This window comes from Thamnophis sirtalis, unplaced genomic scaffold, assembly GCF_051295495.1.
Source record: "Thamnophis sirtalis isolate CommonGarterSnake01/CBP01778 unplaced genomic scaffold, rThaSir2_p1.2 scaffold_9, whole genome shotgun sequence".
Classification (NCBI taxonomy): Eukaryota; Metazoa; Chordata; class Lepidosauria; order Squamata; family Natricidae; genus Thamnophis; species Thamnophis sirtalis.
In genome coordinates, this window is record NW_028261389.1 from 35,824,625 (window position 1) to 35,968,803 (window position 144,179).

Genomic DNA, 144,179 nt, shown 5'->3' on the forward strand with positions numbered 1-144,179 from the left:
TCTTCTATCCTCAGGTACCCTGGAGAATAGTTTGACTCCCTCTTCTTTGTGGCAACCCCTGAGATATTGGAACACTGCTATCATGTCTGCCCTAGTCCTTCTTTTCCTTAAACTAGACATACCCAGTTCCTGCAACCGTTCTTCATATGTTTTAGTCTCCAGTCCCCTAATCATCTTTGTTGCTCTTCTCTGCACTCTTTCTAGAGTCTCCACATCTTTTCTACATCATGGCGACCAAAAGTGAATGCAGTATTCGAAGCATGGCCTTACCAAGGCATTATAAAGTGGTATTAACATTTCACGTGATCTTGATTCTATCCCTCTGTTTATGCAGCCTAGAATTGTGTTGGCTTTTTTGGCAGCTGCTGCACACTGTTGGCTCATATTTAAATGATTGTCCACTAGGATTCCAAGATCCCTTTCACAGTTACTACTGTTGAGCAAGGTACCACCTATATTGTACCTGTGCATTTCATTTTTGTTGCCTAAATGTAGAACCTTACTCTTTTCAGCATTGAATTTCATTCATTTTATTAGATAGCACCCAATGTTCAAGTTTGTCAAGATCCTTCTGTATCTTTAGCCTATCTTCTGAAGTGTTAGCTATTCCTGCCAGCTTGGTGTCATCTGCAAATTCATTCTCATTTATTCCCTCTTCCAAATCATTGATGAAAATGTTGAAGAGTACTGGGCCCGAAACAGAGCCTTGGGGTACTCCACTGCATATTTCCCTCCATGAAGAAGCAGTTCCATTGACGACTATACATTGAGTGTGATTGGTCAGCCAGTTACGAAACCATCTGGTGGTGATGCTGTCTAACCCACATTCTTCTACTTTATCTTTATTGTCATTGTACTTAAATACAACGAAATTGGTCTGGAACAGATATAAGATTCTAGGTAAAATGTTCATTTTAATTGTAGATATTCTCCCTATCATCAATAATTGTAAATTTTCCCATTTCTTCAGGTCCATCACAATCTGCTGTTTAAGCTTAATTGTTCTCTTTAAGAGCACTACATCTTGCTGTTAAGTATATCCCCAAGTATTTGACCTTATATGTAACTTGCATCTCCAAAGTTCCTGCCAGTTCTTCCTTTTGTCTTGTTGATATATTCTTTGTCAAGATCTTCGTTTTATCTTTAGTTATTTTCAGTCCTACTTTTCCATATTCCTCTATTTTCTCTATCACCTTAGGTGCTGTTTCTAATGGATCTTCTAGGATGAAAACCAAATCATCTGTGAATGCTTATAGCTTATATTCTTCCTTTTTGATTCTCAATATAACACAATACAATAGCAGAGTTGGAAGGGACCTTGGAGATCTTCTAGTCCAACCCCCTGCCTAGGCAGGAAACCCTATACCGTTTCAGACAAATGGCTATCCAACATTTTCTTAAAGACTTCCAGTGTTAGGGCATTCACAACTTCTGGAGGCAAGCTGTTCCACTGATTAATTGTTCTAACTGTCAGGAAACTTCTCCTCAGTTCTAAGTTTCTTCTCTCCTTGATTAGTTTCCACCCATTGCTTCTACACTCAGGTGCCTTGGTGAATAGTTTGACTCCCTCTTCTTTGTGACAACCCCTGAGATATTGGAACACTGCTATCATGTCTTCCCTAGTCCTTCTTTTTCTTAAAGTAGACATACCCAGTTCCTGCAACCGTTCTTCATATGTTTTAGTCTCCAGTCCCCTAATATCTTTGTTGCTCTTCTCTGCACTCTTTCTAGAGTCTCCACATCTTTTCTGCATCGTGGCAACCAAAACTGAATGCAGTATTCCAAGTGTGGCCTTACCAAGGCATTATACAGTGGTATTAACACTTCACATGATCTTGATTCCATCCTTCTGTTTATGTAGCCTAGAACTGTGTTGGCTTTTTTGGCAGCTGCTGCACACTGCTGGCTCATATTTAAAAGGTTGTCCATTAAGACTCCAAGATCCCTCTCACAGTTACTACTGTTGAGGAAGGTACCACCTATACTGTACCTGTGCATTTCGTTTTTCTTGCCTAAGTGTAGAACTTTACTTTTTTTTTTTTTTTTTTACAAATTCAGGCAGTGAATCAGGAGGAAACAATGAAGGAAAATAATAAAAAGAGAACCAAATGGAAGCAAAGCGTTCAAACTAGACATACACTAAATCAACAATGCAGGTGTCAATAAATCCATCAAGCCAAAATGCCATTTTTCAAATGAAAAGACAGAAGGGCCGGGGACAGAAAAAAGATGATCATAGAACACTGATAATTCATCTCCGTCTCTGATCTTTCCAGAGCCACCTATTTCGGAATGATCTGTTCTTAATATACTGAGACCTGAGAAATTGGGCAGGCAGTGTCACTAATAAAGATAAATAAGTGAATAATTGGTGTTGAAATAGTAATTAGTGGAAGAGATTCTTATGAGGAAGATTTGGTTTCAAATTGTTGCCTAGCAATTCAGGTTCCAAACCAGAACTGTTAATTATGATCTTTATTGAAATATTTATTACTATATTTCTGGATGAGACTGTAGGATAATGATCTTAATTGTTACATATCATATTTATTTAAAATCCCACTTAGTGGGAAAAAAAGGCTTAGTGGAGACAAGTTGCTTCATTTCAACAAAATTGTAAGTTTCTGTAATTGCTTTGCATAAAGCTGAGTTTCATCTACATTGATTGGTCTCCTGGTGACTATATGGATACATATATGTTGGCAGGTTTGTTTTGGCAAAAATAAAGAAATAGTTAGCCATTGCCTAATTCACAATGTTTTTTAAACTTTCAACCTATAATTTTAAAATTTGTCCAATCTTCTTAGGTTTGAGGCCAGCCAATATTGGGTAGGCACTGTCATCTGGCATACATGCAACAATTGGCCAGAACTACTTTTATTAAATGTAATATGTATAGTTGTCTATCTACTATATATGGAATATCCGTCTCTTTCTCGATGTATACTTCTTGACCACAATTAAGCAGAACAAGCAAATATGTTTGTGTGTCTGTGTGTCTCTGTGTGAGTTATGCTTAACATTCCTTAACAATAAAGCATCTCTAGATTAATAGAGGCCTTCTGTCTACTGCATATTGTGTTACCATTTAAAACCCTGAATTCCTGTATCACCACTGAAAGTTCTTGAATGTAACCAACAATAAATTCCACCTCCATCTGTGACCAAGACTCTGCATCCCTAAGCCCAGCTTCCTCTATTTAGCCCCAGGATTGTGTGACCTACACATGTGTCTCAGCAGGGAGTTTGAAAGTAGACATAATCAATTAAGTATAAACAGAGGATTTTGCAATATTTTCATGACCTATTCTGTCACAGAAACAGATTGAAGAGGATGGCACAGTACCAGCAGTCTGTTTAATTTGTACAATTTCTCTCATGCAAAAAGAAAACTTAGTGAAGACTTTCACTCACCTAGTATGGCAGTTAGATGGTTATGGTCCAGTGAAATGTGATGATATGGTACTTTCAGTGACACCAATTGGACTGAGGACTTAAAGTCTTTTCACCTATTAGATAGAGGAATACCTAAATGTTAAGTTTTGGAAATCAATAGTAAAAATCTTTGAAAACAGTCTGGTTCAACGTTGGCAAATCAATGGGACTGGAACAGATTATGCTTTGGAAGCTAAATTAGTGGTCCATTTGCTTTATAGGAGTCAAAAGTTGTAGAGGCTACCTTCACAGTTTCCCAATGTATATTGAATGTATTAGAGTTCCAGTCATAAAGATATAGTGATCACTTAGTTAATTTTGATCTAACCTATTTTTTTCCTAAGAATTGTGCTCCTTTAATCTACATTTTTATTTATTCGGGAGATCATTGGCTAAAAATTTCAAGTTTGTGAATTTGTATATTTTAGTATTTGGGGGCTTTGTAGTACTAAGTTGGCTCTTAAACTCTGCATGCAGGATATTCAATTTGAAACAGATTGCTTAATTTTGGGGGTGGAATTTGGATAAATTTCACACCTGTACACTAACTTAAATGATGGACAATGTGAAATGAACAAAATAGAAATGGTGGACATATATTTTAATACCTTTAAAAGGGTCCTGCCCAGTGGTGGGTTTCAATTTTTTTTAGAACCTCTTCTGTACGTGTGGCCTGCTTTGTGGGAGTGGCTTGCCAGCCATGTGACCGGGTGGGAGTGGCTTGCTGGCCATGTGATCAAGTGGGAGTTCTTAACTAATATACACTAGTGCATGGAGAACTATCTGAGTGGATTTGGTAATCAGCAAGAGACAGACAACATTTCCAAGGAAAATAATATCTAGCTGTGTGTGTGTGTGTGTGTGTGTGTGAATATATGTATAAGGTGTGAACAGTCAACATCAGCTCTAATTTTAATATCTTGCTCTGTGTTAAACTTTTAAAAGACAAGGATTCTAAAATTCACATAATCCCCATTGGTGCTAACAGCGCTTTCATAAGAATATTATAGGAGGCAATGTCAAATCTCCAGTCGACAGGAAAAAGCTGAAAGTTTTAAGAGCATCAAGTCATCTTCAATCATCATTTTCATCTTTCTGGAGAAGTAGATTTACCTATTAGGTGCAAGAAAAACCTGTCATTTCACAGGGTTATATGATTGCAGGCAACTTTGCCTTTCAGCCTGGGTTTTTATGAGCTAGCATGAAATACTCTAAATAGCCTTTAAAACTGAAAACGGAAAATGTGAAGCTACAATCCAGCCTTAAATGCTCACTTTAGCAGTGATTGCACCAAAATCCAGGAGAGCTGTATTCCATTTCTGGGGTATTATTGTAGGCTTTAAAAAAAAAGAAGTGTTATATTACAAGTGTGTGGTGTGTGAACTTCTAAAAATTATGTAGCAATTTATCCTTAAACTGCTATACAAGTTATTTGGAGATACCATGATTAACATTCTATTTACCAGTAACAATGTCATTCTGTGACAATTGATCCTAATTTAACCAATCTGACACTATTCATGCCAGAAGAAGAGGTTGAGATTGGAGAAACCTCAAAAATTGCATAAGTGCAATAATATTTTAGAAGAAAAGAAATCCAACTATGTAGGGAATTATGCCTCTCAACACCTAAAGGCCTGAGATAAGCATGGAATATTGATCTACTGGCCAGGAAAGAAAATGGAAGCCAGATTACTGTAGCATTGCAACTAAAGGAAAAAGAAAGTTTAGTTATCTAATTAGCACTCTGTGGACTTGAAAAAGATGCCAAGTGTTTAAGGAATAAAGGTGAGCTTTTAAATTGTGGCATCTTTTTGTCAAGCACATGTGAAAACCAGGAAAAACTCTGCTATAATTAAGAGTTAGCAGTTTTAGTTCAATGGCAAGCAAGCACAGAAGTTAGTGTTTTAGCTACTGTAAGTACTGCAAATATTTTCTTACATGACTGTGAGATTCTTTGTAGAGCATATTCAATACCAATGTTTGAAGTTATTTCTGAGATAAATAATAAAAGCTAAATACTCTGAAAGCCAAACTTCAATCTTCAGTATATATAGCAGGAGAGGCCAATGCTTTTAGGTTTTTCAAAAACACCTGACTAGTCAGCATTGGCAAAAGAATGTTGCGTTAAGTAAACTTTTTCAGATATACTGTAATCAGATTGTTTTGATTTATTGACTGAAAATAAGACATGTAGTAGTGTCATGCTGTAGCTTAAAAGAGAAATACTGTTAGGTCTGGACTTATTCCAAAATTTTCATGAGAAAAATATTGTCTCTAATCAAACCCGCATCATTTATTCAACCTTTTTTGTTGTTTTGTTTGCAGTTTATTTCACCACTTTTATATGTGATATGAATCCTTATGTCAATTTATTTGGTAATACTATACAATGTATAAGTAAACACAACATTGGTCTGACTTTAGAAGTAAACTGTTTTTATAGGTTTCCCTCATCTATGGCCACTGAGATATGTAGGATATGATGCTGAATTTGTAACCTGGAGAGGACCGGATTAAAGAAGCTAATTTTATATTACGTACACTATTAGTTTCAGTGTTTGTTTGTTTGTTTGTTTATTACACTTGTATGCTGCCCTATTCCCGAGGGACTCAGGGCGGCTAACAAACAGATGGGGAGGGGGGGAATACAAAAACAAACAAAACAAAAACAAATACAAAAAACAGCTTAAAAACAACGCAACAGTCACAACAATTCAAGTGGGGCTGGGAACTCATCAGCCCCAGGCCTGCCGGAACAGCCAGGTCTTGATAGCTTTGCGGAAAGCCTGAAGAGTGGTGAAGGTCCGAATCTCCACGGGGAGATCGTTCCAGAGGGCCAGAGCAGCCACAGAGAAGGCCCTCCCCCAAGGGGTCGACAGTTGACATTGGCTAGCGGATGGTATTCGGAGGAGGCCTAATCTGTGGGATCTAATTGGTCGTAGGGAGGTAATTGGCAGGAGGCGGTCTCTCAAGTACCCAGGTCCAATACCATGTAGGGCTTTAAAAGTAACGACTAGCATCTTGAAGCGCGTCCGGAGCCCAACAGGCAGCCAGTGCAGCTCGCGGAGGATAGGTGTAACGTGGGTGTACCAAGGTGCACCCACAATCGCTCGCGCAGCTGCATTCTGGATAAGCTGAAGTCTCCGAATGTTCTTCAAGGGCTGCTGTGTTTTTGTGGGATGTTGAGTAGAAAGTGGGATAAGGCAAATCTCCTTTCTCTTATAGGTTCTGACAGGGCACAGAGCTAACAATTACCACTTGATTTAATATTATGGAAAAGTAACATGAATATTTGGTTAAAAACAGACAAAAAGAATTGCTGCCTGAAGTGGAACAGAGAATATATAACTTCCAGATTTAATCACACTGACATTTCTTTAAAAAAACAACCCTCTATCCAAAGAGGTTTACCATCACCAAATCTGTTTCTGTTGTAGCATAGGCAAATCAAGTCACTTGTTACAATAGGAAAGAACTATGAGGACATAATTAGGGTTTCTTGAAGATTTTTTAAAATAGTAAAATGAAATAATAAGCCCTTTTTGATTATCACAGTGAATAACCCAATTGTCTTCAAGCACTCTGAACAAAGAAATGATGGAAAGCAAGAAATGTGACTGATTTTTGAAGAGCCCAGCGCTGAACAGTAAGATTTCCACTGTCTCCAATGAAAAGTGTCTTTGAGGGTTGTTAAAAAAAATTCAAGTAAAAAAGAAGAAGAAAGATAGCAGGTCACCTTCTCTCCTAGCTGTGCTTAATGCAAAAGCAGAGTCACTTTGTTCTAACAATAATTCCATGACATTTCAATAGGTGGCTTTCAGCTTTTTCATAAAGAACTTTTCTCTAATTAATGGATTGTTAACTTGGCAGCAACGTCTTGCCTTTCTGCAGAACATTTTGTGAAGGGAAAAAAAGTGGAAGAACATTTCTCTGAGCATAAGAACTGCAAATGATATATATAGCACAAATGGTAAAAATCTTACCTTACCAAATAATACCAGAATCTGAAATATACCACATACCCAGTGTGAATTACAGGTTTACCAAAGCACGATAGTCCAAATACAATGAAAATGGAATGGAATTAATTACATGGAGACATTTATACTCACTATGTGGATCTTAATTGGCTTGGGAAGGTTATGTTTAGTTCTTTTAAACATTAGAATATTTTATTATTTTTAAGCACACAAAAATATTAGAAAAAGAATTGACTAAAGCAATAGATGTGAATTATATTAGAAAAATACAATATAGTATTCCATTTTACTTCTGATTAATGGGAGGATTAAATAAAAAAGAAAGTGAGTATATCCCCACACACACACCGCAGGATAAAAAGTAAGAAAAGGAAATAACGCAGTGCATAGATGATAGCTTATTGGACCCTACACATTTCAAATCTCAACCCTTTAGGAACAGTCTACATTTTTGGTGGTTCCTCCTCCTCCTCCTCCTCCTCCTCCTCCTCCTCCTCCGATGTCTAGACCAAACTTTACACTGCCAGAATGAAGACACCTTCTTAACTTTGTCATTAGTCAAAAATAAGTCATTATTGGTACATGTTTCTGGTAGTAGCCAACATACCAGCAGATAGGCTGCTTCTGTGTCTCTACCCATTCAACTACATAATTGTTTTTACAAAAGAGCTGAAAGCTAGTGACTCAAATTGAATAAAAGTTAGTTTACTTTTTCAAAAAAAAACCTATATACATTTAGATATGTTGAAAAGCATATTTTGTGAGCCTTCCTCTTTTCATCATCTTTGTTTGGTATCTACTCATTTTTCCTTTCCTATTTATCAGAACCAAAGTGCTCTTCCTTGATCATGTTTCTGATTGTGTTCTTCTAGATTATTCCTTTCATAGTCTGCCTTGATTAATACAGACTCCTGGATTGGGATCTCATGTCGGAAAAAACGGGATTCTGTACTTGAACTGGAAGAATAAAGAAGTATTCACTTTTTTTACTCAGCAGCTGGTTTTTAAATTATGTTGCTTATTGTTCCTGACAGTTAAGAGCAATGGTGGGATACAACCGGTACTACCTGGTACGAGAGTACCGGTGCCTGCTGGGTACACCAGGTACCGTTCCAATATGGTGCTCCGAAGGGCCTGCCCGCCCGCCCACCTTACCTGTATTTAAGCTAATCGGGGCTTCTGTGCACGCACATGGAGCGTACGGCGCTTGCATGATGCTCTGCCGACCAGCTGGAGCGTCACAGAGTGTTGCAGGTGGTAAGTACGCATGTGCGTGTTGCGCGCAAGCATGTGGTAGACACCTGACCCCATTACACTGTACCAGTTGCAATGGGATCCAAAACCCACCACTGGTTAAGAGCCATCAATATGAGTATTTTTTTAATAAATGCTTGTTGGATATATATTTTTCTTTAAATATGCAATACTATGTCATAATATTATTTCAACCTTACATTAATCTGGCACAATTTTTCCCATTTATTATCAAAATTTATTAAAGCAAATTATGGAAGACAAAATCAAGGGTTATATGAATGGTATATATCATGCATCAACATTATTTGGTATGAATGTTAATTGTACAGAATTGATGTTGTTAGGTTTTTTTAAAGCAGAATGACACTGAAAATGAATTACAAACATTACTAATACTTTGAGGGAATGGATTTATTACTTATTTTCATAATCATCAATAAATATTCCATCAGCAGATTTTTTTAAAAAGGTGTATTTGAGCTTGGAAAACCTTTTGAAGTAAAGGAACACTTTAGAAATTTATGGTAAACAAGATGGCTGGAAGTGGAACCCCTTAGCACCCAGTCTTTAGATCCTGGCCATTGAAAAAAAATAGGACTTCATTAGTCTGAAGAAATTTACACTACAGATATGTTGAATTATAAGTATTGTTTGTTCCAGCCAATGAGGCATTAAAAAAAACCCAAAGTTCATTGATTTGAAACAATCTAGTTTATCTCTTTTGTATTATGCTAAAACATATCCTTATCTGACAAACAATTCTTAATCATTGAGTTTTTAAATTTAAATTATGTAATCCACATTCATATCTCCTGCTAATATGATATTTTAGTTCTCTAAATTATAGCAGTCATGAAATTTATAAATATAATTCCTGAATTATTACAGTTTATTAAGAATCTATATTTCTATACTAAATGAGATACTGCACAGTATCTTTAGGCAACAATTCAATTGCCTTCAAAATTCAATAGATTCACTGCATGCTATAGCCATATAATCGCCTCAAGAGATTTTTCAAAGCACTTCTAATTATGTGTACATTGCAAGGTACTAGAATACAGTAAATTCTACTATCTCTTTTGTTATCTATTGATTAAAAAGTCTAGCTGATCCAATGTTCACTGTGTATATCCATAAATATATACACAATAAATCATTTTCAAAACTGACTTCACATTTGAAAGTGTGAAAAAAATCTGAAAAAAATAATTGCTTTAGTTTTAGCGAAGCCTATGTCTGCTTCATAATAAATAAATAAATAGCCTAAACTTAATTAAATAATAATTCCTTAGCTGCTTTTGATGTCTATCTATATTGAATAATTTGAAAAACCAAAACATCTTTTAAATCTGACATCTATCCTACTAAGGTGTGATTTACATCCAATCTAATTTGTTTTCTAAATTATTACAGATGAACATACAACAATGCTTGCATTCTTATGCCAAGGACTGTTGTCCAGGCCCTTCTATCTGATTCCAACCTCTATTATTAAATTTTAGTCTGTTTTGCTATATCCAATATCTGCCCCATTCACAATATTTTCTTCTTATTTAAAGAATGCATCTCTGTTATTTTTCTTTAAAAACAAGATCTGGTACCATGTGACTTCCAGTTTTCTCCAAAATTAAAGGAACACTTTTGTGGGCATCAGTTTGATTCAGATAAAGAGATGGAAAATATGATCATGCTCTGGTTGAAGAGACAAGGTGTGAAGTTTTTTTGTTGATATATTTAGGAAGCTTGGATATTGTTGGCAAAAGTGTGCAGAGAATAGTGGTAAGTATGCTAAGAAGTAAATACAGGTAACAAAAGAGCTCATTTCAAGAATAATTTTCCATTTCCATTTTCTGAAATATCTCTGTTAAAACTAAAGTTTGGGAGATTGAAATGTCACTGTTCATGCCACTATTTATTCGGCATAAACTAAAGCATCCTGTCTATTGTAAGAGAATATGAATTCATTCAAAACAGTTAATTTTAATGTTATGCTATAGCGAATATCTGTAGCAGTTTCTCCTCTCAATATTTTTAGCTATATCTCAAAATATTTCTCAAGCATTTTCTTATATGAAGATTATAGGCTATCAGTAAAACTTAATTCAGTGAAATGCTCATTTAAAGTAATACATCATCTAGTTTATGACTTGGCAGTGCTTGATTCAAACAACAATGGTTATTAATAATGCAATCATTTTCAGTGTGCTCAGAATACCCAAAAGATTTCAAGCAATTAAAGAATTTTCAGTTTGCATGTAGTGCCTTCTCTAAAATAAGATGATTTACTTAGGGCACCATGACTTCAACTCAGTCATTAAGTGAGTTGACTCTTGCAGAAACAGCAGTTGCTTTAATACGCACTAGGAAGCAAGACCAAACACACTAAATTTGAATACTGAGCAATACATTCTCAAAAGGGCTTGAACATGTCAACATCTCCTAAGATTTATTTTATCTATTCATTTTTACATGTCTATACCTTTTAAATAAACTTATGGATACCTTAAAATATACTTTATATCTACCTGTCATCATTAGAAGGATCCCAAAGCAGAAATATAAAGATAGTCCAATTTAATTCAATATGTGTATCTTCAATAAGGGTTGGAAAAATGGAAGTCCATTCACCAACCTGGGGAAATATCAGTGTTTTTGTTATTTTTCAGCAGAATTGGATGAAATTATTGTTATGAGCGTATGGTGTGATATATAGTTTCTGAACATAATGCAAGAGGGGCTCAATGTTTCCCTTATGACAGAGATGATTATGAGGTCTGAGCAATCAGCTTTGCTTTCCCACAAATAAATCAGTCACTGGGGTTTTTCAGCTACTAAAACAACTCACAAAACATTGCACAATCACTCAGGGTGAAATACTAGCTGGCACTGAGGTAGAGGAAATGGTAAAACTAAGGATGTTTTTCATTCGGAATCTTTCCACTTCTAAGACACAGTGATTGGGATGTTTAATGCTGACCTAATCACAAGAATTACTGTCACTCAACCTACCTCCTGTCCTCACAATGGCAATAAGATAAATGATCCCCCTCCACACCTCAAACCCCTTTCTGGCACAACTGGCATTCTTAGCACAATACAGCTATAGTAAAGCAAATGAAAAATGAAGTTGCATGGAAACTCATGACTGGAATGGAATATGTTCAGACCTAGTAAATGGAAATTATCACCATAATGTTGTCTGAGCTTTGGAGGAAGATATGCATCATTAATTTTAAAAAAATCACACTACAAGTCTTCCTTCATAAGAAGCATTTTAAAGGTATAAATGCACTTCTATTGTTCGAGAAAGAACCAGTTTGGTGGTGTTAAAGGTGGTTAAAAATATCAAGCTAGAATTGTGGGCTCCAGTCTCCTGTCTTAGGGAGAGAGCAAGGCTGAGAGATCTTTCGTATGGTCAAACAGCCTTGAATACTGTTTTTGAAAAATCTATCATATATATGTATGTATGTGGATAAGCCAATACTTTATGTATCAAAATATACTCATGGAACTGGATTCCATTTATCTACATATGAGCTTATGTGCAAGTATATATGGTAACACATTTTTTAAAAAGTACCTCTATGTTAGTATCTCTTATCTGATCTCATACAAGCTCATCAGAATACAGAACAATAAAGTTGAAGGGATCTTGGAGGTCTTCTAGTCTTCTAGCTAAAGCAGGTGACCATATACCATTTTATACACAGTGATTTCTTAAAAGCTTCCAGTGATGGTGTAGCCACAACTTCTGAAGGCAAGCTGTTCCGCTGTTTAATTGTTCTCACTGTTAGGAAATGTCTCCTTAGTTCTAGTTTGCTTCTTTCCTTGATTAGTGTCCATCCATTGTTTCTTGTCTTGCCTTTGATGTGCATGTATGTAGGGAACTTTGTAAAATGGCAAAATTAATCTCTTAGTATGATGTTGCAGAATAGTGGGGAGGGGTTAAAATCTCTGAAGAGATACATGAGTTCTAATTCCAAAATTATCCAAATTGGATTTAAATGGATTGAAAAGCCAATAATGAACAAGGAACATGGATTAAAATCATAATGTTTCAAAAGAAAAGAAATCCATTAAATCAAGAAGAACAAGAGATGAGAAAATAGCCAATAGACTGTATAGCACAGGAACTTAGATCCAAACAGTTGGCTATATAGGTGTTGTATTAAAGTCTCTCTGTCTTAAATAACTTATTTGGAAACTGAGGTGGCCACTAGAGGGAAAAAAGCATCCCAAAATGAATCTCTTAATATGGAAATAATTTTGGCTTCCTTTGCTTTCAGGAAAGTTTATGCAGAAATATTTTCCCCCAATATGGCATCTTCAGATGCCTTGAATTATAGATCATATATATTTATTTAAAAGATTTATATGGTCACCCATATAGCCTGGAAGCAAGATATGATTTGGAGAATGAGGAGATTGCGGTAGTAATTGAAGAGCTGAAGCAGAGGGTTGATGCCATTGCTGAAAAGATTAAACGGTATGAAAATCGAGTAACTCAGTTCAAGGAAAATTCACAGTTCAGAGCAAATCAGCACCGGTTTTATAAGAGCTTAGAAAGTGGAGATGGAGTAACAACAAATGAAAAGCCTGATAAAGAGAAAGCTCTGAAATTCTGGAAGAATTTGTGGGAAAACAACAAAAAACACAACAGAAATGCAAAATGGATCAAGCAGGTTGCGGATTCTATTAAAGTGCTTAAAATGGAAGATGTGAAAATAACAAAAGAAATGGTGCAAAGGCAGTCAAAAAAAGTGAAGAATTGGAGTGTACCTGGATCAGATGAGCTATATGGTCACCCATCTTAAGCAACTCTGGGCAGCTTACAAGAACCATAAAATTAATAAATAAAACAATCATAAAAAACAATAAAATAAAAACCCTGCACTGTAATTATCCCCCTTGGGGTGCCCCACAGCAGGCTCAGCAGCTTGCTCTCAGCCTCTTTCCTGCCTTCCACACATCCAATCCCAGAGCCTCATTAAAAAGCCAGATATTAATGGCTTCTAAAAAAACCTAGAAAGCGAATTGTCCATAGCCATTGACCAGGCTGATTGCCAGTAATGGGAACTGGAGTCCCATACATCTGGAAGGCATCACTTGGAGAGAACTATTTAGTGCTATAAGTAGTATAAGGAATGAAGGTTTGCTCAATCAACTTCTTTTATAGGGCTTTGCCAAATAATTGTCTTAGTACTCACAGTAGCATTCAGTTAGCATGAAATGATGTATCAGATTTTATGGGAACTTCTCTTTTGCCTTGTATCATGTGTCTCTTTTGTGCACTCCAAGGTCTTTTGGCTTGTAATATACTATGATTTGAATTTGGTAATTTATAAGATGCTAATGGATTGATGATTATTTTTATATGCGCTGAAGTCAAATAACGTGACCTACTGTCCTCTCTTGCAGTTCTATTATCCTTTTAATGTCAGTGTTGCTTTGGTCTGAATGAGTTGTATAATGACTGGTGCAGCATTCCCAGTTCTTTGCTTGATCTACATAGTGGTAGCAATTTCTCATTTCCTGAGCAACAAATAGACAACAGAATTTGAGAAAAAATAGCACACTAGAAAGGATTTCAAGGACATAAATGCTTAATTTGAAAGAGAAGACTCTTAAATATAAATAATGTTTGTCGACTTGGCATTTAAATTTCTCTTTGCTGATGCTCTGCTGGAAGGGAAGTATTTCTGTAGAATTAATGACAGGTCATTATTTTTAAAACTTTTAAAACGTCTCTTGAGCGTCTCTAAGTAGCAAGTTAGGCTATACTTTACACAAAGTATCATTACATAGATGATAAATCATTGAGAATTGCTGAATTGTTTTTTACTAAAATTATCTTGGCTTGCCAAATTTGAACTTTGTTCAAAACTGCAAAGAAATGGAAATGGAAATGCTCTTTAAAATAGCCCTTGCTTACACTATTGGACTTACAGCTGTACCTCATATTGAGGCATAAATTTACATTCCTCACTGAAGGTTAATCCTACTATTATGCCTGTGCCTTTGTGTCATAGGGCTTCAGCTGAGATCCAATTACTTTGACTTCATTATTTGTACTGCTCATTCTTTGTATTGTTTCACACTGTGGAAAAAATAATGCAGCTTTAAAGAGATGTTATGCTTCTTCCCCCATGCATTGTGAAGTATCAGTTTGAATTATTTCCAAAGTGCTGCATAACTTTAATACTTATTTGCAATGAGACGCATAAGCATTAATCTCCTTCAATGTTAAAATAACAACCACACCAACAATTTCCAGTATTTTTGGACAGTTCAGAAAAAGTTTAATAATAGTTGGTTACCTTGGTATTAGAAATGACATTCAGGAACATTAACTTACCTGATCCAGACTTGTTTCATAATGTGCTATATTTGGGTCTTAAATCCCCAAGTATGAAAATATGAATATAAATAACACTGCATTTTAAAAATGTTTATATTATTTGATTATGCATATCCCAGCATTTGGCATCAAGAATGGTGAAGTTTACATCTATAGGGTTGACCAAAATAATTATGAGATAGTAAATGATTTGCAGTGATATATTGTTGACTTGTGCCGTTTGTCTTGTCTTTTTATCTTTTCCTTTCCTTTTCCTTTTGATACAGTGACTAGGAAGATAATGTTTTAGCTATTTAACTTCTAACTTTAGAGTTTACATGGAAGAAGCACATGGAATTGATAAAGAGGAAAGCAGAAATGTTTCTGGGCAATTTGGACATATGAGGTAATAAGAAGAAACCAGAGTTATAAATTCTACTGAGTCATCATGCATTGTATTTTTGGGAGTATAAGATGCACTCCCCCCCACAAAAGAGGCTGAAAATTTGGGAGTGTCTTATACTCTGAATTTAGCTTTCTTGAAGCTTTTTTTCAGCCCTAATGAGACACTAATGAGTGAAGCAATCTTCCCTGCTTTGCCTCCTTTTCTCATTGCTGCTCCGTCCAACGATCAGCTGTGCTTTAGAAGCTGTTTTTCAGCCTAATGAGGCACTAGCAAGTGAAGCGACCGGGCTTCCCCTGCTTTTTTCTTTGCTTCTCTCTCCAATGATCAGCTGTGCTTTAGAAGTTGTTTTTTTATCCCCAACCAGAGGATAGAAAGGACACACGCTGAAAACCAGAAAACCTATGTGCTGAAGCTGAGCAGACTAAGGGCACTGGCCAAATGAATACCTGGTAGACAGAATTTTGTAAATTATGGTTTATAGCATGATATATGAATCTAGGCAGAATTAAAGAAAAGCAAGAATGAAAAGAAAAGTTTTCACATTCACACAACTATGTAACTATTCTCCTTTCCATTATTTGAAAATGCCTCTCCACTTGATAAGATCTTGGTGGCCCTAACATTTGCATTTCAGTTTTAAAAATAATCTTAATGTTTGGTGTTTTCTTTGCTCTTGCTACACATGGATGTAGTAAATATATATTGGGAAATTGAACTTTTAGGTTATTCCAAGATCACATTATGTAGGCTAAATTGTTAGATGTAGCTTTGTCTTTATTGACTGTTTTTACCAATCGGAATTCTACAATTATATACAGAGTTTACACTCCAACTGCTTTTCATTACCTGTACATTACATTTCATTCCATGTATTCTAAGATGCATCAGTGTCAAAATGGTGAAAACCAATGACCTCCAAATCCAGCTGGAGCATTCTCCCCTAGGCCATTAAGTTGTCTACATAAATACTAAGCATCAAGTCATTTGCTTTTGCCATTGAAAACAGTGGACCATAGAAAATTGAAGTTAAAGATTGTGATTAGCCTTCCGGATATTATAGGCATACAAATATATCCATTCAAGCATTCATTTGTTTAGAAAATGCCAGCAATCTAGTGTTAAAAACATTTTAGTTAGAAATGTCATATGGTTCAATTCTTCCATCATTATTGAGTGATGTAGATAAAAAAGGTTTGCCTTTCAGATGTAATCTCCTTCATACATTAAATGGTAAATCAAGAAATTGTATTTAAACCACAGTAATTCCTTTATATGTACTGTATATATGTGTTAACATTGTAAATAACTATGTAATAATAATAACAATATTAGCAAGTCAATGGCATTAGCACCTGTCAATGGTAATTGTGATGCATTTCTTAATGTTCAGTTGACTGAATTCCATATTTAATGAAGAGTAAATAATAATAATAATAATAATAATAATAATAATACCAAGTGAACAGCAAAGAATTGAGAAATGTACTAAAAAAGGTCAATGAGGCTGTGCAACCATTCGAACCACTACATTAGCTGAAACAAACCAGCTAATGTATGCAGCAGCCTTCATAATCATCAAAGAATTGGGTTTGAAAATACAAAAGAACCAAAGAGACAAGAAGAGAAAGCCTAAGTGGAAAATTCAGTTGGAATTGAAGATCAAAAAATTTCATGAAGACTTGAGTAACTTGAAGAACCTAAGGCAAGGTCAGCTAAAGCAGTGTTTTTTAACCTTTTTTGTGCAAAGGCACACTTTTTTCATGAAAAAAATCACGAGGCACACCACCATTAGAAAATGTTAAAAAAAATTAACTCTGTGCCTATATTGACTATATATAAAGTAATTTTCCCACGGCACACCTTACACTATGTCACGGCACACTAGTGTGCCGCGGCACAGTGGTTGAAAAACCACAGTGGTTGAAAAACACTGAGCTAAAGAACAAGCAGGTCAAAACCAGCCTGGAAGCAAGATACGATTTGGAAAATGAGGAGATTGCGGTAGTAATTGAAGAGCTGAAGCAGAGGGTTGATGCCATTGCTGAAAAGATTAAACGGTATGAAAATCGAGTAACTCAGTTCAAGGAAAATTCACAGTTCAGAGCAAATCAGCACCGGTTTTATAAGAGCTTAGAAAGTGGAGATGGAGTAACAACAAATGAAAAGCCTGATAAAGAGAAAGCTCTGAAATTCTGGAAGAATTTGTGGGAAAACAACAAAAAACAAAACAGAAATGCAAAATGGATCAAGCAGGCTGCGGATTCTATTAAAGTGCTTAAAATGGAAGATGTGAAAATAACAAAAGAAATGGTGCAAAGGCAGTCAAAAAAAGTGAAGAATTGGAGTGCACCTGGATCAGATGAGCTACATGGCTTCTGGCTAAAGGCACTTACAAGTGTGCATGAAATATTGTCTGCCCAAATGAACCAGATCTTAAAAACACCTGAAAATGATAAATTGATACAACTGGAAGGACATTTTTGATCCAAAAAGATAAAGGAAAAGGAAAGGACCCTGGAAACTATAGGCCAATCACCTGTTTGCCAACAACATACAGACTCCTTACTGGTATCATTGCAAACCAAATTTATGGATACTTAGAAAGAAATGACTTGCTTCTTGTAGAACAGAAAGGATGCTGCAAAAATTCAAGAGGAACGAAGGACCAACTGCTGATTGACAAGCTAATCCTAAAGAATTTTTTAAAAAGACGAACCAACCTGTTCATGGCTTTGATAGACTATAAGAAAGTGTTTGATTCAGTTCACCACAGCTAGATCAAGAAATGCCTGAAAATCTTTGGCATCAGCAGCAACATACAAAAATTCATGGAAACTTCAATGAACCTCTGGAAAATGAAACTTATAGCTAATGAAGAAAAACTGGGTGAAGTTGAAATTAAATGAGGCATTTTCCAAGGCGATTCCCTTTCACCCTTACTTTTTATACTCTCAATGCTACCACTGACAATCATTTTGAAGAAGGTGAACTGTGGATACGAACTTGCAAAGAAAGGACTGAAAATTTCACACTTGGTGTAAATGGATTATTTGAAGCTGTTTGGTAAAACAAAAGCTGAACTGAATTTATTAATTGAAAACACAAAAGAATTTAGCCAAGACATTGGTATGCAGTTTCGAATTGACAAATGTGCAACAATGGCAACCAAAGCAGGCAAGGTCATAAAAGATGAGTACTGAAAAAGAAACAGAAGGCTTTATTTTGGCAGTTCAAGAACAAGCCTTAGCCACAAACTGCATGAAGGCAAAAATTCAACATTTTATCAACAACAGCAAATGTCGCCTCTGTAATGAGAAAGACGAGATGGTCAACTACTTGATCAGTGGGTGCAGCAAAATTTCACAAACTGACTACTTACAATGCCATGACTGCATTGCTAAGATCATTCACTGGAAATTGTGCCAAAAGTTTGTATTTGAGTAGAGCAAAAACCACTGGACCATCAAATTGAGAAGGTTTTAGAGAATGAGAAAGTCAAGATCTTATGGGGCTTCAGAATCCAGACTGACAGGCACTTGGCCTATAACACACCTGACATAACAACAGTTGAAAAGAAAAAAAGTATGGTTCATTGACATTGCAATACCTGGTGATGCATGAATTGAAGATAAAAAAAAGAAAAGGATCTCTATCCATCACTGACTTGAAAAGGTCCTAGGAGAAGAAGAACATTGAAACATTATGCCTTTTACATCTAACCGCCTGGGCCACTCCAAATGAATACCATCATTGGTGATATTGAAAGCTGTTATGAAATTAAGAAAGGCCAGGATACAAACACACACCAATGCTATGTCAACGATGTTTCAGACCTGAAACCTGAAAAGGATCAATATAATCTTTATATTACTAATATAACTTTGTAATTTATAACTAAGTATGTCCAGGTATGCAACAGATCCTCAGATACTTCTCCAAGCACCCTCTGAAACTGAGTATGGTTCATCAGACAAAGGGATGGACTGAGCAAAGAAGTCTTCCCTGAGGGAGAAGCAGGTACAGTACAGAACATTTCAGTGAACTGGCTTTGACAAGGGACAAATAATATACTTCATTCCCATATCATATTGTTTTTTCTCCAAGACAAAGCCCACACCCAACATATGACTCCTATTGTATGAAGTTCTCAATCATCAGGTCCATGTTGCCAAGATAGTAATGAACTTTCAAGCTGCTTCAGACTCTATAACCAAGAAGGCAGATTGAAACCTCCCAGGATCCAGTCTGAAAAGTTTCATTATCAACCCAGCCACAAAGTTAAGCAACTCAACCACTACACAGAAGGAAATAACAGCAATCCCATCTGTTCCATAGAACCCAATTTCACAAACAAGGTCTTTCATCAAGCATCTTTAGAAGCATCAAGAGCTTCCAAGAAAATGACCACTCTCACACACTAGCTCTGGACCCCAACTCACGTGTACTTCAAACCCTAGTGGGGACATTTCTGAGAAAGGACTTTCACCACCTGTCCATGCCCATCTGTGTTTTAATACATTCCAGATTGACTCTGCCATCCATGACAAAATTGTGGATGATGAATGCCCTATTAAAGGCTGTTCTGGTACTAAGCAGCAACAGTCTGAGACCATGATTGTTAAAGATCTGATGACCAGGCATTAGTGTTGAGCCTAATTCTAAGAAGGTGGAATGAAAACAATCCACTTAATAGGCTTTCTTCAAGACCAATACTTGATCTACTTCTGTTAGTCACTTTATGATACTATGGAGTCTTTAATGCCCTTGACATTATTATTTTTTGCTTGCAGACATTTTAATACCCAACTAGGTAACATTATCAGTATTAATGAGTGTGGGATTTTCTCCCTGTTTATATATGATAGTTGCCTTTCCAATCTTGGGAAGATGTGGTTTTCTCCTTCATAGTTCTTATAAAAAATGGTTCATTAAGAGAGAATAAATGATTTATCTAACTTGTAAACACTTGTTCCCATACTTATATCTGAAAGTGGCAAAGCAGGCATCTTATGCTCTACTGTTTACACCACAATATGATAATGGAGGTATAGAATTTGAGATTGCGTCAGAGGTGGGTTTCTACTGGTTCGGCCCAGTTTGCTTGAGTAGGTAGTAACTCAACCTGCTACACCCTCAAACTGGTTCTATAGGCGCCATAGACACCGCTATCTTTATTTTGCTTCTGCGCATGCATTTTTTTTACTACTGCGCCTGCGTGCCTGAAGCACGTTCCTGACCAAACCGGCAGTAGAAGAGGCCGAAATCCATCCCTGGATTGAAGTCCCTGAAAACCTGTATTGCAGTCCTTAGGATCTCTCTAAAAATGCTACTAAATAGCAATTTAAATAGAACAAGAGGAATTGATTAAATATAATCATACAAATTAGGTGCTTCTTAAGGATTCCTTTAATTAATTTCCAAGTTAAAATGAAGTATTATTGCACATTAATAATGTGTGTAAGTTCATGGCTTGACAGCTCCTTGGTACAGGACATTTCTTTAATTAGTTTTCTTATTGTGTGGAAACTCTTGAAGCAAAGCTGGCAGCAATGAGAAACAGTATCTTACAGTAAAAGTAATCTGTCGAAAATCTTGTCGAATTGAATCTTTACCATCTGTTGAACCCCAACCACTTTCTTTCAGTCTTTCAAGTAATCTTTCTAGAATTGCAAAAGAAAACCCCCATAGTGGAGTATTTGTAAAGTTTAAAGAAAACAAAGCTCAAGAGTTCAAATGTACATCCAAGTTACTTCACAAACCAAACTAGTGTGACTGACTGAAAAGACTGTTCCAACTTTCAGTCATATATTTAAAAACAAGTTGAGAGGACGTGTGCAATAGTTATTTCATGCCATTAGCAAATGTCAGATTAAGACATTTTTATCTCTAGAAACGAACTAATCAAACAGTGATAACTCTTCTGGAAATCTTTAATATAATTCCTAAAACTATGTGGAAGTTTTCACAAAAAATTCAAGTGGCTAAGGCGTGCATTAGGCTTACGGTTGGGCAGGAAACCTTGATTTCAAATTCTGCCTTAGCCATGAAAGCCAGTTGTGTGGCTTTGGTCAGTCACTCTCTCTGAAACCAACCTACCTCACGGGGTGGTTGTTGCGGGGAAAATAGGAGGAAGAAGGTGTGTTGGATATTTCGCCATCTTGTTATTTGTAAAATACAAAATGAATGAATGTATAAATATCACCCATTTTTCTCATATTTTTCTTCCTCAATTCTTCCCCCCTACCCCCCTCAGCCCAAACTGGAAGCAATCTCTGACTAGATATTCCACTTTCATTTTAAGCATCACCTATATTACTGGTTTTTGAATAAAGTTCTTCACAGAAGTGACTATACTTGAATGTTTAATAATAGGATTGAAGTGAGAATATAATAGAAGGGAAATGCAGAAGGGAGAAGGGTATAATTGAAGGAACAACTGCTCTACCACCTCTTCCTCTACTGTTGGTCCCAAGTCAGCTTTTACCCTAACTGTCGTCTCTTGCAATGGTTGCTTCAACGGGAAGAACTGACTTTAGTGTCCCTGACACTTCCCTGGCATCACTGCCGTTTGCATTTTTCTTCTCAGTCTCCTATCTCCTGTTTATGAAGGCATGAAAGGAAGGAGGAGAATATATTACATGTGCCTATTGAATATGGAACTTTTTTTATATCTCACAGACATCACATTTCAATAAACGTATTTGAATAGAATATAAAGTAATCCTAGCCCCTTGAATAGGGCAAACTTGTGTAACTTGCAGAAGGACACAATATTAATATTCTATTTATATTAATGTTATATTCATATTAATGACTAGGTAAATCACTTTACACGGGCTCATCTTCTCATGTCTGGAGAAAGTCATAGGAATGGTTTCCAACAGATACCTTTGGTATTGACTACCTCACAAAGTTCTGCTTATATAATTAAGCTTAACAATAATACATTGTATTTAATAGAAAGATTATTTATTGTAATAATACACTGGCTGGATTTCATAAAAATATATTTATTTCAAATTTATAAATTATTACAGAATTAAAGATAATGGGAGAAAATAGTTTACAAGTCAAAAGTCAACAATAGCTGTATTTATTAAATAAATAAGTGAGCAGACAGTATTGTAGAGAAGAGAATTTAGAAAACTGAAAAACAACCTGAGTTTTAAAATGTGGCTCATAAGAGAGGGATCTAGGCAATGAATATTATGCATTTTTCTCATAATAATACCTATAATATCCATTTACAACATCTTATAGTAATTGGGGTAATTTGGGCATTCTTCATAATTTTAACACATTTTTTTTCAAAATATATTATCTCATATAGCTTGGCTGAATTAAAAATCCTTGCATTTCTTGAATATAGGTAGTGTTGATGGCCTTGCATTTGTATTTATTTCTTCAAAAAGAACATTCCTCGCACTCATTCAGTTCTTCAAGGTCATTGAACAGCTAAGTTCCATGGTCATAAATTATTGTAATTCACTATGATATTAAATAACAAGTGAATAGCGCTATAAAACATGGTACCTTGTTACATCTGCTATTCTCAAAAAAAGAGTGTACTGCTGTATTTCACTTACCAGTGTTCCTGGCTTATACTTATGCAGTTTTAACAAACAATCTGTGGGATAAGTTATATTCATGATGCATTGTTGAAATTTAAGTCTGTTCAACTAATTTCCTTTCAAAGGCACACAGGTGAAACTCAAAAAATTAGAATATTGTGCAAAAGTTCATTTATTTCAGTAATGCAACTTAAAAAGTAAAACTAATATATGAGATAGACTCATTACATGCAAAGCAAGATAGTTCAAGCCATGATTTGTCATAATTGTGATGATTATGGCTTACCGGTTATGAAAACCCCAAATCCACAACCTCAGAAAATTAGAATATTACATGCAATCAATAAAACAAGGGTTGTACATAGAACAATATCGGACCTCTGAAAAGTATAAGCATGCATATGTACTCAGTACTTGGTTTGGGCTCCTTTTGCAGCAATTACTGCCTCAATGCGGCGTGGCATGGAAGCTATCAGCCTGTGGCACTGCTGAGGTGTTATGGAAGACCAGGATGCTTCAATAGCTGCTTTCAGCTCTTCTGCATTGTTCGGTCTCATGTCTCTCATCTTTCTCTTGGCAATGCTTCATAGATTCTCTATGGGGTTCAGGTCAGGCGACTTTGCTGGCCAATCAAGCACAGTAATCCCATGGATTAGTGAACCAAGTTTTGGTGCTTTTGGCAGTGTGGACAGGTGCCAAGTCCTGCTGGAAAATGAAGTCAGCATCCCCATAAAGCTCACATGCGGAAGGAAGCATGAAGTGCTCCAAAATCTCCTAGTAGACAGCTACGTTGACCCTGGACTTAATGAAGCACAGTTGACCAATGCTAGCAGATGACATGGCCCCCCCAATCAACATAGACTGTGGAAACTTCACACTAGACTTCAAGCATCTTGCAGTGTGTGCCTCTCCATTCTTCCTCCATACTTTGGGTCCTTGGCTTCCAAATGAGATGCAAAAGTTGCTCTTTGGACCACTGAGCAACAGACCAGGTCTGTTTTTCTTTAGCCCAGGTAAGACGCTTCTGATGTTTGTTGTTCAGGAGCAGATTGACAAAAGGAATACGACATTTGAAGCCCATGTCCAGGATCCGCCTGTGTGTGGTGGCTCTTAATGCACTGATTCCAGCCTCAGTCCACTCCTTGTGAAAGTCCGCAACACTTTTGAATGGCCTTTTCCTGACAATCCTCTCCAGGCTGCGGTCATCCCTGCTGCTTGTGCATCTTTTTCTTCCACACTTTTCCCTTCCACATAACTTTCTATTAATATGCTTTGATACAGCACTTTGGGAACATCCAATTTCTTTTGCAATTACCTTTTGAGACTTTTCCTTCTTATGGAGGATGTCAATGATGATTTTCTGCACAACTATCAGGTCAGCAGTCTTTCCCATGTTTGTGATTCCTACTGAACCACTGAGACTGAGAGACCATTTAAACGCCCAGGAACCCTTTGCAGGTGTTATGGCTTAATTAGCTGATTAGATTGGGACACTTTGAGCCTAGAATATTGCACCTTTTCACAATATTCTAATTTTCTGAGATTGTGGATTTGGGGTTTTCATGGAGCTGTAAGCCATAATCATCACAATTATGACAAATCACGGCTTGAACTATCTTGCTTTGCATGTAATGGGTCTATCTCATATATTAGTTTCACCTTTTAAGTTGCATGACTGAAACAAATGAACTTTTGCACGATATTCTAAGTATCTCCTGATAAAACATCATAGTTGCAGATTCTGTTCTAAAGCACACAAAAGGAATTTTAACTATATGCACAGATGTTATAAGGGAAAGAGAAAAAAAAATCAAAAAATGCAAAATGACTCTTCTTTCAGAAGTCTGTATTAAAATATAATATTAATATACTGTTATTAATATTAATGTACAATAATATATAGTTCTTAGCTGTGGCAGGGTAAGGTCAAACAGACATTTGCCAAGTGTTCAGAACAAGGCACAGTGGAAACTAGTCAAGAGCCAAGGTGGCGCAGTGGTTAAAATACAGCACTGCAGGCTACTGCTAGATCAGCAGGTCAGCGGTTCAAATCTCACCGGCTCAGGGTTGACTCAGCCTTCCATCCTTCCGAGGTGGGTAAAATGAGGACCCAGATTGTTGGGGGCAATATGCTGACTCTCTGTAAACCGCTTAGAGAGGCCTGAAAGGCCTATGAAGCGGTATATAAGTCTACTGCTATTGCTATTGCTATATCTGTGCTGCTTTATACCTGGCTCTCAATGCCTCATTGAGAAGAAGTATTCAGAACAAGGAATTTCAGTCTGGAAAAGGATAAAAGGAATATCACTGCCTAGTTTATCATTCTAGGACAAGACACTGACCTTAGCAGACTGTGTGGGAGGAACCTGTAAGCAAGGAATGGCAGACTGGTACTGGCTGGTAGATAAACAGGTAAACAAATGAGCTTGGTTTTGGAGCCATGGCCTCACCATCACCTGAAATGATCAGATCAACCAGTCTAATGGCAAGGCCCATCCTGGCCCTTCACATCATTCTATGCAACTATAAAAAGTAATAAATTAGCAGATGGCCACAAAATGCCTGTGGTGGTGATTTTCTGTTACACATTCCAGAAATAACTTTCATGGCATATACGTTGCATGGTATCTTTATATTCAGATGAATTAAATAGCTTCAAAGATGAAAGGCAACACTGTGAAGTAAAGACGTGTCCTTGAATTTTGTGCAACATAACTCTTAATACTGACAAAAGTAGACAGTCCATCTGTAATTTGATACCTAGTTCACTTAACTGGAGCAATTCCATCTCAGGTTTGTTGAGAGTCAGTGGATCTAAATTAAAGAGAGAAAAGAGAAAAATAAAAAAGACCTTGAGAATATCCACAAGTAAACTGAGAGGGAGAAGCTTCTATTATTTCTTCATGCAAAAACTTGCATTCCTCTATGCTAAAATCTTCCTATTCCTCTGAATCATACTTTGGCTATCGAAACAGAAAGGATAATGGGTGCTTAATTTCTACTATTGTGTAACTGGAATAGAGACAACTGGTTACAAAGTCACTTTTGCTTCACCACAAGTGACAGCAATAGGGTACTTTAGTCCTAAAAGACTTACAGCCACACTTCTAAACAGTTTTACAATTAGTGTGAATTATGTTCCTTTTCCTTTCTCATATGCACACATGAAAATAGCAGTTTATTGTTCATATGTTCCACTTCAAGGAATTGTTCTAGTTTAATTCAAGTTAAACTGTGCATATTACTGCATTTAAAATATAATGTATTTAATTTGCTTCATTAAATGTATATTCACCTTAGCAAAACTTATTTGAAACTAAATAGGAAATTATTGGGAGATGCACTTAACTGGGCTCTAGTATTCTTTCTTCATAACAAAATAAGCCATTTTCCCAGTGAAAAATATGGTCCTAAAGCTACAGAACATTTATTCAGAAGAGAAATGTTAAGGAATACTCAGAATACTTTCTTTTCTATGAGAACTAGCACCTAGGAGTTGGATTTGCATTAGGAAAAGATTACTATCATCCAATAAAGAAAAATATTTGTAGCTGAGAGTTAAAATGAGGGGTCCTTGGAGCTTTCTGAGTTTGGTTCCTTTCTTGCAGATATTTCATTACCCAAACAAGGTAACCTCATCAGCACATATGTTATTATTAATCTCATTACTATTATCAATATAATCAGTATATAATCCTGATTACTATCATCATCATCAACAACAACAACACACAGACAAACACACACACACACCAAGATCCTGCAATACAGTGGCACATTGGGTCAACTCTATGCTGTTATATATAAAGAATGCAAATGTAAATATATACATATATTCAGACTCCCATTTTGAATGTCCTAACTAAGGAGTAGGTCTCATTGAAATCAAGCTGACATGTATCTCTCAGAAAATATTATGTTAATAATTACAAAATTTGATTCTAAATTGTTTTGTGTTATGCAATACAAAATATATTTCAATTCAAGATATTCAAGTCATCTAAATAATCGACTGTGGAAAGACATGTGGAAATAAATTGGTGAGTTTTTAAATTGTTGGTAGCAATAGGAGTCAGAGATGCTTTTCAAATTCAGTCCTATAGCGTCGGTAGATGTGACAAAAAGTAGATGTAAAAAAGGTGGAGAGATGGATTCTATACTTGTAAAAAGACAGATTACTGTATATAACTGTATCCTAGTCAGTACATAGAAACAGAATCCCATATATCACACATATGAAGATATCGTTTGCACTAAGCATATGATAAAGAACATGTAAGATATCCTCTTTTAATAATCTGTCCAAGCATGATTTCAGCAATGTTGGAGAAATTGTGGAATGGTTATTTCAAATGTCATTCAAATCATGTATTCAAAGAAGTGAATGAAGTAGCTACACTTGACTTCCTATGCAATTGTTCTACTGTTCCCAAACCACTACCTCCCAGAATAAATATAATGTCAGAAAGAGTAGAATATGAATTTGGGGGAAAATCATGTCAATACACCATGCTGGAATTGTTGCTTCACTTCAGGATCATTTCCGGAGTTTGGGAGTAAAGAAACCTGGACCTGATAAATACCATTAATGGCTTATTTGATCAACAGAATACATAATTCAGTGTTTCATGCACAGTGTTCATTTTAATAACCAAAATTAAATATGTATTAAAATATGAAACGTTGATGCTGACTTAAAAATGAATTATTTTATTACAAACTATTTCCCTATCTTTCCAACTCTAGGAATGAAGCAATGGAGAAATAGTGCAAACATAAAAGGCAACAAAACAAATACTCAATTTTCCAATAATTGTTAGCAGTTCTAGTCCTATAATGATTCTATTCTGATGGCTCATCTTAGTTGATGATTTTTCACAATGTATTTCATGGCTTCCATCCCTACATGAGACTTTATTACTATCACATAGGAATAAAAAGCCATAAAACACTAGAGTGAATTTATCTTGATCAGATGCCATACTGATTTTCTTCACATGATTTCACAATCATTTCCAAACTAACTGAGAATTTCATGCTACATTATTCAACATTTGAAAACTATATTGCAGTTGTTTAAAAAGCGCTCTGTCACAAATTAACAGCAATTTAGGCTTCAGAGAGATTGCTAACTGAACAGATAGGGGACAGTCACCACACACAACAACTGAATTCACTGAATAGACAGGACACCACAAAAAATAGCACTAGAACAGACATACAAAAGACAAAACAACTACAAACATATCCTTGGGAACTTGTAAGCATCCTCAACTCTTTCCTGTTTAGTTTCCTTAAATGGACACTGCAAACAACTCAAACATTTGAGTCAGAGGGTGCTACTCAGACAACAGTCCTATAGATACACTAAAGAGGCTTTACTAAATGTGGAGCTCTACAAATGTCTTTTGTCTATGATTTCCAAATTGTCAAGTCAGTATAACCAATGGTCTTGCTGGCTCAAATTTCACACACTTGGAATCAAAAAAGCTAAATTAAAGCACTTCTGATTTACAGAGAGGTGAAAATGCTGAGATGAAAATATATTACTTTCAAACATACCACATGGCACCTTCATCTATATCCAAATCCATGAAAATTCTACCAATTCTACCTACCTATCCTGATGGACAATAAAGAAATAAAGCATTGTTTTCAAAATCAAGCTATGACTTCATAAATTCTGAAATAAAGTACTTCAAAGAATCAATTACTATGTGTTTTTCCTGCTAATAGTCCAATGACATAGGTATGTATGGTCATTGAAAAGGTCTTACATTCAATATCTTTGGAAATAATTTTCCTTCTACCTTTCTATACAGCATGTGCTAAAGAATATCAAAAATGCTTCAAAGAGTCTGTAATACTTTAAGTAAAATAACTGATACTAACCTTAGCAAAGAAATTATCTTGTTACTTGTTGTTAATAATCACAATGGAAAATCTACTCCATTTATTGTTTTCTTACTCTTCTTTGGCTGCCTATCAAAACTATTTCTTGTCTAGCCCAATATGGTTAATACAAGTGAGAACAGGAAATTTACAAATGAAAGGTAGTGCATAAATAAATTAAATTATCATGCATAAAACATGCAAATGATTTAAAGACTGCATATGAAACCTTATTTTGTTTTCATTCAATTGCATTTTGGCAGGACAAATAGTCACTGATTAGGTCCAGATTAATGCACTCCCAAAAATGTTAAATATGTTTTAAAGATGGACAAAGACTTCATCTTTCTGTATATGTTTTAATTTTGTTTGGGATTCTAAACTACACACTTACTGCACAAACTCACTGCACTAACTGCTAGATGCTCTCCAAGGTTCCTGCCATTTTGCTCTCCAAAATCCTACTGTTTTACAATTCTATGATGTTTTAAAAGCAGAAATTCTTTAGCAACTGCTGAATTACTAATTCAGTAGAGCAATGGCATTAGATACAAGGAACTACTGTATAGTTACACAAGGGAAGGTCCATAATTTTTTCATCCTTGTTTTATAGGATAAAGGTTAAAAAAGATAAAGGTTTCGCTTGTCTACTTATGTCTTACTCTAGGAGACAGTGTTCATCTCCGTTTCTTAACTGAGGGAGCCAGTGTTGTCTGAAGATGCTTCTGTGGTCATATGGCCAACATGATTATACCCTAAGGCACATGGAAGGCTGTTACCTTCCCACCAAAATGGTACTTATTCATCTAGTTGCATTTGCATGCTTTCCAAACTGCTAGATGGACAGAAGCTGAATGAGGAACATTTATTCCTGATAAGCCAATTATTTATAATATTGGATTATATTATGGTTGTTCTTGTAATGTTCTAAAATATTGTTTTTATTTCATTTTAGCACTTTATGCAGTTTATGAAAGTTAACCCACTGTTAGATCTATGTTAGTGGTACTATTTTTAAAAATTATCAATCATATTATACAATATAATGTCATAAGATTCATAAAAAATCTCAGGAAGCAAATCTAATTCAAGTATTTCTAAATTCATGAACTTCAATAAAGAGACTTAAGCTCATTTTAAACATTTTCATGGAAATCAGCAGGAAAAGAACTCAGTGTTCTCATTCCAGCTTGGGCTTCCTTCTTCTAAAGATTAATCCTAGGTTGGCATGGTGATATTACATGGCTTAGATAGATTCAAGAAACTTTTTTTTTTAACTTCAGCAAGAGAAGGAAAAGAGGTAACTTTTGTGGGTTTTTGTACTTCAGTTCAGCCAAACAAAATCCGATTCCAAAATTGGATTTTAGCCAATTCAATTGTTTTATTCTTGGGGTCAACTAGAAAAATATAGCCCCTGGGTTAAAGTTTTATTTCAATACTTTTACGTTGCAATATCAGGCTTTTATAAGGGTAGGAAGGAAATTATTTATCTCAACTGCAGCCTGAAATGAAAAGGACACAAAGACTTATAGGACACTAAACATAAAAAGTAGCTTTATTTATTTATTAAGGAGGAATAGGCTGCATATTTTACACACACACAAAAATCTTCCAAATAAGATGTCAAAAAGCTTGCTCTGGTTATCTGGACAAAAATAAATCATCTGTTTGTGTGTTGGGGGGGGGGGGGAGAGAATCAGTGAAATTTTCTGGCTTCACTGAAAACTGATTGCCAGGTATGTCATTTACATGTCCTTACTACACATGTATTAAAGATTACAATTCAATGCTCAACTTTTATGCACTTGTGTATTTCACTTGTTTTAGGGAAACTTGAAACTGGAATATATCTCTAAGCCTCCTTTTGAAAAATGTAGTCTGTAAATGACACAAACATTACCACAAAGAAGCAAAGACATGTACAAAGAGACATACACACATTCACATAGGCACACACATTTATTAAGTCTCTCACTCTTTGAGCCTTCTGAGGGCTACTTGTGCACATTTGCATATATTAAATTAGTTGCCATAAAACAGCATAAGGATGATATCTCCCTGTCAACACAGTGACAAATGTTCTGACAGCCTTTTAGACTAGAAATATGCTGGTGTAAATATGCTTAAATTCTTAGCTCCTAAAAGAGAAAGCTATTGTCAGATTTCAATTCCACAAGTAACCTCTAAGAATATTCACCTTGTGAGACCATTTCTGAAACAGATCTTTGGTACTTTACAGAAGTATCCACAGTATCTATGTGCCTTTTCTCATTTTCTCCTTTGTGAGTAATTCTCTCATCATACAGGAGCCTGGCAATTTCCTTAAAACTTCTTTTTAGGTGTGGCAGAGTCTGGAGTGGATCTTTTGTTTCAGGAAAATATCGCTGAAGCTGTGAGAGAGAGAGAGAAAAAAATCTGTGATAAAGTGAACTTTCTAAGTCTGTATGTAAACATATTTTAGACCGCTATATATTGCTGATGGATGGAAACACTGTTTACCTTGGAAATAATAGTCTTTTCTTCTTCAAATCATCATTCAGACCTGAATGTCATCCAGAAGTGATTTCTGCCTTCTTCAACTTATCCAGCATCTGGGGCCATGAGATAACTTTCATGGCACTGGCTCTTTTACTCACTCCTTCATTATTAGCCTCCTAGTGAGCAAGACAGAATACAATGAATGTAATAACCAATATTTCACACAACAGGCCCTCTCTCGCTTTTAAATTGAAAATCTCCTTATTACAAAACAAGGGGTGTTCTTTTTCTTCTATCTTCAGATAGGTCTGCCACATTCAAAGGATTTTACAAAAACGCAGCTGCTTTTTAAACTAGAGAGAAATTGCATCCACTAGACAGTAATTCTTCTTAGTCTGAATTGTATTGTTTTCTAAGTAGTTGGTCAGGGATTTTCTCTGCTAATGTATGTGTACCGGTGTGTGGGAAAAAACAGAAATATACACATATGCAGCATATCAATGGATTTGGCTATCCTTGTGCTTTACATAGTAAATGGCTGGAAATTGAAACGATATCAGAAACTGCAAATAATTAATAATTCTTCAAAATTTTTGAGGGTTTTAAAAATCTTTCTCTCTCTCTCTCTGTATATTCAGATTATAAACACTACAAGGACACTTCAAATGATGAATGCATTTCTTACCTGGAACATGTATTATTTAATTATCATAATGAATACAAGAACTGGAGCAAAACTAGTCTCCTTACTATAGCAGCAACGTAAAATATTTTATTAACTGAAATTCAGACTATTGTTTGTCTTTATGCTTGTTCTAATGAGAGCAAGCTGTATGTTACAATGGGTTTCTTGCCTGCATGCTTTTCAGTGCATTATTGTAAAGACATACAAAGCAAAAGACAATAAGATGCAATACTGATGTAACTATAGATATTACTTAGAAAAAGCTTGATTTTTTAAAAGAAAATTCTCAGAATATTATTTGTAAACAGTATGCCTCTTTAGGTTCTATGTGCTAATATTAGGTCTCTAATATCCCTTTCTAGCTGAAAGTATGTATTCACTCTAATAACAGTGCTAATAGGATGCTGCAGTAGGATGGTTTATTTTTCTGACTGCAAGATGTTGTAGCGGAGTATATCATAAATACTAATTCCATACGGAGCTTCTTCATAACATCATACTTGGAGGAATGGCAAAATGTTTGACTTTACATATTTGCAAATTGTACATACACAAAACCTTATGCCACTGTCTAAACGAATGACATTGTTTTTTACTGAGGTGGCAAAAAATAGAATTCATTTTTTACAATCCTGGTTTATAAGATTATAATGTGAATCTAGTTAAATGTAGCTTATTTAATAAAGCATGGTTTAAGTTATTTTGTACTGTAGAACAATGGCTCAGAAGTTTAAAACATTAAGCTTATCATCTGGAAAGCTGACAGCTCAGGATTCAAGACTTGAGCCCCAGCTCACCTAGCAGCTTGAAAGCATGCAAATGCGAATAGAAAATAGGTACCATTTTGGTGGGAAGGAAACAGGATTCAATGCACATCGGCATATAGTTATGCTGGCCACATGACCACAGAAGTGTTTTCAGACAATACTGGCTCCCTTGGCTAAGAAATGGAGATAAGCACTGCCCCTTAGAGTCAGACAAGGGAAACCTTTACCTAAGATGTATCACATATTTTATCTCTAAAATCTTTCTTCTTTTTTCGTTAGGGTTGCTGTGGACTGTATAGCACTTTTTAAAAATTTAGTGTAACACTCAAAATGACACCATTGTTATAAATAAACTCTGATAACTTGTACAGATGTCTCTGTAGTCCTGAAATTTTTAAATAGAATTGCAAAATACTGAACCCTGGAATCTGTATGAACTATGTTTTCTACAATTGAACAATAGATGTTCTCCAAATATGATGGTACAAAACTATGATTATCATTCTGATAAAACAGAAATCACTAGGTTTAAGGAAGAAGTTTTTCTCATGCTATTTCTTAAGATATTATTTAACATACGGGAGATGACTGGTTACTTCTGAATGCAAAAATCTGGGTTTGAAGTCCTCAAAAAGAGCCCATGAGTTTCAATGAACCCAGCAGCCCCATCTTGGTTCTCTGTGGGACCCCAAACTGTCTTGCTTTTGTTTTTCAAAAATACTTTTAATTAAAATAAATAGGAAGCTAGAATAATGTAAAGAAAAGTCATATCTCAAGTATAATATTTATTTCCAGGTATGCCCCTGGGCCAAAAATTGTGAATGTTGTAGCCTGGTCTTTCAGCATTAAGTCCATTTTAGTCTAAATGAGTCTATTTTAAGTCTAAATTCCAAGATCTGTACAGACTCCAGGCACTGGGCTACGACTTCAACAGTGTCTGTCACTTGGCAGCCCAAGGTCAAGATGTTTACTGATGATGCCTGACTCCAAATTGAGGAATGATCTCATCCAGAATTTTCATGTAGACGTTAAGAAGGAGAAAGAGTATGGAATCTTGCAGCATCCCACAAGCAAGGAGCCACAGCTGCAATTTCTCCCCACTGTCAACACTATTGAAACTGGCCACAGATTAAGAACACCACCACAAAGTGGGACCTCCTATTTCCAACCTCTGAAACTGGTCTAAAGTTACTGTGGCTGTCAGTATTGAAATCAACTGAAAAAATGAATGCCAGGATGAATGTATCATTACAGTACCATCTAATTCCAGCTTTATTACAGATCATGAACAAGCATGGTCAATGCTGTCTCCATACTAAATCCTGGTCTGAAATCCAGATAAATCTTTTAACTAAGATAATCTGCCTCATAAAGGGATTTTTGGAGCTAAAGCCTGACTATTTTCTTTATAATTCCCTAATAAGGGAAATCTGGAGTTTGGACAATAATTGTTCAGGGCCATTGGGTACATGAATGGTTTCTTGAGGAAAATAAATATCACAGCCTCTCTGAAAACCAAAAGGATCACTTTATCACTTAAGGAAACCAACCCCCACCACACAGACCCAATCATAGGTCATCCCCCAGGTGGCTTTCATCATCCAGGATAAGGCTGATATAACAGGCTCCTGGGCCAACAGGCTGGAGAGGCCTAGCCACTTCCTTAGGAGTCAAAAATTAAAGTTCTCAGATAATCCCCAAAATCTTACTTCAGGTCTCTTATTTAGACTTGAAAAGTCATAATTCAATTGCAGACAAATCTGAGTAACCGTCATCTCACAAATAGTAAGAATATTCCTCACAGAAAATCCTGCTACCTGTCCGTTTCCAACAGAATTTGGGTTACTTTTAATATTGCCAGAATCTGTTGGCAGGTGTAATACAGCCATAACATTAAACAACAGTAACATTGTTACTGTGATGTAATACCTAATATCGGCTCTTATTTGTACTCAGTTGGATTAATTTTTCATCTTTCTTCAACAGTACTCCAGGTGTCTCTTCCTACACCTAAACCTCCCAGAGGTTTCAGAAATTCAAGATGTTTGCTGGGATTGATGGAGAAGGATCAATCTGCATGGGGCAATCCAATTAAAGGTCATCTCTGTCTATTACAGGTTGTATCTAAGGCCTCAGCTGAAATGTCCACTGGACCCTTTGGGATAACTCCATGTTTCTTCTGGAATGCAGGCAGGTTCATCGTTTATCTGGGTTGGCCCAGATAAATGCTAAACAAAAAACAATTGGAAAGCGATATGTCCATAGCAAAGGATTGATACAAATGCTCTCCAAAACCAGATCATTTCGCAATTGTCTTAGAAATAAAACAGGACTAATTTTGAACTTCCCAATATGCATTGGGCCAACAATGACTTGGGACAGGCCCATAATTGCCATGGAGGCCACAAATCATAGTACTTTTATGATACCGATTTGTTATTATCATTTGCAAATTGTCAGATTGGCTTGCTAGAAGGGGGAAGGTAAAAACTTGACAATTCTAAAAAGAAAAAAGTATCACCATGTATTTTATCTATAGATATCTGTATTGTAATTGAATAAAACACTTCCTGTTTATTTTTGAAAACTATTAATATTCAGTAGGAAGTCTTAAAGGTTATTTATACAAGGAAAGTTTGCTTTTTTGCAGGGCAAGAGAATAATAACCTCAATTAAAATGGTGACATTTGCACCCTCAGTACTCAAAATGTGAACAGCATTGCCTATTGGAAAAGTCATGAAAAAATGCTATTATCTTACCTGATACGATCATACTTATCTTATTAATATAACAAACAAAGTTGTACAATGAATTTACACTATGAGCCCATCATTGGGAACATGATGTCTGTCTTTCTGAATTCCTAAATTTGGATCAAGTTTTCTATCAATGCAGTAACTATATGTAAAAACTATACAGCTGAAGGAAGATCCCGTTTGCATTAAACAATGCAAATATGTTGTTATCCCAGCACAAAATCTGCAAGCACACAGACATTATGCTCTGAATATCAACAATCTCACAAGATGCCCTCATCAGCAAGAATTTCAGACCACATGCCTGGGAAGACAACTTCTTTTTCTGAATCCTTTAGCTGGACTAGTTAATATCAAGCTATCTTATCAATAGGTTCACTGGTAACTGCATATGAACATAATAAGTGGCAGAGGTCATGCCAGAACAGAAATGATGGCTTATTATTTTAATAGGCTACAACTGTTGGACAAATCCTGTATCACACTTGCATACAGATTTCAGCAACTAAACAATCTTGGTATTAGTGAGGCTAGACTTATTTTGCGTTTATCTCTGCATAATCTATATATAGCAGAGTTTCAGCCTATCAATAATCCATTTTCCTCCAAAATTACAAATGTCACAAATGCAGTTATACTGATACTGTTTCTTTGTTATGCATTTTTCATGATTTACAGTTTAATGAAACACTGAATGAAATTTACATTTTAAGAGAATCCTGGATTTCTTCATTTCCAATCCTTTGAGAACAGGTGTTATACTGGAAACAGTATATGAAACGATGTCTGGCTTGGGTTATGATTTCATAGCTAGTACTGCAATAGCACAATGAAGTTGGAATTGCAAATGTTATGAATGAAGAGATACACTGAATTCAAATCTTTGAAATGCTTGACAGGATTGTAACCATATTTATGGCCAATATATTATTGGTGCTTCAATTTCAAAGATAAGGATGGAAGAGTTCATTGTTCTGCTTTTGTCTGACTTATTTTGCCAACTACAAAATCCGCCGCATTGTTTCTGCGTCTGTTTGAAATATTCTGCAAGATCACAGAAATATCTACATTTATTTTCTGCACTTTTTCCATAATAAAATGCATTTACCTATATAATGTGCACATTATTATCTGCATTCCGTATAACGTGCATTTTCATGTTTATTATGTTCTGTGTTTAAAAATTCAATAAGTGAATATTTGGCAATGAATTTGTACTTTAGTTTCTCATGCAAAGCCCAAAATAATTCCTTCAAAGCGATTCATATCTTATCCATTCCCAGACAGAATTAAACTGATGTGATTGAAAATAAAACAGTGCTAATGAGAGGTGTCCTATTAACTATGAGAAATAGGTTGAATTCTAGTTTCATAAAATATAAATTAATACAAAACAATTCTAAAGTCGTATGAGTCATTTCATTTATACTGTATGTTTGATACATATTGAAATTGCCTTTAGTTTCCTAGAATGTACCTTTTTCTCATTAAAAAAACAGTGCTTCTGAATGTTTGAGAAATGAAGATTCTGGCATTTCTTTCATATTAGATGAAGCACATATGCAGATACATGATTTCCAAAAATATAAACATGGATTCCAAGAGTCCAGATTAAGTTATAGTTGTGGACAACTGAAAGCCACATATTACATGTACAATAAGTATCAATCTAATTCAGAAGATTCAAGAAAATTTGTGCCAGCCAGCACTGAATTGGATAAGCACCCAAACAGGCATTGGTTATATACATGGATGATAAAGAGTTCTTTTTTTCATTGATCTCTTTTCCTAAACTGAGATTCAAAAATATTTACTATGTAAAATACAAAGAACGGCATTGTCTTTTAAGTCTACGCTGAATTACTGTAGTTCTATTTAGATGAGCCGTCTCCCCATCGTTGGCCCCATAGCAGTTGGTGTAGAAATTATAGGGTTACCCTCCTTGTGCATCAACCGATATCAGGAGCCTGGCATTTCTGTGGGGTCACTATCAGAGGAACAATGCCCATCTGAAATGTATCTTGCCCCCAGGAAAATCCATGTAGACGTAAAATTGACTCGCAGCATGTCTCCCTCTGCTCACAAGATCTTCCAACAGAAAGTCACTTTCTCACTCCCACCTCCACTTGTTTTTAACCGATGGGAGGGGAATCTGACCACTGGAAGCTTCCCAAGGCCATTCCACCCACCCCGACTTCCCGTTTGGCTTTCAAAACAATCCAATATGGGAATTTGTGTTTACTTTTGCAATATCTCTTTGAAGGACCAGACCTCAGGAATAAATTAATGGATCCTAATCAAGAAGTTCCATTACAGCCCCTGACTGGTATGTTCCTAGTATGTTCCTTATAAGTCTGGACTAATGGAAGGAACCTCTGAGCCCATGCCTTCTCCATGAACATCAGTGTATGTGTAGGAGAAAATGGAGGTTTCTTTCTATGTGGGAGAAATGCATATCTATGTTTACCCACCAATTGGACTGGTACATGGACTCTAATACACCTCCTCCCTAAAATGGGCGGTAAGTAGGGAACAGTCCCTCCCTGTACCCCTAATGGGACATGTCCATAAAAGAGTTCTGCTCCTAATTCCACTATTAGCAATCTTGAGAATAGGGACTGCAGTTGGAACGGGTGTAGGTGCAATGACCCACTCCATTACACAGTTCAGGCAGCTGTCGGAAGAATTCCAAGAAAGCCTGAATCAAATTGTTGAACTCTGCGTGCCATACATCTTTTAACTGCTGAAAAAGGTGGGCTATGTGTATTCCTGGGAGAAGATTGCTGTTTCTATATGAATAGATCAGAAGCAGTCCGGGGGGGGGGGGTGTGGTTCAAGAACTATGAGATTGAGCTTCCTCTATTGGTCAAAAAATACAAGGACAGATGTGTGGTTCTCTTGGCTACCGGGAACAGGTTGGATTAAGCAAATGCTATTTCTTTGATTATGTGGAATCGCAAGTTTAGCATTCCTCCCTTGCATAATACCCTTGCTTAAACAGCTTGTTATGAGGTCTGTAAAAGAGATACTGGCTAAAAGGAGTTAATGATAATGGAAAGCCTAATCCCACATACCCTCAAGGAAGATGAAGCTTCAGATACTAGCTCCCATATTCAAATTGCACTCTTAGAAATAGAGAAAGTGATTCTGGAAGATAAGCCCTGAGATGTGTATTGCTGGTATCTGTGCTTTTTTCGCTATTCCGTATTCTGCATGCTTATATATTTAATCTAACAGGCTAGACTCAATTGTGGGTATTAATAGAGTCTAGAAGGGGGGATAAAGTAGGACGTAAAGTGAGATTTGGATATTAAGTGTGAAACCTACTGGGTCAGGTTGGACAGCCTCTCGAGGCCCCTTTACTTCTATATTAAAAAGCCACATAGACAGAGTTACAGCTTGCAAAAGAACAGGAAGCAAGTGCCTAACCACAAGATGTTCTAGCCAACATCCCTAGGTCAAAACCTATGTCAAAAGTCCAAACCATAAAGTTCAATTAAAATTCATTAATGACACGTCATCCATACCTGTAACAAAAGGAGAAGTAAGACCCTTTCTCCTTATAAGGCTTTCTCCTCAAGGTAACCACTAAGAAATGAATTAAGTGTTTCTGTGTTATGCTGCCTTTTAGAATGTATAAGAATGTGTGCTTCGATAATGAAGGTTGTTCAGAACTTGCAATGCTAGCCATGGGCTCGCTTTCTGAACATGGCTGCCAAATAAACTTTTCCTGTATCCTGAGAAGTCTAAAGCCTGTCATTTTCTGCAACAGTATAAAATAAAAGAAAGCAAGTGAAGACATGCAGGCTAGTGAAAGCTGTGATATAAGGTGAAGACGAAATCTAAAAGCATTTAGATTCAACAAACGTCTCTGCACCCCCCCAAACAAAAGCATACCAGCATAATTTTCCATGCTAAAATCACTTTTAGGGGAGTGGAATAAAAAGTGGAAGTTTTGTAATTGCAGCTTTTAGGCCAGCAAAATTTGAAAGGCTTAAAGAAACAAAAACAGAAGACACACACCAAAATTAGATGCATGGATTGCAATATAAAAAAGGCACCAAGGTTATGATAAGGAAAAGAAAAAAAAAGATTTCCAATGAGCTAAAATTGAGGCCTACCAGCAGGAGAAAAAGATTAAACTGTATTACCTCTAGTCACTGAGAAGTTCCCCAGACAGTTTGGATGTAATTTGAAAAGAATGGGGGGGGGGGCTTTTTCTGCATTAAGGCTATATGGTATAAGGGTGTGCATTCTGAGGTGGCAGCTCTAATTACTTTTATTCACTTGCTATTGAAAGATAGAGATGAGACATGGCAGAAAGATAAAATACCTCATGCCATATTTTTTCAGATGTTTCCTAATTTCCTTGAAAATACTGTGAATATTAAACATTGTTTTAAAATACAAATGACATATACCCAATGATATAAGTTTAAGATTAAGATATAAGTAAAATTCACGTGCATAACTGTTTCTCTGTATGAAATTTTAAAATAAATGGGATGGATCTTTGAATTTTAAAAATAAAAACCTGGCATTTTCTGATCCATTTACATACGTCACTATTTTTAACATAGCGACTTTCATTAATATATTCTATGTAATAAATATACTTGACCTTTTTAAAGGAAAAGTATTTTAATTTATACACGATTCTAGTTCAATAAATCTAGTGATATATAATCAATACAGAAGTATTATGTTTACATATAATTTAAATGAAGTAAGATTTAGTACACATAAATTGCATTACCCACATAAGCCTTGATGAAGATTAATTAATATAAGATTTTCTTTCATTAGGAAGACATTTGTCTTGCAACTGTAACACAAAATCAGTATTCACTGTTTAATTGTTCCAAGATATTTTTAAGACTTTATAAAGTGTGGTTCTGATTTCATCTACTGTATTGTTATGAAATGTGACTAAAAGATCAGTAATCATATTTCATCTGAATATGGAAAATATTTCATGTTTTCAGATTTCAGGTCTTAAATTTTAAATAAAACATAACAATAATGAAAAAGAAGAATTAGAGACTTGTTTTCAAAACAATACACTGTACGTATGCATACATGTATTTATATTCATTTTATAATACTGAAAATTTAAACAAGCGTCCCATCCAGCTTGTCCAACAAAATATCACATTATGTATATGTTATATCCATAGTAAATTTTTATGCAGATTTCATCATCCACATTATTGTCTCTAGCTATTGTTTTCAGATAACATACTCAATGAAGTTTATTGGGAATGTGTTTTATAGCATATTATGGATCCATCACATGATTTACCAGGAACCACTGTTTATTTAAAATTTGTTTTGTTGTTGTCAAATCACCTGTCAAGAGCATTAATTTGATGCTGTCCTAGTCTTGAGAGGACATGAGAACCATACAATAAACCTTACCTAAGCCAGTGGTTTCTCTTGGTAAGCTCTACAGAGCTACAGGGAGGAGTAACAACAGGCAAATATGGACATGACTGTTGAGTCATCCTTTAATTTAAAACTCTCCTCACCTTTAATTTGAGTATGCAATGCAGTTTACATAAGGGTGCCCCACAGGGGTGGTATTCACTTACCTTCCCTACTGGTTCGTAAATGTGAGCATTTGTGCGCACCCTCACCTTGCTCCTACGCGCCACCTCCATGCATATGTTCAGCCTTCCGAACATGCTAAAAAAGGTCCTAAAGGGAATGCCATAGATTTCCACTACCAGTTCGGACAAACCGGTCTGAACCGGTAGACTATCACCTTTGGTGTCCCCACTTAATTACCATAACAGCAAATCCTGTGTGGGACAGACTGAGTAGGAAATTGGAATAACCTAGATCAGGGGTGTCAAACTCAAGGCACAGGGGCCGGATCCGGCCCATGGGGTGCTTAGATCTGACCTGCAAGGCCAATCTGGAAACAGCCGATTTTCGCAAATCGAGTTTGACATTCCTGTCCTAGATCATCCAGGAGTTCTGTAGTTCAACATGAATCTACCTCATCAGAATTTAGCACTTTAATTGCTGTGTCCAAATGCTCTAATTGCTTTAATATATTTCTTTACTACTGCAGTCCACATGTCAGGAAAAATAGCAAATCATAATATCTAAATCTTCTAGAACTACCAAGGAATATTATCCTAATTAATGCCTGAATCAATACTTATGTTATACTCCTAACATACTCGCTATTTAAGATCCAGATGATGAATGCCAGATTCTTTTCCTTGTCCCTCCTCCCCTCCCCCAAAAGTAATTTCAATAAAAATGAGATTTTTGGGCTGCAGAATCCTAGGTAGGAAAGCTTCCTGTGACAAGTCAGTGTCAGTCAGCTATTCCTCAAGGCCATTAGCCAAGTTTTAGCATTTCCCAGAGGAAGTGCAGTGGGATAATGCTGAGAAGTATTAAATATGGACAAATGAGAGCTTTAGTATAGGAGAGCTGTTGGTTAGAAAGGGGACTGCTTTTTAATGAGAAGCTTACAGTGAAGTGAAGGAGCAGGAAAGTTGGGAAACGGAAAAGAAGGAAAAGACGAGAGAAATTAGAAATTTAAAGAACAGTCCATTAAGCGCTAGGGTGGTTGCGGAGGAACCAGGACCTGGAAAACAACTGAGTGAAATCAATAAGGGGATGGGATAAGTCTGGCAAAAAGAAAAAAAGTTGCTGCATTCTCCCAGAGGAAAATGTCTCCCAGAGGAGATTGGGAGAAGGAAGAAGGCTGAAACAGCAAAATGGTGTCCTGTCAACAGAAGATGAGGGACTGCTGGGCCTACTGAGACCCACTGACCTCAAGTTCAGACGCTTGTTGAGAAAAGTAAAGCAAGTGGCTTTGGGAAAAGAAATAGGAGAGAGAAGGAGGGGATATAATAAATGTCTTTAGATTGAAGCTATAGGGCAATAAATGAAACAAGAAGGTGTTAACAGACATAAATAATGCAGGAGAGCAACACTAAGCACTACAGCTTAGTGTTCAGGCAGATAACCCTGTATAGTTTGTACATAAATATGTAATAAAGCCCTTCCTGTAATAAAAGTCTGATCTCCCCTGAGTTGCCATTATCCCTTATAAAACAACCTAAGACACTTAACCAAGAGGCTTCTGTTACTCCCTTAATATCTCTCAGGCACCAAGGGAAAGCTTCTTTATTCAGCCAAACATTTTGATATTTCCATGATGCATGTTTGCTATTTTTATTTCTGTTTTATATAGCTGGAAAATTGGAAGTTGCTTTCTACCAAGATGACTCGTACCTTAAATTACAATATCCTAAACTGATAGCTCTCCCTTTTCCCCCCCTCTTCCACTCTTTTGTGAAGTTAGAGGGAGAGAGAATAAAAGTGGGCAAGAAAAAAAGGATAAAATTCACAGAGACAGAGAAACATAGGTCTGGCTATTTTTTCTTTTCTTTTCTCCATTTAAATTATAAGGGGCCTGTTTCCTTCTTTAACAAAAGAAACGAAACAGAGAAGGATAGAAATTGAGATGGTCACTTTGAAAATGAATATGACTGCAAGAATCTGGTTAACCACTAGATGACAGCAAGGCTTCCTCTTCTTTGGCATATATAATGGCCTCCAGTTTTCTGTGCCTTATTTTAATAACTAAAAAAAGAATACAGCAATGTTCGTTTTAAAATAGAAACAAAGGTACATAGAAAAAAAGTAGGAAAAATGACCTTGTTTGTAGGAAATAAATAATCCATAAACTTCAGGAGCATTATTTATACTACCTTTGAAATAAACACTTATCCAGGCCTTTTAATGATTTAATGTTATGCATATTATTTTTATATTATATTATATTAATATTATAAGGGATGCAGTGGCTCAGTGTTTAAGATGCTGAGCTTGTCGATCAGGAGGTCGGCAGTTCAGTGGTTCAAATCCCTAGTGCTGCGTAATGGAGTTAACTCCCATTACTTGTCCCAGCTTCTGCCAGTCTAGCAGTTCGAAAGCATGTAAAAATGCAAGTAGAAAAATAGGGACCACGTTTGGTGGGAAGGTAACAATGTTCCGTGCACCTTTGGTGTTTAGTCAGGCTGGCCACATGACCACGGAGACGTCTCCAGACAGCACTGGCTCTTTGGCTTTGAAATGGAGATGGATACCACTCCCAAGAGTCAGGAACGACTAGCACATATGTGCGAAGGGAACCTTTACATTTACCTTTATATTATTTTTGTTTACTCTTTTCACTGTATACTTTGTAAACCACTGAGTATCATCAAAGGAGTGAGTATGACATAAATGTAATAAATATGTACTTTTAAATAATTACCTTGAAATAGATAGAAAAAAATAAAGATGTACAAAAAAGTGACAAGAATATTTTTAAAAAAATACAATCTGCATCATCCTTGAGAGAGGGCTAATTAATGGGATCAAGATAGAAAATAAACACTTTGCCCTTTGCTGTAATATTGAAGAAAAATTAGCTTCTAAAAGTAGCAATTACATTTCATATACTTTTGGGGATAAATTGCTGTTTTATAGCACTTAAAGATTTCGGCTGTACTTAATCCTTTAAGGGTGTCTTTTAAATATCACTTCATATATAGGTTAGTTTTCCACCTTTTCTTCTTCTATTATAATAAAGGGAGAGATTGTAAATGAGAATAAGAATAGATATTGTATTAACAAAAGTGGAAGTATTTGTATTGGATCTGCTTGTCAATGCAGTATATTATATAAACTCATGAAGAACCGGCTCTTCTGAAGTAAAGGAACACAGCAGGAATAGAAAAGTTTTTAACAATGTGTAATAGTGTGCTTTGAGGAAAGAAAAAGGTCAGGCATTAATGGTTAGTACCTGAATAAAGTGGACTGCAAACAATGTTGGAGGACATGTTGACATTTCCTATAGAAAGTCTTCCTAACAGGTGACTTGACTATCTTCTTTTCCCAGGATTGGGTTATGCTTTGTTCCAGAAACACTTGAAATATTCCATGGCAATGGGAGGGATCTTTGGTTTCTGATTGGAAGTTATCCTAAAACTGTATTACAGCTGAATAATGCTTTTGATATGCCAAGCTAGCTTTTCTAGTCTTAGCATATGAATAGCTGATCAACTGAATAATAAATTGTTGATCTGTAATTAAAATAATTGAATATATTTTGAGGAGATTCTGCAGCAATACACATTACCATCAATATTTCCAGATTTAATTATTAGCAAAAATCTTCAATAAACAATTCAGAAAACTATTGGGAGCTTTGAAGAAAATGTATGTTTTCCTAACAGATTGCATGTTTATATATTTTAGCATCAATTTTCCAACTAAAAAACCCAGATATTTGAAATCAGTTAATACAAAGTCTTGTAAAACAGTTGCGTAAATCTTTCATTTTCATCAAAAAAATTCATTTTCATCACAAATCTTTTGTGATTTAGATGCAGACATTTGTATCAGGTAAATAAGTTTTTAGAAACCATATTTGGTGACATTTTCTGTGCCACAAATTTTATTAATATTTAATTTATCTTGAAAGAGAAAATATAATTATTTGCCACTCACCAATTAGTTGGTATGTTAACATTTCATTCAAAATATCAATGCTTGCCAATCTATGCCACAATATAAATCTTTCAAGTAAACTATTCAGTTTTTGAGAATAATGAATACAGTACATTTAATATTTTTCTTGACATTTTTCTAAATATTCAATGTCAATTGAATATAATTCAAACAACAAACACTAGAAGACTGAAACTGCCAGAATGTATTATTTTCATAGCGAAACATAAAGATTTAAGCATAGATCACAGTTATTTGTAGCTATCTATTGATCGACTGATTGAGTAACTCACCAACCTATCTATTTTTAAGCAATTAAAAAAAAAAACTTCAGAGACAAGACTGACACAGCTATACAAACTTATACCAGAAAAGGAGTGATAAAAGATAAGACTATTGACAGTATTTCTCAATTCACACAACCTGATTACCCCGAATTGACTTTCTTCATTTCACTTAAAATATAATCAACTGCTTGGAAACAAATCCAAGTATCTGTTAAGACTAAGTAAAAAAAACAACCTCAGGTTACTATGGTTTTGATGCTTATGGATGATTTTATACAACAATATAATACTTTTGAAATTGATATATTTATCTATTAAATTACACCTTTTAATATTTTTCAGTGACATCACTAATGTAACATGACTTGATTATGTATCCACAAAAAGTACAGAAATTTCTTCAGTTTATAAAAAGGGAAAGGGAAATGGCAATACATAAATAAATAAATTGCACAGGCTTTCTTCTTAGACCAATCTTATATCTTACCACATGATTGGCCAATTGAGGCCAATCTTGTGGTAAGATATAAAATAAAAACAAGTCAGACTATGAAATTATTGGATTTAAATAATGCAAGGTGTATTTATATTTATATAAGATACATCTAGATGCCAATTTTTCCAGTGATCACATTTCTTTTGTCACATATCTCCAAATCTATTGGACTATAAAAAAGCTGCATTCTGAATTATCACATACTATTAATATTAGAACTTTATTTTTTTAAGTGCTACTTAGGTTTTACATTTAATTCAGATCAGAGATGATTGTTTTTGCATTATTTTACATTATGTAAACAAATGAGATTGTGAGCCTATAGAGCAAACTATCGTTCCTGAACATTCAAAGAAAGTATCCAAATATAATACACAGAGAATTAAATTTGCATGCATGCATGCTCAATTAAGGATTCATAGTTATTGCTATTTATTTTAAAAATAAAGTAGATAATACGAGATCCAACTAGGCTCTTCTTCAATTAAAAAAATCAAAATATTTTATTGATAAACTTTCTGTATCCATTCAAGATTCCAAAAATGTTGATGAAAGTCAATCAAGCACATACTTGTTCCTTAAATTTCTATTTCTCCTTTTCACAAATGATATTAAAGTACTAAAAATAAAATTCAAGAACCTAATATTATTTGATTATACTTTACAGAATCATAAAAGACAACATCCGTTTTTTTTCTTTTTATGATCCTGTAGTCCCTTAATTTTGGGTAGAGTACTACTATAAAATAATTATTGTGATATTTCAGCAACATCATAAAAGATGTACCGTAAGACCTCCAAATTCAGAGAGAAACCTACAGAAAATATAAGAAAAACAATTATATTGGAGTTGTCACTCTCTATGATCATGTTAAAACCAATTAGTGGCAGAATTTGTAGTTATGTAATGGTATACTTCACTATTACGTTAATTAGCTACAAGCAAGTTTGTATACATTTATGTTCATTTTTTAAAAACTTTTAGTTTGTTTTCTAAATACACAACTTAAACACTAACCAAAGACTTCAGTGTACTTGATCAAAGCCAATTGCACAAGTCCAATCTTCTCCAACTATAGATAGACTTTGCTTTACGCTGGAAATTGGGATCAGAATTTCTGTCGCTAAGCAATGTGGTCATAAAGTGCGATGACACATAACCACATCACTTAGCGACGGCAATCCTGACAGTCCCTGTTGCTGTCATTTAGCAAGGAATGTGAGTCATTAAGCAAGGACCTCATGTGACTGCAACTTGCTGCCAGACTCCAACAAGCAGTCAATGGGAAGTTGGCAGGAAATCACAAATCCTTGAGCTTGAGTATAGCTGGAAGAGGGGTGTTGTGATGTGCCACAAGCATGACCAAGGGTGGGCAGGTGGCTGCTGTGGTGTGGTGCAATGCAGTCAAGTAGGGGATGCCTGCTGCAGAATGTGGAAGAGCATGCAGGTGGCAGATGCAGCATGAGCATAGCCAGATGGGGTGCTTTGTTGCAGTAAACAGGAAGGCATGCACTATGGATTGTAGGCACAATCTTTGAAGAAGGAGACCCCAGGAATTCATACTCCATAGCTGAGCTCCTTGGGAGAAAAAGCATCAGGAATGACTGTCAGGAGTAACTTGCAACCTTCTCTGCTGGCTTCCTCTGACTTTGCTTATGGGAAGGTTGCAAATAGCAACCATTTGACTACAGGATACTGCAACCATTGTAAATACAAGCTGGTTGCAAAGCATCTAGATCACAGCAGATAGTGCTGGGCAGCAGGAACATCAAGGACTGGTTTTTGGCACCATTTGTTCAACACCAGCGTAACTTTGAACATTTACTGAATGAGTGGTCATTAATAAATAAACTGCCAGTACCTTTAGATGTGTTGTACTTTTTATTATACAGGTTGTGTTAACTGGGAGTGATATCAATATATCTGAGAACATCTTGAGGACAATTAAATAATTATTTACTTGCAGAGGCATAATTCCGCCATTATGGTGTAATGCCAGTACGTTACACTCCAATCCTTTGGACTTGGTTAATTCATTCAGCTCAAACGAAAGTACTAAATATAATCGTAATGATTTTATATTCTAACATTTTGTATTGGTTTGGGGAGGGGGGGGCTCCTCTAGTTAAAATACAGCACTTTCTTTTTTTTAAGGCAGATTTTTTTTAAAGGGCAAAACACAAAGTCTTAATTTCTTATTCCTAGTTGTTGTGACCTACTTGTTAATATGCCATTAAAGGGCTATGAATGACCACATAATCAGACATTCTCCAGAATGATCTGTTCCCATCCTGGCTGTCCAATGTTGCCACTGTATTGTCACTGTAATTGAGTTCATCCCTATTTCTGCCAGTTGTCCCCTTTTTTGCCCTTTCATTCCAGTTTTCCTAGCAAAGTCTTTTCAAGGGAGCTGGCATCTTTGCAATATGTATCCAAAATATAATAATTTCTCCCTGATTATTTGTGCTTCAAATCTCTGGATTGCTTTGTTCTATGATAAATTTATTTGATGATTTGGCTATTCATAGTATTTTCAGAATGTCTAGCAAGAGACTTTAAAAACATGAGAACTCTTTCTAACCAGCTTCTTCAAGTTTGCTTCCCTAGAGTATCATAGGAAAAACTTCATAATTCTGATCCATGTAGATATAGAAACATCCTAGCATCTGAATATCTCTTCCATTGCATTCACTGCTATTCTACTAAGTGTTATAGATAGTCCTTGAGGTACAACAAGCTGTTTAATGACTGTTATGAAAGGGGTTCAAAATATGACCAACAAAAAATTTCTGCATTCATGTGTCCTGGATTCAGTAACTCCTGAAGCGGCAGCCATTTTTAATCTTTTGACCTTCCTTTAGTACATCAAAGTCACCTGTGGTTATGACAGGCAATTTCTGAGATCCATATTTTTTTTTCCCCTGGGAACTTTGAGATCTGTGCATTTTTCTTTTCTCCTCATTGCTGCCATATGGAGAATTAGAGGAATGAATCTTATTGCTATCCTTGATGCTTCTTTCATTACTGTTGCCTTGAGGACTGGAGTATTGTAGTTGCCTTACAGTACTAAGTACTTTACCATTTTCTTTTCATTATATTGGATTTGTAAGTATTTTACGAACTACTGTACTTGTTTGTAAATACTTTACAAATTACTATGCTTGTTTGTAAAGGGTTTTTTTCCCATTACAATTGCTCGCAGACAGGAGTGAGATTCAGCTGGTTTGGACCAGTTTGGCCGAACCGGTAGTTCTGGTGAGCATTTGGCCCTGCCCACCTGTCCCTGAATTTTCCTGTCCTATATTTCCCTGTTTTTTAGCTCAAACAATTCGCACAGCACAGCGGATTTAAGTTTCGAAGCTTAAAAAGGTCATTTTTTAAATATTGCTTGCGCATGCGAAGCGTGCACTCACCAAACCAGTGTTAAACAAGTTGCATCTTACCACTGGTTACAGAAATATTAGCTAGCATCTATAGAAAGCAGATTCAGTACTGTAGAGTTCCTTTGCATTCTGTTGTACTGTGTATGTCGCTTTTGCTTTGAAAATTAGTGTGTGCTACTGTAAACTGCTTGTAGAACAGCTGATTGGTGGACAGAGTGGTTCCCTCTGAAGGCTCAGCAGTGGGACTCTGCAAATTCACCCCTGCATACCCCAATTTAAATGGGCACCTGCCTGGAGGCACTGTGGTTCAGAGGCAGAGGGCTGCCTCCACTTGCCAGAACAGCTGATGGCTGCATGACAGCACACTCCAGAGGCTCAACAGACAGTCCTGAAAATACACGAGCCTTTCAGTTCATTTAGCAATCACGGAGGTCATTTAATGAACTGAAGCAAACAGCAAGCCTAATCTTTGTTCACTTAAACAACCGGTTGATTTGCTTAATAAGCAAGCTAAAAAATACTGTAAAGATGAGTTCAACTCATTTAATGACAGTTTTGAATTATGACTCTACTGGACAAGGACCATTTGTGTGTATCTTGACAACGATCTATAGTGTATAGCATAATTCTTGACTGCTGCTTCCTTGACTTTTGATTGTCAATACTAAAAGGGAGAATTCATCCACTGCTATTATACCTTGGCTTTGAAGAAAATAAGCTGACTAAACATTTTTCAAAATTTAAACACATGACAGTAATCCATATTGGATTTAACAAAAATGTGTGAAGAAGATTGACTCAGCAGTGCCACTCCAGATGCTAATGATATCTAAGTACTTTATGAGAAAATTGACTCCAGAAGCATTTCCCAATGGAAAACCTGATTTTTTGAGGCACACACAGATCAGGCCAAAAATCTAATTCTAAACCAGTTTCCTATAAATAATAATCCATCTATGTTGCCTGGGATAAAAGCTCAGTTTTTTCATCCAGTCCTAATAGAAAAATAGAGCATTATTTCTAGCTTTTTGTTTTTTTATAATTTATTACAGTTTGATTTATTTCTTCTCTGAAAATGTCAAACATTCAATTAGATATAATTGAATTATTTAAGAAAGTATTTATTAATTTTAATAATTAGGAAACTTGATTTTGTCTAATTTAAATAAAATTTTACATCAAAAGGATTTCTTTATACATTGATTGTTTCCCATTTCAGTAACTTTTTGCATGACTTCAATGAGTTTCCTTCAATGTGAAATAAACAGGAAAGGTATTTCTCAAATAGAAAACCAGTTTATTGTAGTGATTAAGACCCCAAACCAGAGAAACCAGAGACTGGAATTCTAATTCCAGTTTTAGGTAGGAAGCCAGCTGGATGACCTTGGGCCAGCCTCTCTCTTCTCTGCCCTAGGAAGGAGGCAATAGCAAAGCACTTCTAAAATCTTGGGGGGGAGGGCGGCGACTGGAGGGACTTGTCCAAGCAGTCAGTAGGAGTTGACACTGATTATCTATTTTATGCATGGACATGCACAGTGGCAAACATACACAGCATCTACATTATCAATATAAGAATAGTCACATTAATACTAAAAATAAGATGAGAAGCCCAGCCAACATTCCATCTGCTGTCATGAATTATGTTTAAGAAATCATATGTAATATAGACATTTTTGTCTGCATATCATAAAGCCCTGACATATCCAAGCTTTCATTAAAAAAGGCCTTGGGATGTGACTTGAATAACAATGTGTCTCATCTAATTAGTATTTTCAGTTCAGCATATTCAGTTTGAGACGTATTGCTGTTTGCACATAGTAATTTAGGTAAACAGATCCCTTCCACAGCTGCATCAATTAACACTGCTAATCAAAACTGAATTCAGGTAATTAGGCACATTTATGCAAAAAGTCTGCAATTTGGGGAGAAAAGCTAGATTCTATAGTAATAATTCACTAAGCAGGAATCTCTTTTTTTCAAATAAGATGTAAAACAAAGGTAATTTAGTCAAAATGTAAACGAACTGCAGATTCAGAAAAAGTATATAAATTATATATTAACAATTACCTGGCCTCTATTTTCAGAAACTTTATGAATTTTAATATAATTATTTGCAGTATTATGAGATTCACATAAGAACAAATATGTTCTTATGAGCAAGAAGAAAATTTAAGGTTTATGTACCTATATCAGGGGTGTCAAAGGCTCACGGGCCGAATCCAGTTCGCGGGATGCTTAAATCTGGCCCATGGGACTGCCCTGAAAACAGCGAAGGACCAGCCCACAGTGACTCTGCCACCTGCGGACCTCACTGGCAGAGTGCTAGCAAAACAAACTACTAGCAAAAGCGGATCTCCACAGCCCCACCCAGGCCCCCACAGGTGTCCCTGATACGAGTGATGTCGAGCTGGCCACATCTACCTTAGCCACGCCCATCCTGAGGTCAAACACAGCCCTGATGCAGCCCTCAATAAAATCGAGTTTGACAACCCTGACCTACATTAAGTAAAATGTATCCATTTTTTTCAATTCAAGCAGGAAGAGTGTGTTGTGAATTTTGACTGGTGTGATCTAGGAAGAGATACTTCTTTGTCACTGTCCTGACACTCCTAAGGTAAGATGGACCCTCTATTCCTCTGGCTTTCTGAAAGAGTGTGGCTCTGCTAACTGGCAGAGGGATCTCAGAATGGCAAGATATATTGTGGCAAGATTTTTAGTACCAAGAAAAACATTCAAGATTAATGTAATTACAATAAATAAATATTGATCTGCACTTTGTTGATAAACTTTGATCCACTCCATTCAATTGTTCTGAACACATCTGCAGAAGAATATTTAATATTCATGTATTTATTAAGTTTATATCCTCATTCATAAGTTCAAGGTGGTAAACCTGATGTTCTTTTCTCCATTTCTCGCCACAACCCTGATGGATGGGTTAGATTAATAGTGAATCAGGGCTTAGGATATGTTTGCCCTCATACACCAAAACTATTTCTCCCGCAATCCCAGCCCAATACCTTAACAACTACACCACTATGTATTTGTTATTTATATTTTTCCTTTAATCAAAATTTATGCGTTCCCATGCATTAAAAAAGAGAGCAATTATTCAAAATCTGGAAGGAAATAAAAATCAACCAGTTTTGGAGGACTCTCAGAAGAAAATTGGGTAAATACACAAAGAGCAACAGAGTAGTCAGAGACAAAGCAGTCGTGAAATAAAATAATCACTGTGCTTATGATCTCACTTCATTTTCCTTTGCTTTATAGACTTGCAAAGGTAAGGATTGCTTTGTCATCGTCATAATTGCAAATTGTTGCTAAATGAGGCAGTCGCTAAATAAGGACTACCTGCAATAAAAAGGAAAGTACTGTAGAAGTATAGTGATAGCTTTCCTCTTAGCTCAACTACATGGAAGCTTATTATAAGTCCTTTTAGGCAAACCAGATCAAGAAATCAACTCTTCAGAAAGGTTAAAACCATTTTTATCTATTTTATCGTCTACTTTTTGGCAATAATAACCGAGGCTCCATTGTGATTTACTTCCACTCCTTTCTTATACGCCAGTGAATCAAAGGGATATTTACCTGAGCTGCTTCCAAATATTATTTGTCATGATTTAAAAAATGTTTTGTCCTCTTTATCTAAGAAACAAATTCTTGCTTCATCAATCAAATTGATCTTCCTTAGGCTCTACACTTGTATTGAGTGTATGTATATACACTCCAAATGCTACTGAGCCTAAATAGCATTTCAGTCATGATACCTCAGATAAAGTCACTTCAGAAACAGAGATATGGACAATTGTAAAAATTGAAGACAAGAAAAAAGATTAGATACCTTAATAAATACTATGATTGAAGCAGTAGTGGGATTCAAATATTTTTACTACCAGTTCTGTGCCCGTGGCTTAGTGGGTGTGGTTGCCTTGGTGGGCATCGAAGGGGAAGGATGCTGTAAAATCTCCATTCCCTCCCGATTATCTGGGACTCGGGAGACAGAGAATAGATGGGGGCGGGGACAGTTGTAAGTGGTATTTACCAGTTCTCCGAACTATTCAAAATTTCCGCTATCGGTTCTCCAGAACTACTCAGAACCTGCTGAATACCACCTCTGGATTGAAGCCATCCACATAAATTTATAAACGTTCAAAGAAAAGCCTGATTTAACTGTTGTCTCTTGAATCCAAGGTTTGGAAGCTGTTGAACATCTTACCTCAGTCTCTTATTACAAAATACCCATTTACAGCACAATACTGACCTCATCTTTCAAACAGTAGTTTCAGCAACCATTGTCAACTAGCCAATTTGTCACCTGGCCTTCTTTAAATATATTCATTAACACTATAAGGCAGGGGTGTCAAACTCACAGCCTCAAGGTGGCGTCACGTGATGTATCGGGACTTTTTTCCATTTTGCTAAACCAGGTGTTAGCGTGGCCAGTACGTAACTCATCCGGCCCACAGACTGGGAGTTCAACAGCCCTGCCATAAGGGATAATTAATGACCCTTAGGCTTCATCTTTATTATAAAAATGCTAAGTATATTATAAAATGCTAGGTAGTTCATAATTCCTGCTGATAAGATCTATTTTATTTATTCCTTTATTATTATCCCACCTCCCTCCAGGAAGCTCGGAGTAAGGTGCATTAGTTTCTGCTTTGCCACAAATAACAAAATACATTTTCTCACCCCAGACAAAATAAACATTTTTCCTGAGACTCCAGAAAAATCACTAAGCAAAATAACCCACTAGAATGAGTATTTGAACATTGCCTCTATGTTTTTTCTTCATTCTTGTCATATTTTCTACGTGTTAGAGATGGCATACTTATTACGTTACTTTGTTTTATTATTGTCATGATATAAACCAATGAGGGTACAAAATAAAGCAAATAAGCATGTTTATTTATTCCAATTCTTTATAGAGATCATCTCACAGCAGTGATTTTGGTCAGCATACATAGGTTACCATCAGAGCAACAGTATATAACCCATTCTGCCATGATTAAAACCATTCCAAAAACCAAAAAATTATCATCAGCAGAATTTCCAACCCAAATGTCCAGGAGAACAGGGAGAAATGCTAACAAGATTGGGACCATCCACATGTCTGGGAAGGATGCTGTTCACAGGGTGAGTGCAGCCATGGAGAAGGCATGGTTTGAAGGCATAGTCTGATATGCATCTTTAATTATTCCACTTTTATTGATATAAGTATAAACTAGACTAACTGTTGGGTAGGTCAGTGACATTTTACATAGGATGACATATTGCAATTGTAAGTCTTTCTAGTTCTGCTATATCTTTGTGACAAGCTTGTAGTAATTCACTTATCTTTTCATCTCACAGAAAAGTAATGTCTGCAATGATGAAAAAGATTTTCATTCAGGAACATTTTGTATAGTATGTTGCTGGAAAAACAACACTCCCATCTATTATGGACATACAGTAGCTTGACTGCTTGGTATTAATGCCTCATAATGTAGGATTAACTCTGTTTAACCAAAATTGTAACTCAGGCATGGAATGCTGCTATTGAAAGTTTTCACATTTCTAGCCCCATCATAATAAGGGGTTAGTATAGGTGAAAATACATATAAGGACAGAATTATCTTCAGCCTTTTGTGCACAAGATTTTACAGTATTTACATATGGTATTATAATATTTATCTAACAAAAGCAGTGAACTTTTTCCTGAAGATACCTAAACTTAAGTAGAGTGATTCAGATGTCAAAGCAGCTCACCAAAGTCATCTACTTATATCAAAATAAAAAGGCAACAAAACAGTACCAAAATATAAATATTTATGTTAAATTATATTATAATAAGAAAACCACTCTACTTAAGTGTAGCTTATTGGCTTATAATGATCAGCAGGCAAGGTAGAGTATAAAAGAGGAAGATACAAAGTGTCATCAGGGGAGTTAAAAAAAAACCATGGCACCACAATTTTCAATCATAGCCCCATAATTTTTTGTGTGTTGGCAGAAAGTGGGAGAACTTCAACTGCATGACTCTAGTGGTCATTTTGACTTTTTACACATATTTACGCCTACACCTTAGAAAGATAGAAAATAAGTTTAGCAAAGAAGGGATATCTACTCAAACTTCCGGCTAGTATATTTAGAAATAAAAACACTATTCAAACAACCTCTGATTTCAACTTTCTATTTTTATTCATTACAATAAAACTGTATGATTGCAATAAATGGAATTTTTAGCACATTGAATTATGTTCATGTATAATTAATCCAAAATTAAGGGAAAAAATGGGAGTAGGAACCTCTCAGTGAAAAATACCTTTGTCAGACTGTAGTCAGAATTCCACAGGGAAAATTCATGAAAAGTATATTGATTTTTTAAAGAACAAATGTTTAAAATCACTGCAGTAGTGTAACTATCCCGGGCAAATTCCTGTTCTTATAATAAATCAATATAAGCTTGAATTGATTTCTTTGTAAAACAGCATGTCATTTTTTTTCATTAGCTGCACATAATCTGTATTTATTATTCTCCTTTTACTTTTCAAATTCTTATTTATTTTCTTAAACTGTTCCTCTGAAAATTGTCAAGGAAATGTTTTGAGCACATTATCATTTATGCATTTAGTAATGATATATATGTGCTCAATATTCCTTTACAAATTGAATGGGCTGTTTTCTTTTCTGAATAACCAGCCATGATTTACATGCTAGAGAAACCTTAGATGTTTCATCCTCCCCTTAGATCTAGCATTGTCCTTTTTCATACTCTTTTTGTAAGTATAAAATTTGGCTGTCAGCAGTAACAGAATTATAGCTTTTTCAGAACAGCAAATATCTAAATAAATAAATTATATGTTTATTTAAATAAATGAAGCAATCTGACCAATCACATGAACCTTTGTCAACCAATCATGAATGTTCCAGAGCTGCATGAATTGCACAAAATATATAGCTCCCTCAAAATGCGGGGCAGCTTCTATATCTATAAAGTAGTAGAGTAAACATTCCTGCTTCAGATGAACTTGCTGTATGAAGGTAGAACTGAGTCGTGCAACAAAATAAAACAATTATTTAGACTCCATCTAAAAGTAGCAATTGGTTTGTTTGTTTACAAGGCTTTTCAGCCATGCCAGACAGTATTTATTTAAATTTAAATTAAATTAATTATTTAATTTAATTTAATTTATTATTTTATTTTATTATTTTATTTTATTTATTTGGAAAGCCTACGTCTATCCAAAATTAGACACTTAAAAAGTCAACACATTTTTAAGCACCTTTGGAATAAGATTTGAATGTCAGGCTAAATGATAATTCAAATATGGGATTACATATAAATATAGTCCTATGATATCATAACACATTATAGAATTTATGAAACAGCTAACAAACCTTTAGCATACTCTACTAGGGAATTATTCTTTTCAGGAAATAGCATTTTATGTTCATTTTGGTTCTTTTCTGTCATTCCTTTGAAATTGGCTAGGTCAGGAAACAGATTCCACAAAGACTATTGGAATTCTGTTTTATTACTGTAGAGTAAAATAATAGAATTTTGAAAGCCTGACGGTTCTCTCACATCTCTTATATAAAAAAGAATAAAGTAGGGAAATCTTGAGTTTCTTTCTCACCCTTCCTTCTCTTCCAGAGCTAGGAAGATATTTACATAATGTTTTCTCTGAATTACTCTATTCCTTTACAACATACAATTCTGTCAATGTAGAGATACACATTTCAGTGGTTCCAGTTGCATCTACAGGGAATAGAATGATTTGAACCCTTATTTGCTGTAATGTGGGGTGTCTACTACTCAATCATCTTTTCTACATTATGCAATATCTGTATATTTATTGACTTATATTTCAATTTTTATGGCTGTCCATCTCAAATTCATGATTCTGAATAGTTAACAGCAGTGAAAAGCACACCATAACATTAATACATAATTTGCATACATAATTTACATAACACATACATAATAAATAGGCAAGATGAAAACCAAAAAAAAAACCAGCAAATAAATCAGTACACGTGTTGCACTGGCTCTGTCACACATCTGGATCTCCAAGCTTGGTGACACAACCCTGTTTTAAAAGCCTTGTGGAAAGTCAGCAGGATTGGGGCTAATGGAATCTACAGGGGGTTATGCTCCAAAAGATGGCCATAAGAGAAAGACTTTTCCTAGATCTTGCCAAATGACATTGATAGATGGGACCTGTAGCATGGCTGTCTTAATGGACCTAATGGAACAGATAGACACAATCGGCCCTATGTCAGGAATTACCATTCCTTACCGCAATTACCAGCATGATGAACTAAACTCAGAAGTATACTGGCAACCAGTATATACCATCTCTGACTGGCCCTGCCCTCATCTATTCTCTGCCTCCCGAGTCCCAGCTGATCGAGAGGGAATGGGGATTGTGCAGTAATCTTCCCCTGGAGTGGGGTGGGAATGGAGATTTTACAATATCCTTCCCCTGCCACATCCACAAAGCCATGCCCACAAACCACACCATGCCCACCAAGTCACGCCCACAGAATTGGTAGTAAAATTTTTTGAATCCCACCACTGACTGGTATATTATGTGCTGATTGAAGAAAGCACATAACTAACTGCCTACTGTATTTTGTAACTGCTGCAGCTTTTAAAAGCACTTCAAGTGCAGCCCCAGGTAAAGCAGTCTGCAGTTTAGGAGATAATTAACACATGAGTAACTGTAAACCCAGCCTCCCACTCCAGGGACAGATGCAATTGGAGTATAATATGAAGCTGTGCAAAGGCCCTTCTGGCCATGATTGCTCCTCAAACAGGAGCCATGAGTCCAGACAACCTGAAAACTGCACTGTGTCAGCTTGATACTACAACTCCAGCTAGAAATAAAGATGGAAAATTCCTGGTGGCTCCCAATTTGCAGAGCTACTCAGTCTTGCTCAAGCTAAATTGAAACCTGTTCTTCCTATTCAAACTACCCCAGCCTCTATATACTAAACCTGCATACAATTATTTGAGTGATCAGGAACAGAAATTTAAAGTTAGATTCCATAAATATACTGAAATTGCTGTGAAACTCTGGCTTCCCAGCAATTTCAGTTTGGGTTAGATTCCATTTACATGATTAAATGACGATTAAATGAAAGATGTGTCCCTCAGGTAAGTTAATGGTAATATATTGGCCCTCAATTCATATTATTTTATTCTCTTTTTATATTTTTATATAAGCTATAATAGTACTTATATATCTCATTAGCATTTCCTTATTAACTTAATATTCATTTTTTTTCTTTCAGAAAGTCAAGGCAGATCTATACTGCTCTCTCCTTCTAATTTTCTCCTTAGCAGCAACTCTATAAAGCAGGTTGGGTTTTGATAGAGTAATTGGCTGAAAGTTACCCAGTGAGCTTCCATGGCTGATATTAGATTAGAATTTGGGTCTCCCCTGATGCCAAACCTTCAAAACCTTCAATGTTATGTCACATTGGCCTTCGGTCATAATATTTTAATCAAAATGTGATACTTTTAGGAAAAAGGTTATTAAAATGGAAAGTAAATAAACAATGTTATAAACTTTTATAAGTCAAATTATATAGTACAAATCCATATTCTGAAGACAGTATGCATGAGAGGATAAGAGAGGATAATCATGCTAGGATATGCAGGAAATTATCAAAGTGCAATAATACTTTCATACTAAATTAAGTACAGTATAACAACAGTTTTGAGTAGAATGGTATATATGGTTAAAACTGTTAGAGCATATACCCAAAGAAATGTATAATTTTCTAACATAGATGTAATTTCTCAAGATTTTTAAAATAAAAAGTGAACATTTGGGGAAAAACAACCAAAATTGAAAGAAGGTTATAAATTAATAATGGGTAAAAAAGGATATCAATGGTTTTACTCACGTTCACTCAGAAATAAGCTTGCAGAATTCAGTGAATTTTTATTCAAGAAAATAAGCACAAGCAATAGAGTTTAATTAACCAGGAACCTGATTATTTGGATTAATTGTAGAACCTATGCAATCTACACTTCCACAAGTCATTGGATTCAATTATGCTATTTTCCAGAGCAATTGTTTTCATCTCATGTTAAAATATGATGCTAATATAAACTTCAAAGTATGCATTTTTCTTACTTCAGTATCCTGAAATCTCTCCGCCCCCACCACCCCAATGCAATTTAATGGCTCTTACAGCAAGATACTTTCCTTGCTCTGTCATATTTCATGGAATCCTGTAAGAATATTTTTTTTTCTTCTGAGAGGGTATTTTAAGAGTGAGTGGAAGGGCTAGGTAGAAGATAGCTGCCACCTCAGGCTGTTTAACATTTACACGACAATACCAAGTATTTCTCTACCTTGGCAGTAGTTGGGAATTCAACTTTGATGAAAGAGAGAAATAAATTGGAAAGGGCAGAAGACTGCATATTTATTACCATTTTAATAGCATTCATATATTTAAAAGGATAGAAAGTATTCAGTATTCAGTCAACTAAGTAAGTATTCAGTGAAGTTAACACAGATATTAAAGTTGGCTCACAACTGCTCTGCTTAACCTTTAAAATAGGGATCTTTGTTTTGTAATATACATAAAGAGAAGAATTTTCTGTGTTTCATTAATGAGAAAATTAGTTGTACAGTTAAACTGGACAGGCCTATTTCATGGATCTATAAATTTCTCCCTTAGATATTTAGGATTTATTTTACAGACTGAACATTAATTTTCAGCTGAAGATAGAAGGTTTATAGACATTAAAGTTATTGTGATTTTATTATTTTCTTGTTTTTTTAAAAAAATAACAATCCTTGCACATGGAAAAATGAAGTTTCAATTAGCAGGTTTTTTTAAATCTAGCTGTCTTCTGGTTTGTTTCTTGTTTTCCATTCTAGGAGCTCTTACACTGCTTTTCTATCAATCCAAAAAAGGAACTTAGACTGTGGCTTCTTATAGTACTTAATATTTCACTCTATTACTGTATATAAAATGCTGTTTTGCTGTGAGCAAGAAAAGGTTTGTTCTGAAGTGATCCAATTCAACAAACTTTTTCTATAATTTTATTTAAAAACTTCCTCTTTGTGGACTTAATGCTGAATTTGTTATTCCAAATGACATACAGTAATTATCCCCCTTCCCTGGTTTGAGTTGTGAGCCGCCCTGAGTCCCCTTCGGGGGGGGGAAGGGCGGCATATAAATATAATAAACAAACAAATAAATATAATAATAAACAAACAATTAGTCAATAGAACTTTTCATTTCTTAGTTGTATACCAGATTTTTCTTTCAAAAAATAATAAAGAAGTAATCAAAGCACTTCTGAATTTAAAACTACAAGGAATAAAGTTGACTAATTCAGGAGTGATTCATCAGTAACACTGCAGCTTGTTGCACAGGTGGTAATTAGAGGTTTAGAGATTGTAAGAATGTATATACAAAGAGTATAAAGTAGTCTTGATTTTTTTTAAAAACTTGTTTTAGTTGAACTTGAAATAATTTTCAAGCATTTTACTATTTTGAAAAAGCATTAGAAAAATGTGAAATAATGATACAAAAAATACTGGGTTTTTTAAAAAGTGAAGTACAACCAAAACCTGATCAGTGAATTTTACACACAACATGATCACCTCTTTATATCTTTAACATCCATTTTACTTTAAATTGAAAACTAGGAAAGTGGGCATGAATTCATGTTTCAAGATGTTATAAAATCCATCTAAGAATCATTCCAAAGTTAATAAATAATGATAGTTTTGACTAATTTGATTAAACATCTGATAGGTAAATAGGTAACAAATCCAATATAATGTAGATTGAATGCAATGAAAATATTACAGATATTTCTGCAAAACAAATAAAGTTCATATAACTATTTTTATTAAAAATGTAAAGTGCTAAAGTATATTGTCAATGTCTCAAAACCTCAAAAATGTACCTCATACTCAGAATTGTATAAATATAATTAATATACAATTATTGGACCTCTTCCTAGCCTTTATATATAAATAACAAAAATCAATGTACACATATGCATATCAGAGAAATCTACATACACACACACACACACACACACACTTTTTTTAAAGTCCCTCTAAATTCAACAGTATTTCTTCATGTAAATATAAAACTACATTTTAAATTTGGAGATAGTTCTTTTTATGCTACATTCTGGTGTCATGTAACAGACTGATATTAAAACAGACTAAATTAAATATTTTAATTTTTAGGCTATCAATAACCAATAATACAAGAACACAGTCTAATAAGTAATACTCTTTATCTTACCTATTTTTTAATCATTTCAGCCACAGTTCTGAAATTTCTTTGCACGTAAATTTTCCCACTGAATTCTGGAAAGTAATTTTGGTGTTCAAAGTAACACAGCTCAGACTATGTCATAGTCCTTTGTATTATACTATCTTCTTACTGAAATAAATAATAAAAAATGGAAAATTAAAATATCTTTAAAAATTTGATCATACACATTTGTTTCTTGTGTTTGAAAATTATATTGAGCTCATTTCTTTAGAATTGGGTTTTAATTTCAAAAGCTTAATGAAAGATTCATCCAACTTTAATCACCAATAAAATTGCAGATTATGTCACCTGAGGAACATTTATTTCAATGCTGAATAGTACATTGCTAATCTGCTAATCTGTATATTAGCACATTCTGTATTAACATATTCCTAGATGTTATTACTTCCTCTGAAACTATTACAAGGAGTTCACTGCCATACACCCCCCAAAGAGTCCTCTTTAAAGTCAGGAACATTTGCTGTGACACTATTATTTATTATTTAAAACATTTCTATAGCCTCCCATCTTATATCGAACTCTGTACAGCTCCCTATCAGCAATTAAAATAGAATCAATAATAAAACAACATAGTACATAAGCATATTAAAATTATAAACACTAAAAAAACTGACACCAAAGTTAAACTTCCAACATACAGTCCTTCATAAAATACTATCACCGACCTCCCTTTTTAATATTCCCTTTATAATCCATACAGTTATTTGGTTTTCCAGCTGAGTTTTAACAACACACTAAATTTCAATTACATAAAATATTATGGGAGTGCTGATTAAAGTAACAATTTACTTATTGTAAATATTTACGTTTTTCCTTCTATTTGAAATTTGCATCACTAATCTGTTTTCCCTTATTCTATTTATACAATTCTTTGTTACAGGCAGAGCAAACTATTGATTTGTTTAAATCAAAGCCAAACAATAAAAATGTCAAGGGAGGTTAAAATTATTGTCTAATGATGATATGAAAGAATATTTCTGATGAGCAATTTTTTAAAAAGGCTGAGAAAAGGAAAACTGCTAGGCATCACTTTTAATTATTTTATTTATAAATTTGATTAAACAATGTAAAAATATCTAACTGTAGGATACATTTATAATTCAATGCTTTTACAATATTGAATGGGCTATTTATATATTCCATAGCAACTTCTATTTTTTGTTGTGAATAGCGTAAACACAATATAAAAAGGAATAATTTTCAGATGTATATTTGTTATGAGAACTATCTTCTATCACAGATTATTACATATTTAGTTAAACTGTATCCTCATAGAAACATGTTCATTAAACATATAATTTAATTCTAATAATAATAATTCACAATTATCAGCCAGCCAAATCAATATTTCTTTTTCCATGAGCTTCATTAAATCTAATCTGCAGGAAAATGTATAGGATTTAAATGTTTTCCTATTATTATTTTCCATGTGCTGTTCATAAGCCAGCTATTGTTTTCTTTGTCTTTTTTCTATAATTCCACATTCTTTATCTTTTTCTTTGTTATATGTGGCATAGACATACACATCACTGTAAATTTTTCCTGTCATATATTGGAATGGCAATATCACAGGTACTCCAGGGACAACCGTGTTAGCAAATAAAGCTTACAAAAAAAAAAAAAGCACACACACAAAAGCACACAGAGCAACAAAGAAGGAACACAGTGGAATATTTTCTTCTCTAGTAAAACATATAAAGATTTCAGATCAAGTAATGAGATGGCTGGATATTCCCTAAATGATCTGGGGAATTTAGAGTCAGGACTGTAAATCAGATATTGTTAGAAACTTCCATAACCATAGTCAAGTATCTAAATATATATATCAGAGGACATCCCTTATACTACAAATAGGCACCGACTATATTTTCATGTTTATTTTATATTACTGTTTTTGCATGACACTTTCTAAGAAAATGTGGCGGAAACCCTAGAGATTATGCTTGTAATTGGAGGGGGGTAGGAATAACCATGGCAACAATTACTACATTTGCAACTGTTTTTAAAAAATAATTTCACAACATAATTAACAATGGTAATTGTGCAGACAGTAAACATTAAGAAAGCATCAAATACTAATGGAGTTATATCAAATGACATCTTGAAAATGAAAACTAAAATCTGTCTCTATATGGACAATGCAGTTCAGAAACAAAGCACGTACCATTATCCATTCAGGTGCTCTACTTCTTATTCTGCCCACATAGTTCTGCAGCTCCATTAGTCCAAAAGTCGACTTTGCCCTGCTTCTGATCTTTATGGGTAACAACAGCATTATACTGTTGGCAATTTTTTTCGATTAAACTTCTCAGACACGGTAGCAACTTTGTTAATTATGATATTAGGCAGCTGGCGGGCACGATCAATCATCCACTATAAGAAAGCCAGACAACGAGACATCTAATCATTGCAACCAGAGCAGATAAATTTTGTTCCTTTCTTATACGTGTCAGAGATTCTATCCCTCCTGACCCCTGAACACTGCCATCGACTGTCAAATTTAGATTCAGCAAGCTCCCAGCTTTTCTTTATCCTTGCCTTAGATCTGAAAGTCCTGGTTATCAGGAAGACAAGCGTCACCAGCTGTCTCAGAGCAGGAAGGCAATCAGGTGAATAGTACTTATTATCTTTCATTGCTTGCTAAGGAATGACAAGATTGATTTGGGACCAAGAGCACATCCATATCTCAAAAACAGGCTTCAAGTTCAAACTATGATGCATATGTAAACCTCTACTGAGGGATTTCAAGGCTAACCTTATTAATAAAACACACTTAAAAATTAGAATGAGACAGAACCTCTTGAACAACTAGAGAATTCCCCTTTAAATTATGACACAAGCTGTTCCCATGTACAAAGTAGGTGTTCCAACTTCTATGGGGAGGTTGCATTTCACATATAAATTAATTGGACCCACAGAAGCAATAGGCTTCCATTAACATCTTCTCTGTAGGTACCCTTCTGTCTTAACTAGACTGATCGTCTGTGAATTCTTACGAATGCAACAGGCACTAAAATTCTTTCTGTAACATTCCTAAATGGATGTGATGTGTTAGGTAATATTTTATTTTTACTCCTGAAACTACAAAATATATTGCTTACTTCAAATAGAAAGGAAGGTAAATATTGTAAGGTTCTGAAGGAAAATTATCAAAGAAATTAAATATACATTCAGTAAACTAGAAGATAATTTTAAAATGTAGTTAAAATATAAAGAACCAGCCATAAAATGATTATACTAGGTTATGTTAAAATAACTAAAAACAAAAAACCTTGAATAAGCAGGATAATTCTACAATATAGTACAAATTTTTCTTTTTGCTAATTAATATTAGCAGTTGTTAGAGGTGTTATGAACAAAGCGACAATGTGAAGCTCCACTTTAACATGTCATTATTGCAACAATAATTCACATTTTCGAATCAAAATATTCCTCAGCACTATATTTTCTCTTAAATAATTGTAGGGTTATGAGACAACCCATTTGCTTCGAGTTGTCATAAAACTATTAAATTTATTGTACTATTCTTGAGAATAATTAGAAAATGGAACATGACTTAAAAAAGGAAGATAAAAGAAAGGAATTATTCAAGGAAGTTCTTATATTACAAAGTTGACTAATGATGACATAGCATACAAGTACAAAATAGCTTGTTTCATCCCTAATTAATTGCCTATTGGTAATTACTAAACATAGGAATATTTATCTAATTTTTAAAAGTATATTAAATAAATTCAGAAAAAACAACAGGCCATGTAAACAGCAGTATTAATTTCAATTGATTAGCATTATGGATAAAACTGCACCCTAACTATGCCAAATAACAATGATTCATGTTAAGCCCCACTGAGTTTGCTGTCTGGTAAATATGCTGTATTTTATTTTTAAGATTATACAAAACAACACACTGCATTCAAGAAAATATTGTTCCATGTTTATGCTATTGTAATATTTTTTTTTAATGTATTCACTCATTGATGTTTGTTCCCAATGTTTTAACACATTCAGTTTATATCACTGTTGGCCACAAGATAGCAGAACATATTTTACAAAAATCATTGCCACATACACCCTATATAGAATGGAGAAGAACTCAATGAAAACCTTCACTGCTGAAATATATACACAATCAAATACATATGGGGGAGAAAGAAATAATATCTTCAAGGAAGGGAAAATGTTTTAACAATAGAAGCTTTGAAAAGAATTACACATAAAATAGAAAGGATGGTATTAGATTTCCAATGTTATGTCTCTATTTTCCATAGGTGAAAAGCTAGTGCCTCAGATTAAGTGTACAGGGAATTAAATAATGGCTTATTTATTACCTAAATGTAAATAATCTGTAATCATATATTACGTCCTTTTCCAATGTGTAGCCTTCCCTACAGATTTCAATATAGTTTCTATAATACCCAGCCAGATATTTTTATTAATAGTAAACATTTTACATGAAAAGTTATTGAGATATTTTTTTGCACAAAAAGAGACCACCATACATGGGTGTCTAAGGAAAGGCCCAGGAAGGACAAATGATATCTGGGCAAAGATGTATAAGGACAAGAGCTGTGTCACGTACATGTCATCATCTTGATTAAATTTTCCTTTGCTGTGGACAATTGTTCGTCCATGATACACTGCTGTCAATATTGACTGCAACTTCTCTGGGTTTATAATATGAAATATTCCTAAAATTCTTATCAGGATAACCTGACACAATTGAGTCCTCTGTCACAATATCAGGTTGTAGTGCACTGAGAACATTGCTGTATCCCTACATAATACATGCTACTAATAGAATGGAACTAGTAGCTTCTCTTTGGCATTTTTGCTATAAACCCTAATCTAACCGTTTGGTTTCAGAAATCTAAAAATTTCAAGTGCAATTTGTGCACTGATTGTTTGATTTTTGTGAATTCCAAGTGCCACAATTCTGTGATAACACAGTGAAACAATGCATTGATCTCTATTAAATGTAGGGTGCACAGCCTGATAATTAAGTGAAAATCCAACTTTCATTCATGATTCATGATAATTATTGTCAAATATTGAGCTGAGTACCATAAGGTTCAGTCCAATACTATTCTACATTTTTAACAATTGTCGTTGCAAAAATTAGATGAATCGGTTAAAAACAACAGAATAACATTTGACATAAATAGTATAGTTCTGCACTTAGGAAACAAAGTAAAATATTCAGGTATAGTTTGAGAGATGCTTGACTAGTAAATAAGCTCTTAAAACAGCAGTTGATTTCATATAGAGAAGGAGTTAAATATGTGATATGACTGAAATAGGTTGCATCAACATAAATATTATTTCCAAATTATTGGAAACAAGAGTTGTATCTTGTAATGAATGCTAGAAACAAAATGCTCTGAAGAGCGATAAAAGGAATTAGGAATGTTTAGCTTTGACAAGAAAAGCATGCAAAGGTGTATGATGATGACACTTTCCAAGTATCTGAAAGGATGTCACAGTTGAAATTCAAGAAGTGTCGCTATTGTTGAAGAGTGAAAGACACAATAATGGATTTAAATTATAGATTTTTTTTATTCAGTTCTATTTCAGCAATAGAAAAATTCCTAAACAGTAAAACAGTTGAAAAACAACCAATTACTCTGAGAAGTGATTGGTTCCTTCACTTGATTTATTCAAGCAGAACCTTGACAGTATTGATGGCAATGCTTTAGTTTCAACTCTAGCACTAAGAAAATTGGATTCAATGATATAAAAAGCCCATTCTCACTATGTGATTCTATAATTCTTCTAATCTGTATTTACAACTGACATTCAGTATGCAATACTACAGTATTTTTAAATATAACACAAATTGCTTACTACCAGGAGAAGGCAGAGCCCCCAAACTCCATTATAGTCCTATAAGAGAAGAAACAATTTTACAGAGGAGCTGAGAGAGGGATTCCATTTTTCTGGAATTCTCAGTTGCATTTATTCTATGGAAATATTGGTTTCCGAAATGCGCATTCAGTGGGATTGAATGGAATCACACATTTATTCAGCATTATAGTCATGTTAGAAATGCTCGCTAGCTTAATTCATCCATAGCAAGTAGAATGATCCCATATTCATTATTCTTGTTACTGAAACAATATATTTAATTTTATGCAACCATATTGCCAAACGCAGAGTTCAAACAACAGCCTACCAACCTGAGTTACTAATATTCAAAGACATTTCAATATATTTAATTATACTGAATTTAGGCTTTTAATCTGAAAATACTATTATTATTATTATTTTTAAAGTCCCATAATCAATTAATTTATATTTGCAATGTAGAGATTGATGCTTCAAAATATCTCACAAGTTATCCAAGGAACCGTGTCAATTCACGATTTATTATAATGAATATTACTAGAAAATATTCCAAGACAAATTCCAGAACAACCAAATAATTAATATGTTCTATACAATTATACTAGGATCTAAAATATTTTATTTATCAGCATAATTGACATTTAAATCTCATATATAAGGTAATGGCAAATCACTTTGGCAAGAAAACTGGTAAAATCTAGAAGAAGGAAGTTTGAACTTCTTAAGAAAAGACAGGATAAAAATCTATGAAACTAATTAAAACTCATTTTTGAGAGAGATTTTAAATATGCTTAAAAGTGTTGCCATAGGATTTAACTCTAACTTCTTATTATAAGTCTTACTTTCACATAGCTATTTATAAGATTGCAACAAGAAGGAAGAAAAGTATAGTCGATCATATTTCATAATTTATTCTACTACATGGACCATTCTGCTGCAACTACATGTATATTTTATTCAAAAGCAGAATGACGTGTTCTTGAGATGAAGTTCTAATGCAAATTTAAAGAGAGACATCTGGAAAATTTGCTATAAAGTTCTGCCCCCAGCCTTTCAAGAAACCTTCAAAGCTGGAATCTTTCTAATAGATTATAAAACTGTACTACTGCCAATTTATTTTTTTAAAAAGAAATGTTGGGTTCAGTGCAAAAAAGTACACTAGTCCAATCTTCATATTTATTTGAAGCTGATGCCTATCTCATCTCTGTAGAAATTACATGGAATAATAGTAGCAGTAACTGCAGTAGATTCAAATTATAGAAGAAGAAGAAATAAAGTGAATACAAATACTCAGTTAACCCATTTGTTATTCTAAGCTTTATAATTTTAATAAACTGAATACACCCTACTCTACTAGGCTACAATCCTAAAATCATTAAGAACTTTCTTATATATAAGGCTAATTGGTTTAAACACTCCAACGGTGCCCAAAACAAATGAGCGTGTATAGTATGTCTATATGTACATACATGTACTGAAAAAAAAGACACCAATGAAAACAATACATATTTTGATGATAGTATATAAAATGTATGCAATTAGTTGTATATTTTAAGAAACACTTCCTATTCTCATGTAAATGTTTGGCTCCTGTAAAATGTTTATTCTCAACAAACTTACATTTTTAGTCATCTTGTATATTTTTAAACTGCGTACATATCAAATGATTAGTTGTGAGATAAAGCAGAACAAATAAAATTGATGAATTCATATGGAAAAATAAAGCTAAAATAAAGAGTGGGGGAAAAGAATGCATTAAGATGAAAGATGAAACAGATGCAATACACTGGAAAGATCAAAGAGCTCCATCAATTCATTCTGAGTGTCAAAATCCAGCTGAGCGTCAGAGCCCTGCACACATAATAAGGAAGGTTGACTAAAATATAAGGATTAAACAGATGAGCAGTCTCCTGTGGATGTACGGCAGAGATCCTGCTGTGCCACTTGTAAAGACACTTTGGAATGGTACACCTGCTATTCTGCAGCCAAATCCATCTGGAAGGAAAAATAGCTACTCATGCAGTAAAGACTTGCTTGCACAAAAGGTGTCTCAAAAGTATATATTTTCTTTTAAAAAACAAAATGGTAAATTAGAGCAAACCTCTTTAATCATGCAATATTTTTGTCCCTTAAATCAAATTTTACAAATTGTTTAGTAAAAAATTAAAATACAAAAGTCTTTGTATCATTGTCCCTTATGAACTATATTCATGTATTAACATTTTCCATCATAGCATACCTGTCAGTATTTCAGTAATAATATCATTGGGTAACTGTATAAATTTGACCCATCTCAATTTTGTTGCAATATCCAAGTCAGTCTTTCATGGTATTATCGCTCTGAACGATTTTTTAAAATGCTATAATCAATAGTGTTGATATGGTATTAGTAATGATGGGAAAATGGCGTTTTCTACAAACACACACACACAAACACCATTCTGCCAGTGTGCCCATACTGATAGATGTTTATAGGAAGAAGATTCCACTACGTTCAGTAGGATTTATCCTTCTAAAACAATGAAAATCATAAACTAATTATAAGCTGTGGGTAGTTTCTCTGGGTTAGATCTCAATATAAAAGACCACTGAAACTTACTAAACTTTAATCAGGGTAATTAAGATGATGGTTTTAATGAGACTTTTGTAAATCTGGATCAGAATTCAGGGTGCAATTTAGCAGATTGTTTTTCCCAAAATACCAACAATATGTGTTATGTTTTTAAAGTTTTAAAGGTCAGTTTTTAACAATCCCTGTACAGACACAATCTGTCAGAAAACTGTAAATATTTATGCACAGATCAAAATGTCTATTGTTTGCCTTTAAAAAAAAATAAGAATACAACAGGCAATAATTCCAAAACCTTTTCACTTATTTCTATTCTTTTTCTCAGGACATCTCTGAATGTTACCCCTTTCCAGTTTTTAAAAGAAATAAAATTACACTATTTGTATTTTCAAGTGAAACTCAGGACCTAAGCTGAATTTGGTAGCATTTATTCAGTCCAAATCTGAACTTTTTTTTTAAAACCATGAATTAAGCTGTAACCAATCTTGTGGTTTCTAATTTGCTATACGTCTGTCCCTAATACTATGTTGTTTAATAAAAATGCACCACTAGTTAGGTGGTACACTGTATTGCAAGCCACTGTATAGTATAGTGTAGCATAATATAATATAATAAATATAATACAATAAATATTATAATAATGAAATGTAATGTAATACAATAAAAACATAACATAACACAACACAATGAAATGGGAAGGTGAAGGTTCTAATCCCACTCATCCCCACCTGACTTTAGTATTTCACAATCCACTGCAGAAGATATTTGTTATTGGATTTAAACTTGTGCAGTCAGGGAAAACATAGGACATAAATACATTAATAAATAAACCACGTACAAACTGACTTGACTTCTTATCCATAATGCTAAAGAAACTAAACTGTCTAACCAGTTTATGGAACTTGAAACTGGTTAGACACAAATCTAATTGCAGTATGTATTTCTTCATTTCATCACATATTTTCTTTTACACTAATATGGCAACAGCAGCTGCTTTTGTTACCCTATTGGAAAAAAAGGAGTGATATCTGCAATCAAATATGTTATTTTTTTAAGTTGACAGAACAATCTCTTTATAGATCTGTATTCGATTGATACGTTTGATTTCCCTGTTATCTACTGTCTGCAAATACAAGTCCTTGAACAATTTATCTTCGGCTAGTAATTGGTTCAAGTTAAATAAGTCTAAAGAGGCTGTTCCCCTATTACTGGATTCAGGTGTTTAAATATTCAGTAACCACATGGCCAACCTTTCAATGCATCATATAAATCATAAATAAATGAGGTGGGGAATGGATTTTTTTAACATGTAATCACAACATTAATTGCCCAAAATTACATTCACACAAACTTGATTTATAGTTACAAAGCATAAATACAACAAATAGTTAGCAATTTGTAGAATCAAATCATATAAAACAGAGTTGCAGAAGTTGCCATTGTTAGAGAAATTCAGTTCGAAAATGTGATCTTAAATAATTTCAGTAAAAGCCCTTAAAACCCCCAAATCTATAATAAAATGTATAAAACTAACTTTATTACTGCATTTTATCACAGATGGGGAGAGATTTGAAAATTGGGCAGAATGCTTAATATAATTACATCCATAGTTTTGAAAAATAATTAAGGAATGCATTGCAATTTTATATTTAAAACTATATTTAAATTTTAACCAGGAACCAACCTATCTGGTTCAAGGCACAAAATGCCAAATTAAACATGGGAATTTAATGTGCATCATGTAGTATTTAGTTTTTATGAACAAATATGTCTGTTCTGGAAATAGTAAGCATTTAAATAAAGAATTGGGGGACAGAGAGAAAACTACTACTAAAACTAAGACTAAGAAAGAGCTGATGTGGTGTCAATCTACAAAAAGGGGGAAAGGAATGAATACAGGAAATTATAGACCAATCAGCTTGACATCAATATCTGGGGAAATCCTGGAAAAGATAATCAAGCAATGGATTTATGAGGACCTAGAAATGAACAAGGTGATTACTAGAAGCCAGTTTGTTAAAACAGATTGTATCAGTCAATTCTTATTGCCTTCTTTGATAAAGTGATTAAATTAGTGGATCGGGGAAATTATGTGGACATAGTATATGTCAACATCAAATGCCTTATTTTAGTAAGGCATTTGACAGAATAGATCACGCCCTATTATTTGATAAGTAAGAGCAATGTTGGTTAGACAGCATCATCAACAGATGGATTCACAGCTGGCTGACCACACCCAGCTTGTAGCCCTCCATAGAATGGCATCTACATGGAGGAACTCATCAAATTAGCAGATGACATCAAGCTGGGGAGAATTTGTACCACTTTGGAAGATAGAGTCAAGATTCACAAGGATCTTGACAGATTTGACTATTGGGTCCTATCCAACAAACTGCAATTCAGTGGTGAGAAAAATAAGAATCTGCACTCAAGCATGTAGAAGTATAGAGTAGGCAGTACGTGGTTCAATAGTACTACCTGTGATAGGAATCTAGGTGTCATAGGGGACCAGTATGAGCCAACAGTGTACTGCAGCTGCCAAAAAAGCCAATACAGTCCTAGGTAGTATCAGCATAGGGATAGCATCAAGATCACAAGAAGTGATAGTATTGCTTTCTACCGCATTAGTAAAGCCACACTTGGAATACTGCATCCAGTTCTGATTCCCCTGATACAAAAAAGATCCTAGAAAGTGTGCGAAGAAGAGAAACAATGATAATGAGGTGTCTGGAGGCTAAATCATATGAGTAATGGCTCAGGAAACTAGATATGTTTAGTCTAAAAATTAGGGGTGATATGATAGCTGTCTTCCAGTACTTGGGGGGGGGGGAGCTTGTCAGAGAAAAGGGGACTGACTTATTCTCCAAAGCACCAAATGGCAGGACAAGAACTAATAAGAATGGAACCCAACCCAACCTAGAACTAAGGAAAAGGTTCCTGAAGAACAATTTATCAATGGAATAACTTGTCTACTGAAGTTGTATGTGTTCTACTACTAGAGGTTTTCAAAAATAGACTGGACAACCATTTGACCCAGATAATTTAAGGTCTCCTACCTTAAGAACTAAGACCTCTGAGGTGTCTTCCAGGCTTTGATTCTATGTTCTAAAAACTAAATTCTTCTTAACCAGATTTTAAAACAGCTTGTAGGTCTTTTAAATTCATTGTGTATCACACTTCATATATATTTAGCAACTACCTAGGTTAGTAACCATTCACAATTATAATAGTAATGAATGACAATAAAAATAATTTCCCATTCAATGCTCCTATTTACAACCAAATTTTGTGACTGACAATAAAAGCGTTCAGTGCAAAACCGATTACTGTCTTGTCAGTTTCAGGCAGCATTGTCTGCTGCTGGAAGGTTCTCATTAATTCACAGTGCTGAACTTGTTAACTTGCATTTTTAGGGATCTACTAAGCTATGGAGAAAAGCAACACAGGAAGTAACAGCTTATTTAAGCAATCTCTGTGCTCTGTGAGGTGAGGAGAGATTTTTTTAAAAAAACATGTCAGGCACTATACCAGAGAAATTTATCTCTATCAGATGGCAACAACCAGTAATCTTTCTTTTCTCTCTGTCATGTGTTCAGTTATGGATATTTTGGTTAACAGCCAAGTTGTTGGAAGTGATTGTGGTCACTAAATAAGAAGAGGGCGTATTCTGATTCTAAAAAAGTATTTTTGCTTACAGAAGAGAAAACGTATCAGCTGCTTTTATTAATAAATAACAATAAAATTGAATTTATCAATGAATACGTTTCATTCACTGAAACATTACTTGATTCTAAAACAAATGTGAAATTATTGTTATCTAGTTGTCATGTTTTGTAGACATCATTCTGCTAATGTCATTATAAAACTACCCAGTGAAATTTGATTACCTGTATTTTTTTCCCCACTGAATTTGAATTTTTGAAAAGGATAACCAAACATATGATTATACTACAAAGAGAGCTAGCCTTATTTCAGTAGATCTCTAAACAGCACTGGTTTACTGCAGTGACAGTAAGTTTCTTCAGTATTTCCTTTACCCTCAATCTCCTATAACCATGTATGCTTAACCTGTATGTTCCGTACGTCACATTTGTAGTTTTTCATCAAGCCACATGCACAGCCACTAGGATTACCCAATTAATATGGTCTGTTAACAAGATCCCTTCTTCAAAGGTTGAGAAATGATGCTCAGATTACACTGTTCCTTTTATTCAACAAGAAGTTTCTGTTGGATTCCCTCTAATAAGGAAAAAGGTTATTTTGTTCACAGATAGGCAAATCTAAAAACTGTCATTTAGACAGTTTTTCAATTAACTGATAAGGCTTGGAGGAGGGGGGGAAGCAACATTATTTTGGATGAACTTGTGTGAAAATGTGGACATGTATCAACATTCTAAATTTCTGTTTTTGGTGCACTTGGATCAGTTCACACTTTGCATTCAATAAGAATGAGCCCAACCTTGGAACAATCTCCTCCCTCTTCTTGTAGCCTGTTTATCCACACTTTTGCTTCCATTTTAGAGTAACTGCAATTTCCATTCTTCAACCTATAGAATAACTCTGGCTGATTTTAATTTGGAATCGGATTTTAGCAACTCCAAAAATGTTATTAATTTTTACTAAGTATGTTTAAGATTAATCATCTGGGATCTGGAAAAACGTGATCAACTATATTGCTACTTTGAACTGTGTGGTGCTGCAATTCTGTGAAGTGGGGTTGGAAAAATGCTTGAACTCACAGGAGTTATAAATTGTAATGCTAAATCACTTGTCCATGTAATGCAGAAAATTTGTAAATTTGTAATACAGTTTGATATAGTAGCAAAAGTGCTAGTCTAAAAACCAGGATTGTGAGTTCTAGTACTCTATAGCAGAGGTGCCAAACTCACGTTGTCACGGTGTCACATGACATATCAGGACTTTTCCCCCCCTTCATTAAACTGGATGTGGGGTGGCCAGCGTGTGACACATCTGGCCCATGGGCCTGGAGTTTGACAGCCTTGCTCTATAGACATGAAAGCCACAGAGTGATTTTAAGCCAGTCACTCTCACTAGCCCAACCTGACAGATGATAAAGATGATAGATAGATAGACAGAGAGGCTAAAAGACAGATAGATACATGATAAAATAAAAATAATGAGAATAAACACTGAGAACAACAGATATAATTCAACTGAGAAGCTACCCATAGATATATGGGGATAAAGGGCTGAGAAAATGTTCTGGATGCAGTTCAAAGTCATGATATATAGTTTATGTGCAATAATATCTATGTTTGTGTCTGTATGTCCTCTTGATTCATCTGCATTATTGCCTTGGAAAGTTCATGCCACATTAAAACAAGCAAATATTTCAGGATATAGCATTTTTAAATTAGAAAAATAAATAGGGTTAAGCAATATTATCTTTAAAATTGTCCTAAATGTTTAGTCACATCAGTATTCATGAATGACCATGCTGTAGTTTCCATTGTCTCTACAATGCTTCAGCTTTATCAGCAGCCCATGAATTAATTAATTTCTTTATTAATCCAAATGATTTTCTTCAATTTTGATATGCCCTCAAGCTGTCTCACCAAGATCAACTCCCCCTGTGTTCTATAAAATTGTAATCAATCTCTATTATGGTCATGAAAATGGTATTTGTCACTTTGCTGAGAAAAAAAAATCAATATTTCTTCTAGGGCAGAACCGGCATTTAATACATCGAATTGATGCCTGTTAGAGAAATTTAGCTTGCCTGCAGTTTGAGACAAGCTAATAGAAATCCCCCAAAATGGTTGATGTTTGGCAAATGAATACACATGCATGCCTGACAAATTAATATTGGGACATCAAGAATGCACTGTCATTTCATATACTGAAAAGAAAATGAATTTGGACCAGCAAATCCCAACAGAAATCTTTTCTTTTTTTAAATATTAATCCACAAAAACTGCACAAATGGAATTGGCCCAGGTTTTTGTTGTTTTTTTAAAAAAACTGATTCTTCTCTAACTCATATCTAATGCTTTATTTCTGGAATTATTAAAATAAAAAATAAATAGGTACAAAAATAGCATAGAAAAATAGTGACTATATGTCAATATAATCACAATACATAAAACATTATATCATTTATTAAATAATTATTCATCTGAACATTGATTCTTTTATGCATTCAATTTCTTTGGGCTGGTTGTACCCCATATTATCGTTTACATTTTAAATGTTCATTTAAAAGTATACTGTAAAGGTGGAGATTTAAAAATCTAAATAAAAATATAGCAATATGAAATAATATGGTTATCATTTTTAACTCATTAAAAATACTATGGAACTTAATATAAACATTAATTTCTCATTTCTTTCCATGAGAACAACAGATATTTCTAATATATTGCTAAAATAGTGAAACTAGCATAATTTTTCTAAAAAACATTGTAAAATGTTAAACAAAACACTGGTAAGAATGGCATATAATGTCTCCTTTTCTAAGGAACTACTAATTTATGCTGTATAAATGAGACTTTCTTGTTTTTACATTAAATATCAAACTGTTTACCAGAATTACATATTATAAAGCATTACATTGTCCACATTCATGTAATTCCCAGCTTCAAATGAAATATATGTAATTAAACCAAGCATTCGTGTTATTAGAGGGTTTCTCCACATATTTAGAAAATATCATCTGTTTTCATCAATATTGTTAGGCTTATATGCATGGAAAAGGCCACATCTATGATATGCTTCACAAGTCCTGCCAAGAAATCAACAGTGGGAAAACTTATTTTAAAAAAAAAATATATTCCCCAGGGCAAATATTCAGGATATAAGACCTAATGGAGACATTAAATATGAATCATTCTACTCTAATATACTAATATAAAGATAAAGGTTCCCCTCGCACATACAGTATGTGTTAGTTGTTCCCGACTCTAGGAGGCGGTGATCATCTCTGTTTCAAAGCTGAAGAGCCAGCGCTGTCAAAAGATGTTCTCTGTGGTCATGTGGCCGGCATGACTAAACGTTGAAGGTGCACAGAACACTGTTACCTTCCCATCAAAGGTGATTCCTATTTTTCTACTTGCATTTTTTACGTGCTTTTGAACTGCTAGGTTGGCAGAAGCTGGGACAAGTAGCGGGACGTCACTTCATTATTCAGAGCTAGGGCTTTGAACTGCCGAACTGCCAATCTTTGTGATTGACTACTAATACTAATATACTGAACCCTAAGAGAAGCATTCCCAGTGACTTTCCTTTAGTTTTCAGGAGTATAATTTGTGAATTCCTCATAAACACATTTCACATAAAAAACATGAATTCCACAGAGAAAGAGAAAAATCAGGCTATTCTTTCAGACAAGCTACCATATATATATTAGATTTTTACAACCCCCGGTATACCCAAATATGGGAGAAAGATCACTACTTCCATTCTCTGTCCTTCGGCTCGTCACAAGAGACCATCCAGGCAGAAACCCAATATTTTTACTGTTGCCTTTTTGTTACATTTTGTTGTATTTGTGCTGATAAATAAATAAAGGGAGACTATATAAAGGGAGAATATATATATATTTCAATAGACAACATAAAAATAAATCACTATTGAAAACATAATCTTGATTTAATTCCAATTTTTTTAATGATCAGTTGACATTACAGATTTTCTCTTAGAGCAGTGGGTCTCAACCTTCCTAATGGCATGACCCTCTAATACAGTTCCTCATGTTGTGGTGACCCCCAACCATAAGATTATTTTATGTTTTCCATATTTTTTCAAAAATATGGAATATTTTTTCAACCCCCAAAGGTGTCCCAACCCACAGGTTGAGAACCACTGTCTTAGAGCAAGGAACTTGAATTTAAATGGTTACATAAACTAATGAAGAATTCCAATCATAGAGCTTCTTTTGGATCATATTTTTGTTGTAAAACTTATGAACTATTTTTCTCCCATATGCAGACAAAACATTTGCCAAAATACACTTACACTACCAAACACTAAATACCATCAAACTATTAATCTTTAGGATTTGCAAGTTTGAGATGGGTTACATTTACATCTGGTGTGTGAGTTGACCAGCCCAAGTCAGCATAAATCTAATTTTAATTAATTAATTTTGACCTGATTCTAATTATGTTTAAATTTCATACCTAAATTATTGTCTCACTAAAATTGTTTTTTTCCCACCCAGCATTTTAGAGGGTGCTTAATTTAACTTTTGGAGGAACTTATGGTTTCAAACTGCACCACTGTATTTACATGCCTATATCATCACTATTATTTTGCAAAAATTAAGTTTAGTTTCTTTGATGCTGAATACCACTGTACAATTTTACCATAATTCACTGATCTTACTCCTAAGGTCTCCCATGATATTTCAAAATTCTCAGCTACAGATTTTTCAGATTTTCTATTTTTACGCCACATAACAATAGCACTTAGACATATATACAATTTCATAGTGCTTTACAGCCCTCTCTAAGCAGTTTACAGAGTCACCATATTGCCTCCAACAATCTGGGTCCTCATTTTACCAACCTCGGGAGGATGGAAGACTGAGTCAACCTTGAGCCTCGTGATATTCAAACTGCCAAAATGCTGGCAATTAACAGGATTAGCCTGCAATACTGCATTCTAACCACTGTGCCACTCAGCACAATAGAGATAGAGATAGATGATGGTATAGATTATATATATTCTCTTTGTACTGCTATTTAGAATCGTGGTCTGTTCTATACCTAATTTCTATGTTAAATAAAAACACAACATTCTAACCAACTTTTTAAGATTAAAAATCACATTTTGGCAACAAATCTCTTGGACATTATAATGGAATGGTTGGAAAGTCAGAGATCTTGTTGGCTGAGTTCAGAGTATAGCTTCAACAACAGCACACCAGCTTTGTTTCTCTGCAAAAGGATTGACATTTATAATGCAATCAATATGCCAATCAGTATGGCAAAATGACTAGATCATGACAAAAGCCAGCTGATCAGCCAAGCTTAAAATAGCTGTGGCGTAGAAAATTTCACACAAGTTCATCTCCAACTAGATGCTTTTTAACAGAAACTGTGCCATTATCTTTTTTTTTTTTTAAAGAAATAGTTTCAGAAAATTATCAATGAGGCAATGGCCAAATCTTTAAGCATTATACTTTTTTTTTTGTAAATAAGACTAGCCTATTTTTTTCCTGAATATGGGACTTTTGCTGAGTGTCAAAGGTTTATTTCTTTGAAGCTATTAAATGTATTTCATATAACTAATCAAGGAAAAATAAAAGACAAAAATAAAATAAGGAAAGTAATTATTTTCAAAATTCAGAGGCCAATCAGCAGCTATATTATGGTGATTTTTTTAATTGACAAAGGCAAATGTAGACTGACAAAGAATAAATGATAGGAAAATATTGGACTGAGCTCAAAGAGAGTTTGCAGATAAATTAGTTTGATAATTAATGAACTGACTGATTATTATATTTGGGGCTGAAATATATTATCATCTATTGAATCAAGGTCGCTAGTAATCATGAACTCTTCACTGAAACAAGGAGGTAGAAGATATTTCATCTTTCATTCAGTCTGGTTTCAAATTCTCATCTAAAAGTGTTCCAAGAATATTTTTAATTCTGTGTGATTTCATATTGCTACTGGGTGAGATCATTCGCCGGCATGGGATTAAATACCATCAGTACGCGGACGACACTCAGTTGTATCTGTCCGCCCTGTGCCAACTCAGCGTAGCAGTGGAAGTGATGTGCCAGTGCCTGGAAGCTGTTAGGGTCTGGATGGGAGTGAACAAACTCGCACTCAATCCTGACAAGACCGAGTGGCTGTGGATGTTTCCCCCTAAGGACAGTCCAGCTAGTCCCTCCCTAAGTCTGGGAGGAGAAAATTTACTCCCCTCAGAGAGGGTCCACAACTTGGTGGTCCTCCTGGATCCGCAGCTAACGTTAGAGCATCACCTGTCAGCTGTGACCAGGGGGGCCTTTGCCCAGATTCGCCTGGTGCACCAGTTGCGGCCCTATTTGGACCGGGGGGCACTGCAAACAGTCACTCACGCCCTCATCACCTCAAGACTGGATTACTGTAATGCGCTCTACATGGGGCTGCCCCTGAAAAGTGTTCGGAGACTACAATTAGTCCAGAATGCAGCCGTGTGAGCGATATTGGGTGTACCAAGGTACACCCACACTACACCTACCCTCCGCGAGCTGCACTGGCTCCCCATTGGTCTCCGAGCACAATTCAAGGTGCTGGTTATTATCTTTAAAGCCCTACATGGCTCAGGACCCGGATATCTACGAGACCGTCTTATGCCGCAAACCTCCCTAAGACCGATAAGATCGCACAGGGTGGGCCTTCTCCAGGTGCCATCAGCTAGACAATGTCGGCTGGCAGTGCCTCGGAGGAGGGCCTTCTCTGTCACCGCTCCGGCCCTATGGAACAAACTACCCCCAGAGATCCGGACCCTACACACTCTCATGGCCTTCCGAAAAGCGATTAAAACCTGGCTATTCTGACAGGCCTGGGGCTGTTGACCTCTTGACCGAGGTCCAGCCCCGCTTAGACTGGGTGCATGATGTGTTTCTTTTAATTTGTTCTCCTTTGTTTGTCTTTTTACCTTTTTAGTGAAATTTTATTTCTGTAAGCCACCCGGAGTCCTTCGGGATTGGGCGGCCTATAAATTTAATAAACAGAAATAGAAATAGAAATTATTGCAAGAGCACTTTCTTAAATTCACCTTATTTATTCTCCATTACTCATTGCTTACTAAGAAAACATACATGTTTAAAGCACAAAAATCCTGCAACTCGGATCCATCCCTAAGAACATGCAGCTCCTCTACCTCTCTCTCCATGGGTTATGGAAAATCTGAGGTATAGAAGCCTAAATATATAGGGCTAGATTTTTACAAACTTAGATCAGAGTGTGTGTGTGTGTGTGTGTGTGTGTGTGTGTGTGTGTGTGTGTGTGTATGTATATATTTTATATAAATATAAATATATTTTATATAAATAAAATATAAATAAAATATCTTCTGCCGCACATCTCCCCATATATAATATCATGGTTGTAGTAGAAGTAGAGCTTTATAGCTCATTTAGTCAAACACTGTTCTTTCATGACATATAATTATATGTGGCTATATGTAACACAAAGGAATAATTCTTTTTATAACATTACTAAATGTTATTAAATGAGCAGATAAATGATTTGACAACATCTAGCCTATATCACAAAACCATGTAAAATTTTAGTTGAAAATTATTCAGAACAGACTACCATACCAATTGCTAATAAAATATACTTTGCTAATATGACAGTAACACTGATTTCTATGATAATTTTGTTCATCATGGGGAACTTCACTAGATGCTGAATAGCAATACATCTAATCTGCATATCATACATAAAGAACTGAGAAAAACAAATCAAAGGTGATTCAATCTTATTATAGTATGGTCATCTTATGGTGTTCTCATCTGACCATTGTAATTACCTAAATTGAGTCTAATTCATATGCCATGTGCATTCCAAACCAGAAAGTACTTTTAGATCTCTCTATTAGAGTATCACTGAATCAAGATGCGACAGAAGCTTCAAACATCCTTTTTGACAGCAAATTCAGTATTATAATATACGATATTGTTGCTCATATATTCATTCATATGTGGTAGCAAACCTAGCAATTATGGAGGAAGAAAAGATACCTTCTTATAGTTAATGAAAAGTTTGCATTAGAAATATTGTAAATAGATTGAATCATAAGAAGGGTAACAAAACACGTAAACTCAAGTTAGGGACAACTTCGTTCAAGGTTACAAATTATCTACAGCAATTAGATTTAAAGGGTACATGTTACAGCATTTTAATAGTGAAGGAACATGCTTAAAAATTGGAAGTGGTATTCAATATAAACAAGTATAAAATTATATGTTATTAAAAATATTAGATTAGATTAGATTAGATTTATTAAATTTATATGCCGCCCTTTCCCCCCGAAGGGGACTCAGGGCGGCTCACAATTCGAACCGGGGAGGGGGATACAGACAAGAAATTAAAAAACAATAGCATATTGATAATGACCCTGGTAAACAGGTCAGTTAGAATATGTGTATGGTGTGATTTACCTCCATAAAGCATTTTTGTATCACTTTAAAGCATTTAAGACAAAGCTCCTTTCAGCCTTTTTCTCAAGGTACAAAACTGTATTTTCTTTTAAAATCCGTTTTTTTCTAGCAATATTGGAGCACAGCTAAACTGAGGACAAAAAGTTTATGACTCTACATTGAAATAAATGTTCATTTTATTTTAAAATGAAAACTGAAAACACCGTACTATATCAACATTATGAAAAGGTATTAATGCAGGGTAGGGAAAAAAAGAATAGATGTGGAAAGTGTATATTATAAACTGTAGAGGTGGAAACTATCAAATAATCTTTCAAATACCTGAAGTTTTGCTTTTGCTGCAAAAAAATTAAAGATGGCTGGCCTTTAGAGACATCCTACAGATCGTATCTGCAGTGGTGGGTTCCAGATCTCGTTGCAACTGGTACAGTGCAACGGGGCCGGGTGTCCACCATGTGCATGCGTGTAGCATGCGCACATTGGGAGCATTGCGCAGTTGTCGTACACTCTGTGTGTGCGCGCAAAAGCCCTGATTGGCTCAAATACGGGCGGCGGGCAGGCAGGCTCTCCAGAGCACCATACCAGAACAGTACCTGGTGCTCCCAGCAGGCACCGGTAGGCCCATAACGGGACTTACCAGTCATATTCCACCACTGGTATCTTGGCAAGTGACAAATTTGATGGGAAAAGATGGATGCTCTGGAATTATGTCACTTACCTTCTTTACAAAGTCAATGCAGAATATATGTGAATGTCCTAACTTTTCTCCTCAACTGACTGAAGCCTCTTTTTAATGGAGCCTCAAATTCCAAGTGAAGTGAGAAAACATTCCTTTTGAAAACAGTCAGGCTGCAGAGTCATGGAGAACCCTGTAACAAATGCAAAAGCATCCTTTGCTATCAGTAATAGATCTCAAAGTCATTCTAAAAATACATTCTGAAAATGAGAAAGGGAAATACTTTTTTCATAATAAAATTAAAGTTTGGAATATTGAAGGGTAACTTTTGGCACAAAGTTGGTTCAATTGTTGAGCCAATTCTTACAATAAACACTGAACAGAACATTCAATATATAGTATTTGTTTTGGTTTCCATGTGATGTACTGTAACTCTCATTCAGAAATAATCTGTAGCTCATAGTTACTTTATACTGAGAATCTCATCACAAAATTGCTTGTTTCTGCTATATGTCTCTCTCCCTCCCTCCCTCCCTCTCTTTCCCGCCCCTGGGTGTGTGCGTGTGTGTATGCGTGTGTGTGCATGCGTGTGTGTGTGTGTGTGCGTTTCTGTATTTATAAGCAAGTTCACATTCAAAATAATTTACATAGTGGATACAGTTGTTTTCTATAAGGGGAGTATTGGAAGCTGTTATTACTGTTATCAGAAACTATTCTTTTTCTCCTCAAACCTGTACTACAAAATAAAACTTGGTTAAGAGTTGATAACAAGTAGTCATGTTGATTTAATGCACGATAGAAGCAAATAATCTCTCATTTTACTTTTACCATTAGAGTACAGCAACTGAATTTGGAATGTCAGCTCTAATATGAAGGGACATTTGGTTTCCTATTAACTTGCCAAGAGTTTATTCCAAATTAATTCAACACCCATGAACTCTACAATTTTGTCCACTGATACTTCCTTCATCCACTGCATGTTTCCTCAAAAAACATTGAATGGAAAGACTAAAAGCACTGATTGATTGATTGATTGATTGATTGATTGATTGATTGATTGATTGATTGATTTCTACACTAATCTATCCCTTTAGCAATAAATTTTTTTTTCAACAATACAAATATAAATGTTTATTTGAAATAATATAATTAAAATCTGAAAAAAGCAAGCATTACATTAAAATAAATTAACAATTAAAAGTCTGACCTCTTTGTGGTGGGGACAAGCGTAATCCTTAGAGAATGTGTGCTACTAATGGAGAACATCAGTAAGAGCCATTTCCTATGGACTGGATAGACAAACCTCCAGATGCTCCTTATCTTCAAAAGAGTTTCTCAAGTTGATCTGAGGAGACAGGCAGGTTTATTGTGGGAAAGGTACACTAGCAGTTAGGCTCTATCTTGACTAGGATTTTAGAGATCAGTATCAAACCTTTCCACTTTTTTGACTGGATCATGATTCCTGTAATTTGCAACTATTAGTTAGCTATCCACAAATTTCTTTATATATATTCAAACACATCCTTAATATGAACCCTGAAATATCCCAAAACAGAGTCCAGGGAAATCCAATGCTATAGCAGAGACCACCTCAGGTAGCTCAGGAAAAGACACTGTTATACAGTCAGCAGGTGTATCCTCTTCACTATTCCAGGCACTAAAATGGAGCACTTACAAGCATTTTCAATTTTTCCAAAGATCAGATGGAACTTCAAACTAGAGATTGAATCCATATCACCTTCCTATCCTCCAACTTTAGCATAGCTGCAACATGGAGTATTCTAAAAGAGTAGGGAAAGACTAGCCATCTCTTCTCCTCAGTCAGGTCTTTGTAATGCATGCCAGTTCAGCAGATGAGGCATGTTGTAGGCCATGTCAGTCTGATTATTCTGGCTGATGGGTTCCATGAGAGGGGCCTTCTCTGCCATAGCACTTGCCCACTGGACTATCTTGCTTCCTGGAGTGAGGATGGCTCTAACCCTTCTGACCTTCCATGATGACCTAAAGACCTGCCTCCAGTCTAGGTAGCTTGGTATTCCAATGAGGGTGCATCACAGTGGAAGTGGTTGATCTATTAACAACAGATCCCATGCCCCCTCCATCCTGCTCCTGGCCTTCCCATATTTTAATTACACTGCAGTGTTTGACTTTTTGTACTAACTTATTTATGGTTTAATGTCATTTTTATCTTTTATGATTATTAGCCTTGAGGTAAATTTTATAAATAAATATAATGAATAATCAGCCCGATTATAATCCAGATTAAAACATATAATATCATGTACATATTATATGTTTTCCTAAATAACTGATGTAGCATTAAAAAGCAGAAGTCTAAATGACTGTGATCGCTTAGATCAGTGCTGACGAACCTTTTGTGGCTGGCGTGCCAAAAACGGGGAGAGCGCAGGGGGGTTGTGCACGGGTGTGCCACACCCATAATGCTATGTGCATGATCCCAGTGTGCATACGCATACGACCAGAGTTCCCCCCATTTTGTCGTGCTTTTTTTGCCTTCCCCAGGCCCCAGAGGCTTTATAAGAGCCTGGAGAGGGTGAAAACAGCCCCCCCCCCCCCGAGGCCCTCCAAGAGCTTCCCTGAAGCCTCTGGACCACAAAAAAATGGCCCTATTGGCAAACCGGAAGTTCGGGAATGGACTTCCAGTTTGCTTGTAGGGACGGTTTTAGCCCTCTGCAGCCTTCAGGGACCTTCTAAAACCGGCCCTATGAGTAAACAGGAAGTCCGTTCCTGAATTTCCAGTTTGTCCTGAAGCCTCGGAGGGCAAAAAATGGCCTCAAAAAGAAGGCCAAAGTTAGCTGGCCAGTGCGCGCCTGCACGCTGGCCCGCTAACAGGGCAACACTTCGCATGGCCGGACAAATGGCTCTGCGTGCCACCAGTGGCACACGTGCCATAGGTTCGCCATCATGAACTTAGATATTCTTGATTACTTTGCAACCTGCAATTATAGAAAATCAAGCAAAAAAGCAGTCCCTCATTCATTGATTTCAATGTTCCTTGGCAAGATGGAACTTCCCAACTAGGGCAATATCATTTTGGTCACCCCACCAATGGCATATCCTCCACCACTGGCAGAGCTGTCATTCTTTTACCCAGAGTAAAGAAATATATAACAACTGTTACTCTCACAAAGGGAGCTGGAACATTTTTAAGCTCTGAGAAACAACATAATATTCAGAATCAGATCAGGCAGACACCTCCTTAAATCACTGGAGTATAAGAAGGAAGAGGAAGTACAGTACAATAGGAAGATTCTATTATTATAGTCAATCTGAATGAAAATAGTTTAAATCTTCCTGCAGGGTTGTTTCCTGATCTACTGTAGCCTATCTAGTGAGACTGCCCTTAGAAAGTAGAAGCCTGATCCTATCAACATAGAAGCTGACACAACTCTGCCTTTTTTATCTGCTTTCTTGTACTTCTTAAACTATAGCAGTATTTTTCAACTGGTAATTCTAAAAGTAGTAGACTGGGTACTTAATGGGGGGAAATGGAGACTGCTAAAGGTCTTTGGAAGACATTAGCTTTTTTTATTGTTAGCCATTACATAGTATATTTCTGGTTTGAACAGACATTATTTGCCCACTAAATCATTATGGCTTATTCATGGTTTTTAAAAAATCTGAATTTCTGCAATTTGTGTGCACTACAAATATTTTTTTCATATTAGTTCAAATGGCACTTTTTATCTTCTTGCAAAAACTAGAAATCAGAGCTAGACAACTTGCACTTATTGGAATACTGTATTTGCTTTAAATTAAACAGCATGCTCTTCTCCAAAGAGCAATTTTTCCTTAAAGATAAATTGTTAAAGAACACATCAGGCAGCGGTGGTGAGGTCTCAGCACTTGTTTCTCTGGCAGGTAAAATGTATTACATAAATATATGGAAAATATAATTAACACTTACTGACTAAAAGAATATGACTTTTTTTATTTGTATCACTTTTAAACCTTATTATGTCTGTTTCTAACACTTTGTTCTCTATTTTATTCAAAGCTGTGGTTAAATGCAGCACTGCAGGCTACTTCAGCTGACTGCAGTTCTGCAGTTCGGCTGTTCAAATCTCACCGGCTGAGGGTTGACTCAGCCTTCCATCCTTCCGAGGTGGGTAAAATGAGGACCCGGATTGTTGTTGGGGGCAATATGCTGACTCTGTAAACCGCTTAGAGAGGGCTGAAAGCCCTATGAAGCGGTATATAAGTCTAACTGCTATTGCTATTGCTATTAATTTCTATTGTTACATTTCAACTTTTAATTTTAAATATATTTTTCTTGGTGTCATTATCAACATCTTTCTCCATCTGAATTTGGAGTTTCTCATCATCTCTTCTGTTTTCATTCATCTATAATTCAGTGTTTCATATATTTTTTTACTCCAGTTTCCAGGTTTCCTACAAGCTCTGGCTCATATGATCCCTGGTAAAGTTGACAATCATCATTCAACATCTAGCAGAACAGAAAATTTTGGAATTGGCAAATCAATATGCTTTAATTCTACGTATCTGAAGTCTAGTCAACTCTAATAACTAAAAATCAACCAGTGATTTAAGGACAAATGCATTTAGAAGTGTTTATTGCAAGAATTGAAAACAATTATTTAAGAGGAAATCCATCAATTGCCAAAAGTAAAATACAAGCTATATTAATGAAAGAATGGTTCAGTTATTGAAACTGTTTTCCTATCTGAGATACCTAAGAAGCTGAGACCTCTTATTTTTGAACAGAAAGAGCAGGTGATGCCTGTCTCTTGTTACTGTAGTGAACCATTTTGGTCTCAGGCTGCTTGTTTCTGATCATACTAAATCAGAAGTGGGTTGCTCCAAGTTCGGATCGGTTCAGGAGAACCAGGTGTGGTAATTGGGAGTGAATCGCCAAACCGGTAATGATGGCTAGTTGACCATGCTCCTGAACTGGCCTACTCAGACGAGCGCCCTGCTTCGCCTTCACCACGTGGATCCACAGAACTGCCTCCTCCTGCCTACACACAGTTAAGCATTGCCACTAGCCTAGCCCCACCCCTTCCCCGGCAGAAGCAGGGGGGGGGCAGCAGCAAGCTCTAAGCATCAGGCAGCGGTGGTGAGGTCTCAGCACTTGTTTCTCTGGCAGGAAAAAATGCTGAAGGGGATCCTCATTAACCTTTTGCCAGCCGCCTGGAGCTCCAATCAGCGGCAGGGGCAGGGATGGTGACTTCCAAGTGGCGGGTGAAAGTTGAGCAAGAATCCCACTCAGCATTTTTCCCACCAGTGGAAAAACAGCTGAGACCTCACTCCCACCGCCCCCTGGAGCTGCAAGCAGAAGATGTCCTTGGCTATTGCGAAGAAGTGGTGGCTCTGGGTGCATCATACCTGCTCTGTTCTCTTTAAGAGCCACTTTGCAAACAAGGTGCAAAGAGAATGAAATGGGTGTGGCGCACCCAGAGCCGCCACTTCTTCGCAAAAGCCGAGGACAAAAGAGTTCACTCAGGAGTGACACTGACAAGGAAGGTGGCTGGGCGGAGGGAGGCATAACCCAAACTCTCTTGGATGAGTAAACAAGTATGAGAGGTGAAGGGGGGAGAGAAGAGAGAGCGCTGGGCAGGAGCCACAGGAAGAGGACGAGGGTGGCGGCTCTTCTTCTTCTTCACCCTTGTCCAGAGAAGGATACTCCCGGCTCAAGGACACCGAGGAAGGGAGGCTCAAGGCAGCTCTCTACCCTAACCCAGAGGCACCCTAGCCCAGAGGCAGCCTGATAAAAGGAGCAGAGACTGCAATACTCCCCGGTGTGAATTAGAAAATAAAGCTCCTTTTCTCAGGCAGTGTGGGGTGGAGTTAAAGGCTAACCCATAAGGGATGGTGGCCTGGTGCTTTCTGCTGCTTCTGGCTCAGGGAGAGGCAGCTTGGCTGAGCCCGGCTCTCTCTCCCTCCTTCCTTGCATGGATCTGACAGGAGGGCAGGAGGAGCAGGCTTCCTTGCCAGGCTTGAGGAGAGGGGAAGGTGGAGCTGTTGCCTGGGGGCAAGAGCAACCCCTGGCCACCTCTGGGTTAGGGTGGAGAGCCCCCTTGAGCCTCCCTCTCGGTCTCCTTGTGCTGGAACCATCCTCCTTCAGGTAAGGGCGAAGAAGAGCTGCCACCTTCCTCCTCTTGTGGCTCCTGCCCAGCGCTCTCTCTTCTCTCCCCCCTTCGCCTCCCCACACTTGTTTATCCAGAGATCTCAGGCTATGCCTCCCTCTGCCCCAGCTGCCTTCCTTGCAAGCATCACTCCTGAGTGAACTCTTCCGTCCTCGGCTGTTGCAAACGGCGGCTCTGGTTATGCCACACCCGCTTCATTCTCTGGTCTAGCTTTGGGAGACATAACTCCGGTGGGAAGGGGGGCAGCGTTCCAGCTTTCATGGTGGGCGGTAGGGGTTTGCTGTAACTCTGCTTTATAAATTTTATAAAATAAAGTTACTTCCCTACTTTATAAATCACCATTACTGTGGAACTGGTGGGCGGTTAGAAAATTTTACTACTAAAAGAGATACAAAAGTGGGTGGTAGGTATAAAAAGGTTGACTTCCCCTGATCTAAACAATTAGGTGGATATTCATGAACAGAACCTAGAAGCAGATAAGGACAAGCTATTGTTGCTTATTTGCATCACTGTATTTGGGAACAAGATGTTGAGTTCCGCTTGAATCTTCTTTTCTATTGATTATAGATCTGATACTGCTCAACTGTAACAAGGACACTACAGTATCTGTAATGTGATGCTACAATACCTCTTATCAGTTAGCAACCTGGGATCTTGTCAGGAGGGCATTCTACACTGCAGCCACCTGCTCTATCAATTGTTTGGCTGAAGTTCATTTTAATCAGCATAAACAGGATGTGATCATTTCTAGCATCCCTGTGGCACAATTGAAGGCTATATATTTTGTGGAAAGCTGATTGTGCTGGCTTTCTCGTCTAGAGCATAATCAAACTATACTTAAGGATGCTATGAAGAGTCATTAAATAGGAAAGGGGTTAAAATAGAATACTATGCTATAATATAAATGCCAGAAATGCATTTACTTTATATTTGTTCCACAATAATATACAATCTGGTACTTTGTAATTATGATTACCATTCTTTGAATTTCACAATTTAATTTAGTTTAGTTCAGTTTAGTTATTGCAAGCAATAACAAAATATATATTAGGTAAATATATCCAAACTGTTTAGAAAAATATTACAGGAGATACATTTTGTTATGGAAATTATTTGCAAAATTAGATGAAGTTGAAAATAAAAATTCACACATGAGTACATACATACTTAGCTGTGGGGTTTAAAAAATACAGCAAACCTTAACACAGCAAAACTGACATATTTATAAAACATAAGAACTAAGAACATGAAATCTAACTTATTAGTGTTTATTTATTTCATTTCAAATATTTACAAAAATATTTTTACATTAAAAAGCCCAAAAGTTAGATCCTGGCTAGCAAAATCTCTCCAGCGAAAAAGGATGTGCGAAGTGCATTAGCCCATATGCACTTCAGATGGCTGAACGAACAAGGTTTTGGCGGTCAGCTGGTTAGTTAAGCAGTTGGGAGAATAGATTCCATCTAATCTCACAGTTGTAATGTATCCCATATGGACATCAAGTTCTGATAGAGGAGAATACTTGTAGCTCAGGGATGAAAGGCAGGGTCTTTGATGCCTCTGAGCTTGGCAATTTCATTAGGTAAACTAGGTGACATCGTCAGTGCTAGTAGGGAATGGGGTTTGCTGTCATTTCATATTCTAATGCAGAGGTCCCCAAACTTGGCAATTTTAAGACTTGTGGACATCAACTCTGAGAATTCTCCAGCCAGCCCGGAGAATTCTGGGAGTTGAAGTCCACAAGTCTTAAAGTTGCCAAGTTTGGGGACCCCTGTTCTAATGGCTTGTCCTATCAGTATTGGTGAGAGTGGTCTTGCTGGTTCTTTGGTTGGACTGTTTTCTATTAGCTTGTTTGGCAGTTGCTTGATTGGTATATTGTTTGTTGCTTGATTCTTGGTCTAATATTAATCTTCATGTTAATCTCTGGATGCTGATTGCTGGTGAGAAGGAATTCTGGTCTCTTTGTTTCCCTTTTTGATTCGTTGTTCAGCTAAGTAGAACTCATTGGATAATGAACTAAAAAGTTAATTTCAAAAACATCTGTCATCATAGAGAAATTGTGTGTAAATGATGTTATGTTAGAGGAACAGGTTCTTCTGACAGGACTGGAATTGATTTCAATGTGGAATTTGAAATAATAGGCTACAAAATGATCTGGAAAAAGACAATATATTGGAGATACAAATGAACCTGGCTGATGACTTAATAATTAAAAGGGACATACAAATAATAAACCAGAAAAGTAACTTGAGTAACTTTTATATATTGGATTTACAAAAGAGGCCTGGTAAAGTTTTAAAAGATTTGCTGAGATAGAAAAAAGAAGTAGGGAAAACAAACCAAGTTCTCAGATATTATTTGATGAGATTAAAGACCAAGATTGCTAAAATGAATATAGAATTAGTTTATTTGTTCAAATTTAAAATAGATTGTTTCTGGTAATACTTAATGGAGTTTACTAATGACAAGATTTTAGAGATTTGTATATAGATAGAGTAGTATAGAAGATAAGGAATGGAGAGAAATCATATATTATAGTTTAAGAAAGTGTACTAAGTTGAAGGGGGAACCTATATATACATAGTCATACACACAGATACATGTGTTGTATATGTGTGTGTGTGTGCATACAGATAGTCTCAATTTATGACAATTGAACCCAAAAAATTCATTGCTAAAAAACACTCTTATTTAATGAGCTTTGCCCCATTTTATGGCATTTCTTGCCACAATTGTTAAGTTAATCACTGCAGTTGTTAATTTAGTAATACAGTTGTTAAGGGAATTTGGCTTCCGCAATGACTTTGCTTTTCAGAAGGGTGACATGATCCCTGCCCCTGGACACTGTAACCATCATAAATACATGCCAGTTGTCAAGTATTTGCAGTTTGATCACATGACCATAAGGATGTTGCACTGGTTATAAGTGTGAAAAGCAATCGTAAGTCACATTTTTCAGTTCTGTTGTAACTTCGAATTGCTCATTAAACAAATTGTTATAAGTTGAGGACTACCTGTATATTTGCTATTTTCCACTTTTTCTTTCTTTTCTAATTCTTTTCCATTTTTTTCTACACTATTTTTTAATTCCTTCATTTTTATATTAGTTTTTTATATGTGTAATGCCTTAATAATTTGTTTAAAAAGAGAATGAGATGGTATAAGTCATTAAAATATTACTGACAGTTTTTTATTATTTTGTTTTAAATTTATTTTTTAAACCATACAAAGGTATTGGAAGCAGAAATAGATGAAATGCCGGTATATTTCAAGTTGTTATTTCAAAATTAAATCAAAATTCAATCCATCATCATCAGTATCAACAGTAGAGTTTCTAGGTTCTATAATATCTCAAGACTTAAAATGGACACCTAACATCAAAAAAGCACAACAAAGAATGTCCTTCCTGCATCAACTCACAAAGCTCAGACTGCCCAAAGAGCTGCTGATACAGTTCTACAAAAGAATTATTGAGTCTGTCATTTGCATCTCTATAACTGTCTGGTTTGGTACCACTACCAAACAACAGACACAGACTTCAACAGAAAGTTAGAACTGCAGAAAAAACCATTACTACCAGCCTGACTTCCATGGTGGACCTGTATACTGTACAAGCCAGAAAGAGGGCTGTGGAACCCATTGCATCCTGGACATAAACTGTTTCAACTTCTTCACTCAAGACAATGCTATAGGGCTTTGAATACCAAAACAACTAGAACACAAGGACAGTTTCTCCCCTGCCCCCCATGCCATCACTCTGCTAAACAACTAATTCCCACAACTCTATCAAACTTACCTACTAGGGCTGTATTACTATTATTCATCTTTCGTATTACCTATTACCTTATCTTCTTATAACTGTAACTTTGTTGCTTATGTCTTACGATTTATGTTTTATTTAGTATGCTAGTATGATTTATATTGATAGCTTGTTTAGCATCCTATGACTATCACTAAGTGGTATATTTTTATGATAATTATGGTCATGTTTTATCACTTGTTGCTTGTATGTACCAGAGACAAATTCCTTATGTGTTCAATCATACTTGGCCAATAAAGAATTATATCAACTGAAAAATAAATACTTTTATATGCAGTTCAATTTCTAATACTTAATTTTAATAAAATATTTTGGTCACAATATTAAAAACCAATTAGATTAACAGAATATTAAAAGTACTACGGTTTAGAATTCTAAGACAGTGTTCCAAGATTAAGATGTTATTCTTCCTATGTTAAATAATATTACTTCAGTATCTTAACATCTATACATTGATATGCTTTGGTTTCAAACTGGATATTACCAGTCCTTTTAACAGGGAGCCTAGTAAATAGGAAGACAGTAAGAAAATAACTAAATGATTAGTACAATTTATTCACATTTCTTTTGGTAAAAGTGATATTTCTTAGGAATCTTTTGATTAATGAAATTAGCATAAAATTTAAAAAGAACTACCGTATGATATCTTCTCTGAGGATTTAACTCACACAGGGAAAGCCAGCGCACTGGAAAAATGTATAACAAAAGGAAGCATACCGTGTTTCTCTCAAAAGAAGACCCAACTGGAAAATAAGGCCTTGCATGATTTTTAGGATGCTTGTAATATAAGCCCTACCCCAAAAAAAAGCCCAGTTAGGATTGTCAGCCACACGGATGCATTTAGCATCGTATTTCTCTGAAAATAAGACCTAATGCTTCTTTCGGAGAAAAATTAATATAAGACTCAGTCTTATTTTTGAGGAAACTTGGTATTTATACATAGCAATTTGTTAACTGCAAGAACACCAACCTGCACTCATGAATATTTTGTCTAAATGTTCTTCTCTTTCAAAAGCAAAGATAGTGAATGAGATATTCTCTGCCTAGCATTAATTTTTAAGATAGAAATAAATCCATGAGAGAAAATGTAGAACTCCAAAAAGTAGGAGCTGTAGTTGGAAAAAGAAACATGACTAACTTGTGCTATGCTGATGATACTATTTTGATAGCTAAAAATGTAAATAATCTGGAAGCTCCAATAATGAAAAATTAATTAACATATCCCTAGGATTAAATGTAAATAAGAACACACTAATGACAACAGTACAACAATGAGCATTAGAATTGATTATGAAGTGGTGGGAAGTTTTTGCCTTTTAGGATTGTCTATCAATCCGAACAAGCAAAGAAAAATATGCCACAGACTAGCATTTGTCAGAGTAACAATGAATGTTAAGACCTTTCAGAATCATGCAGACAACAATTTTCTTTGTGACCACTATAAAAAAAAGTTAATTTTTGAAGAAGCGAGAAGTTGAACATTTAAACTTGAACTTTTGTACTCTGGTGTTGAGAAAGACTTCTAAGAACATTATGGGTAATCTGGAAAACAAAGACATGGATCAAAGAAAAAATAATTCTAGAATTCTCACTTGAGGCACAAATTGTTTTTTGCACACTGTATACAGAACACGGTTTTTTGAAGAAAGAAAGAAAGAGAGAGAGAGAGAGAGAGAGAAGAGAAGAGACGAGAAGAGAAGAGAAGAGAAGAGAAGAGAAGAGAAGAGAAGAGAAGAGAAGAGAAGAGAAGAGAAGAGAAGAGAAGACGGGGACAACCAGTAGTAGTGTGAATAGACTTAATTATAGCAGCATTGGTGTACTATTGGAAGACCTGAAGGGTCAAGTTGAACATACATTTGAAGAAAATTTAACTAAGAGTAGATACATCAAAGTATCTAAGGATAAACCCCAATTCAATGACACAAAGCCATCATCAATCAAACAGTCTAGTGAAATATCATTTCAAATAAAGCTAAAATTCAGAAAGGAGAAAGGTAAGTTAGCTCTAAAATGAAATCTAAAATGAAATCTATTCACAGATGCTGAAATATAGTTCTTTTCCATTTTATTTTTCTTTCATTAAATTGTGTTACCCTTACAAATAAAACTCACAGCTTGTGCATACGCATACACTTCCAGCCCCTCTGCCTCTTTCCTCTTCCTGGATTCACTCAGACGTTTTGAAAACTCACAGCCTGTGCGCACACAAGACGTTTTTAAAACTCACAGCTTATGCACATGCACACACTCTTCCACTCTTTTAAAAACGTCTGAGTGAATCCAGGAAGAGGGAAGAGGCAGAAAGGCTGGAAGTGTGTCTGTGTGCACAGGCTGTGAGTTTTAAAAACGTCTGAGTGAATCCAGGGAGAGGGAAGTGGCAGAGGAGCTGGAAGAGTGTGTTCCTATAGTATCTTCCAGCCCCTCTGCCTCTTTCCTCTTCCTGGATTTACTCAGACGTTTTTTAAAACCCACAGCCTGTGCATACACACACTCTCTTCTAGCAGCCCCTCTGCCTCTTCCCCAACATCCTCCTCCCCCCCCCCCAGCCACTCACCAGTTTTTTCTTCTTTTGGTTCTTTTTCTGAGAACTTTTCGGTAGCATGGTGCAGATGGGAGGGGAGAGTGAAAGAGCGAACAAGAGGAGGGAGCGTTCTGGTACGGGGCCTCCTGACCAACAGGTACGAGAAGGCACACTAAATTTCACCATCCGGTACAGCCATACCAGTCCGTACCAGTTGAAACCCACCCCGGTGTACATAATGGAATACACAAGAGATTTTAGCCAAATAGTTCTAGCAAACAATCTCTTTCCAAGATACGATCATCTGTCAGAAAAGCTATTTAATGTTGAATCCATTGCCAGGTATTAAATATATTGAACATAAAACAGTTTGTGTTAAATAATTTGTGACATTCCATGCTGCAAAAGTCATTCACAGAGAGAAACTTCATTTTCAACATACATAATCAATATGATGAAACTTTACAGCCCAGTTCTATAACTTGTTGTATTATCAAAAGCTCACTCTATAGTCATGATGGGGAACCTATGGCAAGTGTGCCAGAGGTGGCATGCAGAGCCCTCTCTGGGCACACATACCATCACCACCTGCTGTTCCAGGTTCCATCATGCATGCACAAGGACAGCTGCTTGCTTCTGGGTTCCGTCATGCACATGGCTGGTGCACATGCGCACGACGGAACCCAGAAGAGCAGCTTGCCGCCACACGCATGCACACCAGCTGCTCTTTTCTGGGTTCTGGTGCTTCGGCACACGTGTGCTCCAGTTTCAGCACTCAGTGCCAAAAAGGTTAGCCATCACATCTCTATAGTATGTGAAGGACCAGAGTTCTGATAGAATGATATACTGTACTTCAGTGAAATAGCAGTGATATGGGGCACAAATCAAATTTGGCTTTCCCAATTAGCCCTATTAGTTAATATGATTATTGAAAACTATCGGCATTTAGAAGTAATAACATTGGAAGGCAATGGAAGTCACTAAAACTTTTCCATACAAAAGTCACTACTTTCATATCTGAGTAAAATTATTTGAAATAATTATTAATTGTCCTGCCGGAGTGATTTACATGCATTATAATTTGCTCATTAAAACAATTCATAAATTAGCTACCACATCAAAGATATAATGGTGGAGTTATAGTCTACAACACAAAACAAAATAAAGTGGTAAAATTAAATTAAATTTTTAATAATTTAAAAATCACAAAAACAACACTGACAAAAATAAGATCCATTTAAGGAACAAAGTCATCATCTGTCTACAAACGTGTTTTAAAAGTGCACAGAAAAGATCAAGTGTTTCCTCATTGGTATCAAAGGCAGCCAATGTCAATTCCAATCTAGCCTCTGAAAAAGGATAATTCCAGGCAAGGGTACCACAATGGAGAAAGATCTTTTAGTTGTGAGACGCCGATGAGTGCAGCCCTAAAGATCTGAACAGGTATATGCTGTGAATGAATATATTATTTCAGGTTGTATTCTGTATTTCAGGCTGCATCATATTTCAGAGAGCAATATGCAACAAAGCTTTGCTTTGTCCCAAGAATCCATATTAAACTTGAACCTTTGTTTTGTTTAAGAATAATTTCTAGAGATCAAAAGAACTGTTTTTCCATCCTTCTGCTCCCACCTTTAAACCTCCCTTTTCTTTTCAATTTTTACAGGATGTTGAAAGTAGAAAGATGATAGCTGACTGCAAACTCTCAGCAGAAAAAGGAGGAAGTCAGTAGAAACATATGCTCATAGAAAGTGAAGAATTCAACAAGGCATTAGAGCCTCCAAACTTCCCATTTCGATACATATGATGAAGAACCAGTCACAAGGATGAGCCAAGATGTAAGGGATGGTATTGCATTCTAGGTTTTTTATAGAAGACAGAAATGAAATGAACATTAGTCTCCTTGGGTACTCAAACACTCCAGCCTCTGAAATAATTAACAATTTGCAACTTCAATAGATCAGGAAGAACTTAAAAGTTATTTTCACTTGCCTGCTCCTTCTTTCTCATCCTTTTCCCTTTTGTCCACCCTCACATTTGGGCAGTGATAACGAACCGGTGGCACAGAGAGCCATATCTACTGGCAGTGAGCGGTCAGCTCCAGTGCTCATGCACGCATCGGGCAGCTGATTTTCAGCCTTCAGGAGGGCCGGCGGAGGCCGCTTTTCCGCTCCCCAGGCTTCAGGAAAGCATCCAGAGCCCCAACGGCCAACTGGAAGTTCGGAAATGATCCATTTCCAGCTTCCGGGGGGCCAGGGGAGACTGTTTTCGCTCTCCCCATGCTTCAGGAAAGCCTCCAGGGAGGGCAAAAAACAGGCCCAATAAGCCTATTGGAACTTCCAGTTGGCCAGTTGGGCCTGTTTTTCGCCCTCCCCAGGCTCCGGAGGCTTTCTTGGAACCTGGGGAGGGCAAAAATGGCTTCTCCCAGCCCCATGGATGAAATATCAAGCTCAGCATAGAGGCGAGCAGTGTGGGGCACGTGGGTGGGTTGTGCACACATGCACATGTAGGATGCGCTTTGCATGAGTGCCGGCACACACACACACACATACACTATTGCGTGCACGCCCTCACATTTTTGGCACCAAACAACAAAAAGGTTCACCATCACTGCGTTAAGGATATATTATGTAACCTAAAAAATGGCCTCCCACAGCCCCCGCAGGTCCTCCTGAAACCGGAAATAGATCATTTATGAACTTCCAGTTGGCCCGTTGGGCCCGTTTTTCACCCTCCCAAGGCTCCGGAGGCTTTCTTGGAACCTGGGGAGGGCAAAAATGGCTTCTCCCAGCCCCATGGATGAAATATCAAGCTCAGCATGGAGGCGAGCAGTGTGGGGCACGTGGGTGGGTTGTGCACACATACACATGTAGGATGTGCTTTCCATGAGTGCTGGCACACATGCACACATACTATTGCGTGCGCGCCCTCACATTTTTGGCACCAAACAACAAAAAGGTTCACCATCACTGCATTAAGGATATATTATGTAACCACTTCCTAAGTTTCAAATAAAAGGAACATGATCAAGTGTTTTTTTCTGGTGAGACCAGTCTATTGGGGCAACCTGGTCTACCCAAATATAGGACGGAGTATACTGCTTCCGCTTTCGCCTTTCAGCCTCAATCCAAGAGCCTTTGCAGGCAGTCGCTTTTATGACAAACTGGCATGTTCATAAAAATGATGAAATGAGCTGGTATGTCTATAAACAAAAGGGAGTAACAGAGGGACAGGAGAGACATGCAATGGGCAAGAGTGTACCATTCCTTCTGTGGCAATGATAAATCCAGAGGGTGGGAAACCAATGGTTCCAGTTAATGGACAACCCTTCTGTAATCAGGTTTCTTAGAGAGAGAAAACTGATAGATCCTCATAAGACAGAAAACTGGTTATTTATGGAGAGGCATCAATGGAGACAGAAGAAAATGAAACCCCCACAACTTTATCTAATCCATGTTGTGGATATGAAAGGAAAAGTACCTTAGTTAGTATCAGGATTAGATATCAGAAATAAGCTTGCATGGGGTAAAACCGAGTTTCTCACTCACAAGGATTACTGCCTATATGATTATTTTACTATTTTACTAAGAAAAAACCTTATGTGACAATTCTGATTGTCCAATGCCATAATGGGCAGTCTAGACTAATACCATAGCCCTGTATGATAATTAGCAAGATATACATAAAATTATGACCTGATATATTAGGAGACCAAAAAATAAAGTGTATGAATTAACAAATGAAATAAATAAAAATACAGACATATTGTCTGGCTGTAAAACCATGCAAAATAATATACCTGAATAAAAGATTATATGACATCTGTTAGGATGTTGTAAGTCAAGGACTTCCTACTTAGTGAATTATGTTGGTATAAATTTATATTTCCTCTTCTTCTAATCTAATGTCTCAACCTCATATTTTTAATTTATTCCCTTTCTATGGTTTGCAAAAATAGCTTTACACCATGTTAACAACGAAATGGATATGTATATAGTTGTTCTAAAAGATTGGAACTGCATACTATAAGAAATAAATCTTTGGTATGGTCAATCTCTTGGTCACACAATATACATAGTTCTAGTTTTCTATATGTCATTTGTAAAATAAATTACCATTATCTGAGTTGAGACACATTAAAATACATTAATTGTTTTCAAATCAAACTGCTAGTTTCACATGGCTTTCTATGCCAAAACCAAACAATGGTTTAATTTATTGTGTGAATTTAGCCACTAAAAATCATCAGATATGTATTCATAATTATCTTAAGGGCTATCAATAGCATAACATGTTTCCAATAGATTAATATTACTTTAATAAAAATGTTGAGTCAGTAAAACATTTGGTTAGAGGAGACAAATTCAAATTTATAAAGCTAGAAAACTGAATTTGAAGTAAATTCAATTTCTCAGTCTAATTTCTGAAACAGGCACAAGAAAAAAAATTAAAAACCACATACACGTTACTATGGGCTTTTATGGTTTATACAATAAGAAAACAAAAATTAAATATCTCTCTCTCTCTCTCTCTCTCTCTCTCTCTCTCTCTCTCTCTCTCTCTCTCTCTCTCTCTCTCCCCCCTTCCCTCTCTCTCTCTCTCTCTCTCTCTATCCTATATATTTGCTTCAGGTTTCTACTGCAATGCTCTATTTGATCAATTTTACACTTCTAGTAGACAGTAAGAACAATGAGAAACAATTTTCTGTGTAGAAAATACTATATGCCTGAAAGTGCTTCAGCTTTATAAGTTCAGAGATTTCCCATTTCCTCAAGGGACGACCGCTGAGTCAAAGATTTTGCATTTTGATCTTAGATTCTCCTAGCAGATGTTTAAAAATGCATGTAACTAGACAGCTCCCTTTTGGCTACACATCAGAGAAGGCTTGAAAAACCTAATTTATTCTTTCAAAGGTCAGCTGTAACAGACACCCAAAACTGGTTTCATATCCTTTGGGAAATACTGTATTGTAGAATAAAAAGTCGGTCTGCATTTCAGTAATTTTACCCATTTTCTTGTATACAGCAGGCAGATAATCATCTTGACAAGCAAATATTGTATATACTTCTGAACCATTTATGTTACAATAATACCACAAATAATATATAAATACAGAATGACCAATTATATTTTCTTATTATATATTGAAATCATAAATCCCAAACAAACGTTAAACAAGATTACTCAATGCGCCCAATATCTAATGTAAAGTAGCCATCCTAAGACGTTGGATATGAAAGGAATGGCAAATAAATAAAATAAATAAATAATGTAATATACTATAATGTGATACAAGCTTCAAGCTCTATCTTGTGCTATCTTTAGAAATATGTTATTAAGAATTGTAACTAATAATTACTGTGACTCATAATTTTTAAGGTTTTCTGAATAATTTTGTGACTGAAGAATGAAAATACTTTAAATAATTAGCAATAATGACTACATTTTTTCATAGGGAAAAATAAAATAAAAATCATCATAAATTATTCTATTTTTTCAAATTTAGCATGTGGATGATTACATGCAAATTCAGAATGTAAAAATCCGGGCACGATCCTTTGTTTCTATTCCAGATAATATATGAATAGTAATAAAACTGTACACTAATCTATTCATTATTCTACTAAAGCAACAGCACTCAAGAACAATACATTATGAATATAACTTAATATGTCACTGTAGAATTACTATTTTAGTTTGTTCTTTCCTTAGTATATTGGAATATTTGTTTGGGGAACTGGAAGCCTATTGTATCACAAACACCTCCAAATCCAAATAGGACTTTGATTTCTTTCTTGCACAGTTAGCTATGATATTCAGTAATCTCAGTTTGAAAATCCTTACATCCTTCTCACAACTCTTTTTAAATACATGTATGAATGCATTCTCTAATTCAAACATAGTTTTTTCAGAATTCAATCTTGTAAAATGAGTGGCTTATAAATTTGATAGAAAAATTAAAATATTTTTTGCATCAGGACATACAGTACATTTCACCCATTTCCCCTTTGCCTCCTCCCAAACATTCACAATGATACCTCAAACTTTTGAGTATCTTATAGTTTTGCTAAATAAGGCATCATGGAAGCTACTTTTTATTCAGTTAAACTAGACACCTGTCTAATCCAATACTATCCGTGCTGATTGGCACTGGCAGTTTCAAGGCTTCTAAAAGGAATTATTTCTCGAGTCCTACCCAGAGAGTTTGATTCTAGTGCCTTCTGTAGACAAATATGCAATATTACGAAATATTGATTGAACCCCGAATATCCGGATGTTGATAAGTTAGACAGGTGGACATTAATAGTAATGCCATTCAGAGTAGCAAAAAAACATGATGCCCCTTATTTACCATTGTATTAGCAACTGAATATTATTTCAGCATTTGTGACAGGAAAACATTTTCTCTACATCTTCGGCTGGTTTTGAGAAATCAGGATAAGTTATAAGGGATAAACTGTTCAAACTGTTCATTTCCCGAATAAAGGAGAATATTATTGTCCAGGATGTACAATAGAGAGCCCTAGCATAATTAGAAGACACCTTGAAAATAGATGATTCAGTGGCATTTACTGTTATAAGTATATATTTTTTAAACTAACATTAAGATTGTTATTATACCTTTTTGTAAAAAACACTTGTTTTTTTCTCATCTAGCCAAGATATCACCAGTATTTCCATGTACAATCTTAATGTGTAACTGGATTATACTAAAATAATGATTGGGTGAAAAATAGCTACATTTATGTGTAGCATTGTCCACAACAAGAAAAGATACCTTGCTTTTTCACTATTTCACACGTAAATATATTTCAAACAAAAGTATTTTTTGGTATTATTTTCACATACAACTTACAAATATTGGCCACTATGCATTTTATTCATATTTTTTTCTTTCTTTAAAAACTTTTTCATTGATTATTTGTATATTTTTTCCAAAACAAGCACATCCTGCAATGATTTTCCATAAAGTTTTCCCGAAAATAAGACATGTCCTGATAATAAGGCCATGGCACATTTTTCTGGTGGGCCAAAATATAAGCCCTCCCCTGCAAATAAGCCCCCTGGACAACCTCCCACCTCCAGCCAGGCAGAGCCGCTCACCAACCTAGCGGTATCCCAAAGGTGCCAAGCCGCGGGAAACGGGAGGGAGGCAAAGGTGATCGCATTGCTTGGCACCTTCGGGATACCGCTAGTTTGGTGAGCAGCACTGCGCCCAGCTGAAGAGAGGGGTTGCTGGGCAGCTGCTCTCTTGCAAGTGGGCTCCCAAAGAGCCAGGCACAGCCTCATGGGTGAATAGCAGCGCAACACGACAGCCATTAAGCAACCATGCTCACGAGTGTCCCCTGGCAAACCCCCTTTCCAGCTGGGCACAGCACCATTCACTGACCTAGGGGTATCGCCAAGCTGAATGAGCGCCTGTTCATTGCCACCAGGTCCCGTGGCTTGGCACCTTTGAAATGCCAGTGAATGGTGCTCTGCATGGCGAAGGGGGTTACGTGAGCAGCTGTTCTGTTCGCGCGCCTCCCAGTCTCACGATGCCCTGGCCCAGCTCTCCCTGCAGAGCCAGTACCTCCCAGCATGGCTTTTTCAGCAGCTTCCAAACTGAGTCTTACAGCAGTGGCCGCTCTGGGCGTACGCTCTATGGTTGTACACTCTGCCAGCAGCTGGCCCACAACCATAGAGCGTACACCCAGAGCATCCACTGATGGAAGACTCCAAAAAAGCCATGCTGGGATGGCGGTGGCAGCGGAGGTACCCTGGCTCTGCAGGGAGAGCTGGGCCAGGGCATCGTGATGCTGGGAGGCACGCAAGTGAGAGCAGAACAGCCGTGGTCACTTCATTGCTGTTGTGTTGCGTTGCTGCGACAGTGTAACCCAGTCATTCGCCCATGAGGCTGTGCCCACTTGGAAGAGAGCAGCCACCCGGCAATCCTAAAACAATAACACTCCCCTCATAATAAGGCCCAAGCCATATTTTGTGAGTAAAAAGAAAATAAGACCCTGTCTTATTTTCAGGGAAACACAGTATGTATATAAATTAATTTGAGTCAAATCATAAAATCCATGTGCTAATAGAGATATTTTTTACAATAAGAATTCTTAATGTGACCAAAGTAAGCAACATCCATACATCTAAATATATCAGTATATATAGTTTCTGAACTTATCCCAACATGATTTATTTCCAGTTATTCTCCTCAAGCCTGAAGTGGATAAGCAAGTGTTGAAGCATGCTGGGTTATTAGACTGTACAAGTATACCACTAATACCATCTCATCCCTGATACTACCATATATTCATACATACAATTACTCTCCACAACTGTACAAGAGAAAGAGCCATTTAAAAAAAAACTTGGAATACCAGGCACACTGATCAGCTGTTTGGCAGCTAGCAGAGCAGGGGCAACACTGATGCTGGCAGCCATGGTGAGGCTTGAGGATATTTGGCAAAGCTTCTTTTTGGGCCGCAGCAGCAAATTGGTTACTTTTTAAGAAACAGTGGCAAGCCTCACAAGGCTCTTTGGTGGGATATATGCTGCCTGCAGGCATATTTGTGCAGACCCGGTCTAATCATTATATTAGGATATAAAAGAAAAGTACAAGTCAGCTCCTGCTTTCAAAATAATGGACTGCTATTACTGCTTTTTAAACTTTCATATCTCTTTTTAAAACTATAAATAAGTCTGACAACACTAACATTGGAAAGGACATATGGCTCATTGAAAATAGACATCTCTTGTTCAATGAAATTCTTAAATTAAATTCTTACTATTTTTCCTATTGAACATTGCCAATAATGATTTAGATGAGCCCACTGATTATAAGTTATCTGTCTTTATTCCTAAAAGCCTTGCTAAATCTAAAGTTTATTTAGGCCAGTGTCCTATGTCATATAATGCCCAGGATGAAATGCTGCTCATATTCCTTTGCTTACTACTACATACTCCAAAGAACTGGAGTGGCCAGCTTAAGTTCAGTAATTCCTTTAAAATACTACTAAACCTATTTTGTCTCTTCAAATTCTTCTGAACAGCAAAAAAGTAGTAATGTGGCAATATTTTCAATGTGCTGGATCTTTCAAGAATTTAGTTTAGTGGTAGGTGAAGGAACTGGGCTAGACAATGCTAATATTAGATGAAAACAGAACTGACTGTATCCAAAAATATAGATTAATGCAAGAACAATTAAGTGATATATTTGAGGGATCTATTCTAGGCCCAGAAATGCTTAACACATTTATACATGATCTCAATGAGAAGTTTGAAAATATGATTGACAAATTTGCAGAAGGAGGGATTACAATCATACTAGCAGAGGACAGTATCTAATGCTGACATGGATACAAAATTCATCAAGATGTATTTTAAATGACAAAGATGCAAAGTTCTACATTTGGTAAAGGAAAACTAAAGACATGAATATGGGAGTGGGGAAGGGGCAGCAATGGATAACAACACATGGGAAACCAATTGGGACTCATGGAAGACCAGAAGCTGAAGCTGAGTAAAGAGTAAAGAGCTTCGAAAAAAGGAAATACAACACTAAAATACTTTGAGTAATATTTTGAGTAAGGTATCATGAAAGTCTTAACTTTGACCAAAAAAATGCTTTGAGAACTTTGCTGAAAATAATATTTTTAAATCATTCATCTGCAAAGTTATGTAGTTAGGAGACAAAAAATTGCTTTGATTCAGAATGTAAAATATCCCACTTGGAGAAAGTATGCATGAAAAATATCTTGGAAAAATAGTTGATTATAACATTAAATAGGAATTAGCTATGCAATAATGAAAGAAAATCATTGTTTCATTTTATTCTGCTTTGAACAGAGCCCATGGGTAACTTACGTTGGTAATAATTTGCTTTTCTCCCATTCTGGAGTTGGGAATAAAAAATATGTTAGTACAAAAGTACTGATCTTTACTACACATCAAACACCAGGTGTTCAGTGTTACTGTGCTATTGTAACATGAGCAAGGTTCCAGGTGGAGATTCTCTGAATTCCAACCATCTCTCTCTTCCCATCCAGCATAATCATTTTGCAAGAAAAAGAACTACCAATCACTTCCCTAATAAATTCTGTTTTGGATTTGGTTTGGTATTATAGTTCAGGATGGGCATAATATTCTAAACTGCCAATTCCCAGGCACCACTAAGAAACTTGATTAGGTCAGGATTCAGGAAGTGACAAAGCTACCACTAGGAAAACGAAGCTGGGTTACCACTATGAATACATACATGGGGAATTTGCCTGGATGTTTAGAAGGAAGAGGAAATGTCATAGCTACTGGTAACACAAGATTTCTCATCAGGACATCTACCAAACCAGAAGGAAATAGCGATCCTTCCCACTTACAGAAGGTTAGTGAGAAGATGATGACTGAGCTCATCAATTTCAATCTACCAGAACTCTTAGACAGCCTGCTGTTTTAGGTCTTTTCAGACTTTAAACAAAGGAAACACAATTTTCGTTACTTTTGTATAGAAAGGAAGTGAGCTGTTTGTTGGAGCTGTAATAATATTTCATTCAAATATGTTATTTGGGGGGTGGAGGGAAATCCCAGAATATTTTTACTGTAATTTATATTTCATTTATTAATTTGAATTTGAATATTGTAATACTTTAATATGTTATGTTCTTTTTAATTATATGTCTACATGGAAATTAAGCAAGTTATTTACAAATATAGACTATATATCATCAGGTATAATCAAATATGGCCATGCTTTATTGAAACTCTGTAAAACTATACATGCATTCACTATCTTATACAGACATGTACATGTATATACCACAATATTTTTTCTTTTTTTTTCTGTCTTCACTTTAATTAAATTATTAAAAACAAATTCTAAATGAACAGAAAAACCTAAGGGAATAAGGGACACATCCACCACTTGCACAACTCAAAAGTCTGAATAATTTGAGCACTTCAGACATACAGTAGAAGAATGTTTCCTATTTGTCACAATTAGGAGGGAAGGATAAGGTAGAGGGAGGAACCCTCTTCCTAAAGACGGAGGGAGGAAGTCCTTATCTTCTGCATCAACAAGGAATAGAAGCACTTATTTGCAATGTTAACAGTACCAGGATATTTGATTATTTCCATATCTTGTTGCTGCAAGGGCAACCTACTACTTTTCTCATGACTTTTCAAAAAAAAAAAAACCTGAATGGGTAAAAAATAAGACCAAAATATTTTCAAGATAAATTTAGCATCCAGTATTTAAGTAGGTGAGTTTCTCAGTTATTCTTTCTGACATCTTCAGTTTCTGTTGCTATAGAAACCACAGCACCCAGCATTCAGGACAGTCTTGGGGTTTGTCATTGATTCCTATTTCGAGTCTCTGACCAGGGATTCTAGGAATTATGCTGGATTCTCGAAACAGCCACTTTTCAAATGTAATACTGTGGGTCCTTACCTCTCATGTCAAGCAAGGTAGCCGTTGCTTCATCTCATTTGGTGGCCCATATTCAGCTCATATGTAAATTGTCATATGACTATCAGAAATTGCATAGCATAAATACCACTTCACTCAAGAGCTCAGTTGTTAATAATGTGATGGTTCATTCCCCATAGGTATCAACTGAGTAAAGACCATTGAAATTGATTTCACAGGCCATATACTCCAACTAGTACCAGCCTGACCAATTAGATCAAGGAAGTGGAACCTGCTATTGATCCCATAGTTTTGAGCAGTTCAGGAGTCTAATTCAAGATGGGTAAGAATGATCAAAAAGAAATACAAATAACCAAGGATTTTGAGGGCGGCGGGAACTGGGAAGAAACAAAAAGTTAAGAAAATTAACCATATCAGAATATGTTATTCCTAACGTCGACATCAAGTCTGCTGCTTATAACATATTTTTACATACTGGAGACTTTAATTTATTATCCTCACTTATCACAACTTTAAGAGTCTTTGAAGTCAGAATATTGTGTTAAAAAACAATTTGCTATGAAATACAAACATGTTTTGTAGAAATTACTGAGTAATTCTTAATTAAAGTTGAAATAATGTAAATTCTTTCAGAAGATGAATAAAGGTTGATATTAAGTAGTGTTCGTACAAAATCAAACACAGATTTCTATTTAAAAATAAATAAATGTCCTAAAAACTAAATATATGACAATATGACACACCTTTTTAGGAACTTAAAAATAATTTTAATAAAAATAGAAAATAAAGAAAAGGTTCACCTAAAATATGCAACAATGACAATAATATCCAATATCTGGTGCAATCAAAACATGAAATGACATAAAATAGCTGGGTATGTTTATTTACACATCACCAATATATACTATATATTCTAGTGTAACTCCCAACAGTTTACAAATTAAAATTTAAAATAATGAGGTAGTAAAATATATTCCCTTGATAAAAAGGTTAACAAAAGCTGACACTCAACCTAACTCTAATGATGACACACACCCTAGAGTCTTATATTGGTTTACACCTTCCCAAAAGCCCACAGAGTGGATGCTACCCAAGCCACTTACCAAGTGGGACACAAGTATGTTGATCATTATAGCAGAGATTGCCAAACTTTCCCAGTTTCCCTTGGCATCTCAGTGACTTTTTCATGCTACCCCAGCATCCAAATTGAATCACAGTCAACTCTAACATTTCCCTTTATTAAATACTAAAGTATTAGGTGGTACTCCTGAGAGTTTAGTGTAGGGTACCAGAACACGAAAGGACAGTTTGGGAGTCATAGTTTTGTAAATTAAAACCAACTCTTGGAATTGCATTCAGAAACTTATCCAAAATCTAAATGCTGCAATTTCATTCAGAGTCAGAATAGGAGCTGACTGACAACAAGGCATTTTTGGATAGCATTCCAGCCTTGCAAGAGTTCAATTTCAGCTTCTTTCATTCCATTCAGCACCCCTTTTAAATCTTTAAACATGAAGTCAAATTCTCCAATGCATGTCAGGTTTATCTGTATAATTACCATATTTTTCGGAGTATAAGACCCACCGGAGTATAAGATGCAGCAAGGTTTTGAAGAGGAAAAAAAGTTTTTGCACTCTGCAAACCTCCCAAAACCGGGAAATGCCCCCCCCCCAATGCAGGAATAGCCTTTAGGGAGCTTGCAGAGTGCTAGGGGGGAGGGGGAAACAAGCAAAAAATGGGCCATTTTTCGCAAAAATGGGCCCGTTTTTCATTTTTAAAAGGCGCATGGATAGCCTTTACGAAGCTTATAGAGTGCTCCTGGAGGCACGGGGGGTAAAATTGGGCAAAACATGGGCCATTTTTTGCTAATTTCTGCCCTCCCCAGCTACCAGGAGCTCTCTAAAAGCTTCCTAGAGGCTCTGCATGGCCATTTTGGTGAAGGGGCAGGGTTTTGGGAGGCATAAAATGCTGTATTCAGTGCATAAGCCGCACCCAAATTTTCAGCCTCTTTTTTGAGGGAAAAAGGTGCATCTTATACTCCGAAAAATACGGCATATCAACAGCATTTTGTTAATATTTCATCCTAAATTAATGGATGATTTCTGCTAATAGTTTCATATAAATATTGAACAGCCAAGGACACAAAATCCCACAGTGTCCCATCACTCACTAAATCTGCCACAGGAAAAAATGGAATCACTGCAAAATAGTCTGTAAGTCTAGATCCATAATAAAGAATGTAATTTGAACATATGCCACAATTCTGACTTTTGCATGTGGAAACATAATTTTTAATCTTTCTCTGTTTTTCCAGACATTAATATGATCAACTTGTACAAAGATTGGTAATGTTTGCAGTGATAGGAAATATACCCCACTTCTTCCTGCTATCCTTTTATGTTGTCCTTAAGGGCTACTAATGGTTGATTTTGTTATTTTCTAAGGCACTATATTACGGTTATCAAATTTGAGACTCAGCTTTACACCTCTTCTAGAAAACAATTACATTAAGAACTGAATTAAGGACAGAACAGGTTAAAATTGTGACATGGAAGTCAGATATGGCATAAGGTACAGTAATGCAATTTAGTTTCTTACTAATACTTTATACTGCTAACAAAATACTAATGGTAGTTATGGAGCAACAAGGACTTGAGTTATTCCCCTATAACTTTTCATATTTTGCTAAAAGACGTTGAGTTCTTCTCTCTTCTGTCATCACTTAACTGTTGATCCCCCAGTGTTTAAGGAATATGATCGTCTGCATAATTAGCTTCCCTAAAGCTAATGTCTAACTTATGTTTGGGTTAAATGGTACCATCACCACCATTATCAACTTCCACACAAATATTCAATCCTAATCAGCTGTCAAAATGCCTATAATTGAATTTTCAACATTCATATAAGTACTAATTGTATGAATACTACATCAAGTTTGCCTCTAAACAATCAAATAATATAAGGTGTAGATGTTACCTGAGAGATCATCTATATCAGGGGTGTCAAACTCACACCGTATGCATCACACGCTGACCACCCCCCACTCCCATTTTAGCGAAGGGGGAAAAAGTTGTGATACGTCACAGGCTGTGTCACAAATTTGACACCCCCGATCCCTGTGATGCCAGTGCAAAAATCCACTATTGCGGCATCCCTAAAAGTTGGCCACGCATACTCTGTTTAAATACTTCAAATAAATGAGAGTCCACAACTTCACAGAGCAATTTGTTCCATTGTTAAATAAGTATTGCTGTTAGGAATTTGGCCAATCAAAATGTCTTCATCATTTAAACCCACTGTTACTTATCCTACTATCTGGAGCAACTTTGAATTTCTCCATGACAACTTTGCAGACCTAGCATATATACTGCAGACTTTTTTTCCTGCTAAGCCTATTCGACATCTTAAATAGTCCGTTATGCTTTTTCTTTTGAGGTCCCTTATCATCTGGTTAATTTTTTTCTCCATATGTTGTCAGTATCTTTCCTAAAACACGGCCAGAATCGATCACAGTATTATAGGTGTGCTACAACAGCACAAAACAGAGAGTAATTAATTTGTTTTGATTTTGACACTGCATTTTTATATATTTTAACATGATTCTTGCTCAAAAAAGTATCAAATTCTCTATTTTCAAACAAAATGAAATACATTGTTTTCTGAGAAACAACATTTTAGTATTATTGGTCTTATAGGTAATACATTCAGACATAAGAAACAAATTAAGTCATTCATCCCTATTTACCCTGTGATGTTCATTTACATATTAATATTTCAGTTTACATCTTTGAGTGCATGATATGAAACTCTGGATTACAGAATGGAACAGGTATGTGTTCTTCCCTCCTCTTCTCTGGAACAGCCACTACAGTTATTATGATGATGCCCTCAAAACTACAGATCTATGACAAGTTGCTAAAGGCCAACTCAATGTGGCCAACTTGCTGCGGCCAACTCGCCCTGTGGTGAGTTGGTCGCAGCGAGTTGAATGTGGCGAGTTGGTTACAGTGAATTGTCCCATTCCACAAAACTACTGGGAACCAAGAGCCTGGTATCCTATTAGGAATCTTCTTGCAAAAGAAGCATTAACCCTGAGGAGAGATTTACGTTTGATTGACCCAAATATATTATTAGAACAGATCTGAACTCACTTGCTCATACAATTAATGTTTTATTAGAACAATTACAGAAGTAATCAAATGACATAAGGGTATATAGAAAACAAGCTAGAATAAGAGCTAGTTTGGAATAATAGTTAAGATATTGGCCTAGAAACCAGGAGATTGTGAGTTCTAGTTCTGCCTTAGGCGTGAAAGTCGGCTGGTTGATCTTGGATCTGTTATTCTCTCAGCCTAACCCACCTCACAGAGTTGTTGTTGTAGGGAAAATAGGAGGAGGGAAAATAGGTATGTAGACTGCCTTGACTAATTTAAATAAGTAGGATAAAAAAGTAGGATAAAAATAAATAAACATTGACAGACCTAATAAAAACTTACATAAAACTTTCACAACTGTGAAGAAGATTATAGAGAAAACATACCAGAATATTCAATCTTGTTCTTTATAGTCTCATCTCAGTCCAGGATTCTCATTCATATAATATTTTTACTGTATATTGATTTGGAAGAAGTCCTTTCAAACTGCAAAAAAAAAAAAAAAGATTCTGAACTGATTAAAATAAGGATAGGTTTATATAGTTATGATAATTTATGGGATTGAAGCCTAATAATTTGAAAGGACTTTGTCTATTCTGTTCATGACTTTCTCCTATTAATAAGTATATTTTAAAGACAAAATGGGATTGTATTCTGTTGAACATACTTGCAATATTCTGTGTAACCAAGGATCCAGAGGTGGGTTGCTAATTTCTTTACTACTGGTTCGGGCACACTGCCTTGCGTGCTCGTGATGCTTCTGCGCATGCACAGAAACGTCCGGGCAGGTGGGTGGAGCCTCCCACCACCGCTACTATCAGTTCAGCCGATTTGGGCTGAACCGGCAGCAACCCACCACTGCAAGGACCTGATTATACCAACTGATCTTTATAATTCAACCTGGCTCCAATCTTATTCTTCTAGTGAATGGAAAGAAATCCATCCTATCAGTACAGATGGACAGGGTGAAAGGCTGGAGACAACACAAGGATTGGTTGGTTGATTCTTCAATTATGCTCAACACCAAAACATCAGCTTGCTAACAAAGATTTGCTACTCTTCCTGACTCGATCACTATGTTTACACAATACATTTAATCTTGGTTATTATCATTTTCTGCCTTTACACTTGACTGAAACATAAATTAACAAATGGCTTAGGTTCACATGAGGCTAGGCAACAAAAACAACAAAAATAACAAAGATCTGAAAAGAACTTTAATCAAATTTTAAATCAAATCAAATCTTCATTACGCCCAGCATAACCTAATTTATGTATATTTCGATAAAATCGGAGAAGAAAAAACACAAAAATTACTAGAAGAAAAATAAATCATCTTGCTAAAACCTTAATTGTACAATGTATAAAAAGGTAATATAACATGGTAGATTCAAAATTGTAACTACTAACAGTGGATAATGAATATTAAATGGAATTTTAAAATGTGCATTGTGTATAAAGAAGAAATATTATTAGTAATATTTGATTTGGAACAAATCATTAATTTGGGGGACTAGGGAAAAATATAAATTCATAAAAACTTCAAAAAGCACAACTTCAGTTCAAATCATTCTTCAAAATAAGAAAATATTATCTACTGTCAGCTAAACAATATTCTGTATTTCAATTTAATAGGCTTCAAAGGATATGTGCAGAAGTTCAGTGCTTTGATCTTCATGAAGAATTGGTAATATTTCCCAGGATTTCCCTTCTATATCTTGTTTTAATGAAACTCATTGGGTATCTGGTAGTCAGAGGAATAGTCTAAATTGAAACATTAATAACAATATGCCAAAGGGCAATACAAGATCACTACATTCTATGAGTTTGCTCATCACTGCCAATATTTCTGTACAGTGCAATTTAAATATACAGTAAAGTATGCAAAAGGAATTCATAGGCTGGGGATTTTTGTGGCCAGGAGGAAGAAAGTAAGAATTGCAAACTGAAAACAACTTGCAGGAATGATTTTAGAAAAGCACAAAATGGGACACCCAGTTAAGGCCTAGGCTTTTATGTGTAGATGGGGAGCAGAGGGGAACAAATCAATAGAAGGATTTAGAGGAAATCTGTCTTTGGTAGTTATGAAGCAATAATTCTCTTTATTCTCTAAATAACTTGCAATAACACTGCATTAGACATAACACAACACTCATTTGCATTAATGGATGATAATTCCAAACCACTAAGATCTGTAATGCGATGATACAGCAAGATAAATTATTTTATATAAAAATGATGAAAAAAAACTATTCTGATTTTCCTTTATCTTTTTTATATAAAAGTAATTATCTTACTTTTACTTAAACTGTTTACTTACTTAAAGCATTCTGTCTTTTCTTGCCGGTGTTCTAGCCTGTATCTTTTTTTTATGGAGCTACTCATTCCCGAAGAAATGGGCAAAAATATAGTAAAACTAGGAACAGGAAGAGGCAGAAATGTCGTACTTCTCAGGCTTCTCAAGTCAGAATAATTTAATATTTAATGGGCATTACCATGCTCCATATTTTAACTTGGTAGCCAATTGCAAAAAAATTGTTTTTGCACAATCAGAATACAAAGTCAGAACATATAAGCAGGGGAAATACAGAACTGGAAAGTTAAAAATAAATAAATAAATTGAATGCCTCAATAAAATCATATAATTTGTGCCAATACAAAAGGAGCCAGAATGGCTTCACTGAGGATAAAGAGAGATTATTATTAACATGCTTGGGAGAACCTGAAATTTAATAATGCTCTATGAAAACAAACTGAAAGTAATAGCTGGAGAAGAAAAGAAGAATGGGGGAAAAACAGAAAAATCAAAACAATGGGAAAGAGGACTGGCCCAGCTTAAAATGAATGTCTGATTGGAAATGTGAACAAAAACACTTCTGTTAAGAAAGCGAATAAATACAGCATTTCTGTTGTATCTTCTTTGGCTGTGTATGAGAGAAAGAATGAGGGAGGTAGCATTTTGAACATCATTGAGTTACAAAGATGTTTACATATAAATCTGACTAGAAATTTGAGATGTAGTATTTATAACATTTCTAAAGCACAGACGTGGAATGCTGGCAGTGTTGTATTAAACAAATTAACAAGATACAATGTTTAATATGGGTTTCATTTAATGAAGGAGCTTTAACACACTCCTACTCAATTGACACACCACATGTTTCACAAATACACATATGCCTAACAATATTATACTTCAGAAGCAGAAGGCAGTACAAGCCTACAAAGATGAAAAGATAATGGAAAATGTAAGACTAGGTTCACAAATTACAGGAAGTCAAAACATAAGAATAATTAATTGTAAAAACATTTGTATTGCAATTGATGAAGCCCAATATAAAGGTGACAGCTGAAATGCTTCAACAGTACCTTCTGTTAGTTAATCAATAATGCTGTATCTGGCACCAGTTAATAGAGACAGTGTAATTCTATCACTTAATATTTTTAAGTAAACATACAAAAGATGAAAATGTACATACATCATCAAGAAGAGTGACAATAAATATTTCAAAACAGCATTCTGTGCTTCAATTAATTATGAAGTATTTCCTTTTGGTTTCTGATACCAGGAAATAATTGCCTATTATCTGGCCACTGATTTACGCAAGTAAATGATCCAGTTGGAATTTGTTTAGTTATCTTTTTTTCAAGTTGTTTCTCTTTCTTCATCATCCCTTTCTGAGTTTTTGATAATGTTGTGGAAATCTATATAACATCTTACACATTTTTCTTCTAAAATACATACATTTATCAATGCAGCTTTGTAAGCAATTTAATGCAGGATATGTGTGCATGTGCTTTTTATGCATAACTGTCGTTAGTACATACATTTTGTACATTCATTTTCATTTGCAAGTTCACACATTTATACATTTATAAAGTTGTTTAACCTCATGCATTGGTTTCACAAGAGCAAATCAAATTTGTGCTACTTTATATATTGAGAAATGATTGTGATGTGGAATTTCTTGGATATCCCGCAATGCTTCATTATGACAATCTTTCAACCAAAAATACTATTAAACTCTTAATTTAAATCTATTTCACTGTAAATATATTTGAAGATAACCCTTTGCCAAATAAGTGTCATTAATACATGACAGAACCGTGTGTTTTCTTCAGTAAGTTTATAGTTTAGTTGTAATCAGACTTTGAACAAAGTGCAATTTTGCACTTCTCTTGAGCCTTTCTTTTGCTGGAGGGACTTTTTCTTTGTTTTGATTAGGCTAAATTCTTTGACTTCAAGCTTCATATATCATAATTCTACCTATATAATCCTTAACAATCCCCTTACATACTCCAATTCATCTAAAACTGAATAATGTTCCAAAAGACCCAACCAAAGTCTGTTAATCTGAAGACTAATGCATGCCATTTATTAACTAAATTTTAACTAAATTTGTCTCTTTCTATATTGAACATTTTGAAGACTTCATCTACTGACTTTCTTAAAGAAGAAGCATCACCTTTATTATCTCAAATCTCAGGCACCTTCAATTATATTTTCAATATTACATAATATACAACAGAATTAAGGATCACATCACAGTTACAAATGCTTTAAGCAAAACTTTCTTTAAATTATAAAACATTATTCAACGGGGCACCGCTTATTACAATATTAAAAGACTATTTTGGGTCTCCCAATTGATGCCTAATTGGGAGACAGCAATCATTTTTGAAAGCCATTAGCTAACGCCTTGTTGCTAGACATAGAGTGGACCCCTAAAATCAATGGGATTAATCATGCACTTCTTCCTGCATGTTAAAGAAATACATTCTTTAAAAATATTAGTTTGTGTACGTGCGAATTAAATCAAAAATGTTACTGGTAACGCATTCGGTATCACGCTGCATCTACAGTTGCAATTTTAGGAATTGCTTTAAGGAAAAAAAGTTAACCGTTAATGTGTTTTTCAGGCATCTGAAACTCCCAAATAATTTTCTCTGCTAGCCTGAGATCATTATTACATTAGCCTGGCATACAAAACCCAAACAACAAGTCAAACCAGCAATTTTCATCCAACAGAGGGGGGAAAGAAACCCTGCTGTATTTCTTCAATAAGCAGTTAGTATTGGGGGTGAAAAACATCTAAAAAACCTAAATCTTTCTGAAAGATTTTCTAATATGCAAAGGACATTAAATAAAGATGAACATACTTTGTAACAACAAAATCTGATGCTATTCAATGAAATAGTATAAAACTAGGGAGCCTCTATCAGAAGAATACTTCTATTTACATATCTTTTGTACAGTCAGTGATAATAAAATAGCAGTGGGAGGCAGTATGGAATACATATACAAAATTGACCCAATATACATCTGGCTGGAGAATGGAATACTAGGCATTCATTTCAGTTTACATGCTGTCTCATCATCAGATATCAGAAATGAAACACCGATGAAAGAGAAAGTGAATGCCAATTTCCTCCTTCTGGAGCCAAGTTTTCAGTGGCTCTTTAAAATAATAGATAGTTGTTTGCTGAGAGTGGCTTGTTCCATACCATTAACTCAGAACAAAACGTATTTTGAGTAGGACAGCAATGTTTACTTCTAATAAATGATTAATACATGCCACATTTATCACTTGGAAACAAAGACATTTAGTCACAATTTTAAAGATAAATCATGGTGCATGGAATTAATGTAAAAAAGGATTGCCTTAGTCCCTAAAATGGCAAAGAGAGAGGTCAGACTGGCCATAGCAACCAAGAATAGTCTTTTAAACATTTAGAAAGACTTAAGCAATCACTAGAAAGAGCTGAAATCTCTTTTTAATCTTCTGGAGTGTGAAAATCAAAATTAAAAAGATTAGATTATCCTATGCCCATCACAATAGGTCCAAAAGGGAAAAACTATTTTCTTGTCCTTGCATCACATTGAATAAATAACATGCATTCCAGCTGAAATGAATGTTTCAAAGCAAACAAAATCTCAATGTTATTTTTCCATGAAGAAGCATAATTACATAATTATAAAATGAAACTTAGAAATGGGTGATTTAATATAATGCAGCTCTCTCACAGATCATAATACACACTGCTTTCAAATTGCCTGCTTTGCTCTATTTTACAACCAATAAAAGATAATAATTAATTCTATATCAGAGATAGTCTTTTGCTGAACCAGTTAGGTCTTTTAAAAGGATTATTTGCTGTAGCTAGTCCTAGCTGTTTTTTTAACTAACAAATACCAGTAATAATTTGTGGCTTTTTTCATCAATATAAATAACAAAAAGTACATATTAGACTTTTTAAGCTGTTTCCCTGCTGTTGTTTTTCATTGTATAATTCAATTTATTTTGCTAACACTCTTGGTCATCTTTTTAAGATATAACTTTATGGTTCAAATTGCATTTTCCTCAATTGTTATGAATTTCTCTGAATTACATATTTAGGAAGTCGCTTAACAATAAACTACTACACACCTATGATGTAGGGAGGATCACCGTATTATTTATTTATGCAGTTCACAAAAAACCCTGCCTACTTCTGTTATGCTCTGCAATGTGTTTTGTTAACATTGCATTGTGCTAATAATTTAGATACTTGACATTTTTCTAATGGAAAAACATACTTCCAATTAATGTAAAGTACTCGGAAAACAACATATTAAAGTTTGAACTTTACACCTGCACGAAAAAATATCCCTGAGATCATGAGGTCTTCTGCTTCAGCCGTTCGTGTATATTGTTACTTGAACTCGGCAGGAAAAGTTCATTAATTTTTTAAAAGTCTGACCTCAAGACAGGCAAGGGTGTAAAAAAAAAGTAAAATAAATGGGACGGATCGCCAGGGCGAAGGGACATTTTGCACTCCCAACTGTAATGAACAAGTAAGCACTCTATTCTAAGGACCATACTCTCCCTTCTGCAAAAAAAGAAAAGGAGGGAAAAAGAAAAGAAAAGAACCCATTCTGGCGTCCGAATGTTAACAGCCACTCGAATTCGAAGAGTTCCCATCTCCGAAAAAGCGGGGCAAGTCCGTTTCTGCACAGGCAATGTATGCCTACGATCCGGGCTTTGCAAAGAGCTTTCACCCTGAAAATAAGGTAAGCCTAGGATAAAACCCTACTCTTCAAGGACTCGAAAAGTGTGGAGGAAATAAAGACTCTCCCTTACCCCAACTTGAAAGCCGAACGAAGCTCCTTCGTTGTTGTCATCTCCCGGGGCCCCCTCTTCACACCATGGCGACGGGTGCTGCACTGGGCTCGGTTGTAGCGGTGACACTTAAGCTGCCTGCTCAGACCAGCGGGGGGGGGGGGGGCGGAGGCGTGAGCGCGCGCGCGCCCGCCTGGAAGGGGCGAGGAGCGGCATGTGCTTCTTCTGCAGCGACAGTGTCTGACTGAACTAGTGAAAGAGAAAGGCAGCCCGCCGAGTTCTACATCGGGAACCTCGCTTTCAGGCCAAGTCAAGGCTGGCAAGAAATGATTAAAGCTCAGTCGGCCCCCTCCTCATGCAAGAGCCGGGATTCCTTCTCGCCTTCCTCGCTTCCCCTCCGCGGGAAAGCGGGGCTCTCATTATGCATTCTCCCGGAGGAAGCCTCCTCGTAGTAGGCAAAGCTTTCCCCAGATTGCTTGGTCCCTGCCCAGCGGTCCATGCAGAATACAGGTACCTATTGTTCCCCGGACTAAGCTGCAGCCAGCCGCCCAATCTCTGGCAGACCTCAACAACCACTGAGCCTGAGTTTATTTATTTATTTTAACCCTCCATAATCCTCCGCAGCTCCCTATGGGTTAAATGCAATATATGGTATATGGTAGGCTTTTTTTCCCCCTTCACATGAAAACCAAGAAATCGTATTTGTCAGTGTGCGCATAGGCACGTGTACTCTTAAATACCACACACAATTGCAGAATGAAAAATACTATGTTTAGGAAACTAGGCGGTACTTAGAGAGGAACTGAGTTATACCTTCCGTAAAAAATGTCTAAATAGTTTATGCTACTTGTAGCCCGGTGTATATTGGCTGACCTTAAGCCTGCAAACTTATTTCCTATTGCTGATTTCAGTCTTGTTATATTTGGAATGATATATGTATGAAAGTAAGAATTTTTCACCAAAAATAACTGTCTAACTTTCACTATTCATTACAGTATGAGCTGTATCCATTGTAATTCTAAATGGATATTTCATGGAGAAAATAATATTTATTCCTCAACAGATTGAACCCACTATGATTTATTTAGAAATGGTGCCGCACAACTTTGGATTTCATAAGCTACAAGTAGTTCTCCTTTCAAATAAAAGTAAAAGAATCAATAGCAAAGAGAATATGAGAGGAAACTAAGGAAATGTACACTTTTTAAAACTCACAGGATTTAAAGTCCTAGCACTGCACATTCAAAATCTGCAAAGAAAGTTTCAGATTAAATTGGTGTTCTGTTGCATATATTCACTTTTGTTTTAACATATCCTTTAAAAAGGCAATGGAATTTGAGTATGACTTTGAGAGTATGACTTTAGCAGTGCTTTTTTCTTACATGGAAAAGATCACAATGGATTGTTGTTATTAAAAGGAAGTCATATGTGCTCTTTCCTAAGAGAACTGCTATTACATGAGATGTTCTATAATATATCTTCAGCTTTAAAAGATAAAATGTTCCACAGTAAGGATGAACAATGTAATTCAAAACAATGAATCTGGGCCAAGCCATTTTAATGCAGATTTTTACAGAAACAATAGATATTTTAAGAAAATGATGCCGAAGTCTATAAATGTCCATGCATATGTAATATTTTATGATAAAATTAAAAAGTATAAAAGATTCTAAAATAAACATACTCAAACATTATAGCTGAAAAAATCAATTACATAGATATCCTGTTGCTTCTTCAAGCAGCTCAAACTAGCAGGGTCAGCCTGTTAAAAAAATATTTCATAATTTCTCAAATCAGTTTTTCTCAAATGTATCCATTTGTCACACATTAACCCAAACTTGTTTTAATAGTGTTATCCAATAGCACTCTGCAAATGCTGTTTTGCAAAGAATAAAATAGCACTGAGATGAATGATGAATGAAAATATAGCTTTATAGCATCACAATGTCTCAAGTCTACCCATTCCAAGTAGTGTGCAGTAACATCTCTTAGTATTCCTAAAATACTAAAATTCCAATCCAGACTACTAGAAGAGAGTAAAATATTTCTCAACTTTCTTGCCTAGACAAGTTATCACTTTTCCTTAATGTAAGTCGTTCTACAGCTTAAACATATTTCACCGTCTCATAAAGATTTCATATAGTGCATCCAATGATGTAAACAAAATCACTTCGCCTATTTGCCATACCATAAATCAGAAGCTAATCCCAGATTAGTCATTTAAACACATTCTGAACACAAGTACTGTAGCAATATGAACTTTAAAGAGAACTGAAAACATGTCAAGAAGACAAGCATTATTTTCATATTGATGAATACTTATATCTCACTGTATTTTTTTAAAGATTGGACAAGACTTAGTGCTTTGGCTATGATACCCAAAATTCTTACCTGGCAGCCTAAATGTCGCTTACATAAGTGGACCATACCAAGATTAGAACCACAGCACAAGCAATATAGCTGCTTAATTTTTCCAATTGTGGATGGGTGGAATTGCTTCTAAAATCTTCAGAGAAATTACACCACCCTAATATATTATTTGAGAATCATATGAAACCACTCTTTAAGTCAAAATGAAACTAGATTTGCTTCCTGAAAAATTTTCCCTTTTGGTAAAAAATAGAATAAAAAAGTTTGCCACAAAAGTTAGTGTATCATTCTATATTCTGAAAAAATGGGACTAAAAACTTTTTAAAAGCTGAGAGTATTTAATTTAACTAGGCGCATGTTGGAATATCCTATCCTTAAAGTGCCTGTGATAAATGACTGTTTTCATTCTTTATCTTTTTGACAATCCCTTCTGGTCCCTCGTGATGGCCTAATCAAGACATTCCTAGACACTGTAAACTAGTGCATCATTACAGTATCATAAAGAATATTATTCAGAAGTTTTTCACCAGTTTCAACCTATTTAGATCTGTTAACATTTCTCCAAATAAAGCCATGTGTTTTAATTTATTAGCATGTCCTCATATGTCATTAAACAAAAATTATGATGTAACTATACTTTTAGTACATGCTTTAACTTTGAATGTTTTTCAGAAAAAAAATATTATCAATTTAAGTTAGAAGAAGGAGAAACAGGCGTAAATTCCCATAGCAAGAGTTCTTACAATTCTTTAGGATTCATTTTGCTTTCTGGCTTGCTTGAATGATTTGGTTTACACAAAAACTAAGGAACATGGTTTCTTTCATGTATAATCAGTTGATATATGCAGATGATATTTAAGGTTGCAGTTGTAGCATTCCCTTCAACTAACTCATTAGTGTTATCTATGATGATATTTGTTTATAGTTATATAGTTTTAATGTATTAGCAAGAAATCATTTAGATGTAGAAATCTGTATGTGTGTGTGTGTTTGTATGTGAAATATACCAAGAAAATACTCAGTTTGTATCAGCTTCATTTAATAGTTGCTATATAAATCTTGGAGCATATTTATTACCACACATTTCATTTCTATGTATTTAAAATAGTAGTTTTCCTACTATAATATTTAAAGAAATTAACATTGAGTGGAGAGTTGTTAGACAAGAACTATGATAATTCAGTTAGTTCTTAGATATAAATTATTTTAAATACCAACTTAAATTCTACATTATTGGTACAGTTCTGAAATCAGTATATATTTCATTAGGACCTAAGCAAGTTTGCTGTTCATTGGTTTGCAGCCTATATCAATCAGTTAGATGGGAGGCAAAACTACTGACCAAAATATCCATCGTAAAGAAATATGGGGAAAAAAATCAAAATTCAGTTATAAAGTTAGTTGTAACAGTATATGACAATTGCTAATCTGAAATTCCCCCAAACACTGGGTGTTATAATCATGCAGATGCTAGTGAAGTTGCTCTAATATTACAGATTCTGAAAAAGATAGCAAAAGCCAGTTTGGCCAAAATCTGACATTATATAATTTATTAAACTTATAAGCCTCAAATTACTGCAACAAATTACTTTTTAAGTATTGTTTTCATAGAAATAGAGTTAGGCAGTGTACAAATTACAACAGTAATAGTTGTATTTATTAGCGTCATTTGAAAATAATTTGGAAAAAAATTACTGACAGCTTTTGTTTATCAAATATTCCTGCAATATTGACCTTTAACATGATAAAGATATGTTGAAAAAACCTTCCAGTTGGTAGTTTATTAGCTCCAGTGAGATTTCTGTCTATCTGAAAACTCATTAGAAATCTCACAGGTGGAGGTAGAGTTTTCAGCCGCCCACCTTGGGTGGGTAAAATTTTCAGTCACCACCATGGGTGGGTAGAGTTTTCAGCCACCCACCTTGCTCTAGGCACAAATGTACATCTCAAAGATATTTAGATATAATATATAATGCTGTAGATAAAGAGATATTTTTATAACATTGTTTTGTCTGCAATTTTAATACTGACAATTGTTTGTTCTTTCTCTATTCTTCTTATCTAGAAGCAAAAGCTGAAAACCTCAGATATCAGAAAAATAACAAAATAAAATGTAACATACTTAAACAAAATCAAATAAAAAGATATTATTTCACAAAAATGTGTGGTTTATACTCTTTGATTGCCCAAAGTTATCAAGTTGTCTGTTAGTTCATTCACACTTACCTTGTAATTTGTTCCGTTGAGGTTACTGATTGGAAAGGCCATGTGTAGAATATCTTCACTGTAGACAAATTCAGACATCCAAGATCTTGTTCTTCTACCATCAGTCTGCCCTTTATAGTTAGTGCTGTCATCATCTTTTGATATGGTCTGAACACAACATGAATTATAAATGTAGCAAGATCTTTACCATTTAAAACACATTTTATTGGCTTTTTCCCAGCATATTACACCCCTTTAGGAAGCTCTTAAAAGCCATTTAATTTTCCTTCAAAAAGTCAATTTTCTTCATAATTAATAGATTACAATGGTGTTCATGAAAGAGCAAAACCAATATAACATAACAAACCAATTCATTTTTAGATTTGTATTTATGGCTCAGAGATTTGCTTCTATATTTTCAAAAGGATGCATTGCCAATTTCATATCACTAGGCTTGAAAAACATCCCCATTTCATAGTAATACTGGTCCAGTTAAAAATCATAACCAACTTTAGTAACTAGATGATTTTAGCAAGCCACCCTTTCTTCTAACTTTATTATCCAATTTCATGTTGTGATCTTCAAAAAATGTAGATCAAAACCCAGTAATCTTCACTTTTAGTTATACTTCTACAATGATACATCTAAAGTTAAGGTGCATAATAACACTTTATTTAAAATAATAATAGGTTGCTTATCACATGTCTATATTTGACACAATCCCTCCATGTGGACATAAAATCTACTTCAACAACCTGTAAGTCCACCTTTACATATGTCCTCCCAATTTCCTATATTTCTAATAATCATAAAACCTGATTTTTCCATTGCACAATATTTAATAATGCATATCTATATTTTTAAAAGTTCAGAGTTGGTATTAAAAAGACAAAAAGTATATTTAAACGGCAATAATAGTAACCAGCTTACCATGGTTTTCTTTCAGCCTGAGTTTGTAGTTGCAGAGAACAGGAAACTGATCAGATATACTACTGCCTCCTGGCTTTACTAAGTGCTTCATCAGGGACTGAAAAAAACAAAAACTAAATGCCAGCACTGCTTAGCCTTTCCCAGGCCAGGGATGCTGCATTACCTCAAAGCACAGCAATCTTCTGAAACTCATCCAGGGAATCTAGCTGACTGACATCCAAGCAAGTCCAGGAGAGATGTTGCTGCAGCAGTTACCTTTATTTGTTGATCCCTAACACTTTCTTTGTGCCATGAAGGTTTTATCCCTTCCGCATTTATCTCTTGGATTGAAGTCAGAAGGTTACAGATTTTCAATATGAGATCAAAGGCAGACATGTAATAGAGAAAATGTTTTCTCAGTTGTATTCAATCTCTCTTGAGTTAGTACTTTTCTGGAAATCATACTGGTGTTCCAAATGTATAAACCCTAAAGTTTCAGTGATTAACACACACAAACATACACATACATACATTATGCTGTGTATATATGCTGTGTAGTTTAAATAAGTAAGACAACACTGCCATCTCCTACATGCTTTTTTGCTTATTCTGCCTTCTCTCTCTGTAGGACCAGTAATTCTCTTTGAAAAAGAAAGCGCTTAATAAAACTATGACCAGACTGCTAACACTTGGTATTTGCTATGATAACAAATCAAAAATGATAGCATCATACAGATTTATGAATATTTTGCTTCCACAGTCACAAACATCAGACACTGACTTTATAAAAAAGCCTTTTAGAATCTCCCTGCTGTTTCCATAGTGATCTCTTTTTTTCTCTTTTATCACAGATTGGCTAAAGTACTGCTACACTTTGTGCATTAAAATGCTTATGCTCACAACTACTAATGGGATAGCCCTGGAACTACCATCAAAAACAGAACAATACCTTTGCAAAAAGCATCCATAACATTTTCTCATTTTAAACAGAATGGTAATGCAAAATCAGATCATGTCAAATAAAAACATGCACTCAAGTGTATCTTCTACCAAAAGCTAGGCCTTTGTGGCCAAACAGCTATCACCAATGCGTATCATATTGAAGTTTAAAGTCCTTTTCTTATACACACAAATTCTTTTAATCTTAGCCACATTTACAATGTTTATTTTAGTTTGGTTTTTGTTTGCTTTGATAAGTTTTTTTTTTAAAAAAAACTCTATTTAAGAAATGAATAATAGAACAATTTGGGGATATGACCATTGGGTCTTGGAATGCAAACCTTTATAAAAGTAAAATATAAACAAGAGCTCTTTTAAAAACTTTGAATAACTAATATCTGTTACAGAGATCTTCCTTCATATTTCCACCCCAAAATATAATATATAAAGCTTTAAAAGAGCTTTAAGTTAGTATAATGAATATTCTGAATGTATTGTAAATATATTAGACTTCCTGAGTAATGTGATATAGTAGTATATAAATTCCAGGCATATTTTGTAACGTCCTTAAGGACATTTTGTTTTAGATTATCTTATTAGAAATAATTTAAAATATGATCAATTGATTGCAAATAACGCTCCTATAGCTGACCATTGATTTACCACAACATTTAAAAATAAAATTGCTTATTTACTGTAAAAATTAGCTAATATATTATTCATCTTAATTGTTTTCAGATGGCTAAGTGAGCAATTGAATTCTTATGTTTTCAAAAGAAGGAAATATGCAGGTTGATATCAGTTGGCCAGAAATCAAATTAAATATTAAGTTTAGATATACAATAAATGCTTCAACTGCTAATAAGAATAAATAGTATATTTTTCATTTTTCTTCTGGAATATCTTTTAGAAATGTCTTAAGATGATTCAACCATCACAGTAAAAAAGGGTTAAACATAATTTTGCAGAAAATAAAAGCGATGAGACGTATTAGCTGTTTAAAGTTTCCATCAGAGCCACTTTGAAGTAGTGACTAAAGAATGTTTCATATGGAAACCTTGAATACACAGTTCGAATTTTCAATCAAAAAGCTCCAAAAAGATTCTCTCCCTTTATCTTCAGATTTATTGTGAAGTAACTATTTGCACCAAAAGTAAAACTGTTGAACAATAGAAGATACTACTGTCTATATATTCATGGCTCCCTTGCTTTTTAAGCCATAATTCTCTTGTCCCACAGCATGGAGAATTTATTGATGTATAGACCAGAACATAATACAGGAGTCATAATTTACTCCATATTTTTGGTTCAAGATGCGTAAGTAAACCTAGCAGATCTCTGTTGCAAATATCAGTTTATTCAAAATGATGATAAGTTATTATTATTATACAATTGTATCACAGCGGCCAGTTGTTTCGCCGGATTTGGCATTGGTTACTAGTCGGGCCCCACCCAGGGGCCTAGGACGTCGTAACATATTTTCGTAATATGCGTGCAGATCCAAGCAGTGCGGCTTTTTGCATTTGACTGATGGTGATTTTGTCAATTTTTAACTATTATTATATTATTATTATTATATTATTATTAAGTTATTATTATTATTATTATTATTATTATTATTATTATTATTATTATTATTATTATTATTATTATTGGCAATGGCCATCTACATTTATTGAAGGATAGATTTGGTAGCCCTATTACCATCTAGTCTAGTGATAGTCAACCTGGACCCTACCGTCCACTAGTGGGCATTTCAGCTTTCATGGTCGGTGGTAGGGGGTTGCTGTAACTGCTTTATAAATTTATAAAGTTACTTCCCTACTTTATAAATCACCATTAATGTGGAACTGGTGGGCAGTTAGAAAATTTTACTACTAACAGAGATACAAAAGTGGGTGATAGGTATAAAAAGGTTGACTACCCCGATCTAGTCGCTAATATAAAGACTATATAACCAACAGGTATTATTTTGTCTAAATATCAGCATTTTGCAACAATGGTATTCTACTGTGACACTATGGAAGCAAAAATTGGAAGTAGGATAGGAAGAATATTGAGGCTTTTGAACTTTGATTTTGAGAAGATTTCTGAGCATACTATGGATGCCCAAGCAAAGTAACAAATGGATTATCAAGCAAATCAACCCATAATTCTTATTAAAGACAAATGATGAGCTTCAAATAATCCTACTATAGACATATTATGCAGAGAATTAGCTCTCTGGAGAAGACCCAAATGCTGAGAAAGGTGGATATAAAGTGAAGAGGACAACCAGCAGCAAGGTATAAAGGCTAAATTACAGATTATTGGAAGAACTGAAATATCAAGTTAGGGAAAAACTTATGTAGTCGCTACCATCAACACCAGAATTGGTATTCAGCAGGTTCTGACCAGTTCTGGATAATTGGTAGTGGAAATTTTGAATAGTTTGGAGAACCGGTAAATACCACCTCTGACAGGCCTGCCCGCATCCCAGCTGATTGTGAGGAAATGGGGATTTTGCAGTATCCCTCCCCTGAAGTAGGGTGGAAATAGAGATTTTACTATACCCACCAAGCCCAGTAAAAAATGTTGAATCCCACCACTGATCAACAATCTTATTTTTCTCCTAATGTAGACCTTTAGTTTTGGTGGTAATTGTGAAGGTGAGCCCTTTCTCTTGGTATGACTGAATTATCTCAGAAAACGTTTGGGTTTTAGATCCAGAGCTTTAAATTAGCTCCAGTTGCATAGCCATTTATTTAGTTTGCCTTCTCTTGTTAGCATGTATTCAAGTATCCAGTATTCCAATTGGCTTAAACATTGGAAGAAGTGCCTTCCTCCTCCTTGAGTTCTCTTCCTGCCTTCTTTGTTCTTGTGCAACTATTTCTACTATTTTCTTTCTTCCACAAACATCTCCTTTTGTTGCCTTCATGAAGTCCTCTATTTGGATATATCTATTTGTTCTTTATTGGTCTCTATCATTATTCTCCTTCAAAAGTAGGAAAGTTCCGTGCTGACATAGTCAAGCATGGTCGAAAACCTAATTCTGCAAGTAAGTTATTTTCCACAGGGGGAAACCCTAATGTACAGTACATTTTTTCCTATCTCACCATCCACTTGGAACATGTACTGATTTTGTTTTCAATCTCTCCTTAGTCGTCCTTCCTTGAGATTTAATCTCTGCAAGCAACATATTTCCCATAAACACGTAAAATAAAGATGCTTGAGTCATAATACCAAGACATGATGCATAGATTATAGACAACATGGGCACTTTTTATGATCGTCGTATTCTGGCTCCTTCATAACGTTCTATTACAAAATCTTTCAAAAGTCATGTATAAGCCAATGTATTTCATCTTTGCAAAATGGGAAGCTTCCCAATAGCACATATTATGCCAGACAAAAATAATAACAATGATTTCTCTTTCTCCCCTGGCTCCATTTTTGTTGTTATTCAGTCTTATCAAAATACAAAAGTTGTTAAAAAAACACAGTGCTTTATTTGTCAGGCATGTTCAATCATGATTGGCATTCAATGAGTAACTATAGTTTACTGTTTCTACTGCCATCTGTATGTTTGGCCTTTGCGTAGCATACATATTTATTTGTGGGGGGGAAAAACAAGAAATGTTGAAATGTATGCCAGATTATCATTGCCAAAGCGTGCCTAGTCTGGAAACTGTACAATAGATCCATTCCTGGCTCTACATATAAATGAAATAAAAAGCAGTTCTATTTATATTCAAATAAAGGGGAAAGGCACATAGAAAATTGCATAAAAAGAATTCCACCCCTCAATAGGAAGATAGCCACGATAGCACTATAGCACTTGGTACAAAATGCAACTGCACAGATAATAAATGGTGTCAGCTAAATTGCACCTGTAACACTAGTCCATGAGCTGCACTCTATGGTTGCCTGTGCATTTCTAGGTGCAATTCAAGATGCTGGTTGTCACTTTTAAAGCCCTATATGAGTATGGCTTACACCACAGAGAACTTTACCTCTACTTGCCTGGCTAGTAGAAAAGATATTTGTTTCCAGAATTTTTTTCATTTTTTATTCTCTTACTTAGCATTTTAAGTATACATTCACATAGTTGTTATTCTTCTATACATTTATCATTCTTCTATATATTTATTATTTCATTTAATAGGTTATAATATAAAATTTGGGTTGCTTTATTTACCATCCCTTCTTTCTGTTGTAACACCACCTCATTTTCCTTTTCTTTTCTCCCTCCCTTCTCTACTTTCTTCCTTCTTCCTCTCCTTCCCCTTCCTTCTTCCCTTGCCTTTCTCCCACTCCTCTTTTTCCACTTCCCCTTCCTACCCTCTCTCCTTCTCTTCCTCTCCCTTCCATCCTCCTCTCCTTGCCTCTTTCGTCTTTCCCTCATCTTCCTTTCATGTTCTCCTTCTTTCTCTCTTTCTTTTTTATTTATTGTAGGTGTCTCTTTCTGGCCTCAGTTTATATTTCCTTGGGATGGTATTTCTGCAGACCCAAATATAATTTGATATAATTTCTTATTCCCTTACCTTTGCTAATCTATCCTAGCTATATTTTCCTCCCCTTTATATCTCACTTTTGACTGACTACTTATACATTTAATATTTTCTTTTCTGTTTTCCCCTTCTCTCCCCCCCCTCTTTTTTTCCATTTAACAGTGCCTCATCTGGGTTCTATATCTTCTTATAAAATATATTTATAGTTGACATTGGGGAAGCATTGTTAAGGAGAAACGAAAGAATATACCATTAGGGGGGGGGGGATGAGAGATTATATAGTCGAGAAACAGATGGAAGTGTGAGGCAGAAATACAAAGTAGTCGGCCATCTTTATTTTTTTAGTATATGGTAGAAGAGAGAAAAACCTGGACAGGCTTGCTATTATATCTTACAATAATAATTCCAGTAGAGTTCCTAGAATTCCATTGGTGTCTGTTTTGTTAACTTTGCTTGTCTTCCAGAGCTATCACCAGCATGACAAGCATGAAGATGTAAAAACTATATATGTCTTCAATTCAGTGCAATGACTTTCTGCATATCAATAAATTCCTTTAGGTACACAACAGCCCTATGATGCCTCAGCGTGTCCAGGAGGAGGAGAGGTACTGGATTGTTAAACAGAGGCTATACTTCTACACTGTAAGCTGCTTTTGAAAATCCCAAGTTTCAGCTGTAGCTTGCTACATAGCATGCATGGCTACTGCTTGACAAAAAGCAGCTCTTTGAAGCTTTCAGGGTTCGTTATAACAGAGAAGCTGTAGATAGTGGAGTATGATTTTAAGGAACTAACATCCACAATAGGAACATCATCCAGAAACATCTATCTCAATCTAAAACAAAGGACTATGGCTTAATAGGGCCAAACAAAATTCCAGGGAGATTATTTTGCTATGAAATGAAGGAAAATCTTATTGGTGGCAATAAAGTCTTAAGCAGAACTTTAGCTCTTCCTTCTATCTCATAATCAACAAATGAACCAACCATGGAATTGCAAAAGAAGATCAATCCACTTACAAAAGGCTTACTTCAGCCTGCATCCTCTAGTTCAGTGTTTTTCAACCTTTTTTGTGCAAAGGCACACTTTTTTCATGAAAAAAATCACGAGGCACACCACCATTAGAAAATGTTAAAAAAATTTAGCAACCACAATTGGAACTGGCAACTTGGTTATTAAGTGAAATTGCCTCTAAATAAAACTACTAAAACTACAACTGTGCTTATAATCTTACTACAATTTTCCTTCCACCCTGACACACACACACCGAATCTACTTGCAATAGGACAACATGGGAATGTTTCCACAAGACATTTATACATGGTTAACCATGGTTTATTGAATTCATCCACTAATTTCTATTGGTTCTCATATAGATTGGGCTTACACAACATTTCTAGCTCTAGCATGGAAAAACTGTTGGCTAATGTGGAATTATGGCAGAGCCCTCCTCCCGCCCCAAAAGACGAGGCAAGCCACGTTTATTTGCCTCTAAATAAAACTACTAAAACTACAACTGTGCTTATAATCTTACTTCAATTTTCCTTCCACCCTGACACACACACACCGAATCTACTTGCAATAGCCTCCGCCACAATTTTTTTTTTTAAAAAACCAATGTCAGTTGTAGGAAAGGGGAAGAATGGCTGGAGGGGGAAGGGATTTTATGAATTACCTCTCTCTCTCTCTCTCTCACACACACACACACACACACACACATTCTCCCACGCACAGAGCGGGAAAGGCGAGCAGCGACGCCGGGCTGCTTCCTCCGCCGCCGCCGCCGCCTTCACTACCCAGCAGACAAAAGCGAGGGCTGGCCAGCGAGGGCCGGCCGGCGGGGGCTGCTTTCGCCGCGGCTGTCAGTCCCTAGCCCTTCTGGAGAGTGCAACGTGCACATTCCCTCTCTCTCAATTTCTCTTGGCTTGCAGCTGCAGCTGCTCTCAGTCAGGGTCAGCCCAGAGCCTGCAATGACAAGCCCCACCCTTGCGCGGCTCCCTCTTCCTCGGGCTCGTCGTCCCCTGGAGAAAATAGGATCGCGCACATGTACAACGGCCACGGGGCTTGCCCTAGCTCTGGTTCGGGTGAAAGGGATGACGGCGGCGGGAGATTAAGCGAATTCGCCCCGAAGGCTCCCAAGACAACAGAGGCCGAGTTCAGAAAGCGCATTTTTAAAATGATTTTTTGGGGGAGGGGGGCGAGTGTTTTTCCCACGGCACACCTCACACTGTGTGCCGCGGCACAGTGGTTGAAAAACACTGCTCTAGTTTAATATGCTATGATAATGCTTCATAATAAAAGTTGAACTCTTTTCTTGCAGCAGCATCTTCACCATCATTGTCCCCATCACCTTCCTTCCTCCTTTTCATCTTCCTCATCTTCTTCTGTCTTATCTGAAATACTCTGAAAACTGAAACTTTGGAGACTGGTCACTGTTCATAAGATGTACACTGATTCCAGATATATTACTAGGAACAGTCATTGATTCTTAACCCTTCTTGTTAAATGTCAAAATATTTGTTTACTTATTAGTCTTTTCATGGGTAACTTTTTCCTTTATTATCATGCAATAACTTTATATATCTAAGAAAATGGCCTGCAACCTTTTACAATTTTTGACACCATTTTAATAATATTGATGGCATGTTGTCAAGGAAAACATATGTTTCACATATTGACCTTGTATTTCACATGCCATTTTAGGGTGATAAAAATATTTTCTGTACTTTTTAACAATAGTTATATAAACATTTACCCACTTATTGAATGTTAGTAGTACATTCTGCCAATAACAATTTTCCTTTTCATTACCTTTTGTTATACAAATTACCAACAAGAACGTAGTTCATTTTAATACTTGTCTGATAAAATGCCAAAGATGTGGCCTCTGATAAATGTAAGACTTGTTCTTAGCAAAAAAAGCCAGGCAATGCCACCAAAATGATGTATATAATAAGTGATTCCATTGTCCATCAATAGCTATTCTTTTGTTATACAGTATTGAACAAAAGCTTTCATTTCTGCAATCTCTCCTATAGTCCACAAGGTAAAAGGGGAGCATGTGATAAGAAGTTGAATACTTCGCCATACCTTGAAGGCATCTATAACTTGCAGATAGAAAAAATGTTCTCCCTCCCCACCCTCTCTCTCTCTCTCTCTCTCTCTCACACACACACACACACACACACTCATACACTCATACACAGAGTATACACTTACTGTAATCATAAATAGCAATTCCATTCAATTTGTTATATAAATTATCTACTTATGTCATTCTAAGATAAAAGTAGATCAATGTACTTACTGCAATTCTGTTCTTATTCTAAATGAGATAGCTACTTTAACTGTAAATTATATTTGCATTTTACATGCTTCTTCCATTCAAATAATAGACTAAATGGTTAGCATATAATATGGGTGCAAATCAGTAAAATGTTTATCATACCACAAACATTGGCTTTCCTATATTAACAATGCTGTAATAATTTGAAAATATTAACTACACAAGCAAAATATACTCATTATCTCCAATATGATCACAAACAGACAAATGCCCTGGCTTTAAATTGCTTTTCAAAGCTGATTTTCTATTTTTATAATCAATTTTCTAAGTAAAGTGCATCCATCATTATGAAAAGGCATTATGAAAGTCATGCACATATTTCTGTCTCCTTATGACAGTGATGGAGAAAGGAACAACTCGTTTCAGCCGACAGTAAGCAGCTGGTATTCTTAGATAAGAAAATCATTGCACATGGACAAGCTTCCAATATTATGCAAAAATAAAGCAGGCAGAAAAGATGTCTCAGCAGTTGGTCCTTTTGTTCAGGCAGCATAATTTATAATCCATATCCATAATATAACTTAATTATCAACTTACACTTACAATAGCTGGCAATATAACATCCCATGCTGTCAACATATATTGTTGTCACTGTATTCAACTTTAAGATTACTAGTTGAATTGTAAATATGTGGAGTAATTCAAGCACATGTATGGCCATTGGAGGTGTTAGAAAATTTTCACTTGTATCCTGTAGATCTGGATGTATGTCTATATGCATCCATCCTTGTGTAAAGTGAGATGAAATTTACAGCAACTGGTATACACAACTTACCTAGGAAGGAAAGGTATACAAACTGTCCATGTGTTTAGTTTTTCTTTTTTGTCACTATAGAAGTAAATCCAGGTAGATGATCAATAAGAGGAATGAGTCCAAATAGAATATAGAATGGTCTATAACCAGTGGACCCCGGAGAGCTCCCTGGTTTACCGAGGAACTCCGGGAGAAGAAACGCCGGAGGAGATGCCTAGAGCACCAGTGGAGGTCCGATAGGTCCGAGGCAAGCCGAGCACTCTTAACTACCTGCACCAAGGACTATGTCCGAGCATTAAGAACAGCGAAAAGATCATATATTTCTTCCTTGGTTGCGTCCGCCGAGTCACGCCCAGCCGCCCTGTTCAGGATAACCCGCTCCCTCCTTAATAGGAGGGATGCGGGAGACCCCTTGCAGGGCAGGGCTGAGGATTATGCTCAATTCTTGGCGGACAAAGTAGCTCGGTTTCGATCGGACTTGGACTCCACCGCAGTAGATCCAGCTGAGACACAGGAGGATCATTTGCCACATCAGTTCTGGGTTGAGTTCCAGGAAGTTGCCTCTGGGGATGTGGACAAGGCCATCCGAGCTGTAAGTGCCTCCACTTGTATTCTGGACCCGTGTCCCTCCTGGCTGGTGGCTAACAGCAGGGAGGTGACACATGGCTGGATCCAGGCGGTTGTCACCGCCTCCCTTCGGGAGGGGCACTTCCCCGCCGTACTCAAAACGGCGGTGGTGAGACCCCTCCTAAAGAAACCATCGTTAGATCCAGCCATCTTAAACAACTTTCGTCCTGTCTCCAACCTTCCCTTTATTGGGAAGGTTGTTGAGAAGGTGGTGGCCTTTCAGCTTCGACGGGCCTTGGAGGAAGCTAGCTATCTTGACCCCTTCCAGTCCGGCTTCAGACCCGGTTACAGCACAGAAACCGCTTTGGTCGCATTGACCGATGATCTCTGGAGGGCCAGAGATGGAGGCTATGCGTCCATCCTGGTTCTCCTCGACCTCTCAGCGGCTTTCGATACCATCGACCATGGTATCCTTCTGCGACGACTGCGGGAGGTGGGAGTGGGAGGCACTGTTTTGCGGTGGTTCTCCTCCTACCTCTCGGACAGGTCGCAGTCGGTGTTAGTAGGGGGGCAGAGATCGTCCCTGAGGCCCCTAACATGTGGAGTACCTCAGGGTTCGGTCCTATCCCCCCTACTATTTAACATATACATGAAACCGCTGGGCGAGATCATTCGGAGGCACGGGATGAAATACCATCAATATGCGGACGATACACAATTGTATCTGTCCGCCCCGTGCCAACTCAATGAAGCGGTGGACGTGATGAACCGGGGTCTGGAGGCCGTTAAGGACTGGATGAGTGCTAACAAACTGGTGCTCAACCCGGATAAGACCGAGTGGCTGTTGTGTTTCCCCCCCAATAATTTGGCTAATATACCAACGCTTAGGCTGGGGGGTCAAATTCTACACCCCTCAGATAGGGTCCGCAACTTAGGAGTCCTCCTGGATCCACAGCTGACTTTTGATCACCAGCTGTCAGCTGTGACCAGGGGGGCATTTGCCCAGGTTCGCCTGGTCCGCCAGTTGCGGCCCTACCTAGATCGGGGGGCCCTCACAACAGTCACTCGAGCCCTTGTGATCTCTAGGCTGGAATACTGCAATGGGCTCTACATGGGGTTGCCCCTGAAGTGCATCCGGCGACTACAGCTAGTCCAAAATGCAGCCGCGCGAGTGATAGTGGGCGCACCTCGGTTCGCCCACGTTACACCTGTCCTCCGCGAGCTGCACTGGCTGCCTGTTGGTCTCCGGGTGCGCTTCAGGATACTGATGACCATCTTTAAAGCACTCCATGGTAGTGGATCTGGGTACTTGAGAGACCGCCTTCTGCCGATTACCTCCCTAAATCGACCAATTAGATCTCACAGACTGGGCCTCCTCCGAATTCCATCTGCCAGTCAATACCGACTGGCGACCACGCGGAGGAGAGCCTTTTCTGTTGCTGCTCCGACCCTATGGAACGAGCTCCCCATGGAGATCCGCACCCTCACCACTATCCAGACCTTCCGCGCAGCCCTCAAGATCTGGCTCTCCCAGCAGGCCTGGGGATAGGTTCCTAATTACCCGCCCGAGTGTTTGACTGTTGAATGAAAGTTGGGTTTTTATTACTTTTCTGTTGCTCACATATTGTTTTGTTTTGACCTTGCACCTCCCCTCCCTTGTCGTTGTAAGCCGCCCTGAGTCCCCTCAGGGAAAAGGGCGGCATATAAATCCCAATAAATACCTAAATACCTAAATCTGTGAATCTAGGTCCTCACACATTTCTTTTAATTATAAAGACACATCCAGTTTCATTTATAAACCCAATGTTACATCTTTTTCCATATCGTTTTTGTAACCTGTCCTTTTCAATTCCACATTCAAAACAGCCTCTGTCTCTTCCTCTTCTATTACCACTTTTAAATACACTTTTATAATAGTAGATAGTCTTAAAGTACCAAGAACCATCACATCTCGTCAATCCTAAATCCAGTTGAGCTACTTCTGCCGAGTTCTCTGGCTACATGAAACAAAACAGAAAACCTAGAACTAACTCAATCATAGACCTTAGAGAGATTACAAAATTCAAATCCGCCTCCAAACAAAATTTTTGTTTGTTTTGTTTGTATTATTTATCTTTTTGTTTATACAATTTTTATCTTTTATATTTGCAAGCCACCCAGAGCTCTCCTGAAGTCAGATGGGCAGCCAATAAAATTTATAAATAAATAAAATCTTCCATCTTAAAAAGTAAACCAGAATTGAATAGGCTTTCACTCTTACCTGCAGTTTTCTTCATTTTTTCTTTATCCATCCAGAACCTTCTATTGTGCATACCAATTTCCTCAATTTATATTGAAGACAGTTTCAAAATTGTTACACCTGGGTGTGGTTTTCTCCACCATTAGACACTGAATTGAAACAGGTAATCTCTGAATTATTCTGGGCCATTTCAATTTTTTGATGTGCCAAATTGATCCCAATCCAAATCTTGTGGTCAGTGAACATTCCTAGTTTTTTTCAAAGTGAATTAATTTTGTAAATACATACATACACACTCTCTCTCTCACACACACACATATACATACATATCCATATTTTAGACAGCCCGTGCCCCTTTGAGTCATCATTTCAGAGATATTTCCTACCTAAACAAACAGAATGACCAAAGGCAAGTAAAGCAACAGGAACAGGAACAATTTCTGACTTTCTGCCAGCTTCCCCATTGAGTTTCCTGTGGGGATTTGGCAGGGACCAACATAAATCTCCCTTCCCTTCCCAATAGGCAAGCAAATGACTGCTGCTGGGTGTGGGAGGGAGCAAGGGATTGCAAAACTGGCTGGAAAACTGTCACAGAATGTTGAAAATGAAGTTCATATGACCACAACAGCAGGCCTGCAGGCAGCAGCCGGCAATATCTATGAACTTCCCCAAAGTTGATTCCCTTGGGAATCATGAGTCCCAAATTTTGGACATATCATGTAACTTAGGTCATTTGAGGTTAAAAAATTGTTGTCCTATGATGCACCATTTTTCCCAGTTAAAGGTCATGACAATGAAAGTTTAAGAGCATATAGATACCAGTATGTAGAATTAGGAATCACTGTAGTATATAGAATTAGGAATCACCGTAGTAAGATAGGAAGCAGTGGTATGTTGGAAGAATTTGTCATAATGTTTGGATCTATACAGAATAAAGCAATCACTGATTTAAATTTAAGACTAAATAATTCAAATGCAGTATGATGGTCTTCTTTCTGCTCGGTATGCAGTTCCATGTTTAAATAAAGATCCTTGAACTTAGTTTTCTAAACATTTTACTATTTCTAAATAAGGCATCAAGTTTTATGTAGAAAATTAGAGCACAATAGTCTGTGTGTTTATATCTTGTAATTAACGACTGTGTTAACATAGCTCAGGAGGATGCTAAGCATACGTGGGCTGTGGGAAGCAAAAGAGGGCAGAGAACTAGATCAGAAAGCAAAACTGATTAGTGAAGCATAGATATAATGTTACGATTTAACTGCTTATTTCCATTTTTTCATTGAGGAATAGGCAGCCTAGCTCATTGAACTCATTTCCATTTCCATTTCAAAAATCTCACACTAATTTAACTTCAGCTTTACTACTGTGTCTAGAACATTCACATATACAGCAAATGCAGATAATGTTCACACTGTTTTAAATTATCCATCATGTAAATATGATACCATATTAATTGACACTTTGTTTTAAAATGTTATTTCTAAACATACTTGGGGGGGGGGGGGGACACCCAATAAAACATAACCATCCTTTGGCATTGTAAACCTCCAAATCTATGCTGGTTAATAATTATTTTATTTTTAAAAATACAAGGAAGGGAGGGAAATATCCTGAAAAACAGCTAAAATAGATAACCAAATACTTGGTGCATGGATATCAGGAAGTAGCAACATCAGAAAACTGTGTAAGAAGACTTTATTGCCCCATCCAAGGGCAGAGTCCTTTTTCATGTTCAGGGGACAAAAAACCCTTAATAAAATGAATGCACGAGAAATTGATGCTGAAGCAATAATATACAAAGAGAAATAGGGAAAATGACTACAATGCTTATAGTCAGGTTAGGAAATTTAAGAGAATTAGGCAGTCTTTTCCAAACAATGGGCCCATCATCCTGCAGTTTTATTTCATAATTAAAAGAGTTTTCTAAAAATTAGAAACCAAAAATAGGACAACAGCCCAATGGTATTGACAAACGTTACACTACTTTCTTATACACTCCTTTAAGCATAGATTGAACAAGTAACCATGTACTCTGAGATCCATGGGAAGCTAGCAGTAAAAGTCAAATGATTCCATCACAAAGGGTATCAAAGTCTGTCTAAGAGATAGATAGATACCTACCTCCTCACTATAAATCTTACATTGTACTTCAAAAACATACCACAATGGAGAATTTATGTCATTGCATAGATCCATATACATCCTTTCACAGATATGTGAAAATGTAAATAGACTACTGGTTGCCAACTTGTGGTCTATGAGTGTATCACAGATATTGCATAGAATGTCAGTGCCTTTTTTAAAAAGCCCAAATAGTTATAAAATCACCTAATCCCACAAGATTAAAACTTTGGCAGTTTATTAGACTATTTTTAAGGGTTTTGTGAATGTTATCTAGGAGTATTATAAACACAGTGCTGCTGCTTCAATTTACGTGATGGACTGCAAATGCTTTGAATTATGGTGTAAAGGAAAAGATTGGGAACCATATTATTGCAAGGTAAATATTCAAAATGTATTTCAATTAGAAAATGAGCAGCACAACACTTCTGTTTGGAACACAAATTATCATGGATGCAAAAAATGCAGAGCTATACCCAGATTTAAGAAGAGGGTGCTTGGATAAGATGCACTCAGTGCTTTTCCCCAAGTGTTGCTACTGTTCCTACAATCCATTATCTATTTGAGCTCTTGAACACTCAGGAAAAAAAAGTAAGGACTGTTGTCCATGCTCTTCATCCCTACTTTTGTCTATCCACTCAAACGGGGTAATGAAGAAAGGCAAAGCAGGGTGCAGAAGTTTGTCATGGAGCTCTGTTATTTATAAAATCCCAAGAATAGCATCAAATATCAGTCATAAAAGCAACCTCAGGATTGTTTCAGAAATCATCTGGGGATTGCATTATCACTTATGATCCATTGAGGAGAAATCGGTGAAAATGTTCTGCACAAGGTAAATCTATACAGGTAAGAAAGGATTATCCTCTCTTGGTCTCTCATTTCCCTGTCCAAAGATGTAGTTTAGATAGAAACTTCTCTATCTAATTCAGAATAAATCTCATTTTTTTCTTCCAATAATTCTTCTGATTAGTTTTCTTCTGTATTCTGATTAGTTGTTAGCATTTACAGGTTGTTAGGGCTAAGCCATACTCTGCCTCCAGGACAACTAAATTATGAACATTAAAAAAAGTGGGGAGGGAGACTGATTTTAACTATCTAGATTGCTAGTTAGCTACTTAGCAATTCATTATTCTTTCTGCATATGTTCAGGAACATATCCTGTAATGAGGGTTCCTGATGAATTCAAATCTCCCAACAATATTTTTTGATGTTCTAAATGAAAAAATATTTAAATAAGACTCATAATAACCAATAATAAAACTGAAAAATTATATATTTTAAGAAGCAAAAAATAGCACTTAAAAAACATTAAAACAATTGTGTTTAGGTTACAGAAGAGAAAGTTGTCACAGATGATAACACCAAGCTGACCATGACCAATCTTGAAAAACTAAGGTGGGTAATTACACTGAGTAAATCCTGAGTAGAGCTGCAGACTGGACAGGGAAGTCCAAAGAATATCCTGGAAGAAGGCAACGGAAGTCAGCTTCCATATTGTTGCTAAGCAAACAATGGAATGTGACCATATAATTACTAGGATTTGGGTTCGATGTAAGTGAAGCTATTACTAAGTGCAATTAAGTGGAATTTACTTAAGTAATTATATTTAATCTTCAAGTTACAAGTATTCCCTCCTTACATATAACAGGATAATTTAAGGCACAGCTAATTAAAAGCACCAAACTTTAAGTAACAATCTGTTGTATATAACGAATGTTTTTGTATTTAAAAATAACAAAAGATGTGAGAAGGAACAACTGTCATGGGATATTCTAACAATTGTGATTCATTTCAAATGGAATCCCTTATTAAATGCTTTTGAGTAAATTGAGTAATAATGGGAAGACCTGTCCCTTTATAAATTGCTAACTGATTAGAAAACAGAATCCAAAGACTAGGAGTAAATGAGTGGTTTTTCTCAATGGAGAGAAGAAAGAACTGGAGTTCTTACAGAAACTGTGTTTTTAAGACTACTGATTTTTTAGTTATTCATATATTATCTTGACTGAAGGGTAGGCGGCAAGCTGGTCAAGTGAAGATGATATCAAACTATTCACAGTGGTTGAAATAAATCATAAAGAGCCAGATGGCAAATGCAATTCAATTTGATGTTAGTGAAAAATGATACACAGTGGAAACTTTTAAAAAAATCTAACTTTACATATGCATTGATGGAGTCTGAGCTATGTGTAAGTAAGTACATGGGGGAAAATAATTCAAAACTATAGCAGGTAGCTCAGTGAACATGTCACCTCATTGTGTGGCTGCTTGTGAAAAAGGCAAATTCTATACTAAGGTTATGAACCTTAAAGGGACTGAAAGTAAAGTTGGCATCATTATAATGCCTTTAAACAAATCTGGATTTACAATGGCAACTGAAGGTGGAAAGGAATCAGATTATAAAATTATACATGAAGAAATGAACAGTAAAAGATGTGAAGTCTCCCTTTAAATCTGCAAATGTAAAAACATGTTCCCCAACAACATATCAACTGTACCCTTTGGGGTGATGAACTTAATTTAGTTTCCAAACTGTCAGAATTCAACTTCCTTAAATTTCTAATACAACTGTTGGTTTTGAAATAGCTTTTTCTGGTTCCGTTCCCACTGTACCTTCAGGGTGAAGTGTGCTTATTCTTAGGAGTTTGGGATGTGGTTTATGTTTTATATCCCATTTGTACATGCTTTTTATCTAATAATGACACCAGTGGAAGCAGCTATTCTTACTATTAGTTTAGTTCAGTTTTCCATGAATATAAGTGTGTGTGTGTGTGTGTGTGTGTGTGTGTGTGTAAACCTCTGCATAAACCTTTACATTTGTTTCTGTGCAGAAAAAGATGCATCAGTTTCAATTATTAACAAGCATGCAAGCAGATCCACTCTTAGAAAATTCAGGATTAAAGTGCTTTATTTTCTTAATAGACAACTTTATTTGCAATCTTTCCTGTTTATTTCAGTGAGGTCCCATTGAAGTGGGACTAGCTTTTGAGAAGATGGCCTTAGGGTCTTGTCTTTGATGGAGTCAGAATTTCATCCATCATTGAGTTCAGTATTGAAAATTATATTTTTCTCTGTTTCCATTTGATTGCCCTTTCACTTCATTTGCATTTAGACAAGCATGGATGGAAGCACCCATACTGTGAATATGAATAACATCTCCAGCAACAGACAGGAATTAAAATATGTCATTAGCTTTGATAGTTGTCCTAGTTGTAAAGATGTACACTGTATCTATTCATTAATGAGCTTATGTACCTTTTAGGGAAGAGTCTAATTAAAATCCTTAGGTTATGTTCATCAAAACAGTCTTACTGTGTTTTTCAGAGTAAGAAAACCTACACCATTTAATGAATAGAGCACTTAATTTCAATGGAATGAGCTGATTCAAATGTAATTTCAATATCCTATACATTTAAATATCCTGGATTACATAGTAATGGAATGAATGTAAGATTATCAGGGGGGAAAAAGAAATATTGTTTTTGAATGTTATAATTCTTATATTTGCAGCTTCAACTTCTTATGATTTGTCACTACCAGGTTCATAAACATTATGAATAAACATTTCAGTTTTAAAGTATAAATAAAAGTATGAATAAACATTTCAGGTTTTTTTCCTCTTCTAGCCAGTCACTATATAGCACTGTATTAAATTCTATGTAAACAGCTAGTTCTTAAAATCTGAGTCCATCCTATTATTTTTTTCAGTGCAGAAACAAAGTAGGTATGTTTGAGAATCATTTCAGAGATTTAATTTTTAAATGTGTTTCACTTGTTCTTCCCAGTCTTATAAAACAGTCTTTGCACTGATTTAAAACTAACAAAAATTTATTGTACTATATATGGACTCATTGTGAATGTCATAAAGGATTTTATAAAGGCAACAATGCTCTCATTCCTTGACTGAGCAAGGATTTTTCTTTCATTTTAGAGTAACCAAACCTGGGTTTATGCCCGTACTTTCCTGAATTCACCCAAATTTATTTGTTCTAAAATCAAACAAAGGTTTGAGACTTGTTAGTAGTTTAATAAAAGGTTTTTTTAGAAATACTATAAAGTAGTTACAGTTTCTCATTAAGCTCCAAAATGATTTCACAAGTAGTCTTTGACTTATGACCATTTGTTTAAGTTACAACAGCCCTAAAAAGTGTTTGGTCTTTGCAATTGTAACCATCACAACATCTTCATGGCACTTAAGGCTCTTGGCATCCAGTATCTATTTACAATGTTGCAGCATCCCGGGGTTATGTGATCACCATTTGTTACTTTCCAATAAGCAAAATCAATGAGGGATGATTGAGTGATCTGCTTGACTGCAGCAGAAAAGATAGTATAATATGGCATGACCACTTAACAATCACATCACTTAGCGATGAAAATTCTGGTTCCAATTGTGGCTGTAAATCAAGGATCATCTATAATTCTTAATTACTCACCCTCTAACTTGCAGCAGTTTTTTCAGATGTAAGATTTTGTTTTCAATATCTGATACCTTTTAGCTACACTAGTGAAATTGTAAATGAACTTATGATGTGTAATAGTATAGATTATTTACTCATTACAAATATAAATACTCTACCTACGAAGTACCTACAAAACTATTCAGCTGAATTTCATTGCGTTTTTATTATTTTTCTCATTTTAAATTCCAATGTGATTTTGGTTCTTGGTAGCAAAAAATACTATTGATCAGGTAGAGCCAATCTTTAATTTGCTTTGACTTTTGTAGAGAAACCCTCATTTGGTGGAGGAAGAGAAAATCTACCATATAACAACATCCCTTGTATCACAAACCCAGATACTATCTGCTAACTGCCTAAGTTTAGTGCCCTTGTTGTCTTTGTCATTTGGGGCAGGCAGTTCAAGCTAAACCTTTTGCTGAATCATTTGAAAGCCAATCATACTTGATGCGGGGACTGAAGAAAGCATATGGTATGAAAGAGATATATGGTTGGTCTATATTAATCCAATTCCTACTTTTCATTTTCTATCTATGGTTCTGACAATTCTTCACAAGGAAGGGCCTCAACGCAATTTACAATTCTACTAAATAATCTTTATTCCCTACCAAACAAGTGTCCATTATATAAACAAATTGGCATTTGCTAACAAATTGCTATGTGTGGCTGTTGAAATCTTATACTTATTTCTTCTTTGAAGTTATGACACAGTTTGATGTACAATTACTTTTGAAAAGAAAGCAAAATATTAATTTGATGTTGCTTGCATTCCAGATTTTGTTTTATTGCTTCAAGTAACAGGAAAATTCTATCACTATTTAGCTCGCATCATAAACAGAAATCCAATGCCCTCCTATTGTTCACCATGGGAACTGAAAATCAATCCATAATAAGGTATATTTGAAAGATGCTATCTCATTATACTAAAATTAATAACTTTTTTATTTATTCTATATACAAGGCAATCTAAAACGTGGCATCCAACAATACTGCAAAAAGATATGAGCAAGGAATTTTGCAGCCAGCTTAATCTATGATTGATCCCACATTCATAGATGGGGAAAAGAAGGACAGACAGAAAAGAAAATCCATAAAACATCAACTTTTTAATCCTGGTATCAGTAAATTTGGAAAAGAACTTGGTAAGATATCTGTGTGTCTGCATGCACACACACACACACACACACATATACATTCTATATATGTGCATATATTATGTATATATACACACACACATTGATTTGTGTGTGTGTGTGTGTGTAGATCCAGTAAGAAAGCATTGCCAGATCATCCCCTTGATCACTAATATGTCCCTTTTAATTTCTAAAACATCAGCCAGTTTCTTTTTTATATCCAAGAAAACAGCCTTTTCAAAGGGTCTGTCGCAACTGTAAGCAAAACGGCTGATCCCATTATCTTCCAGTGTTCAAACCCATAGAAAACCATTGTCCTGTGATGTCCTCATAAGGAGGAGCTGTCCAGATGATGTATTGATGATGTTGGTTTCTGGCCCTCTCAGTCAATTTCCAACAGAATTGTCCATAGGAATAAATTGACTTATTTTATGACTGCCATATTTGCTTTACCACCACAGCATTCGCTTAAAAATGGCTGCAAAAAAGTCTGTAAAATGAGATCAGCTATGTGGCTGCCTCAACTTGTGACCATCATGACTTATGCTGGAAATTACAGGTTCCATTATGGTCATAGGTCAAGGACTGCATGTAATAAAGAAATGATTTGTTATTCTGAATTATTTTTATTGCAGGAAATTCTACACCAGGAAAAAAATAATTATATGCCAACATATATTTTGTTTCCACACCATAGTATATAGTGTTAAGCATAATTGAATAGGAAAGATGAATATTTTTGACT

General features: G+C 35.7%; 1 long non-coding RNA gene across 3 annotated transcripts; it reads right to left on the bottom strand.

The window, feature by feature from the left end:
* Positions 1 to 25,210: 25,210 nt before the first annotated feature.
* LOC106537419 (uncharacterized) lies at positions 25,211 to 118,000 on the bottom strand. Of its 3 annotated transcripts, XR_015697734.1 has the most exons (9): positions 117,922 to 118,000; positions 111,187 to 111,286; positions 83,978 to 84,115; positions 82,813 to 82,963; positions 63,731 to 63,939; positions 61,534 to 61,674; positions 31,384 to 31,538; positions 31,082 to 31,274; positions 25,211 to 25,806 (listed from the first exon to the last, which is right to left on the bottom strand). It is a non-coding gene; the product is annotated as an uncharacterized LOC106537419 (long non-coding RNA). The 3 variants fall into 3 exon arrangements; XR_015697735.1 differs by lacking the exon at positions 63,731 to 63,939; XR_015697736.1 differs by lacking the exons at positions 61,534 to 61,674; positions 63,731 to 63,939.
* Between the last annotated feature and the right edge of the window lie 26,179 nt (positions 118,001 to 144,179).